The sequence below is a fragment of the Entelurus aequoreus genome, linkage group LG05 (genome assembly GCF_033978785.1).
Source record: "Entelurus aequoreus isolate RoL-2023_Sb linkage group LG05, RoL_Eaeq_v1.1, whole genome shotgun sequence".
Classification (NCBI taxonomy): Eukaryota; Metazoa; Chordata; class Actinopteri; order Syngnathiformes; family Syngnathidae; genus Entelurus; species Entelurus aequoreus.
In genome coordinates, this window is record NC_084735.1 from 35,198,096 (window position 1) to 35,331,108 (window position 133,013).

General features: G+C 40.7%; 4 protein-coding genes across 7 annotated transcripts; 2 read left to right on the forward strand and 2 right to left on the reverse strand.

Annotated features, from left to right (window-relative positions):
• Positions 1 to 18,818: 18,818 nt before the first annotated feature.
• Positions 18,819 to 66,544, reverse strand: mpzl2b (myelin protein zero-like 2b). The gene is made up of 5 exons (XM_062047956.1): positions 66,148 to 66,544; positions 26,418 to 26,587; positions 21,969 to 22,179; positions 20,307 to 20,481; positions 18,819 to 19,707 (listed from the first exon to the last, which is right to left on the reverse strand). The coding sequence occupies exons 1-5, from the start codon at positions 66,209 to 66,211 to the stop codon at positions 19,530 to 19,532; spliced, it is 798 nt and encodes a 265-aa protein (XP_061903940.1). The 5' UTR covers positions 66,212 to 66,544; the 3' UTR covers positions 18,819 to 19,529.
• Positions 40,288 to 44,672, forward strand: LOC133649726 (uncharacterized). The gene has a single exon (XM_062046382.1). The coding sequence runs from the start codon at positions 40,304 to 40,306 to the stop codon at positions 44,072 to 44,074; it is 3,771 nt and encodes a 1,256-aa protein (XP_061902366.1). The 5' UTR covers positions 40,288 to 40,303; the 3' UTR covers positions 44,075 to 44,672.
• A 17,655-nt stretch (positions 66,545 to 84,199) lies between the features above and the next one.
• LOC133649727 (uncharacterized protein K02A2.6-like) lies at positions 84,200 to 88,319 on the reverse strand. The gene has a single exon (XM_062046383.1). It carries the CDS (start codon positions 88,202 to 88,204, stop codon positions 84,278 to 84,280), a length of 3,927 nt encoding a protein of 1,308 aa, XP_061902367.1. The 5' UTR covers positions 88,205 to 88,319; the 3' UTR covers positions 84,200 to 84,277.
• Positions 88,320 to 93,306: 4,987 nt separating this feature from the next.
• Positions 93,307 to 110,182, forward strand: pafah1b2 (platelet-activating factor acetylhydrolase 1b, catalytic subunit 2). 4 transcript variants are annotated; one of them, XM_062047958.1, is made up of 7 exons: positions 93,307 to 93,516; positions 93,598 to 93,719; positions 94,110 to 94,197; positions 98,860 to 98,949; positions 104,231 to 104,347; positions 104,598 to 104,720; positions 108,741 to 110,182. In XM_062047958.1, exons 3-7 carry the CDS (start codon positions 94,111 to 94,113, stop codon positions 109,017 to 109,019), a joined length of 696 nt encoding a protein of 231 aa, XP_061903942.1. In that variant the 5' UTR covers positions 93,307 to 93,516; positions 93,598 to 93,719; position 94,110; the 3' UTR covers positions 109,020 to 110,182. The 4 variants fall into 4 exon arrangements, with proteins under 4 accessions (XP_061903942.1, XP_061903944.1, XP_061903941.1 ...); XM_062047960.1 differs by lacking the exons at positions 93,307 to 93,516; positions 108,741 to 110,182 and adding an exon at positions 107,446 to 108,729 and having other exon boundaries at positions 93,527 to 93,719; XM_062047957.1 differs by lacking the exon at positions 93,307 to 93,516 and having other exon boundaries at positions 93,528 to 93,719.
• Positions 110,183 to 133,013: the final 22,831 nt, after the last annotated feature.

Here is a 133,013-nt window from a genome sequence, read left to right on the forward strand (position 1 = left end):
TCCATTTTCTACCGCTTATTCCCTTCGGGGTCGCGGAGGGCGCTGGAGCCTATCTCAGCTACAATCGGGCGGAAGGCGGGGTACACCCTGGACAAGTCGCCACCTCATTGCAGGGCATATATATATATATATTTTTTTTAATGTCTACTTTTTCCACAACTAATAAATATATCAAATACAAAAATGCTCGTCGGCACAAATAAATTGTTTAGCGTTCAGGAGTGTCACTAACAAATGATAGCTAACATTGGCTAGCTGAGTCACTATCATTTGCTAACAAGACACAAAGCTAATGCACGTAGCACACGCGAGTGTAATTTCTAATATCAGAATACCTTGAACTACAACAGATTTCATTAAGATGTGCAAGTGTGCCTAAAAAGTGTCAACAATTTATTTTAGCGAAAAGCAAAGTTACCTCTGACCAAATATGTTCAGCAGAGCAAGTACCGGTAAATTTGGACTTGATGTCATTTTCTGTTCCTCCTGGCCACTAGGGGTCATGGTTTCCACATGTAAGTCTTCAGCCAATAAGTAGCAACAGGAAGTGACATTTTTGGAAGTTTATACATGACTATGTGTAAACAACAACTAGTTAAGCAACATTGCTATTTCTTCATCCAAGCCATCCTCTCGTTTCTAACCCTTTTTGGACATGAGTGTTATATTTTATATTTGTGATTATTGTGTATAGTGAAGCATTTTAACTAGTACATTTAATTACATTTATGAAACGTCATAGTTAAATTTGAGTTAGTGCTGAATATATGTGAAGTCATACATTGCTATGCTTCGCTTCAGATCTTTTTGATTGGTAAATGGCTTTGTATTTTTTTAACAAACAGTTTCATATTGTGTGTAAGAGTAGTGAAGTGGAGTGAATTATATTTATATAGCGCTTTTCTCTAGTGACTCAAAGCGCTTTTACATAGTGAAACCCATTATCTAAGTCAGTGTTTTTCATCCTCTTTTGAGGCGAGGCACATTTTTTTCATTAAAAAATCCGGAGGCACACTACCAGCAGAAAACGTTAAAAAATGAAACTCCACCAGGTCGTCGTGCCTTATTTTGAGTTTGTTGGTGTTTTCCTGTGAGTTGTGCTTTAGTTCTTGTCTTGGGCTGTTATTTTGGTGGCCCTTCCTGTTTTGTTGGTGTTTTCCTGTAGCAGTTTCATGTCTTCCTTTGAGCGCTATTCCGCGCACCTGCTTTGTGTTAGCGAGCAAGGCTAATTATGTTGTTGCTATCCTTCTTTGTGTGGACATTGTTGATTGTCATGTCATGTACGGATGTACTTTGTGGACGCCGTAAGTTTTTGCTGTCGTCCAGCATTTTGTTTCTGTTTACTTTGTAGCCAGTTCAGTTTTACTTTCGTTTTGCATAGCCATTGCCTTTTCCTTTCCCTTTCGTTCATTTTTGGTTTAAGCATTACATACCTGTTACCTGCACGCTGCCTCCCGCTGCCTCCCGCTGTGGTCTGCATATTGGGATCACAACAAACCATCCTTGTCTCACCCGACACATTCCGACTTTTGCAAAGCAATTAACTACCAGCTGCCACCTACTGACATGGAGTATTACGTGGTTACCCTGCTGAGTTTTACACAACACAGACACTAAGCAAGGGCACATTATTTGCAAATTATAACTGTTGATTTGCAAAAAATATTTTTTGGACCAATCAGGTGAAGTTGCATAATTTCCCACGGCACACCAGGCAATATCTCACGGCACACTAGTGTGCCGCGGCACAGTGGTTTAAAAACACTGATCTAAGTTACATTTTTAAAACAGTGTGGGTGGCACTGGGAGCAAGTGGATGAAGTGTCTTGCCCAAGGACACAATGGCTGTGACGAGGATGGCAGAAGCGGGGATTGAACCTAGAACCCTCAGGTTGCTGGCGCTGTTGCTCTACCAACCGAGCTACACTGCCCCCAATTGTACTATTGTTGTTTAAAAATCAGTCAATAAGGGGCAAATGCGATGCTATGTCCAAAATGCATGCAATATGGGAAAGTTTAATACAGAAAATGTACCTTTTCACTTTGCCAATGTTCTTCTGGCATCCCACTCATGTATTTGTACAACTCCTGGACAATATGGAATCACCAGACTTGGATGATGTTATTCAGTTGTTTAATTTTGTAGAAAAAATCAGATGACACAAAAATATAGCCATTTAAAATGACAACTTTCTGGATTTAAGAAACACTAAATGACATTTAAAAAAAACTAATTGTGGTAATCAGTAGAAGTTTTAATATTGGATCAAGCACAGTGAAAACATGGAATTAAAGATTAAAGATTAAAGTACCAATAATTGTCACACACACACTAGATGTGGTGAAATTTGTCCTCTGCATTTGACCCATCCCCTTGGGAAGCAGTGGGCAGCAGCGGCGCCGCGCCCGGGAATCATTTTGGTGATTTAACCCCCAACTCCAACCCTTTGTTGCTGAGTGCCAAGCAGGGAGGTTATGGGTCCCATTTTTATAGTCTTTGGTATGACTCGGCTGGGATTTGAACTCCAACCTACCGATCTCAGGGCGGACACTCTAACCACTAGTCACTCAAATCTGAGTGAAAATGCGGACTCACCCTGTAAATGTTCATTTCCAAAGATAACACCTGCATCAGATTAAATCTGTTCATTAGTTTTGCTTTTAAAAAGGAGTACTCACACCTTGGAGAGCTGTTGCACCAGGTGGATTGACATGAATCATGGCTCCAACGCCAGATATGTCAATTGAAAGGAGAGGATTATCAAACATATTCAAGAAGATAAATTATAACGCAATGTTATAAAAAATGTTGATTGTGTACAGTTAGCTGCGTCTAAAACTTGTACTAAGTACAAACATGGGAAAGTTGTAAAAGGCAAGCATACTGGTAGACCAAGTAAAACATCAAAGTGTCAAGTGTCAGAAAATGCACAGCAAAACAACTGAAGAACAAATGGGATGAAACTGGAGTCACGGTCTGTGACCGAACAGTAAGAAAGGAAGGACATTGAATTGAAATACAGAAAAGCTAAACAAAAGCCGTTATTACCACCTAACAGAAAAAAACAAGGTTCCAATGGGCTAAGGAAAAGCAATCGTGGGCTATGATGACTGGATTAATTTCATGGTCAGTGATGAATCATGAATCTGCATTTGGCAAAATGATGATGCTGGAACTTTTGTTTGGTACCGTTCCAGTGAGATTTATGAAGACGACTGCCTGAAGAAAAATGCAAATGTCCACAGTCATTAGTGATATGCAGCTGCATGTCAGGTAATGGCACTGAGGAGATGCATGGCTGTCATTACATCTTAAACAAATGCAGAAGTTGACATTGACATTTTGGACACTTTTCTTATTCCATCAATCAAAATGATGTTTGGGGATGATGACATCATTTTACAAGATGATAATGCATCTTGCCATAAGAGAAAAAAACTGTAAAAGGTTTATTTGAAGAAAGATCAATGTCATGGCCTGCAAATAGTCCGGATCGCAATCCAATTGGAAATATGTGGTGGAAATTGAAGAAAATGACGAGACTCCAACCTGCAAAGCTGATCTGACAACAGCAATCAGATATATTTGGAGCATGATTGATCAAGAGTACAGTTTGTGACTCGTTAAGTCCATGCAGGCTGTTTTTAAATCAAGGCGTGGTGCAACAAAGTACTAGTTATGCATTAGAGTGTTCTTTTATTTGTTTGGTTTTTCATGATTCCATAATGTTTTCCTCAGAATTGATTGATTCCATAAATGCTTGATCTAATAATTAAACCTTTACTGACCCCAACAAATACATTTATTGATTTATTTTAGTGTTTCTCAAAGCCAGAAAGTTGCCATTTGAAATGACTATAATTTTTTGTTTGTCATGTCTTTTATCTGTTTCCTTTTCTACCCCTCAGGTGATTCCATGTTATATTCCAGGAGTTGTATACCTCTCTCAGACCTGGCGCCACTGGTGGAGCTTACTTCCTCGTAGCATGCTAACTATGGAGAGCCAAATAGGACAAAATTAAATGAATCAATACATATACAAATATATGACTTAAGTGTGTCTTTAATTGATTAAATTATAAAATGAATAATTTATAATTAAATTGAATTATTTCAATGATGATATGATTACATCAATAATTTATTAAATTAAATTATAGACACATTTAATAACACATGTATGTGTTTAAATGAAATTGTTATTAATGAATGACACATTTGAGTCATTATTTAAAATGCTTTTACGTATTTAATTTGTCCCATTTGGCCCTCTAACTTCCAGTTTCATCATACATCTGATGTGTTTGGACGTTGCAGCGCGTTAGGCCACCGTCGGTCACCGTAATTAACATCTACCAAGCGTACTCATGATTAACATCCACATTACCAATTGACAAGATATGTGTTAATATTGCCAGTTCATACATCATATGTATAAAAGTGCACCTTCGTGTTTGGTCTGGGTATGCAGGTGTCTATTTGCCTTCTCTTGTGTTTAATACTTTCATGTGGTGTTTATTGTGTAAACTGCTGACAAAGCTTTGTGCAGAACTACCAGGTGCAGATGACGCAGGCAGAATATGGCTTCATAACACATGCTAAAACACTAAAATATTATTTTTTGTACCGCTGTTTATGCTCATCTTCCCCACCCTGTCCCAGTTTGCAAGTGTTTTGCAGTTTTTCTAATAAGGTGAAACTCAACATGCAGCCTAAGCATCACTGCTGCAAAATAGGGAGAGTGACGTGAAGGTTAGCATAGAGACCACTGCGGGACGCAGTGACGGAGGTCACATGTGAGACTGTTATTGATTCATTCACATCGCACTCTCGCTATCGCACGCTCTGCTCTAGCATGGTGCATGGTGAGTTTGCAAAAATAGTAACAGTGAGAGAGGCGAGGGACTGGCATCCCTCCTCTGCCCATACTGCTGGGCTTTTACAAGCACAATCAAATCAGGCCGGTAAAGTTTAAAACCTAATTTCATATGCACACTCAATCTCTGTTTAATAATGTCATTAATAAGTGTACCCAGAAGTAACCCACTTAAAACAAACAAGAGCATAACATGCACAATCTTGTAAGAGGCTGTGCCTGAACTTTGTTTTACTGTAAAAGTTACATTCTGGTAAAAAAAACAACAACCCACTGCTCATAAGTAAAAAGTGCAAAGGTCAAACAATTGGATGTTGGGTTAGAAAAGTCACTGCGTCATCCTGATTTTGCAAAGATACAAAAAACATGATTTAAAAAAAACAAACAAACACGAATAAATAAAAGAAGAGCCATTACCAAGTAAGATGGTGACGATCAGGTTGACGGCTGTCTGCGGAAGGCCCATCTTCAGGGCATGGACCCCGATCCAATGGACCTCCATAGCCATGGAATATCTGCTGCCAAACAACGACAAGATCCAGGTCTGACTTGGGTTGACTGTTTAAATGATATCCTTAATCCCTGTGCAGCCAATAATTAGTTTCCTGCGTTAAATCGATAAGCTGTTGAAGGTTAGAAAGAAGACACAAAATGATGAAAAAGTTGCGTTATTAATGTCCGTACATGCGAGAAAACTGGTTGTAAGTTATAGTTACCTGCTTGAGTGTCAGCCAGCGTTCTCTTTCCTGAAGCCCCCCCGTGGCACAGTGGATCAGCGGCCACTTCTCACCGCACTGCACAGTCAGAGTTCATTCAAGGAGAATCCGCTTGCCTGCACTCTCGCTGCAGCGACTGCCACATTGCAGGAGCAGCCGGCTTACAGATACAATTAGAGAGGCGAGGCAGCCGGACGAAGGAAACGCTGCCGCTGGAGCCCCCCTCTCCCACTCCCCCGCAGAGGAGATGACTCCTCCTCCTATATTCGCCCCTCAGGCTATCTAACAACTTTTGCTTCTGTCCTCTATGCTGGCTTCATGCCACCTCTCTGCCTCATCCCTCAGCTTCCATCCACTCCCTCCCCCCATCGCCTATGCTGACTCGGGGTGGGTATGCAGGCACTTTTGTCAGAGTGTTTGTGATGAGCAGAGAAAAGTTCTGCAGTGCAGGTTGGGCTTGTGTAATGCCGCCCCAGGGTCGAACTGGGCCACATAGTGAGCGTTCATAAACATGCATTCTTTAACAAATGCGCCACGTCTGGGCTTGCTTAGCTCAGTTATTAATTAGCGAACCAAAATACAAAGCCACAAACGTTATTATTCTTCAGATCCAAACCATAACATACTTGCCACAGCCCCACTTATTGATGGATGTCTTATCTGCAGAGAAGAAGGCCCCTGTGATCCGTGCCAGCTCCTGCTTGTGCATTGTGATATGATTGATGCAATCATTTTTCACAACACGTTTTTCGTTAAAAAAAAAACAACCCACAAAGTGTTCAGTGAGTGCAGAAGCAGACTAATGCAATATTCACAGATGAGCGGCTTAGCGCACATTAGCCATACTTCATTAGTTATTGTCAGTTGACAGGTGTTGCATTTTTAACCCTTAGTGAGAGAGCCTTTTTGCTGTAAAATACCTAAAGGTTGGTGACTACCCAGGAAATACACTTCATTATATAGTGGCACTAGGCATGTCCGGTTTTATGGTATAGCCTGCCTTGTCTTAAAAAGTTACAGTTTCAAAACCACTACAACTTAAAAGTTAAGTACCACTGATAGTCACACACACACTAGGTGTGGTGAAATTACTCTCTGCATTTGACCCATCCCCTTGTTCCACCCCCTGGGAGGTGAGGGGAGCAGTGAGCAGCAGCGGTGGCCGCGCTCAGGAATCATTTTGGTGATTTAACCCCTAATTCCAACCCTTGATGCTGAGTGTCAATCAGGGAGGTAATGGGTCCCATTTCTATAGTCTTTGGTATAACTCGGCTGGGGTTTGAACTCATGACCTACCGATCTCAGGGCAGACACTCTAACCTTACCGTCTGTAGGGTGTAAGCCAGTGGTTCTCAAACTTTTTTGATCAAGTACCATCCATCCATCTTCTTCATCCAGGTCTGGTCACAGGGGCAGAAAAGCCCAGACTTCCCTCTCTCGAGCCAATTCGTCCAGCTCCTCCCGGGGAGTCCCGAGGAGTTCCCAAGCCAGCTGGGAGATATAGACTACATTTATACTGCAGGCCAACGTGGCCCAAATCAGATTTTTTTAAATCAGATTTTTTCCAGCTGACTGTTTACACTGCAAGTAAAATGTGATTTTTATCCGACAATAGTGTAAACGTGAATGTGGCCCCAATGTGGCCTCGACGTCACTGCACAGTGCGATAAAGTGAAAACAAAGGAAGTTGACCGGGAGGAAGTCGCTACTACTACAACAAAAAAAATAAAAGTCGCAAATAATTAAAGTCAAAGTCAAAGTACCAATGATTGTCACACACACACACACTAGGTGTGGTGAAATTTGTCCTCTGAATTTGACCCATTCCCTTGTTCACCCCCTGGGAGGTGAGGGGAGCAGTGGGCAGCAGTGGTGCCGCGCCCGGGAATAATTTTTGGTGATTTAACCCCCAATTCCAACCCTTGATGCTGAGTGCCAAGCAGGGAGGTAATGGGTCCCATTTCAAATTTTTGCGTGAAAATAAATTAAAGTAATACAATGTAATATATTTGGGATGGTTGTAATCTTTTTATGGCTGTTAAGTCGAGGAGACAGGAACATCAGCTTTATTTTTCAACTCACATGTAAGCAAATGCGCCACAGTGTTAATTCCGGTCCTTCAACAATCACAATTTCTTCAGAATCAAAATATATATTTATATTTTACATATAGCCTATTATTTGTGCACTATTGATACGTGATGCACAGGAAATTTGGTCATCTTAAATAAACTTTGCTCACCGAGACCGGATGTTGTGATGAAATATCCACTTCCACTGGGGATTGTGTCTTTCCCTGTGCACACGAGTGACGTCGCTCGCCCAAAGCTGACGAAAAAAATCACATTCAGGTCGCATTGCGTTTAGACCGAAGTCTAAAAAGGTCAGATTCCAATCAAATTCAGGATTACCTCCTGATGTGGTCTGAATCTGATGCCAAAAGATCATATTTGAAGCACTTTGTAGCGTTTGGACTGGCAAAAAAAATCAGATCGGTGTCACTTGAGGGCAAAAAAAATCAGATTTGGTGTGCAGTGTAAACGGGTCATCCCCCCCACCCAATATGTCCTGGATCTTCCTCATGGCCTCCTGCCGGTCAGACGTGCCCAAAACACCTCCCCAGGGAGGCGTTCGGGGGGCGTCCTGACCAAATGCCAGAACCACCTCATCTGGCTCCTCTCGATGTGGAGGAGCATCGGCTTTACGCTGAGCTCCTTCCGAATGAGCGAATAATCAAGGACCACCTCAGAAAAAACTTGGCACTCCAAGTACCAACATAATGACCAACATTAAAATACAATACAATAGTTGTTGCCCTAACTATTCATTTAAAACAAAAGCAGAGTATTTATTTAACATATAAAGTTAATATTTTCAGCCACTGTAACATTACACATATTTTGAACGGTAACACTGTGAAAATAAAACACTGTATTTTAATCTTGTGATTATTTGGCTTACCGCTAGATGGAGGCCTAGTGGTACATGTACAACAGTTTGAGAATCACTGGTGTAAGAGATCTCAAGATGAGAGATGAAAGTGGCGAGTCCCCTGAACTTTCCCTTTTCCCTTTAAAATGACTAAATCGGTTATTTGGTAATGCTTTGTCTGCCGTAAAAATACAGACACCCAAGATGGAGGAATACGCTTTCTTGCAGACATGGCAGCAAGAGAAAGGCAACACACAGAACTTGATAGTGCGTCTACAGAAGCGTCAAACATCAGTCACTACGTTTCCATGCACTAAATTAGTCTGATTTCTCAAATAATTTTTTTGTTGTATTTTCACGCCTATGTGTCCAAGTGTCCATGCACTTTCTCTAATGCGACTATTGGTCATACGCCATGTGCCTCCCGTACACTTGGGGGGGGGCCTTATTTCATTTTAGGGTGAAAAATGTATTGCTTTTCCAGGTGACCTATGACATCACACTAGGCATTGCGGGTCCTTACAACTTGTTTTAATTTATGTCCGCTGTAGTGTTGACACAGAATACAAATATTACATCTCCAATGGCTATGTTGAAGTTAATCTTGGATTGCACCACAAACATGACGCTACGACCAAGAATGTATCGGGGCGGATGCAGGTCCGAAACAAAGACAGACCGAGCAGAAGAGTTGTTTCAAGGGAATTTTCGGACGAAGAACCGTGAAAACAAAACTTTTGAATGTCTTGGACTTCATTCATAAGGCAGTGTCGATCGATAGAAGGAGTTTTAAATCTTAAGGAAAAGACCGTTCGTGCCACGACTGATACTGTTCCAGAGGAATGTGGCTATTGTTCTGGACTATCTTGCCAGTTGTGCAGAATACTGAGGTATTATTAATCAGTTAGGAGTGCACAGATGCAGCGTTAAGAGGTTTGTGTACTCTTTATTATTTGCCTTTAATATACCTGTTTCTCTTCTATCTCATTCGTATTTTGTTTGGGAGTCCGAAATAAGACGACATTCTACATTTCCGTAGCTACCGTCTCAAATAAATGTTAGGGGATTACCGATTACTGCTAAAAATGATAAACCGTGGTAAAATTCCTGACGGTTAGTATTTCTGTTTCTTATAATTATTTATATTCTTATATCATATTATTCGTATATTCTTATTCTTATTATTATTAGTATTGTGAAACCGTGTGTTGACTACCACAATTTTAAAAAACTCACCGTAATACTGTTTAATATGGGTTCTATAAAAAAAATTGATTTACATATGAATCACAATTCTTGTTTAATCCGCCTCTAAATCGATTCATAATTTTCAAGAATCGAAATAAACTTACATATACACAAACATATATACAAATATTTATACATATATAAATACATACATATAAACATATATATATACATATACATATATACACATTTTATATTGTGGTTAGAGTGTCCGTCCTGAGACTGGAAGGACGTGAGTTCAAACCCCGGCAGAGTCATACCAAAGACTTTAAAAATGGGACTTATTACTTCCCTGTTTGGCACTCAGCATCAAGGGTTGGAATTGGGGGTTGAATCACCAAAATGATTCCCGAGCGTGGCCACCGCTGCTGCTCACTGCTCCCCTCACCTCCCAGGGGGTGAACATGGGGATGGGTCAAATGCAGAGGGTGATTTCACCACACCTAGTGTGTGTGACTATTGTTGGGACTTTAACTTTAACTTTATACATATATACACATACATACATTTGGATTTTGAATTGTAATACATAATTTGTATTCCTGCTTTAGGAGCACCTGCATTCAGAGGAGGAGCTACACTTCCATGTTTGGATGGCAATTTCACGCATAAATAACCAAAAATGTGGATTGGTATGATTATGCTGTGATTGTCAAAGATATTTGGTAATATCCATCCATCCATTTTCTACCTCCTGTCCCTTTTGGGGTCACAGGAGGGCTGGAGCCTATCCCAGCTGTAATCTGTGATATTTCTACCTGAATAAATGCTTCTGAAATTCTGTACATTACATGTTGTACAAGTTAATGGTCTTCATATTGCTGCATGACAATGTTTTTACCTTCTCTATTAATTAATAAAATGTAATATTCAGCATGTTAATCATTTTGTAATTGAGGACTCGACCAGAACATGTTACTAAAGAATTTACACAATATTTCAGCCAGCCAGACAAATCTTGGTACCTGGGAATCAATACCGGTACTCAACGGAATCAATTTTCGGTACTTCTGTGTGTGTTCATGTGGTAAAAAATGTTTATATGTGTAATAATGAAATCTTAAAATGTTTAAATGTAACATATTTATCGATCGATAATCAAATATATCAAAACAATATCCAATTATTTCTTTAGTAACATGTTTGCAATTGTTTTGCACATTTCTTCAACATAAAAAAACCTAACTACAACAATGCAGTTTTATTTTCTTAGTATTGCACAAAATAAAGCCCGTCTCCATGTACTCCTTTCTTTTTCCATCTGAAAAATATGTGCTGGGGGTCCATGGAGACTATTAAATTAAAAACAATGAGCAAAAGAAGATGGAGTAAAAATAAAGACCAGAGCTGTTATTTATTTTGTGGAAGAATGTAGTCATGTAATCATAAAACTGACACCTGATGTTATTTAAAAAAAAGTATTGATTTTGAATTGAGAATCGTTTCTGAATCTAATTGTTACCCCCAAGAATTGAATCGAATCATGTGGTGCCCAAAGATTCACAGTCCTAGTTATTTACAGCCTCATTGGTACCTTAACTAAATCACTGGCAACACAAGTGAGTAGCAAGATCATTTGTCTTGCCTCCAGTCAAGCATGAGAGTTGTAGCGTCCTCTGGTGCTGCATGAGTGCTACAATTCTATGAGGGAAATATACATTCCAACCTGTTCTGTGATATTGTGAGGTTGAGTATGACCCTATCCCTTGGGAAAAGGGGGCTCTATTTTTGGAGTACTGTTTCAATATCCATCCCTGTATAGAAGCACTGACCTACATTTACAACTTTCATTTTAAAATTATACTTGGCAAACTCCTAATGTGGGATGAGTATAAAAATGAGCTGAATTTTTCAAATAAAAAAAACTGCTGTTCTAAATGTGTCCAATGGACGTCGCAACAGCAATTCTTTGTATCCCCTGCCAGAGAGCGGGCATGACTTTAGAGGGGGCGGAGCTATGTGCCATGTCAACACCTGCGTGTTTGGACACATAGCACTTATGCAGCTTATTAGTGATAGAATACAAAATGTGGATTGTTACGTTAATGCTTTAATTATTCAAATATGTTGTTGCTAATGTAACCCGTGACATTTATACCAAAACAAATGTTTTTGATCATCTGTACATTTCGTACTCTTGACTGCATGGGGACTTTTGAGCGGGGACTTTCCTGAAGAGAAGTACATAATTAACCATATGATGTTCAGACATCAGTTGAGGAAAATAAGTAAATTACATTAATAACATATTGTAAATTGATTTTGATATTTATTTTGTTATGTACAACAAGGGGGAAGGAGACGGCACGATACAGGAAGTCTCGCTGAACAGGGTTTATTGAGCTTTTGATGAGTGAGTGGAGTGTGCATTCTACTATGTGTGTGCATGCAAGATTATGTGCAGGAATTAACAAGATAGTATTTACCAGGAGTTTGTTGTTAGTGTGTGTTGGTTGTAGAGGCGAACAAGACCAAAGGGGCTGGGCAGATAGAGGTTCGTGATCCAAGCGTGTGGTCCGTGGGGCTGGAGAGAGGCATCCTGAGGTCCAGGTCCAAAGCGAGGGAAGTCGAGGATCGAGGGAGGCAGTCAGGGTCCAGAGGGAGATCCAGAGAAGTGAGGCGCACAGCTCACTTCTAAGGCGATGAAGAATACTGCGGGAACAGGGAAACCACAGGGACAAGTCAGCACAAGGAGCCAGGGAACAAGGGAGCGCAGACTCAGGAGAGGAGCCAGAGACGCGAGGCTTACTGTGAACAGAGAACTACGGTCCGGCGCTGGATCGTCTGCTGCGTTGGTCTTTATACTGTTGAGGCTCATCAGATCAAGGTGCGCTGATTGCAGATTGCCCACGGCCATGTAGGCACGTGGCTGCGGCCTGAGTAGGGCGCACGGGGGCGTGTCCGGCTGCTCTCTCAGCGGAGCTTCTTGCTGCACCAGCAGCGGAGGGAATGACAATATGTGCATGCGCTGAAACATATCTTTTGATAGATGAAAAATTAACATCAATGAGATTTTTAAACACAGAAAACAATCTGAATTTGTCTCTATTTGTAAGTTATCATGCCAGGATTTTACCAGTCCAGCACACTTGAAAATAGATTTTTCTCTTGTGGCCCCTGAGCTAAAATGAGTTTGATACCCCTGCTATATCAGCAATGGGGCATTTTCATTGACAATTCCATCTCATATATGTGTCACAAGGCCAGCTAGCAGCCCCACAACAACATTAGCTTTTTTCTATTGGTTGATCAGAGCCAAATGGACGGCGTGGCGCAGTTGGGAGAGTGGCCGTGCCAGCAACCTGAGGGTTCCTGGTTCAATCCCCACCTTCTACCATCCTAGTCACGTCCGTTGTGTCCTTGAGCAAGACACTTCACCCTTGCTCCTGATGGGTCCTGGTTAGTGCCTTGCATGGCAGCTCCCGCCATCAGTGTGTGAACGGGTGAATGTGGCAATAGTGTCAAAGTGCTTTGAGTTCCTTAAAAAGGTAGAAAAGCGCTATACGAGTACAACCCATTTACCATTTACCAAATAGTCCGTAGCAATCTGAAAATGGATAGTTTTTGTCTATGAATAATCAGCACATTAGTAAGTATGTTGTATTTTAAAAAAAAATGGTTTTATGTTTTTAATTTTATTACATAATGCACTTGTGTATCTTATTTGGTTTGTAAAATTGCAACATGATAGTGTTGGGATTCAAAAGTCAGTTAAGTCCCAACTGAAGGCCCAAATACAGGGCATAAACCTCGAGGAAGTGCTACATGATCAGAGAGGATCTGAACATCCATCCATTCATTTTCTACCGCTTGTCCCGTTCGGGGTTACGGGGGCTCTGGAGCCTATCTCAGCTGCATTCGGGCGGAAGGCAGAGTACACCCTGGACGAGTCGCCACCTCTTCACAGGGCTAACACAGATAGACAGGCAACATTCACACTCACATTCACACACTAGGGCCAATTTAGTGCTGCCAGATCTGAACATGTTCAAGCCAATTTAGATGTTCTCTGTTTATATTTTAAGTGACTACAATTTGGAGCCTTGGCGGGTTGAAATTGACTGGCGACATATCAAATCAAACACAAGTAATATAAAAAAACGTAATGAGGTCACAAACAAAATCTTGTTTAGGGCCACAAAAAGCCTCCCCTTAGTGCACCAATGTGTTAAATCCTTTATTTGGTAAACATTGTGTTAAAAAATGCATGACAAAACAAACACACTCCTACTTGAATGGTGACAGTATTATCTAAAGACAACTTTGGTTTCTACATGCTCAGACATTTCATAGTAAACCAAAAGTGTCAACTTTAGCTCAGGTTACATGTTGGATGTTGACAGCACACAGTGAGTTGAGTTAGTGGGCTCTGGGCGTTTGTAGAGATTGAAGATGTTTGTTTTTTTCAAAAGACATAATAAATGTGAAGATAAAACAAATATTGCTGTGAAAGTTCAATAATAAGGTTGCTTGGACCAAATTAGGAATGTCTAAGACTACATACATCCCCTACCAAAAATACAAAATGGTTTGTCCCACCTGGACAGAAGCAGACCTAACTTTGAACATTTCACTCAACACAAACCATGACATAACATTCTCAAAGCATTCACACTCAGCAGAAACATTTTGAAACAAGGATTTGGTGGTAGAGAACGGTAAAACTATACTTAATCCATCTGTGGCAGCATAGAAGAAAGTTATGTACATTGCACAGTTGTGGCGTGTACAAGGAAGCTCCATTGAATTTAGAAACAGAGGCGTGATTAGGTTTTAAAAACAGCGAGAAGCTTAACCGCCAGGAGATGCACTAATAATAATTCCTTGCAAAGAAAAAATGGGCGTAAACTTGAGTCACCGTTTGTGACGGAACTGTAAGAAACTGCCTAAAGGAAATTAGATTTAAATAAAGAAAAGCTACATGAAAGCAGTCATGAACACCTAAACAGAAAATAAGGTTACAATGGGCTAGGAAAAAGCAATTGTGGACTGGTTGACTGGATGAAAGTCATATTCAATGATGAACCGTGAATCTGCATTGGGCAAGGTGTTGGTGCAGGAACTTTTGTTTTAAATTTATGAAGACGACTGCCTGAAGAAAACATGCAAATGTTCACAGTCATTGATGATATGTAATGGCACTGAGGAGATGGATGTCATTACATCATTAATAAACATTTTGGACACTTCTTATTCCATCAATTGAAAGGATGTTTGGGGATGATGACATCAAAAACTGTAAAAAAAAAATTTCCTTGAAGAAAGATTCATTAGGTCAATGTCATGGCCTACAAAAAGTCCGGATCTCAATCCAACCGGAGATCTGTGGTAGGAATTGAAGAAAATGGTCCATGATAAGACTCCAGACTGCAAAGCTAATCTGACAACAACAACAAAAGTTGGAGCAAGATTGATGAAGAGTATCGTTGGTCACACATAAATCCATGCCTCAGAGACTGCAAGCTGTTGTAAAAGCCAGAGGTGGTGCAACAAAGTACTAGTGGTGTGTTGTCCTGCGAAGCACCACAAGGGCCCTATTGTAATTTGGTACGGTTTTCATAATTCCATATTTTTTCTCTCACAATTTAGTGATTCCATAATTATTTCCAGTCTGCTTGATCTAAAAATGAAACTGTTTTGGACTTCCATAATTTATATTTTTGATTTCTTAAAGGGGAACGGCATATTTTGGGGGGAATTTTGCCTATCATTCACAATCCTTATGAGAGACAAGAACACATCTTTTTCTTAATGCATTCTAACTCGTAAATAAACATAAATAAAAGTCCGCTTATGGGATCTATGACGTCATTGCGTCTATTCCAACCATAAAATCCAATAAATAACCATCCAAAAAGCGGCAACAATACTACATCTATATTTCATGACCTGAATATTAACCAAGTATTAGCGATATTGTTATTATAAGTGGTAATGTTAAGTGTCAGGTTCAAACACTGAAGACATCTATTAAACAGACAAAGAAGCAAGGAATTAAACAGAGACAGAATTAAATTTGGCTCAATTGAGGAGAATCGTCTGGGCTGTACTCTTGAACAGTGTCCCACCACGCTCTGACGAAAGATTGTACGCCTCCTCTTTTATTTGGTCTTTCCCTGATTACACGGCAACAGCTGTTTCTAAAGGAAGGGGGTCGTAAACAGCCGCTGCCTTTGGTCACAAAACAGTTCAAAGAAAAGCTGCCTGGAGGGGAGTCAGGTCCTGCTTCCTCTCCGCTTTGTAGATCTCAGGTCAAGACAAAATCTTCCTATGGATTACAATACATCAAAGAAACCGACACCTTCATGTCGCTTCCCATCCTACACAGTAGCGTTTCACAAGCCTTTTGCTTGGTAGGATCAAAGACAGCTTTTATCCTCTCGCCGGTAACTCATGGCAACACAAAGTTTTGTGATAACTTAGATTAAATTATTCTGACATTAAGGATCAACAGTTAGCCCCACATTGATCAAAGAGACAACTTCCTACGACATCAGCTGGTGAACTGCTTTCTCACTTTGGAGCCTTTGAAAGTTCTAACTAGATTCTAAATCATGCCTCTCACCTTGATAGTAAATTGATGTGGACATACTGAGAAGTTGGTACACTTAGACAGACAATTTAGACCCGGAGATGGCGAGACAGACACGAAAGAGGCTGGTTTGCAACCCCTCCCCTCTTTTTAATCCTTCACGAGGATTATCAGTCATTTTTCATCCAAACGAGAGTATATCAACAAACAGTCAGCATTCTAATGGCAGCAGACATTGTACAGTAAGTGATGTTTTATTATGTTTGTTGGCCCTCAAGAAGTCTACATGTGTAGTAATCAGTAATGTTGTCGGAGGAAAAAGCGAACGTTGTGACGTGTCTATGAAATTATTGCGCTGCCGTATGCTCAATGATCAAAATACATAAATATTACATGTTATTATATATACTTACAGTGTGTATATAGAATGATGATGGAAGTGTTTAGTTTTTTTTAAAGATCTATATAGGCAGAAAAGAGCGCATGCCTTAGGCTCCATTGTAAGATGACTCTTGCTTGCATTTATTAACTTGTGACAATGCGTTAAAAAGAGAAAAACATGTGTTCTTATCTTACATAAGTATTGCGAATGATAGGCACAATTCCCCCAAAAAGTGCAGTTCCCCTTTAAAGCCAGAAAGTTGCCATTTGAAATGAAATAATTTTGTGTCATGTCGGTTATTTGCTTTTTTTTTTTTCAACAAAATTAAACAAATGAGTGATTGTCCAAGTGTGGTGATTCCATCATTTCTTCCAGGAGTTGTATAATGATAGTGATGTATTCAAACGTGTATCATCCACTGATGATAATCCTGTATGTGAATCAGATCATCTGTACTCCACACTTTAAAGCAGGGGGGGTCTAACTAATTTTAGCTCAGGAGCCGCATGGAGGAAAATCTATTCCCACGTGGGCCGGACGGGTAAAATCATGGCATAATAACTTAAAAATACAACTACGACAACTTCAGATTGTTTTCTTTGTTTTACTTCGGCCCAAGATAGAACAAGTACATTCTGAAAATGAACATACCACAAATAATCCTCTTGACTTAATCTCAATGTATCGACAAAGCAATTAAACTTTAAGTCACTGCGCATCTAGTATTAAACAAGAAAACTAAATAAAGCATAAATACGAACTCTTCTATGTATCAACTACCTCATTTGTCATTTCCACGTATTATTCCTGTGCTAACTCAACAAACCATACAAACTGAAGTAGAAACTATTCAAGAGGGTTGTGTTACTACCTGCCTTCTAGGCATCACTGTGTATTGATGGAAAAATAAAAGCCGTGCAATGTGTGAACAATTTCAACAAGCCAAAAATAAAAGCTTAAAAGACTGACAGTGTTGCAGTAAACCACACACTGTTCACTTTCTTTAAATTTGCACAGAAGGCAATTTTCACAGAACTATATCAATGTGCAGTGTCTCATGCAGCATTTTAAGTGGGGTTACCAATTTTGATTATACTCCTGTTTGTTTTACATTGGGTCGAGGGGGAGGAGTCGCAGCCCCACTTAACCATGTACCTCTTGCTTAGTGTACTTTCTCGGCCCTGTAAAAACTATTTGCTTGCCTAACAGAATTCCTATTGTGACTTTAATTTATAAATGCAGCTCAATTCTACACTTAGCAAACTCATCTCGTGGGCAGCAGCGGTGGCCTCGCCCGGGAATAATTTAGGGTGATTTAAGTGGCCACTTTATATTGAATTTGTTTAGATAGAAACAAACATAACACAAAGGGTGTGAATGTTTGGGTACCAATACGATTCGATCCGGTTCCGATTACTGGGGTGGCGATTCGATTCAGAATCGATTCAAACCGATTTTTGCAATGTATTATTTCTTATAATATTTATAATGAAACTTTTTCAAAATAGGTTATAGGTTAGAAAAGCAGAAGCAGAAGATAGCCTAAAAACGTATATATAAAAAGTAATCTTATGAAAACAAACAAAAAAATGTTTTAATTGATTTTGAATTGGGATGAATGAGTCTCGATTCGGCTGTAAATCGATTTTTGTGCCCCCGTAAAGGATGGACATGGCCTAAAAAAATGTAATACATTTTTGAAAAATATGAATCAACTTAGAATTGGGATGAATAAAAATCGCGATTCGGATGTGAAAAGATTTTTTTGTGCACCCCTAATATATACATTTACTGGGTTTTTTTCTCTCGATGTGTTAATCCCATCTTTAATAAGTCATAAGCATAATCAAGGTTTTTAAAAACTGGTTTCAACAAACTCCACTCAATGAGTTTTTAAGGCATGTAAACATACCAAGTGTGTGTAAGGGCGGCAATGTTATGTTTAGGATGGGGTGGGGGCCCCTTTAGGATTCTTGAGTATAGGGGCCCAGAATTTGGTGCTACTTGTGTTTGTCACTGAAGACCAAAACCAATGTTACATTGGAACACATTCCAATACACAATGAAGTCCTCTGTGCATTTACGTATATAAGAGGCGTATCAAATAGAAAATCACACAAACGCCACCAATATGTATCTAAGGTGTGGTTCAAAGCTTTGTCTAACTTACCCACTGTTTTATTTTTTCTATTAACATTTGCAAGATTCAACTTTACTCGGTCAAATATTTTATTTCAAAATGAAAACAAATGAGCACAAGATAATAAAAATGTAGACCTGTACCTAACACAATTGTATGTACAAAATCAGAATACAAAATGATGTGTGCAATGTTGCCAATGTACAAAAACAACAATCGTTGTTTTGCAGCAGCACTTGAAAGCCTCGTTAAAGTGAAGTATTTTTGATTGAGTGTTTGACTCGTCTCAAAGTAAGTACAAAGCGGCAGCAGCACACAGACATTGTATGCATTAGTGTGAGGTACCGAGCCAAAGCTCAACTGCTTGTTAGTTGTACCATGGACATACAATGCTGGCCCAGCAAGAATGCAGTCGGAGAAAGCTAAAGAAGCAAAGCCATTTATGACACCGATGTAATAAGAATAACACGCAGACCGTCCTCCTTCACCCTTGCAAAACGCCAGACCATAATGTTCCAATCAAGCTGGATCTGGTGGGTCGCTGCCTCACTTGGCCCTGATGCACGTAGACGGCAAAGTCAACTAAATTTGAACAATCATAAAAATCAAGCACCTAAATTGATAAACATAAACAAATGGTTGATGGAGGCAATAATTAATAGGCAGGGTCATGTGATGAATACTCAGAGGAAACGTCTCCCATTTAATCATCATCGTCGTCGTCGTCGTCGTCGTCGTCATCGTCGTCATCGTCCTCTTCACTGCCATCCTCATCTTCATCATCATCACCTCCGCTGCTGGGCTCAGATGCTTCATCATCTGAGCTAATAACTTCCTTCTCATCTTTGACGAGCATGAGATGAACTGCCTCCTCGGGTTTACTGGTGCAGCCCAGCATCAACACACACACAAACACACATGCGCACACACAAGTCAAATAGGCTGCTGATGTGAAAGGCAAAATAGGCCTTAAACCCAAAAGTGGAATAAAATCCCCAGAATGCTCAGCCAACGTACCGTAGAGGAAAAAAAACAAGTCCAGCAAAAAGCAGATCATGTCGGCCTGGGTTAGTTTCTTTACCTGTACTCACAAAGAACCAAAACTTGCTGAGTAAGAGGAGAAGTTGTGTGTTTAGCCAGGAAATGTTAGTCTGCCACCCTTCAAAACCAAGAAAAGGTCAATTTGCTGCAGAAGCATTGCTGAGCTAATTCTGGGCTGTGAGTGCAACGCTCATGTTAGTACAGACTTATTCTAATAAGATTCCTCCATATTCACATCTCCGACTTGGCAGTTTCAAACAAGAACAAAATAAAGTCCGTAGTCAAATGCAGAGAGAGCAAAACCCAACACTGAAATAATAAGCTTACAAGAGATTCACTTGGGGAGGAGCAAATGTCATTAGTCTCCTTCCCAAAAGAGCCAATCAGAGGCTACACCAGTCCCGAGAGAAGGAGCATGAGGAGAGGAAGGGCCTCTCACCACACGGTCGGGTCCTTGCGCTCACGCTCGGGAACACGCATCTCGATGTCGTTGCCCACGCGCTTCTTTTTGTAGAACTTTACGGCCACGAAGATCCCGAGGAGGAGCAGGATCAGCGCGCAACCGCCGCCGATTGCGACGATCAGGATGCCAACCTCGGAGAGTAAGGCCGGAGCTGGAAGCAAGCAAAATGAGAAGGTGATGCAGTGCATCTGGAAAGTAGTCACAGGGCTGCACATTTTCCACATGTTGTTATGTTAGTCTTATTCCAAAATGGAATAATTTCATTTTTGTCCTCAAAATTCTACAGACCCCATAATGACAATATTAATTTTTTATTTTTTTTTGGCAAATTTATAAAACTCAAAACAATTTAGAATGACAGGTACATAAGTATTCACGGCCTTTGTTCAATACTTTGTTGATGCACCTTTAGCAGCAATTACAGACTCAATTATTCTTGATTACGATGCCACAAGCTTGGCACACCTATCTTTGGGCAGTTTCGCCCATTCCTCTTTGCAGCACCTCTCAAGCTCCATCAGGTTGGATGGAATGTGTTGGTTTTCATTCAGGATGTCTCTGACCATTGCTGCATTAATCTTTCCCTCTACCCTGACTAGTTTCCCAGTTCCCGCCACTTAAAAACATCCCCACAGATTGATGCTGCCACCCCCATGCTTCACTGTATTCGTCTAATGATGAACAATGCCTGGTTTCCTCCAAAATGTCTGGCATTCATTCCAGAGAGTTCAATCTTTGTCTCATCAGACCAGATAATTTTGTTTCTCATGGTCCGACAGTCTTTCAGGTGCATTTTGGCAAACTTTTTATTGAGAAATGACTTCCGTCTGGTCACTCTTACATACAGGCCTGATTGGTGGATTGCTGCAGAGATGGTTGTCTTTCTGGAAGGTTCTCTTCTCTCCACAGAGGAATGCTGTAGCTCTGACAAAGTGAGCATCAGGTTCTTGGTCACCTCCCTGACTAGACGAAGATGAATGCAGCAATGTACAGAGACATCCTGGATGAAAACCAACACTTCTCATCCAATCCGATGGAGCTTGAGAGGTGCTGCAAAGAGGAATGGGCGAAACTGCCCAAAGATAGGTGTGCTAAGCTTGTGGCATCGTATTCAAAAAGACTCGAGTCTTGATTGCTGCCAAAGGTGCATCAACAAAGTATTGAGTAAAGGCTGTGAATACTAATGAACATGTGATTTTTTTATTCATGTAGTTTTAATATACACAAAAACCCTTTTCACATTGTCATTATGGGGTATTGTTTGTAGGAATTTAAGGACAAAATTAATTTGAAGTGCTGTGAATACTTTCCAGATGCACTATCAAATGATGCAGTTACAGAGAATAGTTGTTCAAATAAATGCAATATTGTTTTAGTAATTAAGACAATGTCCTCCAACATCATCCTAAACTTATTTTCTTCACTATACATCTATACTAGACCTACCTTTTGACTCCTAATGCATGTTAGTGACCAAACTGTATATTTCCAGTAACGCCTCTACTCAATTAACGGCCATACACCAGGTGCTGTCTAAATTAGCGCACTTGCAACATTGGCATTCACAGCTGTGATTGACAACTGGACGACACAAACAAAGTCAGTATGCAGTGTCTGCTCCCGCACCCGACTCCTTACCTGTGCTGACGATGCTCAGGCTGGTCTCTTTGTTGCTGCCGTGCACGTCTGGACGGTTGCGTACGTTGCAGATGTACGTGCCGTTAAAGGTTGGAGGCACATCATGGAGGGTGATGGAGGCGTCATTTCTAGTGACATCTCCTGACCACACCGCCCGGCCTTTAAAACGGCCGCTCTGAGGAGGGTACGCTTCCTCGTGGAAGTAGAACACCTGACACCAACACACATATTTAGTATACAGTAGACACATGACCAGACATCCCATATGAATAGGCTGTAATATTTTATGAAACATTTCTTTTCAACTAGTTATTTATTGTGGTCATAGTGGGTTATGCTTCCAATGCATAAAATGTTCACAATTGGGGACCGACTAGACTGTATATCTTCTGTAAAACACTACATAATAGTATTGCAACCGATGAGGGGAATTGCCCTTTTTAATTGGAATTTAGCCTATTATTCACAATCCTTTTGTACGACAAGCAGACGTTTTTCTTATTTTATGCACTCGAACTCGTTAATAAAGTCAGCTAACAATGGAGTAAAGAGCTCTAAAAAACATCCAAACACTTTCATTAACGTTTTATACACATACTGTAAGTATTTCTGTAATGTACTAACAGGCACATTCATAATAACATGTAATATTTACATATTTTTCCCATTTTAAGCATACGACGGCGCATTCATTTTACAGAGGTATCACAACGAAATGCTGATTATCGGTCCTGCTAGACACCAGCACTTATTTATTAAAATCACCTTAACATTTGACAACCAAACAATTATACAAAAAGCGACCTGGTAAAGAATCTGGGTATTATCTTCGACCCAAATCTCTCATTTGAGTCACACATTAAGAGTGTTACTAAAACAGCCTTCTTTCATCTCCATAACGTTGCAAAAATGTGTCCCATTTCGTCCACCATCGACACTGAGATCATTATTCATGCGTTCGTTACGTCTCGTCTCCATTACTGTAAAGTATTTTTTTCGAATCCCTCTATATCTAGCTTTAAAAGATTACAGTTGGTACAAAATGCGACTGCTAGACGTTTGACAAGAACAAGAACGTTTGATCATATTACGCGTATATTGGCTCACCTGCACTGGCTTCCTGTGCACTTAAGATGCGACTTTAAGGTTTTACTACTTACGTATAAAATACTACACGGTCTAGCTCCATCCTATCTTGCTGATTGTATTGTACTATATGTCCCGGCCAGAAATCTGTTTTATTAGTGATTCCCAGAGCCCAAAAAAAGTCTGCGGGCTATAGAGCATTTTCTATTCGGGCTCCAGTGCTCTGGAATGCCCTACCTGTAACAGTTAGAGATGCTACCTCAGTAGAAGCATTTAAGTCCCGTCTTAAAACTAATTTGTATACTCTAGCCTTTAAATAGACCCATTTTTAGACCAGTTGATCTGACGTCTCGCTCAGAACAGCCTCCATGGAGGAGGCGCTAGCTGTTCCAAGTCGGTACCCAGGATGGACCACTCTTCTCTGCATCAGCTTCTCTCTATTCAGGATCCCCTGCTGGCCCCACTATGGACTGGACTTTCACATTATAAAGTCAGGACCCAGGGTTTTCACGTTGTTCTCATTGGGTTGAGTGTTTTCTTGCCCTGATGTGGGATCTGAACCGAGGACGTCGTTGTGGCTTCTGCAGCCCTTTGAGACATTTGTGATTAAGGGCTATATAAGTAAACTTTGATTGATTGATTGACTGAACGTTCGTGTTTCCCTTCAAGAACAACAACACGACTAGTCATGGCATGATTCTGAATATCAACATCATCAACTTGAAAAGTTTAACAGATTACTCTTCATTCACAATTGAAGTTAAAAGTGGCTTTGGAGCAATCAAAGCTGCTCACACGGTCAGTAAGGTGGGCACTATGATTGACACATCAACTTAATGTGTATTATATTTATCCATGAGTGCATTTTGTTGTAAACTGTGAGGTGTGTCTGTTAAAATCATGGTTGTTTTTACAAATGATGACAGATGTGAACAAGAGCATGTATTGTCTTTGTGTGATAATGTAAATGAAGTGTGGTTGTATAGTATATTAAGTATGTGTCAATGAAAGGGCATTTTATGACTTTTCTTAATTTGATTACTTGCTATTGTATGATTTTATTGTTATAATTTTATTGCATGATTTTTGTATCCCTTTAATTTAGGTAGGCAGGGACTGCAGATGGAAATTAGCTATTTAGCTATAATCTGGTACAGAACATACAGTATCTGTCTTTGAGCTGAATGTTTCTGTGCATTGTCCCTTCAAATAAAGACTAAACTACTACTAAACATTACAACACAAGCAAGTTCCTTTTTGCAAATTATTCTGTATTGTTGGTGGTTTAGCTGCGATAATCATGACGATTTCTCGTGGATTTGATTTCATATTGTTGAATATATTACTTATTTATCATTTTATTTATATAATTGAAATATTTCAAGTACAGAGGAACCTTGATTTACGAACCCCTCATTGTACAAACTTTTGGATTTACGAACCACAGACCGAATAATAAGGATGGAAATTGATAAGATCTTTCTGGTTCCGATTCCACTTTTGATTCTGCTTAACAATTAACATTGCTTCTCTTATGAAAAAAAAGGTGGATCAGCGTCAATTTTGTTGAGTTTAGAGGTAACATGACCTTACAAAGCCTACAAGGAGATCACATATGCAGCATAGAAGACAAAAAGGTACTTTTTTGAAAATAAATGTAATAAATAAATATTCTTCTGTAGAATTTAACAAAATAAATCATGTGGAAATTACACAAGAATCTAACATTTAGTAACATGTGATATTAACTTATTACATGCGAAGTGAGATATGTCAAGCCTTTATTTGTTGTAATGTTGATGATTGTGGCTTAGTTTAGGAAAACCTTGAACTGAAAATCTCAAAAAATGTGGGGTTTCAATAAGTGTAAACCAAGATCATCAAAATGATCATAAAGGCTTGACATATCTCACTTTGCATGTAATGAGTTAATATCACTTATTAGTTTCGCATTTGAAATTAATTGCTGACAGGAATGGACTTGTACACCAGATTGTAATTTTTTGAGTTTCACCTGTTTGATATAATGACTGAATGATAAGCCAATGGGAGAAAAACATACAACTTTTCTCTGACAACATTCACCTACCAAAAATTTGGAGAGTGTACTGTATCAAATAGACCAAAAACTTAGTCGCTGCTCTGTGATATTTGTCTAGCGGCAGACGTTAACTGGAGTGAGTATTGCCTGCCTCGGAGCCAGTCAGAATCTGTTTTTCTTCATGCTCATCTAAATGAGAAGACATTCATTTCAATTTAACAAATAATAGCGCTAACATGATAGGCTCAGGGTTAGTACCTGTTGTATTCAGATGACCTGCTAGCGTTACTGCTGCCTGGGATGAGATCAGAGCAGTTCAAAAAAGCGACTTTGTTGCATGCTGTGTGTTCAAATGTTTCAGCATATTGCTTGTATGTTCTCCGTTTGATGAAATAGCAGCCGTATGATTATTAGAAGTAGCGCTATTGCAATCTTCCATCCATAAATCCATTTGTTACCGCTTGTGCCTTTCGGGGTCGCGGGGTGTGCTGGAGCATTTTTTTTCGTAAAATGTTAGTGTTTGTTTCGACCAGGCATCGCCATCTTGAGATCTGACGTCACTACGCGGTACGCACATTGCGTCACGACATCATCCCCACCCAGAAGCATTTTGTCAAGCGATTCCAAGGAATTGATACACTGAAAACCAGTTCTGGAAAAGAACCGGTTTTCGATTCCCATCCCTACCAATTAAAAATATGCTTGATGTACAAACCATTGTGTGCCAGGCAGCACATCCATTGTGGGCGGGCTGATCTATCTCCGTGCTCATTCAATCAGTGCTACTGTGCTACTTAATGTGTTTTTAAAGTGTTTTTAGCCTTTTAACAGCATTTTTCTAGTTTTGTTGGCTCAATATAAGTCCAAAGAAAGCAACAGACAAGCGATATGTGGTTTAAAACATTCAGGAAGTATCCAGAGGATTGTCAACACTTCTTCCCCCTTTCTTCCGCTGCACGCAAAAAAGAGATCAAGGATAAGTGGATTTTATTTTGTATTCCTAATCAATGTAGAGACCTGGCTGTTAAAGTTAAGGAGTATTACGATTTCAAACTGCGAGTGCACCACACGGCTAGCGACAATGTGTGTGCGTGTCAGCAGGGCGGCTTCAAATTAGGACAGTTCAGCTAGTAGTTGATTTAGCTTTGTTTTGAAATATAAATTTGATCCATCATCTCCTTTTTATGTTTGTTTAATATACAGTACTGTATAGCGCTTTATATTGTGTTCAAAGTGTATAAACTTTTACTAAAATATGGACTTTTGTCAAGGCTGGAACCCATTATTTATATTTACATTTTTCTTGTACTGTTTTTACCTACCGACTCCTCTCTCCTGGCATTCAGTGGGCGGAAGTTCCAGGAAACTATGACAGATTTGGCCGACACAGGGTGACTGGAGCGGAAGGTGCATTTGAGTTTGACATCGGTCCCGTTGACCACGTTCACGTCAGTCGGAGCGAAGATCTCAATACCTGTGACGTAGGGCACTCCTGAATGTAGAGGACAAAAAGTGAAGTGCGGGCTCATTTCCAACAAGTTAATAATTGCTACTGGGTCCAAAGGTCACATGCAAGACACAAGTGAAGATAGACAATTATTAGTCAATTCCCAGATTTCTTAACCGATCAAAAACATTCCACCATCAACACATTCAACTCGTCCTGGACTTTCAAACGAACAACTTACTAGTTCAAAAATTCTCGTTTCACTGATTCCATCTCTTTTTTTATTTGACTACTTCTCCCACATTTTTACACTAATACCAACCACTCCATCACCAAAATGTTCCTCTCGTTCAGGACAACCGGGCCATTTATTTTTTTATACCTAATAAAAAAAAAGTTTTCCCACTTTTCCTTAACACTGCTTCCCTATTAAAAAAGTGTCACTGCTTTCACATTTCTCAACCAATTTGAACAGTTACAAATTCAAAATGCTCCAACCTAATGTTAGACAAATCCTTAATCCTAATGTTAGCATATGTTAACAATAGCTTTTTAGTGTATGTCTTAAATACACATCAGAGTAATATATTTTGGTACTTGACATATATACATATACAGTACAGGCCAAAAGTTTGGACACACCTTCTCCTCATTCAATGTGCTTTCTTTATTTTCATGACTATTTACATTGTAGATTGTCACTGAAGGCATCAAAACTATGAATGAACACATGTGGAGTTATGTACTTAACAAAAAAAGGTGAAATAACTGAAAACATGTTTTATATTCCAGTTTCTTCACAATAGCCACCCTTTGCTCTGATTACTGCTTTGCACACTCTTGGCATTCTCTCGATGCGCTTTAAGCACACCTGTGAAGTGAAAACCATTTCAGGTCACTACCTCTTGAAGCTCAACGAACGAATGCCAAGAGTGTGTGAAAAAGTAATCAGAGCAAAATGTGGCTATTTTGAAGAAACTAGAATATAAAACATGTTTTCAGTTATTTCACCTTTTTTTGTTAAGTAAATATACATATATATACATATATATTACATACATTTTATTTTTTTGGTCAGAAGAAATCAGAAAGAATGAAGCATGGTTGGATGCATGAGAATTTTTAAAATAGACCGTAGTTCTTCGCCACATTCATCTTTCTGGGTTTTTTTTTTTAACCACCGGCCATTCCGTATTTGGATTTACAGAAACAACAGGTAGGAAACAAAGTGCAAGACTGTATAAATAAAAAAAATTAACAAAATAAAACAAAGGTGCAACTTTTAAGTAATAATTTGGTCCATTAATATTTAAATAATTATTACTGCATAACGGGCAGCACGGTGGAACAGGGGTTAGTGCATGTGCCTCACAATACGAAGGTCCTGAGTAGTCCTGGGTTCGATCTTTCTGTGTGGAGTTTGCATGTTCTCCCCGTGACTGTGTGGGTTCCCTCCGGGTACTCCGGCTTCCTCCCGCCTCCAAAGACATGCACCTGGGGATAGGTTGATTGGCAACACTAAATTGGCCCTAGTGTGTGAATGTGAGTGTGAATGTTGTCTGTCTATCTGTGTTGGCCCTGCGATGAGTTGGCAACTTGTCCAGGGTGTACCCCGCCTTCCGCCCGGATGCAGCTGAGATAGGCTCCAGCACACCCGCGACCCCAAAAGGGACGAGCGGTAGAAAATAGATGGATGGATTACTGCATAACATAAATTAATTTCTTAATTAAATACAAATAACAGAACAAATTAAATGTTACACAACACTTCCTGGCTGTAAAGGTCCAAAATACTTTTATTTTCAGGTTACTCTATGTTTACATTTTCACACTTTGCATTATTTTGTTACACGTTATTAAGCATCTCTTAGATATTTCGTATTTTTGCACCTGATTTAAAGAGGTTATTGTTGTTTATTGTGATTTTAGATTTTTGTTTTTAACTTTTTTCCATGGATGTGTTGACATTTCCTTTCCTTCTGCCTTGATAGCTGAGGGGATTATAATCACAGGACGGTTACATTTGAAATAAAAATGTTAATATTTAATATAATTTTCTCCTGGTCCACACTTTCCATAGGCCATACAAAAGATCAACAATTATCAATCAACATAAACAACTTTTTCGCGATACAGTTTTCGGCCTTATCGCCCAACCCTTATATACACATTATTATTCATGTAATAAATCACTATATCGATGCACATATGTGATATAACTGTATAAGGTCAGCTTATTGTGGGACAAAACACACCTTGAAGTGACACCATTTCTCCATAGTTTGTGTATTAGATGCACATTACACAAAAAAAAAGAAAATAAGCTTTGTCTATGGTAACACAAGACAATATTCAAACTTTTGCAAACCATAAACACACTTCTTACATGTTATTTAAGTTTATCACGAACATTTTACACTATTTGTTGGATATACCGGTAATTTATCCTATCCCCACTATTTAAAGTCACTGACATTACACATTTCACATGCTCACTCACATTAAATAAACAAATCCAACTCACGCATTACTTTAAACAAATTAAACCAGCAATAACAATACATTTTGCTAAAATGTTCTTACACTCAATGATACTTTCACATACAGATTACTGCATTCCAACTTGGGCACTTACTGGAGACACGACATTAAAACCAATGCTATTCAAAACAATGTAATTCAAGGAAAAATATTATATTCTTACTTTAAGATGTCATTCATTTTTAAAAATAGCGGTTCAACTTGCAAAGTTTTTAACGGATTAGCACCGCCTCCCACATACCTTAAAGTAAGTTGGACCTTGACATCCCACACAGAAAAACAACCTTGGGACAAACACTTCTGTCGGTCTGTGGAAGTGACTTTTTGAAACAGCCTCCTGACAAACAGATGCAAATGCCCCATGTTGAAAAGCACCTAAAACAGATGCTTGAAAAAAATCTGTTTTGGAAAAAGCTGCCTGACAACCACTAACAACATGTTTTTTAAGTAGCAGGGGTGTGGTGGTATTATTATAGTAAAAGTGGGGGAAGGGGGGTTGTGAATTTCCTCCAGCAAGTACACATGATAGCTTAAAGGCCTACTGAAATGACATTTTTTTATTTAAACGGGGATAGCAGATCCATTCTATGTGTCATACTTGATCATTTCGCAATATTGCCATATTTTTGCTGAAATGATTTAGTAGAGAACAACGACGATAAAGATCGCAACTTTTGGTATCTGATAAAAAAAAGCCTTGCCCCTACCGGAAGTAGCGTGACAGTCAGTTGAAAGGCTCCTCACATTTTCCTATTGTTTTCAATGCAGCTAGAGCGTTAAAAACTTTGCAAGTTGAACCGCTATTTTTAAAAATTAATGACATCTTAAAGTAAGAATATAATATTTTTCCTTGAATTACATTGTTTTGAATAGCATTGGTGTTAATGTCGTGTCTCCAGTAAGTGCCCAAGTTGGAATGCAGTAATCTGTATGTGAAAGTATCATTGAGTGTAAGAACATTTTAGCAAAATGTATTGTTATTGCTGGTTTAATTTGTTTAAAGTAATGCGTGAGTTGGATTTGTTTATTTAATGTGAGTGAGCATGTGAAATGTGTAATGTCAGTGACTTTAAATAGTGGGGATAGGATAAATTACCGGTATATCCAACAAATAGTGTAAAATGTTCGCAATAAACTTAAATAACATGTAAGAAGTGTTTATGGTTTGCAAAAGTTTGAATATTGTCTTGTGTTACCATAGACAAAGCTTATTTTCTTTTTTTTGTGTGTAACGTGCATCTAATACACAAACTATGGAGAAATGGTGTCACTTCAAGGTGTGTTTTGTCCCACAAGAAGCTGACCTTATACGGTTATATCACATATGTGCATCGATATAGTGATTTATTACAGAGCGATTCGGACCAAGAAAGCGACGATTACCCCATTAATTTGAGCGAGGATGAAAGATTCGTGGATGAGGAACGTTAGAGTGAAGGACTAGAATGCAGTGCAAGACATATCTTTTTTCGCTCTGACCGTAACTTAAGAGTTAGAGTTAGAGTTAGAGTTTGAGTTTATTTCGAACATGCAAGCATACAACATGATACATCACAATTTCCAGTTTCTCTTTTCAACATGTTCGAAAAGGAGTAGGAAGAAGCAGAGCTTATTTAATCCTACCCCTTTTCTTTACATAACAGTTGCTGAAACTTTTTTATTCACTTCCTGTTCTCAATTTATTCACAATAAACTCCATAGGTAATCACAATAAAAATAAATAAATAATAGTAAGAATTTAATAATAATAATTGGTGAAGAAAGTCATATTTCATATGATGAGATAAGTAAGATTACTTTAAGAATGAATGAATGAATGGATGAAATAAATTGAAAATGTTTGTCATGGTTCTTCTTCTTTGTACTTTGTAAACACTTTAAGTTTGAAGAGTTTCTTGAAGTGGATCATATTAGTACATTGTTTGATTGCTTTGCTTAATCCATTCCATAATTTAATTCCACATACTGATATACTGAAGGTCTTAAGTGTTGTACGTGCGTACAAATGTTTTAAATTACATTTTTCTCTAAGATTATATTTCTCCTCTTTTGTTGAGAAGAATTGTTGTATATTCTTGGGTAGCAGGTTATAGTTTGCTTTGTGCATAATTTTAGCTGTTTGCAAATTCACTATGTCATGGAATTTCAGTATCTTTGATTCAATAAATAAAGGGTTTGTATGTTCTCTATATCCAACATTATGTATTATTCTAACTGATCTTTTTTGTAACACCGTTAATGAATGAAGTGTACTTTTCTAATTATTTCCCCATATTTCTACACAGTAGCTCAGATATGGTAACACTAGTGAGCAGTATAGACTATGAAGTGATTTTTTGTCTAGAACATGTTTTGCTTTATTCATTATTGACGTGTTTCTTGCTACTTTATGTTGTATATTTTTTACGTGAGATTTCCAGTTCAATTTATCATCAATCATTATACCTAGAAATTTGGTTTCATTTACTCTTTCAATTTCTATTCCGTCTATTTGTATTTGTGTTTGACTTTCTCTTCTACTATTACCAAAAAGCATTATTTTAGTTTTACTAAGATTCAACGATAGTCTGTTTTTGTCAAACCATCTTTTTAATTTGTTAATTTCTTCTGTTATTATTTGTATTATCTCCTGTGTGTTCTCTCCTGAACAAAACGCTGTTGTATCATCCGCAAATAATACTAACTTTAAATCTTTTGTAACTTTACAAATGTCATTTATATAGAGATTGAATAATTTAGGTCCTAATATTGATCCCTGAGGTACACCACAGGATATATTTAGCGTTGTAGACATGTGTTCGCCTAGCTTCACGTATTGTTTCCTATTCGTTAGATAACTTCTTATCCAGTTTAAGACTAACCCTCTGATGCCATATCGTTCTAGTTTTTTGATTAAAATATTGTGATTAATTGTGTCAAATGCTTTAGTTAGATCCATAAAAACTGCTGCTGCACATTTTTTACTGTCTATTGCATTGGTAATTTCTTCTGTAATTTCAATTAAAGCCATTGAAGTTGAAACATTAGCTCTGTATCCATATTGGTTCTCTTCGAGTATTCTATTTTTATTTATGAAACTCTCTAATCTGTTATTAAACAGTTTTTCAATGATTTTAGAAAATTGTGGAAGTAAAGAAACAGGTCTATAATTTGTAAATTGATGTTTATCTCCAGTCTTATAAATTGGTGCAACTTTAGCTATTTTCATTTTGTTTGGGAATGTACCTGTTTGAAATGATAGGTTACTAATATACATTAATGGTCCTGAGATCTCTTCTATAACCTTTTTTATCATTTCCATATCAATTCCATTACAATCAGTTGAAGTCTTAGATTTACATTTTTTCACGATTGTAACTATTTCCTCTTGTGTCACATTACTGAGGAACATGGAGTTGGGATTTCGCTCTATGGTATCATTATAGTCCTCAATTGGAACTGGGTCTGGAATCCTTTCTTCCAATTTTGGTCCAATATTTACAAAATAATTATTGAAGCTTTCAACTACTTCCTTTATGTTGTCATTGTTTTTATTTCCGTCTAAAAAGTATTGAGGGTAGTCCCTCTTTGTGCCATTTTTAATAATGCTATTGAGGATGCCCCATGTTGCTCTCATATTATTTTTGTTCCTGTCCAATAATTCACTGTAATATTCTTTTCTACATGATCGTAGTATTTCTGTTAACTTGTTTTTATACTTTTTGTACTTAATTTCTGCCTCTATAGTTCTTTGTGCTATAAATTCTCTATATAGTGTATTCTTCTTCTTACAAGCATTTTTTAATCCTTTTGTCATCCATGGTTGATTATTCTTTCTCTGTTTATTACTAAGTTGTATCCATGGACAATGTTTGTCAAAAAGTATTATGAACTTGTTTAAGAAATGTTCATATGCTTCATCAACCTCTTTTTCATTGTACACATTGTCCCAATCTTGCTTTTGTAGCTCAATTTTGAAAGCAGTCATCCTCTTCTCTGTGCACAGTCTTCGAAATGTCCTTTTGTCTTCCATTTTCTTCTTGTAGTGTCCATCATATATTGTAAAAACTGGCAGATGATCACTAACGTCGGTTATAAGTAGACCACTTGTAGTGTTATTGTCAAACTCATTGGTAAAAATATTATCAATAAGCGTGGCACAGTGTGCTGTGATTCTACTTGGCTTTGTGATTTTTGGATATAAACTGATGCTGTACATTGTATCAATGAAGTCATCAATAGACTTTTGCTTGTAAGGGTTCAATAAGTCAATATTAAAGTCACCACATAAGAACATTATTCTTTGACCATTATCCATGTAAGTAGCCTTGATCCATTCTTCAAATGTTTCTATACTTGACTTAGGTGATCTATATATACAACTGATGAAAATGTTTTTGCTTTTTTCCTGACATATTTCAATGGTTATACATTCTAAGATATTATCTATAGCAAATGACATGTTTTTTACCACTTTGTAGTTCAGGTTCTTCATCACGTACACAGCTACTCCTCCTCCATTTTTGTTGGTTCTGTTGATGTAGTTTAGTTCATATCCCTCCAGATCAAAATCTATTCCTTTTTTATCATCAATCCATGTTTCTGTGACAGCCATCACTTTGAATGGTTCGTTGATGTGTTCCAAAAAGTTCTTAATGTTGTTGTAGTTTGCATACAAGCTTCTGCTATTAAAATGAATAATTGACAATTTGTTATCGCATGTAATGTTGCTATTATATTGATCATCTGTATAATAAAAACAATTATTACTGATGTGGGAGAAAAAATTTGTATCTGGATCTATATCATTTTCCAAATCCTGGTTTTTGTAATCTTTGTTGCAGACATTTTTTAGTTCCATATTTTCTTGTTCAACAATCTTTGATGTTGTTTCAATAATCTCAATAAGTGTAGGTGGATGCAATCCTGAATGTAGGTCCTCTTGTTTAGTCGTCCCTTGGAACATAGTAGTGTCGATGTTGAATTTGGGTGTTTGTTTTCTGTCAGAGTCCATTATCATCGTTGTTTTGGTAGCTGTGTAAACTTTAAAAATTGTCCAGGTCCTTGATGTCATGGACAACAATTACTCTTGCTTCTGGACCTCCATTCAGCTTGATGTAGATTTTACAGTTGGTGCTCCAAGTTCCCTGGATTTTTCCCTGCCTTCTCAAGTCGCGTGCTTTCTTGGCGATTCCAGCATTGCGTTTTGTGAGATGCTCATTCATGTACACATTTGTTCCCTTCAGCTTCTTTCCCTGTCTCAGCAATGCCATTTTAGATTTTCTGTTTACGAGTTTCACGAGCACGACTGGAGTGGCGTTGTTGTTTCTTCCGTTCAGTGGGATGCATGTTTCGATGGTATAATGTCAATTTCAATTTCCTTTGATTGCAGAAAGTTGACCACTTGCTGTTCTGCTGAGATCATATCCATTTCATCTGGTTCACCTTCATTATTCACAGCTTTCGCATAGGATCTTGGTTTAATTCGGTGCCCAGTCACGATGATATCATTCATTCGTTTGTCCTGATCCATTTCATCTATGATATTCCTCAACATGTTGTTGTCTTCTTGAAGGGTCTTCATTCGTTTGCCCATTTCAGTGGCTTCATTATTTCTTCTGTTGTTCTGAGATTGCAGATTTTCTATATTTTCCTGCAGACTTTTCACATCTTGTTGGTGTTCTGTTGTTACTTTTCTTAGATATTCTTTCAATTCTTTCATTTCTTTCATTTCTTCTTTCATTTCTTTCATTTCTTCAAGTATTTGTAGTATCACTTCTTGATTCCCATCATGTCCTGTGTCCAACCTCAAATCTTGTTCCCAGTTGTGTTCTGTAACAGCTGACCCCGAAGGTTTCGGGATTTCAATCTTTCCTTTACCTTTTCGCATCGCGGCAGTCACTGACGTCACTGCCTCTTGCTTGTGTCTTAACGGCAGTTGCTTCTTTAGCGACTTGCGGCATTTTAACTTGTTTTTTCCAACAATTTCGTATCTTGCGCCGTTCAGAGATCAATTTGAGGTGTCAGCCTGTCAACTTATATCACTCTGCGACGTCGGGATCACTTTAAAACAGCTGTAAACTCGCCGTAGCTTTTGGTTGCTAGGCAACCGCTTTGAACTGCGGCAAGGCGCCTTTGGCTTGAGTCTAACGGCTCTCTCAACTCGCCTTCTTTCAGCGTACCAGTGCCTCTCAACTGACCAAAATCAGATTGAAGATGCCAGGGTACTCTCTTGTGGCTGTGATCGCAAATCAGTGGTCAAAATCTTCAGATTTAACAAAAAACTCCGGTAGCAAGAGCAGAGCCTTTCTCTTTTGCGTCCTTTCTCATTGACAGGAAGTGACGAAACTTAGGTACAAGCTGGCTCATTGGATTCCACACTCTCTCCTTTTTCTATTGTGGATCACGGATTTGTATTTTAAACCCCCTAGGATACTATATCCTCTTGAAAATGAGAGTCGAGAACACGAAATGGATATTCACAGTGACTTTTATCACCACGACAATACATCGACGAAACCCTTTAGCTACGGAGCTAACGTAATAGCATCGTGCTTAACTGCATATAGAAACAAAATAAATAAATCCCTGACTGGAAGGATAGACAGAAGATCAACAATACTATTAAACCATGGACATGTAAATACACGGTTAATGCTTTCCAGCCTGGCGAAGGTTAACAATGCTGTTGCTAACGACGCCATTGAAGCTAACTTAGCAACCGGACCTCACAGAGCTATGCTAAAAACATTAGCTATCCACCTACGCCAGCCAGCCCTCATCTGCTCATCAACACCCGTGCTCACCTGCGTTCCAGCGATCGACGGTGCGACGAAGGACTTCACCCGATCACAGATGCGGTCAGCGAGACGGAGGAAGTTAAGGTGAGTTCGGTGGCTAGCGCGTCTGCTATCCATCTCTGTCCTCCTGGCTGTGTTGCTGTAGTCCGCCGCTAATACACCGATCCCACCTACAACTTTCTTCTTTGCAGTCTCCATTCTTCATTAAACAAATTGCAAAAGATTCACCAACACAGATGTCCAGAATACTGTGGAATTTTGAAATGAAAACAGAGCTTTTTTGTATTGTATTCAATGGGGTACCAATACTTCTATCAACCGTTTACATCACGCGCATACGTCATTATATCTAGACGTTTTCAACCGGAAGTGTGGCGGGAAATTTAAAATTGCACTTTATAAGTTAACCCGGCCATATTGGCATGTGTTGCAATGTTAAGATTTCATCATTGATATATAAACTAACACACTGCGTGGTCGGTAGTAGTGGGTTTCAGTAGGCCTTTAAGTAAAACACACCAGAACTAGCTGGACAGATTTTAATTAGAATTGCACAATATAGACGATATACAATATAAATTATATAGACTTAGCCAACAATAAAGCTTTTAATACTATTGTGATATTGTATGTTGATGACACATTCTAGCTATGTCCCACAAATTTGAAAAAGACAAGAGAACGACCGCGTCGTCAACGCAACGTAGCGTCCTAGCTAGCGACTAACGTTCTTCCACAGTACAAAGACACTTTTAAGTCCGTAATCCTTTGATTGACAATATGCTAACTAGGGCTGCGAATCTTTGGGTGTCCCACGATTCGATTCAATATCGGTTCTTAGGGTCACGATTCGATTCAAAATCTTTTTTTTTTCGATTCAACGCGATTCTCGATTCAAAAACGATATTTTCCCGATTCAAAAGGATTCTCTATTCATTCAATACATAGGATTACAAGCAGGATCTACCCCAGTCTGCTGACATGCAAGCAGAGTAGTAGATTTTTGTAAAAAGCTTTTATAATTGTAAAGGACAATGTTTTATCAACTGATTGCAATAATGTAAATTTGTTATAACTATTAAATGACCCAAAAATATGACTTATTTTATCTTAGTGAAAATATTGGACACAGTGTGTTGTCAAGCTTATGAGATGCGATGCAAGTGTAAACCACTGTGACACTATTGTTCTTTCTTTTTTTTTAAATAAATGTAGGAGCCAAATAGAGAGCCATACTTGAATCTATGTCTATATTGTTATTTTTGAGTGATTGATTTGTGTATGTCAGTGTGCACCGTTTGCAGGTGGTGAAAAGTTCCCACGCAGGCCTATAAGGGGCAGGAGTGCGCTGGGCGCGTGATTGACAGTCGGGCACCAGCATACCGTCTTTGACCTCACCTGTCTGTAGACCTCACCTGTCTGTAGACCTCAGCTTTATATAAGCTACCATTTATTTTGTTTCCCGACTATTCTGTTACTTGATTATTGTAAATAAAACAATCTTCAATTGCGCTGCTGGATCAGTTTGAATTAGTGGATGGAAAGCGGGAAAAGGAAGAATACGTGACAAGGAAGGCGGTGTATGGTGTGAGTCAGACAAGATGCCCGCGCCACAAGTGGAACAAACATTTGAAACAAAGGGGTTATAGGAACAATCACTTTCAGTGTTTTATGCCACTTCAAGATGTCAAAGACGTGCTGTGGAAGTACAGCCGACAGGATTGCGCACCAAGCAGGAAGCAAGGCCAAATCGCATGGTGCAGGAACAAAGGACTTCTTTCATTAAGGTTTGTGATAAACCATCAAACTCATTCGTTAAAAGGACTCTATAGTAATATCAAGTGAGTTTTTCTGGACATTATCATGCAAGAAATGTTTATTTTTGGGACCGCGATCACCGCGTAATGATTTTTAAAAGTTACATTACAAACATTTGGTGACGGGCTTGCGCGCGCGCGCCCGACGGCCCGTGAACGGACATTTAATTCCCAAAAAGGATAAAGACTATTTTTGGACCCTTTTATATTCACTTGGAAGTGTAAACATTTTTTGATGTACCAAGTGAAGGATTTTTGTTGATTAAAAGAGGAAAATGTCAACTAATAATTCAACCGAAGGAGGGGAAATGACGACTATTGCGCAGGAGGCTTCTCGTGTGCGCGCCGCCAGAATAGGCAAAATGTCACACATAACAAGGCGAATGAACATTGTGCGCAATTTGATGGTGGATACAGAGGCTTTAAAAGAAGTGAAAATAAATATGAGCAAGTTTAATGAATTCCTAATGGAGTTTAAATCTCTGCACAGATCATATTCTGAAAATTTAGAGCCAGACGAGCGAAGGGCTGATGACCAAACATGGTATCAGCCTAAAATTGCTCTTATAGATGCCTTTGAAGTTGAGGTGTCCCGATGGATATCAGATCTTGAAAACCCCTCAACCCACACCTGTGCTCCTCCACCCGAGGACATTGTTATATTTAAAGACAGAGATTTAATAACTGGTCATTTTAAGGACAATTTAGAGGAGGCGGGCAGCCTATATAGGCATGAACTAACTGGTCACCCAGGCATAGTGTCAACCAGGGAGGCATCAGTCAAGTCCTCCAGTTCAGGACAGTCATCCAATAATTCCTCTTCATCATTGCGGATTAGAGCGGAGGCGGAAAAGGTTGCTTTGACAGCCAGGGCAGCAAGGTTGCAGGAAAAGTATAATATTGAAGAACAGGAGTTAATGTGCAGGAAAAAAAGAGAGGCTTTGGGGTTAAAAACAGAAATAGAGGCGGCTAATGCTAAAATTAACTACTTGAGGGAAGTAGAAGGTTTAGAGGTGCATGGTGCAGATCAGAGAGCAGCGGTTACAGGGGTAGCATTTGATCCATCAAGGTGTGGTTCACCTGTGGGAAGCCCAGTGGTTAGGCCCAAGGAAGGAGTTCAGATGCAGTTCCCCACTACTCTGTTCGATGCATCTATACCCCAAGTTCCACCTGCCAGCTTCCAACCTCAGCAGGCCCCAACTCAACCGCAGCAGGTCCCAGTTGTACCTCTGCAGGCCCCTTGTCAGCCTGCCGGTCTCTATCCCCAGCAGGCCCCTGTTCACCAAGCTGTGCCTGCCAGTTTCCAGTTCCAAACTCAACAAGCCACCCCCAGCTCAACACAGAACAATCAGCTGATCAAAATTCTGGAAGCCCAAAATGAACTGACTAAGATTCTTGTGAAACAGCAGCTTCTGTCCACCCTCCCACAAGGAAGTGTTCCCTTCTTTGATGGAAAAATCTTGGAGTACAAGTCATTCATCCATTCCTTTGAACACATGGTCGAAAGTAAAACGGACAATGACAGGGACAGGTTGCAGTTTCTCATCCAGTACACAAAGGGCCATGCTCAAAAGCTAATCAAAAGTTGTGAATATATGTCACCAGACAGAGGCTACCAGAAAGCCAAAAGGTTATTAAAAGAGAACTTTGGTCATGACTTTAAAATTGCCTGTGCTTACCTAGATAAGGTCCAGACCTGGCCTCAAATTAAGGCAGAGGATTCCAAATCCTTGCAGGAGTACGCCATGTTCCTCAGGAGCTGCTGTAATGCCATGGAGGAGACGGAGTACATGGACGAACTGGACACAGTGGCCAATATGAGAAACATTGCGTTTAAGTTGCCCTTCAAGCTGAAGGAGAAATGGCGCAACAAAGCTTATGAGCAGCAGGAAGAGCACAACCACAGGGTAAGGGTTTTAGACCTGGTTAGCTTTATAGAAAAGCAAGCTCGTGTGGCAGCCCATCCAGTCTTTGGAGAGCTAAGGGTACAGGAGCAGTCAGCCATAGGAAAGGCTAACGCTAGACCCTCTGTAAATCCACAACACTCAAAGTCAGCTGGTAGTAGTTTTGCCACGAGTATTACTATTAGCCCAATGGAATCCAAGCCAGAGTCTGACTCAGAGCCCATTTGTCCACTTTGTAAAAACAAACACCCACTAGAGTTGTGTAGACTGTTCATTAAGAAGAAGCACAGAGACAAGCTTAGTTTCCTAAAGAGCCAGGGCATGTGCTTTGCCTGTCTTTTAATAGGGCACAGGAGTTCTGTTTGTCCAAGTCGTCAGACATGTAGACTGTGTAAAAAATCTCACCCAAGTGTCTTACATTATGATAGGAAAGACAAAATATCGAAAGAGGTAGAAAAGCACTCTAGAAATGTAAGCAGCGCAGGACCAGAGCTATGTGGCCATATAGGGGCCGGGGACCAAGAGAGTGTTCTGTCCATTGTCCCAGTCAAAGTTAAGGCCGGGAAGGGCAGCCAGGTCCTCTCAGTTTATGCTCTCCTTGACCCTGGATCCTCCGCTAGCTTCTGTTCTGAACAGCTTATGTCCCAGTTGAACATAAAGGGAGTAAAGACCCATATCCTACTAAGGACCATGATTCAGGAAAAGTCTGTCCCAACTCACATGGTAGCAGGGCTGGAAGTTTCTGCACTGGACAGCAATCATTTCCTACCTCTTCCTGTTGTCTTTACACAGAAAGAAATGCCAGTCACCACATGCAGCATCCCCAAACAGGAAGACATAGCACCATGGCCATATTTAGGCAACGTTATACTCCCGAGCATCAGTTCAAAGGTGGAGCTGTTGATAGGCACAAATGCTCCAAAACTGTTAGAGCCATGGGAGGTTATAAATAGTCATGGTGGGGGTCCACATGCAGTGAGAACATTATTGGGATGGGTGGTTAATGGGCCATTTAGATGGGGGAATAGTGAGGCAGTGAGTGCGACTGTGAACAGAATTTCAGTTGCAAATCTGGAGGAGCTTCTGATTTCCCAGTATAATCTGGAGTTCAGTGAGGTAGTGTCAGAAGAAAAGACTGAGCTGTCAGTAGAAGACAAACAGTTTTTAGAGATAGCCAAAGAGGCAGTCCTACAGGACGGACACTACAGCCTGAAATTACCCTTCAGAAAGCTCACGGTCAACCTGCCCAACAATCGTCCAAGTGCCAAACAGCGCCTCCAAAGCTTGAAAAGAAAAATGGAAAGGAACCAGCAATTCAAACAGGAGTACATTGCATATCTCAATGACATTCTGCAAAACAACTATGCTGAGGAGGTGCCAGAGGAGGAACTCAGCCAGACAAATGTTTGGTACGTACCACACCACGGAGTGTACCACCCCAAAAAGAAGAAACTCAGGGTGGTCTTTGACTGTGCAGCCACCTACAAAGGTGTGTCCCTCAACACAGAGCTACTGCAGGGTCCTGACCTGACAAACTCTTTGATAGGTGTCCTTTTAAGATTCAGGAAGGAACCCATTGGGGTCATGGCGGACATCAAGTCGATGTTCTATCAGGTCAGAGTCGACAGGTCTCAGGTAGATTACTTGCGCTTCTTGTGGTGGCCACAAGGAGACACTAGTCTGAGCCCAAAGGAGTACCGTATGTTAGTGCACATATTTGGGGCAGTGTCCTCCCCAAGTTGTGCAAGTTATGCCTTAAGAAAGACTGCCAATGACCACCAAGATAGTTTTCCTCCTCAGATAGCTGACACCATCCGACACAACTTTTATGTAGATGACTGTGTAAAGTCAGTGTCCACAGAACCAGAAGCTAAACAGCTGGTGAAAGACCTTACTGCATTATGCAGTAAGGGGGGGTTTCAGCTTACCCAGTGGGTTAGCAACAATAGAGCAGTCCTAGCTTCCATTCCCCAAGAGCAGAAGGCTAGGGAAGTTAGAACTCTAGACCTCGACAAGGATAGCCTCCCCATAGAAAGGGCTTTGGGTTTACAGTGGTGTGTGAACTCTGACACCTTCCAGTTCAACATCAACATCATGGACAAGCCACACACCCGCAGAGGTATCCTTTCTGTTGTGAGCTCCATATATGACCCACTCGGCTTTCTGGCCCCTCTAATCCTCCCAGCCAAGCAGTTGCTACAGGTGCTCTGTCAAAAGCGCTTTGGATGGGACGAGCCCTTACCCCAAGATCTGAGGGATAAGTGGGTGGATTGGACCAAAAGCCTGGAGGGCCTCAAATGTTTTAGCGTGACACGTTGCTTTAAGCCTATGGCCTGGGGAACACCTACATCTGTTCAACTGCATCATTTCGCAGATGCCAGTGAAGGGGGCTATGGCACAGTGAGCTACATTAGGCAGGTCGGCCCTCAGAGAGTTGTGCATGTTGCATTTCTTCTCGGAAAGTCCAGAGTCCCCCCACTTAAACAAATCACAATCCCACGACTAGAGCTGGCTGCTGCTGTACTCTCTGTAAAGGTGGACAAAATGCTCAGGAAGGAATTACACCCAGGCCTGCAGCCCTCCATCTTCTGGACAGACAGTCAAACTGTCCTCAAATACCTCCAAAATGACCAGGCACGGTTTAAGACCTACGTGGCCAACAGAGTCTCACTCATTCGTGACAACACAGACCTGTCTCAATGGAAGTATGTGGGCAGTAAGGACAATCCAGCTGACGATGCCTCCAGAGGACTGAGTACTGGCAGGTTCATGCAGCAAAGGAGATGGATACATGCTCCTGACTTCTTATGGAAAGCAGAGGAAAGGTGGCCTGCACAGGAAGCATGGGGCTCCAAGTCAGTGTTACAGGATGACCCAGAAGTCAGAAAGAACACTACTGTCTTCACTACAGTGGTAAACACTGAAACCCCCACAAACCAGCTGCTTTCCTTCTTTTCAAACTGGAAAAAGCTCCTTAGAGCAGTGGCATGGTATCTGAAGATGAAGAACATTCTAAGCTTGCTTGCTAAAAGGAAAAAGGAACTCCTCTCAGGTCAAACTGCCACCCGTTCACACAGTTACAACGTGAACAAGGAACTTAAAACTTTCAGGTCCACACTTGGTGGACAGCGCCTCACAGTGGAAGATGTCTCGCAGGCCGAAAAGTCAGTGATCATCCATGTCCAAAGACAATCATTCCCTGTGGAGATGGCAACACTCAAAACGGCTTCATCTAGTGTTCGTAAGAGCAGCAACATCAGCAGGTTAGATCCCATGCTAGATGAAGGCATGTTAAGGGTAGGGGGTAGGTTGCATAGATCTGCAATGCCTGAGGAAGCCAAGCACCCCTGTATCCTCCCCAAAGATGCTCATATCTCAACTCTCATCCTGAGACACATTCACGAACACACTGGACACAGTGGTAGGAACCACATGCTTTCTGAGCTCCGAAAGAAATACTGGGTGGTAAAGGGAAACTCCGCAGCCAGAAAGGTGATTTCAAAGTGTGTTGTGTGTCGACGTGTGAGAGGAAAAACAGGAGAGCAAAAAATGGCAAGTTTACCCCAAGAGAGAATCCTCCCTGACCTCCCTCCCTTTACTAATGTCGGGTTAGACTACTTTGGCCCAATCACAGTTAAAAGAGGGAGGAGCCTAGTCAAAAGGTATGGGGCCCTCTTTACCTGTATGAGCAGTAGAGCGGTGCATTTGGAGGTAGCCTACACACTAGATACTGACTCATGCATCCATGCTATAAGGAGGTTTGTCTGTAGGAGAGGACAAGTTAAGCACATTCGATCCGACAATGGCACTAACCTGGTGGGAGCTCAAGCTGAGCTCAAAAAGGCCCTGAGTTCACTAGATGACCGGAAAATCCAAGGCTCCCTTCTCTCTGAGGGAATTCAGTGGACATTCAATCCACCCGCAGCCTCCCACCACGGTGGAGTCTGGGAGAGGCTCATCAGGTCTGTCAGACAGGTACTCAACTCTACTCTCCACCAACAAATCATTGATGATGAGGGCCTGCACACCATCTTTTGCGAGGCAGAGGCAATCCTCAACAGTCGTCCCCTCTCCACAGTCTCCCCAGATCCACAGGACTTAGAGCCGCTGACCCCAAACCACATTCTCCTTCTAAAAACTCAACCCATCATTCCCCCTGGCACCTTCGAGAAAAGGGATCTCTACGCCAGGCGCCGCTGGAAACAGGTCCAGTATATGGCTGACCTTTTCTGGCACAGATGGACAAGGGAGTATCTGGCGCTTCTGCAGGAAAGACAAAAATGGACCCAAGTGAGGAACAACCTGCAGCCAGGAGATGTGGTCCTGGTGGTCGACCCCACAGCCCCACGGGGCTCCTGGCCATTGGGCAGAATACTGGAGACTCGGCCAGATGGAGGAGGCCTGGTCCGGTCAGTCAAGCTCCAAACAAAGACTTCAGTCATCGAAAGGCCTATCACCAAGCTGTGCCGCGTCCTGGAGGCTGAGGGCTGACTGGTCAGTCATGGAGACCAGACCACAAGACACGCACAAGGGACGTAATGTATATACTTTATTTTCTCTCAAGGCTTTGCCTTTTGTTTGTTTATTATGGAATAGGCTCCTTTTTTTTGCATTAAATTAATGAATGTGATTGAGTCTGTAAAGATCAATCAGGGGCCGGTGTGTAGGAGCCAAATAGAGAGCCATACTTGAATCTATGTTTATATTGTTATTTTTGAGTGATTGATTTGTGTATGTCAGTGTGCACCGTTTGCAGGTGGTGAAAAGTTCCCACGCAGGCCTATAAGGGGCAGGAGTGCGCTGGGCGCGTGATTGACAGTCGGGCACCAGCATACCGTCTTTGACCTCACCTGTCTGTAGACCTCACCTGTCTGTAGACCTCAGCTTTATATAAGCTACCATTTATTTTGTTTCCCGACTATTCTGTTACTTGATTATTGTAAATAAAACAATCTTCAATTGCGCTGCTGGATCAGTTTGAATTAGTGGATGGAAAGCGGGAAAAGGAAGAATACGTGACAAGGAAGGCGGTGTATGGTGTGAGTCAGACAAGATGCCCGCGCCACAAGTGGAACAAACATTTGAAACAAAGGGGTTATAGGAACAATCACTTTCAGTGTTTTATGCCACTTCAATAAATGTCTAATGATAATGTCAATGAGGGATTTTTAATCACTGCTATGTTGAAATTGTAACTAATATTGATACTGTTGTTGATAATATTCATTTTTGTTTCACTACTTTTGGTTTGTTCTGTGTCGTGTTTGTGTCTCCTCTCAATTGCTCTGTTTATTGCAGTTCTGAGTGTTGCTGGGTCGGGTTTGGTTTTGGAATTGGATTGCATTGTTATGGTATTGCTGTGTATTGTTTTGTTGGATTGATTAATTAAAAAAAAAAAAAAAAAAAAAAAAAACATTTAAAAAAATAGATTTTTTACAAATGAGAATCGATTCTGAATCGCACAATGTGAGAATCGCGATTCGAATTCGAATCAATTTTTTCCCACACCCCTAATGCTAACCGCTAAGCGCAAGCTAGAGCTCTTGAGTGTAAACAAAGGTGGGCGATCGAAACAAATATTGAGAGAAATGATACCAAGTATAATATCCGTATATGATCAATAGTACAGCGATCAAATCAATACTTTTTATTATTACAAAACTTTTGTCGTTTTGTAATTGTTTACAAACTCAGGAAATAAGTCCCTGGATCCAGTATGTCTTTAAAGTACCAGTAGAATGGAATAACAAGTTGAGAGGGGGGGGGGGGGGTTACCCACATAAGCGGTCCTCTCCAAGGTTTCTCATAGTCATTCACATTGGCGTCCCACTGGGGTGAGTTTTCCTTGCCCGTATGTGGGCTCTGTACCGAGGATGTCGTTGTGGCTTGTACAGCCCTTTGAGACACTTGTGATTTAGGGCTATATAAATAAACATTGATTGATTGATTGACTCGATATTGAAGCTATTATCATAATATGATAATAGCTTCAATATCATATTATGTCTGATTTATGACACCAACAGACTTCCAAAGTTTGCGAATAACTAGATATGATCAAAATAGTATACATTTCACAGAGATTCCCGAGCCATTTTGAGAGATAATGAAGAAGCCAGTCACGTGATCGCGTGACGTCGCGCTAAGAACCAAAGATCCCTTCCCTATCAACAACAAGGCTAATCAAGCAGACTTTGTGAGCGCCAACAACTATTACTTTTGGAAAAATTATGATCCAGGACCTTATATTTTTGAGCCCGAACACAAAGAGGATGAGCAATACGTATTAGAAGCTGAGTGATGGATGCAGTTTAATTGTGACACTAGCATCCGCAGAATTGCTATGTGGTAAGCACACAAACTAACAATAACAAACCAGAATAAAACAAACACTCACTGTAATATTTCCACTCTATTTTGCCATCTCTGGGATTTCAAAGTCGACCAGCCTCTCAGACCATGGCCACATTTTTCTACTACCAGGTGAGAGCTGCATAAATTATAATCTAGAATTTACTTTTAGAAAGCTTGGGAGGAAGCAAAAGCAGCCGCCGGCTCAGTGTGCAATAATAAGAAAGCTAGCATTAGCTCACTGCTATCAATGCGCTGCCAAAATAGTCTGTCTGCATTAGTGTTTATAATAACAATATCACTGATCCATCCATCTATTTTCATCCGCTCATTAGAGGTAGGGTCGCGGGGGCAGCAGCCTAAGCAGAGAAGCCTAGACTTCCCTCTCCCAGCTACTTCGTCCAGCTCCTCCCGGGGGATCCAGAGGCGCTCCCAAGACAGCCGGGAGACATAGTCTTTCAAATGTGCCTTGGGTCTTCCCCGTGGCCTCTTACTGGTCGGACGTGCCCCAAACCATAATTGCCAACCTTGAGACCTCAGATACCGGGAGGTGGGGGTTGGGAGGGGCGTGGTCGGGGTGGGGCGGGGGGCGTGGCGTGGTTAAGGGCGTGGTTAATAGGGGAGTATATTTACGGTGTGGCGAAGTTGGTAGAGTGGCCGGGCCAGCAATCGGAGGGTTGCTGGTTACTGGGGTTCAATCCCCACCTTCTACCATCCTAGTCACGTCCGTTGTGTCCTTGGGCAAGACACTTCACCCTTGCTCCTGATGGCTGCTGGTTAGCGCCTTGCATGGCAGCTCCCGCCATCAGTGTGTGAATGTGTGTGTGAATGGGTGAATGTGGAAATACTGTCAAAGCGCTTTGAGTACCTTGAAGGTAGAAAAGCACTATACAAGTATAACCCATTTATCATTTATTATCATTTACCAACTCAAGTATTTCATATATATAAATATATATATACTGTATATGTATGAAATACTTGACTTTCAGTGAATTCTAGCTATTTATATATATATATATATATATATATATATATATATATATATATATATATATATATATATTATATTTATTTTATTATACATATAAATAAAATAAATACTTGAATTTCAGTGTTCCGAAGGCTATCCAGTAGATGGCAGTATTGTCCTGTTTAACTTCTCCGTTCATGAATGAGTATATCATTTCGGCCACCGTGTTCAATGGAGAAGTCTGTTCTACAAAATGTACAGGCAAGTTACCCTTCCCCTTCGAACTGTCCTGGATGAACTGAAATTCTTGTTTCCATTCGTTTTGGAACTTGCAAGCGTATTTCTTCATCTTGCTCGTCGACGGCGTCGCCATGTCTGTAACTTCCTCGTTCTTCTGCTTCGTCTCCTTGTTGTGTGCGCAGTTGTGCACTGCACTCTCTAAAAGCCGTAGATGTTATGACGTCATTGGGCAGGCAAGCTGTTTATATTGTGGGAAAGCGGACGTGAGAACAGGCTGTCCCCACTCAGGTCCGCATTGAGCTGGAGGGGGCATGGCCTCCAGCTCCGGCTGAATACCGGGAGTTTGTCGGGAGAACATTTCTGCCGGGAGGTTATCGGGAGAGGCGCTGAATACCGGGAGTCTCCCGGTAAAACCGGGAGGGTTGGCAAGTATGCCCTAAACACCTCCCCAGGGAGGCGTCCGGGTGGTATCCGGACCAGATGCCCGAACCACCTCATCTGGCTCCTCTCGATGTGGAGGAGGAAAGCGGCTTTACTTTGAGCTCCTCCCGAATGACAGAGCTTTTCACCCTATCTCTAAGGGAGAGCCCCGCTACCCGACAGAGGAAGCTCATTTCGGCCGCCTGTACCCGTGATCTTGTCCTTTTGGTCATAACCCAAAGCTCATGATCATAGGTGAGGATGGGAACATAGATCAACCGTAAAAATTGAGAGCTTTGCCTTCCGGCTCAGCTCCTTCTTTACCACCACAATATCACTCGCATATTTGCTTAATTTTCAGGTCACGACATGTAAATGGAATATTATTGGCAGTTTCTGGATGTTTTTAGAGAGTATAATGAAAACAACAGAGGACCCTCGATCTGCTGAATCAATTGTTGGCTATTTATTTATGATTTCGAATACATAATAAAAGTCAAGCATATGTGTTATTGACTTACATAAGGATTGCTAATGATAAACAGCACATCTCTTTCCAATTTTTGCATATTTCCAGTATGACTTATCTGATAACCAGTGTTGGGAGTAACGCGTTACTGGAACGCCGTTAGTTTCGGCGGTAACTAGTACTTTAACGAGGGACGGCGTAGCAAAGTTGGTAGAGTGGCTGTGCCAGCAATCGGAGTCTTGCTGGTTACTGGGGTTCAATTCCCACCTTCTACCTTCCTAGTCACGTCCGTTGTGTCCTTGGGCAAGACACTTCACCCTTTGCCTCTGATGGCTGCTGGTTAGCGCCTTGCATGGCAGCTCCCGCCATCAGTGTGTGAATGTGTGTGTGAATGGGTAAATGTGGAAATACTGTCAAAGCGCTTTGAGTACCTTGAAGGTAGAAAAGCGCTATACAAGTATAACCCATTTATCATTTATTTATCATTTAACGCGTTATTTTTTATATTCAGTAACTCATTTACCGTTACTACATGATGCGTTACTGCGTTATTTTACGTTATTTTTTATGTAGTATCGGTTAAAAACTGAAGATCTGAGTTTGTTTTATTGGAGAGTTGCAGTGTCGTCCTTCTGATTCTTCCTGTGCCACAACGGGGATAAGAGAAGAGGCGCTGTGTGTGTGTGTCTGGGTGTGGGTGTGGGGAGGGGAGGGGTGGGGGCGTGTCTGTGTTTACTAACAAGACATGGTGCAGCTGAAGCCGAGTTTCTTAACATGGAGATATTCTAGACCAGGGGTCACCAACGCGGTGCCCGCGGGCACCAGGTAGCCCGTAAGGACCAGATGAGTAGCCCGCTGAACTGCTCTAAAAATAGCTCAAATAGCAGCACTTACCAGTGAACTGCCTCTATTTTTTTAATTTTATTTATTTACTAGCAAGCTGGTCTCGCTTTGCTCGACATTTTTAATTCTAAGAGAGACAAAACTCAAATAGAATTTGGAAGTCCAAGAAAATATTTTAAAGACTTGGTCTTCACTAACTGACAAAGAAACAGATAACAGATTTGGTGTCCAGTTCAAAGTGTGACATGATTTATTTAAAAATTTTAGTGTTGACTTTTGTATTTTACATGAGTTATTATTTGTACAAACATGGTGCAAAGTAATTCATGATTTGTTAAAAAATGTTAGTGGCTTGCTAGTTAAAATGGGGTATTGTAAATTGACAAGACTGTCTTAGAAGTCATCATTTGAAAATGATTAATTTTAAAAATTTGCACTTAGAGAAAATATAAAAATAAAGTGTTGCATGTTGATATTTATCTGTTTCTATATATATTTATTGTGAGAAATCATTAAGATGATCAGTGTTTCCACAAAGATAAATATCATTAATTATTAATAATAACATAAAGTTAAAGGTAAATTGAGCAAATTGGCTATTTCTGGCAATTTATTTAAGTGTGTATCAAACTGGTAGCCCTTCACATTAATCAGTACCCAAGAAGTAGCTCTTGGTTTCAAAAAGGTTGGTGACCACTGTTCTAGACTGACCATGCGTCCTCTTTTCCCCGGACATGTCTTCTTTTACGGGCTGTCCGGGCGGAGTTTCTTAAATGCCTTGAGTTAGGGTTGCGAGTATTTTCAATGTACGTTCAGGGTAAAGAAGGGGTTAAAAACAAAACAAATTGTGCGCATGCAGCAGCATTTGTGAGGGAGGGGCAGAGACAGAAAGGGCCGGGGGGGCTTGGGTAATGGTATTTTTTTTTGTCATAAAGAAATACAATCATGTGTGCTTACGGACTGTATCCCTGCAGTCTGTATTGATCTATATTGATATATAATGTAGGAACCATAAATATTAATAACAGAAAGAAACAACCCTTTTGTGCGAATGAGTGTGAATGATTGTAAAAGGAGGAGGGAGATTTTTTGGGTTGGTGCAATAATTGTAAGTGTATCTTGTGTTTTTTATGTTGATTTAATAAAAAATATATTTTTTTTAATTTCTTGTGCGGCCCGGTACCAATCGATCCACGGACCGGTACCGGGCCGTGGCCCGGTGGTTGGGGACCACTGGTTTAATGGGTACACTGAAACACAAATAAGCATATAAAGTCAACTTGTTTTTCCACTCTATAGGTACTTTAAGCGCAAAGATCAAGGGATTTAAATCAGAGCCAATAATAGGAAATTATGTAAATATTAAATTTATATTCTCCTCTCTGAGCTGCCACCTTACCGTGGTAGAGGAGTTTGCGTGTCTCAATGATCCTAGGAGCTATGTTGTCCGGGGGCTTCCATGCCCCCTGGTAGGGTCTCCCAAGACAAACAGGTCCTAGGTGAGGGATCAGACAAAGAGCAGCTCGAAGACTTCTATGGAAATACAAGAACCGAGACTCAGATTTCCCTCGCCCGGACGCGGGTCACCGGGGCCCCCCTCTGGAGCCAGGCCCGGAGTTGGGGCACGACGGCGAGCGCCTGGTGGCCGGGCCTGTCCCCATGGGGCCCGGCCGGGCACAGCCCGAAGAGGCAACGTGGGTCCCCCCTCCAATGGGCTCACCACCCATAGCAGGGGCCATAGAGGTCGGGTGCAATGTGAGCTGGGCGGCAGCCGAAGGCAGGGCACTTGGCGGTCCGATCCTCGGCTACAGAAGCTAGCTCTTGGGACGTGGAACGTCACCTCGCTGGTGGAAGGAGCCTGAGCTAGTGCGCGAGGTGGAGAAGTTCCGGCTAGACATAGTCGGACTCACTTCGACGCACAGCAAGGGCTCTGGAACCAGTTCTCTCGAGAGGGGATGGACTCTCTTCCACTCTGGCGTTGCCGGCAGTGACAGGCGACGGGCTGGGGTGGCAATTCTTGTTGCCCCCCGGCTCAGAACCTGCATGTTGGAGTTCAACCCGGTGGACGAGAGGGTAGCTTCCCTCCGCCTTCGGGTGGGGGGACGGGTCCTGACTGTTGTTTGCGCTTACGCGCCAAGCAGCAGCTCAGAGTACCCACCCTTTTTGGATTCACTCGAGGGAGTACTTGAGGGTGCTCCCCCGGGTGATTCCCTCGTTCTACTGGGGGACTTCAACGCTCATATTGGCAACGACAGTGAAACCTGGAGAGGCGTGATTGGTAAGAATGGCCGCCCGGATCTGAACCCGAGTGGTGTGTTGTTATTGGACTTTTGTGCCCGTCACGGATTGTCCATAACGAACACCATGTTCAAGCATAAGGGTGTCCATATGTGCACTTGGCACCAGGACACCCTGGGCCGCAGTTCCATGATCGACTTTGTAGTTGTGTCATCGGATTTGCGGCCTCATGTTTTGGACACTCGGGTGAAGAGAGGGGCGGAGCTTTCTACCGATCACCACCTGGTGGTGAGTTGGCTGCGATGGTGGGGGAGGATGCCGGACAGACCTGGCAGGCCCAAACGCATTGTGAGGGTTTGCTGGGAACGTCTGGCAGAGTCTCCTGTCAGAGAGAGTTTCAATTCCCACCTCCGGAAGAACTTTGAACATGTCGCGAGGGAGGTGCTGGACATTGAGTCCGAGTGGACCATGTTCCGCACCTCTATTGTCGAGGCGGCTGATTGGAGCTGTGGCCGCAAAGTAGTTGGTGCCTGTCGTGGCGGTAATCCTAGAACCCGTTGGTGGACACCGGCGGTGAGGGATGCCGTCAAGCTGAAGAAGGAGTCCTATCGGGTTCTTTTGGCTCATAGGACTCCTGAGGCAGCGGACAGGTACCGACAGGCCAAGCGGTGTGCGGCTTCAGCGGTCGCGGAGGCAAAAACTCGGACATGGGAGGAGTTCGGGGAAGCCATGGAAAACGACTTCCGGACGGCTTCGAAGCGATTCTGGACCACCATCCGCCGCCTCAGGAAGGGGAAGCAGTGCACTATCAACACCGTGTATAGTGAGGATGGTGTTCTGCTGACCTCGACTGCGGATGTTGTGGTCGGTGGAGGGAATAATTCGAAGACCTCCTCAATCCCACCAACACGTCTTCCTATGAGGAAGCAGTGCCTGGGGAATCTGTGGTGGGCTCTCCTATTTCTGGGGCTGAGGTTGCTGAGGTAGTTAAAAAGCTCCTCGGTGGCAGGGCCCCGGGGGTGGATGAGTTCCTTAAGGCTCTGGATGCTGTGGGGCTGTCTTGGTTGACAAGACTCTGCAGCATCGCGTGGACATCGGGGGCGGTACCTCTGGATTGGCAGACCGGGGTGGTGGTTCCTCTCTTTAAAAAGGGGAACCGGAGGGTGTGTTCTAACTATCGGGGGATCACACTCCTCAGCCTTCCCGGTAAGGTCTATTCAGGTGTACTGGAGAGGAGGCTACGCCGGATAGTCGAACCTCGGATTCAGGAGGAACAGTGTGGTTTTCGTCCTGGTCGTGGAACTGTGGACCAGCTCTATACTCTCGGCAGGGTCCTTGAGGGTGCATGGGAGTTTGACCAACCAGTCTACATGTGCTTTGTGGACTTGGAAAATGCATTCGACCGTGTCCCTCGGGAAGTCCTGTGGGGAGTGCTCAGAGAGTATGGGGTATCGGACTGTCTGATTGTGGCGGTCCGCTCCCTGTATGATCAGTGTCAGAGCTTGGTCCGCATTGCCGGCAGTAAGTCGGACACGTTTCCAGTGAGGGTTGGACTCCGCCAAGGCTGCCCTTTGTCACCGATTCTGTTCATAACTTTTATGGACAGAATTTCTAGGCGCAGTCAAGGCGTTGAGGGGATCCGGTTTGGTGGCTGCGGGATTAGGTCTCTGCTTTTTGCAGATGATGTGGTCCTGATGGCTTCATCTGGCCAGGATCTTCAGCTCTCGCTGGATCGGTTCGCAGCTGAGTGTGAAGCGACTGGGATGAGAATCAGCACCTCCAAGTCCGAGTCCATGGTTCTCGCCCGGAAAAGGGTGGAGTGCCATCTCCGGGTTGGGGAGGAGATCTTGCCCCAAGTGGAGGAGTTCAAGTACCTCGGAGTCTTGTTCACGAGTGAGGGAAGAGTGGTTCGTGAGATCGACAGGCGGATCGGTGCGGCGTCTTCAGTAATGCGGGCGCTGTATCGGTCCGTTGTGGTGAAGAAGGAGCTGAGCCGCAAGGCAAAGCTCTCAATTTACCGGTCGATCTACGTTCCCATCCTCACCTATGGTCATGAGCTTTGGGTTATGACCGAAAGGACAAGATCACGGGTACAAGCGGCCGAAATGAGTTTCCTCCGCCGGGTGGCGGGTCTCTCCCTTAGAGATAGGGTGAGAAGCTCTGTCATCCGGGAGGAGCTCAAAGTAAAGCCACTGCTCCTCCACATCGAGAGGAGCCAGATGAGGTGGTTCGGACATCTGGTCAGGATGCCACCCGAACGCCTCCCTAGGGAGGTGTTTAGGGCACGTCCGACTGGTAGGAGGCCACGGGGAAGACCCAGGACACGTTGGGAAGACTATGTCTCCCGGCTGGCCTGGGAACGCCTCGGGATCCCCCGGGAAGAGCTAGACGAAGTGGCTGGGGAGAGGGAAGTCTGGGCTTCCCTGCTTAGGCTGCTGCCCCCGCGACCCGACCTCGGATAAGCGGAAGAAGATGGATGGATGGATGGATGGGATGGATAAATTTATATTGTTACATCGCCATTCTGTGTTTTTGTCTGACTATAATTGCAAACAAAAATTGGTATAGAGTATCAGTATCAGCATTGGTATGATCAATACTGCCTCTGTATCTACTTAGTATTAGATTAAGACCCAAATGTGTAGTTCTGACAAAAAGTATCCAAAGAACAGAAGAATAAGTGTTTTTTCTACATTTTATTAGAAGTGTAGATGGATCCACGCTACAGCAGAAAGTACCCAGATATTAACAGTAAATTAGCAAGTAGATTACCGTAATTTCCGGTCTATAAGCCGCTACTTTTCCCCCTCGTTCTGGTCCCTGCGGCTTATACAAGGGTGCGGCTTATTTACGGCCTGTTCTTCGCCGACACCGACGAAGAGGATTTCGGTGGTTTTAGTACGCAGGAGAAAGACGATGACACAATGATTAAAGACTGACTTTTCATATACCGGTAGGCTGCTTATTTTGATAACGTACAGGCGAGCACTTTGTATTACTTTGCTTTACTTACTTAGACTTAGTTCCTCCCATTCCTGTTGGAACATTGGGCGACGAGTCCCCTCCATTTGTTCCGGTCACTGGCGACCCTTCTTGCTCCATACCAGCTGACTCCCATCTCTCTCAGGTCTTCCTTGGCTGTTTGTCTCCACGTCTTCTTTGGCCGTCCTCTCTTCCTCTTTTCCCCTTCTGGCACCCAGTCCATTGCCACACTTGCCGGTCTCTCTTTTGGCAGTCGGAGTACGTGTCCAGCCATTCTCCTTCTCATATCAGAGACTATATCAGACAATGGTGCTACCCCTGCCCTTCTCATCACCTCTTCATTGGTGATGTGGTCTCTCCATGAGATCCTCAAGATGTATCTGAGGCACCGTCGGTGGAAGACATCCAGCTTGTTTGTAATGGTTGATGTCTTCATCAATGTCTCACAGGCATAGGTCACTGTAGGAATGACCACTGACATATAGAGGCGCAGCTTGGTGGACGTACTGATAGATTTTGATGACCAGATATTCCGGAGGCGTTGGAAGACTCCTGCAGCTTTTCCGATTCTGGTCTGTACATCCTTTTCTGCGTCTCCAGTGTTTGAGATGTTGCTTCCAAGATACGTGAAGTTCTCAACGTACTCTATGCCTTGTTCACCTACGGTGAGCAGTGGAACGTTTTGGTCTTGTGCAACGGTCATGGCCTTGGTCTTCTCTTGGCTTATACGTAGGCCGAATTTTTCCCCTTGCTTATGCAGATTGTTAGTCAATTTTTGGAGTGCAGCGTAGGAATGGCTAAGCAGAGCCAAGTCGTCCGCAAAGTCCAGATCTGCCAGTCTGCCCCCTCCCCACTTAATGCCGAGGTTTGCTCCGACGACAGACTTCCTCATGACAAAGTCTATGACAATGATGAACAGTAAGGGAGACAAGTATTACTTTGCATCGTTGTATTATTTGTACTCTGCACGAATGCTGTTCGCCATGTCAAAGATGTGAAAGTTTGATTGAATGATTGAAAGATTTATAGTTAATAAATGGGACGCTTTGCGTTCCCAAACAGTCATCTCTGTCCCGACAATCCCCTCCGTGGTAGCAGGAAGCCCTATATACTACGCTAATTACACATCAAAACCCTGCGGCTTATAGTCGGGTGCGGCTTATATATGGAGCAATCTGTATTTTCCCCTAAATTTAGCTGGTGCGGCTTATAGTCAGGTGCGGCTTATAGTCCGGAAATTACGGTAATCATAGTTTTGACACAATAAAAAAACAGGAAATGATGCAATATTTACGTTTTAAACTAAATTAGGAACCTTTGTATCCCGTTTGAAAGTGGATCTATTATAATGTATACAGTATACCAAACAACGTTATCGCAGGAGGCCCAATATATATAGCTATATTGATTTTAGACCAGGGGTGCTCACATTTTTTCTGCAGGCGAGCTACTTTTCAATTGATCAAGTTGTGGGGATCTACCTCATTAATATATATAATTTATATTTACTTATTTATGAAATATATGTTTTGTTAACAAGTTAAAGGTGTTTAATGATAATGCAAGCATGTTTAACACATATAGTTAATATTGTTAATAAATTAAAGGTGTTTAATGATAATACACGAATGTTTAATACATATTAAGTTAAAGTTAAAGTTAAAGTACCAATGATTGTCACACACACACTAGGTGTGGTGAAATTTGTCCTCTGCATTTGACCCATCCCCTTAGGGAGCAGTGGGCAGCAGCGGCGCCGCGCCTGGGAATCATTTTGGTGATTTAACCCCCAATTCCAACCCTTGATGCTGAGTGCCAAGCAGGGAGGTAATGGGTCCCATTTTTCTAGTCTTTGGTATGACTCGGTAGTTAATATTGTTAACATGTTAAAGGTGTTTAAAGATAATGCAAGCATGTTTAACACATATACTTAATATTGTTAACAAGTTAAAGGTGTTTAATGACAATACAAGCATGTATGTTTAACACATATAGATAATATTGTTAACAAGTTAAAGGTGTTTAAAGATAATGCAAGCATGTTTAACACATATAGTTAATATTATTAAAAAGTTAAGGGTGTTCAATGATAATACATGCATGTTTAAAGGCCTACTGAAATGATTTTTTTTTATTTAAACGGGAATAGCAGATCCATTCTATGTGTCATACTTGATCATTTCGCGATATTGCCATATTTTTGCTGAAAGGATTTAGTAGAGAAAATCGACGATAAAGTTCGCAACTTTTGCTCGCTGATAAAAAAAAGCCTTGCCTGTACCGGAAGTAGCGTGACGTCACAGGAGCTAGTATTCCTCACAATTCCCCATTGTTTACAACGGAGCGAGAGAGATTCGGACCGAGAAAGTGACGATTACCCCATTAATTTGAGCGAGGATGAAAGATTAGTGGATGAGGAACGTTAGAGTGAAGGACTAGAATGCAGTGCAAGACATATCTTTTTTCGCTCTGACCGTAACTTAGGTACAAGCTGGCTCATTGGATTCCACACTCTCCTTTTTCTATTGTGGATCACGGATTTGTATTTTAACCACCTCGGATACTATATCCTCTTGAAAATGAGAGTCGAGCACGCGAAATGGACATTTAAAGTGACTTTTATCTCCAAGACAATACATCGGTGACACACTTAGCTACAGAGCTAACGTGCTAGCATCGTTCTCAAATGAAGATAGAAACAAAATAAATAAACCCCTGACTGGAAGGATAGACAGAAGACCAACAATAATATTAAACCATGTACATGTAACTACACAGTTAAAAATTCTCAGCCTGGTAAGGCTTAACTATGCTGTTGCTAACGACGCTAAGGCTAATTTAGCAACTTAGCAACCGGACCTCACAGAACTATGTACTCTCTCCTTTTTCTATTGTGGATCACGGATTTGTATTTTAAACCACCTCGGATACTATATCCTCTTGAAAATGAGAGTCGAGCACGCGAAATGGACATTTAAAGTGACTTTTATCTCCAAGACAATACATCGGTGACACACTTAGCTACTGAGCTAACGTGCTAGCGTCGTTCTCAAATGAAGATAGAAACAAAATAAATAAACCCCTGACTGGAAGGATAGACAGAAGACCAACAATAATATTAAACCATGTACATGTAACTACACGGTTCAAAATTCTCAGCCTGGTAAGGCTTAACTATGTTGTTGCTAACGACGCTAAGGCTAATTTAGCAACTTAGCAACCGGACCTCACAGAACTATGATCAAACATTAGCGCTCCACCTACGCCAGCCCTCATCTGCTCATCAACAGCCGTGCTCACTTGCATTCCAGCGATCAACGGCGCGACGAAGGACTTCATCCGTGGGTTTGGCGGCAAGCATCGGCTAGGCGTCAGGGTAAGTAGTCCTTGTTGTGTTGCTGTAAGTATTGTAATGCCCCGCAGTGGAGAAGGAGTCACACAGACGAGGATGCGCTGCTCAATCGCTTTATTAACAAGCGGTAACTGGTTGTAGTTCAAAAAGTAACGCACACACATACACGAGCTGCTGTTAGCCAAAACTCACGCTCACACACACTCAAGTTCTCCGCCAACTCACTCGAGCATGCGCGTTCCCCAAACCCTTAAAGACACAGTACACTAATGCAAATATCACAGATATTACAGTATTGTACTTAGCCGCTAAGACACCGATCGATCCCACCTACAACGTTCTTCTTTGCAGTCTCCATTGTTCATTAAACAAATTGCAAAAGATTCACCAACACAGATGTCCAGAATACTGTGGAATTTTGTCGAAGAAAACAAGAGGCTTTTCTATCGGGTCCAATGGAGTCCAACCACTTCCGTTGCTTTTGTGACGTCACGCGCATAAACCATATGCAAAGGAGTTTTTCAACCGGAAGTGTGGCGGGAATTTTAAAATTGCACTTTATAAGTTAACCCGGCCGTATTGGCATGTGTTGCAATGTTAAGATTTCATCATTGATATATAAACTATCAGACTGCGTGGTTGGTAGTAGTGGGTTTCAGTAGGCCTTTAACACATATAGATTCCTTTCTTTCATGAAAACAAGAATATAAGTTGGTGTATTACCTGATTCTGATGACTTGCTTTGATTGGAATCAGACAGTGGTGCTGATAACGTCCGCAATTTCAAATGGAGGAGAAAAAAAGTCCTCCTTTCTGTCCTATGCCACATGAAAGTGGTTGGTTTCTGTCATCTTATTTGTCCAGCTTCCATACTCCTTTGTATACACTTTACAAGAAATACATTGGTGGCAAACTCCGTAGCTTGCTAGCTTGTGCACGCCAGCTTTCTGAGACTCTTAGCGCAGGCAGGATGAAGCAGAGCTTTTATTGTGAAGGCAGGAACTGTGCAGTCGGTCTTTTGAGTTTTGACGACAGGTACGGCGCCAGAGTCTGATGAAATAAAAAGTGTTTCTCGCCTTGCTGTCGGTAATTTTTTTCTTAATAATGAGCTGGCAGCAGCCAGCGTCATCTCGGAAGACCCTCGGGTGCCGTGAATGTCAATCAAGTGACGAAAGTGACGTCATAGTAAGTGAAGATTTATGATCGCTCATTTTTAGGACTATTTTTTAAATGCCTGGCTGGCGAACGACTGACACACCCTCCGCGATCAACCGGTAGATCGCGATCGACGTAATGAGCACCCCTGTTTTAGACCATATCACCCATCCTTAGCAGATAAGGGTGACATGATCGTGTGCGCTTAATTGACGGAAAAGTAAATGACATTTTTTTGTATGTGATTTGTATGTGAACAGCTTTTCCCAAATTAGATGTACATTTACATTTAATTCAATGTAGGTATTTGCTAAACTGTCTAAATATGCTAAAAATATGTGTCCATTATTATCTGTTATTATTTCTTTGCTTTTGATAGTTTACTGCAGCTTAATAGTGGACATGCTGACTCTGCTGTTTTAAGTCCGTAATGAAAAAAAAAAGAAGAAAAAAAAAATATATATATATATATATATATATATATATATATATATATATATATATATATATATGAACCTGTTATATATATATATATATATGAACCTGTTGCAAAAATACTAGTTGCTCCCGAGTCCCAATTAAAAATAAAATAGGCCTACTCTAAAGCACAACATAGCTGATACTAAACAAACAGCGCCTCTGCTGGTTCCAGCCAGGTAGTCCACTCTTTTTTTAGTTTCAGCCATATTTATTCAAGATTAAAGGCCTACTGAAACCCACTACTACCGACCACGCAGTCTGATAGTTTATATATCAATGATGAAATCTTAACATTGCAACACATGCCAATACGGCCGGTTAACTTATAAAGTGCAATTTTAAATTTCCCGCTAAACTTCCGGTTGAAAACGTCTATATATGATGACGTATGCGTGTGACGTCAATCGTTGAAACGGAAGTATTGGTACCCCATTGAATCCAATACAAAAACGCTCTGTTTTCATCTCAAAATTCCACAGTATTCTGGACATCTGTGTTGGTGAATCTTTTGCAATGTGTTTGATGAACAATGAAGACTGCAAAGAAGAAAGTTGTAGGTGGGATCGGTGTATTAGCGGCTGGCTGTAGCAACACAACCAGGAGGACTTTGACTTGGATAGCAGACGCGCTAGCCGACGCTAGCCGCCGACCGCACGGATCATCGGGTGAAGTCCTTCGTCCTTCCGTCGATCGCTGGAACGCAGGTAAACACGGGTGTTGATGAGCAGATGAGGGCTGGCGTAGGTGGAGCGCTAATGTTTTTATCATAGCTCTGTGAGGTCCCGTTGCTAAGTTAGCTTCAATGGCGTCGTTAGCAACAGCATTGTTAAGCTTCGCCAAGCTGGTAATTATTAACCGTGTAGTTACATGTCCATGGTTTAAAGGCCTACTGAAATGAATTGTTTTTATTTAAACGGGAATAGCAGATCCATTCTATGTGTCATACTTGATCATTTCGCGATATTGCCATATTTTTGCTGAAAGGATTAGTAGAGAAAATCGACGATAAAGTTTGCAACTTTTGCTCGCTGATAAAAAAAACTTTGCCCCTACCGGAAGTAGCGTGACGTCACAAGCGGTAGTGCTGCTCACAATTCCCTGTTGTTTACAATGGAGCAAAAGATATTAGGAGCGAGAAAGTGACGATTACCCCATTAATTTGAGCGAGGATGAAAGATTCGTGGATGAGGAACGTTAGAGTGACGGACTAGAATGCAGTTCAAGAGATATCTTTTTTCGCTCTGACCGTAACTTAGGTACAAGCTGGCTCATTGGAATCCACACTCTCTCCTTTTTCTATTGTGGATCACGGATTTGTATTTTAAACCACCTCTGATACTATATCCTCTTGAAAATGAGAGTCGAGAAGGCGAAATGGACATTAACAGTGACTTTTATCTCCACGACAATACATCGACGAAGCTCTTTAGCATGAGCTAACGTGATAGCATCTGTCTCAAATGCAGATAGAAACAAAATAAATAAATCCCTGACTGGAAGGATAGACAGAAGATCAACAATACTACTATCAGGAGACACCGAACCAAACACTGGACATGTAAATACACGGTTAATGTGTATTCGACGCCTGTCGAAGCCTAGCAATGCTGTTGCTAACAACGCTAACTTAACAACGGGACCTCGTCAGAGCTATGATAAAAACATTAGCGCTCCACCTACGCCAGCCAAATAATTTCAGTAGGCCTTTAAGACCAAATCGAACGATCAATTACGTGTATGCATTAACCGCTTCCAATGTTTTGTCGCAGAACTGCTACCTATTTGTGACGTTGATGGTTGATGATATCACGTTTATGTTATATTAATAGAATAACAGAGCACAAAGTAAGTAAAGCACATGAAAAGCAAAAGTTTAATACAACAAATTAACTTTTTGCTGTCGCTTCTTAATATTGTTTTGCAAATGTCACAAACAATAAGTAGCCAAGGGCCTTTGAGTGCTTTTAGATGGGGGAGGCGCCCACAGAAGCACTTGCTGCCTGTTGACAAGAGCAATATGTTCATTTGTGTCTCCAAAAAGACCAGAAAAAGTTGCTAGTTTTTGAGAGGCACTGGAGGGGTGGAAATATTCACAAGATATTGTGACAAAATACACTAAGATGGCAACACTGATCCGTCTTGCTACATTTTCTTATTCTCTGGCAGACCTGGTATGTATGAGGTGTGGTTTTAAACGGAGTTACAATGCATACCGCCACCTCCTGTACAGAGCTGAAACGACAAGTCACATTCACAGACAGTTATAACCATTGTAATGTGTTTACGAGTGAGAACAGGGAAATCTATTTGTGGCCATATTTTCTAGTGTATTTTGTTGAGTTTCCTGCTCAATCAAGAATCGGTCGTGAATAAGGGATTCAATCAAATTATGTTTGCCTATAATCAATCAATCAATCAATGTTTATTTATATAGCCCTAAATCACGAGTGTCTCAAAGGGCTGTATCTAAGGTTAGTTTAACTGGTTAAAAAATATATGTTTTTCTCTTTTTTATTTACTCCTAAAGTCATCTCGCACCTCCATAGGGAGGGATGCCTGACACTTTGGTGTAACACATTCAAAAAGGATGATAAGAACAAGTGAAACTGGATAATCCAGAGTGCAAATAAAAAATGATAACTAGACTAAATAAATAAAACATTATGGTGAGTATGGAGGTGACAGAGCAGACACGCCTCTGTAGTTATTATACAAGTGGACGTAAATCACACCTGCTGTTGCCCAATCTGCTTGTTCAAACATGTACAGTGTGCCTATGTCACCATAGTACATCTGATGCCAACACTATAATAATATGTCAACATGGCATCCACCGCCGTAAAACACTCAGATAGAAAATGTGACTCTTTAACATAACTTGAATGTGTCGCAGATTCACATGCAAATATTCCCTCAGGAATATTGAAATAATTTTGATGCTTTCTACTGCAACACGGTTTCCATCTACACTGCATACGGAAAGTATTCACAGCACTTCACTTTTTCAACATTTTGTTACGTTACAGCCTTATTACAAAATGGAATACATACATGTTAGTCCTCGTAATTATATAGACAATACCACATAATGACAATGTGAAATGTTTTTTCTTTAAATTTAGCAAATGTATCCAAAAAAAAAATCACATGTACTAAAGTATTCACGGCAATCATGATGTGGGGATGTTTTCTGTGGCAGGAACTGAAAGACTCGTCAGAGTAGAGGTAAAGATGTATGCAGCAATGTACAGAGAAATCCTGGATGAAAACCAATGCTTGCCATCCAACCTGATGGAGCTTGAGAGGTGCTGCAAAGAGGAATGAGCAAAGAGGAATGGGCAAAACTGCCCAAAGATAGGTGTGCCAAGCTTGTGGCATCTTAATCAATAATAATTGAGCCTGTAATTGCTGCTAAAGGTGCATCAACAATGTATTGAGCAAATTACGTATGTGAATACTTATGTACATGTGATTTTTTAATTGTAATAAATTTGCTCAATTTAAAATAAAAACGTTTTGACATTGTCATTATGGGGTGTTGTCTGTAGAATTGTGTGGACGAAATGAATTTATTCAGTTTTGGAATAAGGCTGTCACATCACAAAATGTGGAAAAAGTGAAGATTGTGAGGCGCTGTGACTACTTTCCGGATGCACTGTACACTTCTTAGATTTTACTTGGCATTTATGTCTTGGTGTTGTTTAAAGGTAGTTTAGAGGTTAGCTTAGCTATTAGCATGTCTGCTTCTGACTTTCTAACATGTAAAACCTCGTCCTCCAGTGATAATGGCACTTAAGATACTAAGAAATGCAGTTGATTTTCCGTAATGGAGGTGTTTAATTATTAGCTCAAGGGAGCAACTCCACACTGTGTATGGAGACACATAATTAGCTGGGTGACTAAAAATAAAAACAGTGACAGCCAGAGGGGATCAGAGTTTGTGATCAGCATTAAAAGGCATTAATTGGCAATTGCAGTCACAAACTTTTTCACAAAAATCAACTGATACTGATCGATTGGCACATACCTACGTAAATAAGTGATGTCAAATGGTTTCCTGAATATTAATCTATGATTATTCTCTGTAAGGTGTGTTTTGTGTTCACATTATGGGCTGTTTGGAACAGATTCACTGTGGTTTACATGAAAATGTTGCTTCGTTTTTCGTCTGATCTTTTGGAACGGAAACAGAGGTATTATGTTGTGTCATTTGGGCCTTGTTTTTAAATATACTGAACTGTTTCGTTAAGGGGCTCTCCCTTAGAGATAGGGTGAGAAGTTCTGCCATCCGGGGGGAGCTCAAAGTAAAGCCGCTGCTCCTCCACATCGAGAGGAGCCAGATGAGGTGGTTCGGGCATCTGGTCAGGATGCCACCCGAACGCCTCCCTAGGGAGGTGTTTAGGGCACGTCCGACCGGTAGGAGGCCACGGGGAAGACCCAGGACACGTTGGGAAGACTATGTCTCCCGGCTGGCCTGGAAACGCCTCGGGATCCCCCGGGAAGAGCTGGACGAAGTGGCTGGGGAGAGGGAAGTCTGGGTTTCCCTGCTTAGGCTGCTGCCCCCGCGACTCGACCTCGGATAAGCGGAAGAAGATGGATGGATGGATGGATGGATGTTTCGTTAAATTTCATCATGACCATATTTTCCTCCTTAGTAGCAATAGTTTTTGTAGGAGTCTCCCAATATAATGTCCGATATGATACCTGTATTGTAGCTTACAATATTGACCAATACCAATATCAATCCGATACGATATCAGCACGAATCATAGTACATACTTGTATTAATACATAGTGTGGAATGATAGACAACTTTTAATCAAGTGGAATTCCTCAAACAGAGAAAAATGGTAGACATGAAAACACCAACCTACTTATTATTAACCATGTGGAAAATACTTATACGGTCTCTAAATTGAAGCGGAGTGGTAATTGTTACTGGCAGAATCTAGTGGTCACAATAATTCACTAAGTTAAGCACATGATGTGGACACGTTTGTTACTGGATACTGTCTAATACACTTCTGCCTTGACAACGTTATATCTGTATGTAATATGAAAATACATGTATTTGATACTTGTTTATATTGACAAATAAAATTAAGGACACTTATTACATATGTCCAGCTGGTGTGCCATTGTGTGCTCAGCTGTTGTGTAGCTGCTATCTCCTAATAGCATATAGCCTACCATGTTTACATTTTGTAAATGTCTTCACTAAGGCTATGTCTACACTAAGCCGGATAACACCTTAAACGAATAATTATTTAACCTAAGCCCCGTATAAGCCACACTAAACCATCGTTTAAGGTCCCCCTCCTCGGACAAATTTTTACACGGGTAAGTGAGCTGTTTATTTCTTGAATCTCCAGCTCTTAGCTTTGTATGGACTCGTTGATCGTTTACAAACCGAGTTCAGAGAGGAAGTGACGCCAGAAAGACCGCGCCACACACAGGAAGTGACGTCGGAAAGACCGCATCCTACACCGGAAGTGACGTCAGAAAGAACGCGCCACAGCCAACTTCATAATAAAGCGGTTTTGTAACTCGGAGCTAACCACTGGAAATATGGAGGCGAGTCATCCAGACATGCTCGTGTTGCTCCTTGTGTCTGTACAGACGCCTGTGGAAATCACACATGAATACCTTAAGAGGAAGCAAATGCAGCTATTTCAGATACAACACTTCTCAGACAGCAAGAGAACTTTTGAATATCCAGGTCAGCTTTGATTCTACTTACCGAAATACTTCGTCCATTTGGCAAAGGAGAGTCAACGATGGATGTGATAAAAAAGGTAGCGTGTGCTTTGTATTACCTGGCTGTCAAGGAAAGACTACGGAAAACGGCGAATGTTTTTGGACTGGCAAAGCAGACCGTATCAGTTATTGTCCGCCATATATGTCGCGGACTCAACGTCTAGGTCCAGAGTATCTCAAGTCACCAAAAACGAATGGACAATGAAGGTGAAGGCAAAAGAGTGAGTCGTGTCCTGAGCAGATATCTAGATCCCTAGATTGATTGTTGTCAAATATTCTTTGTCACATTGTGTACTTTCGTCTCCAATAAAGATTTGATTAATTTATGATGGCTCGGGTGTGATTCACTAAAATAGGGCCCCACAGCACACTGGATTCCAGTTAATTGAAATACCACAACACTGGATATTGTTCAGATAAGTTAAATTTAAGAACTTGCACACAAAGCAACACTGGAGGTGACTATGACGTGCGCATTTTCCGCACATGCGTATTATGCCGCGTTGCGCCTGCTGATGCAGGGGGGCAGGGGGTCTTAAATGACCATTGTGTGTGTGTGTGGACAAGGATAAGGTTAGGTGGGATTTACCCTGGATAACCTTAGACGGCTTAGTGTAAATGGGGCCTAAAACACAAGAAAAGACCAAACTTGCGTGCTTATTGGAGGGCATCTAAAACTTAACAGGCTGTGCAGCTTTGCACGAGTAAACATAATGCAAGACTGCCTGTATCGGAGTATATGTCGGAGATTTTTAAAGCAGGGCGGCATAATCCGATGATATCGAACCAATATTTGATTTCAATATCTGGACACCCCTATTTTTTTCCAACACTCAAGCGAATGAGAGCATGTTTTCATTGATTTTGACAAAGTTTGATCTGGAGGGCGTGGGTTTAAATCAGGTAGAGGCCAACCACCCCTAGTTTGATCTAAAATTATTATAGTATATCACTGAAAATGTATCAACTGTCTACAAATTAAATTACACACTTTTTACACAAATAACAAGGTAGTTATTTACTAGAGACTGAAACACTAATACAGTGCGTTGAGGAACATTTGGTCATCCAAACAAAAATAAATAATCAGCGCGAGACCATGACTGATTTATATGTTTTACTTACAAAAATATATCTAAAATGGCCGTGGAACTTCTTTTAAATTGCCTTTAACGTTTAACCTGCACTCTGTTGAAAGTTGCCCAACATTTAAACCCAACAACTGATCCTTAAGTGACATCCTAGCACGATAAAAGCGGTATAGTTTGTTTTAAAAATAAATATTAGACGGAGGTTTCTCTCACCTGACAGCACAAATCCTCCCAGGAGAAGCAGAGGCCATGTCCGACACATGAGGCAGAAAAACATCGATGCTGTCTCAACTCGGACAGTCCCTTTGGGAAAGTTTACGGAGGGAAGTCATTTATTTTGTAATGTTCCCATGGGTGGTCGAGGTATAGAAAGATATATGTAAGTGAAACTTGATGGTTCCGCTCCTTTTGTGCGTCACCTCCCGATTACACCTAATGGGCGGGTTTGCCCACTTCTTGCATAACCAGTTACGCTACCTCTTTAAAATGTTTGTGTCCCAGCTGGTATATGTGACCAAAGTAAGACATGGTGTTGTTTTAGTGTGTTTTTATTCTGGGTTCGGTTTGTAAATAGGCAGGTTTTGCTGTTCTGACACAAATTAAATGTTGATCCGTTTGTGTCGCTACCTGTTGGCCAAAGTACGGTACTGCAGCGGAAGTGAGGGACGGTGTTGTGCCTGAAAACACACCCCTGCCATAGAATGCACCCCCTGACGCGGGAGCGCGCTTACGTCACTCGCTTACGTCACTCGTCTCGAAAAGTATATCTAAACTCGGCTGTAATCACCGAAGTGGCTGAAATCGCCTCTTTTAAATCGCCACTTTCGGCATAAAAAAGTACATAAAGTGAAATAATCCAAGTTTTCTTTACTTTTGGATGGATTAAAAATTGTGAGCCTTCAATGATTTCGCCGTCATTCAAGTGGCTGAAATCGCCTCTTTCGGCAGAAAAAAGAACATAAAGTGAAAAAATCCACGTATTCTTTACTTGTGGATGGAATAAAAATTGTGAGCCTTTAATGATTTCGCCGTCATTAGATCAGATAAGGCGAAAACAATAACCTATATTGGAATATTTGCTGTCCCGAAAATGTAGTATTAATTGTCTACCTTGACAGCTTACTGTCAAGAATATATACACCAAAGTAAACCTCACTATGTACTTTTTTAGAGACATCAAGGAGAACAAATGTTTGCTGCTTCATTCGACGTGTTGTCGTGATCCAATACTCGTATTTTTAAAAATTTGACATTTTCTTTAAATTTAAGAAGCTCATGGGTGGATGGATGAATAAATAAATGAATGCATCGGATATCTACGATTGGTTTGGTTTTAAGAAGTTTCAAATTGAACATTCACAAATAACGTTAAGTACCCGAAGTACCAGAGGTGGAGTTATGATGGGGGTGCATTTTCCACAGCTGCCTGAGAATGCACCTCCTATCTATCTCTGGCTAGGAAGGTCACAGAGACTTGGCACTCACCCTGGTGACTCATCATAGCCCCCTCAGTGTACAGTGAAAACCATGTGAATATTGGACCACCAGAAGTGGAGTTAGGGTGGGTGTGCATTTTCAGGCAGGACGTTCAGGCCTGCTGCCTGAGAATGCACCCCTTATCTATCTCTGGCTAGGAAGGTCATAGAGACTTGGCACTCACCCTGGTGACTCATCATAGCCCCCTCAGTGCACAGTGAAAACCATGTGAAAATTGGACCACCAGAAGTGGAGTTAGGGTGGGGGTGCATTTTCAGGCAGGACATTCAGGCCTGCTGCCTGAGAATGCACCCCCTATCTATCTCTGGTTAGGAAGGTCATAGAGACTTGGCACTCACCCTGGTGACTCATCATAGCCCCCTCAGTGTAAAGTGAAAACCATGTGATGATCGGACTACCAGAAGTGGAGTTAGGGTGGGGGTGCATTTTCCACAGCTGCCGTAAAATGCACCCCCTATCTATCTCTGGCTAGGAAGGTCATAGAGACTTGGCACTCACCCTGGTGACTCATCATAGCCCCCTCAGTGCACAGTGAAAACCATGTGAAAATTGGACCACCAGAAGTGGAGTTAGGGTGGGGGTGCATTTTCAGGCAGGACGTTCAGGCCTGCTGCCTGAGAATGCACCCCCTATCTATCTCTGGCTAGGAAGGTCACAGAGACTTGGCACTCACCCTGGTGACTCATCATAGCCCCCTCAGTGTACAGTGAAAACCATGTGATGATCGGACTACCAGAAGTGGAGTTAGGGTGGGGGTGCATTTTCCACAGCTGCCGTAAAATGCACCCCCTATCTATCTCTGGCTAGGAAGGTCATAGAGACTTGACACTCACCCTGGTGACTCATCATAGCCCCCTCAGTATACAGTGAAACCCATGTGAAAATTGGACCACCAGAAGTGGAGTTGGGGTGGGGGTGCATTTTCAGGCAGGACGTTCAGGCCTGCTGCCTGAGAATGCACCCCTTATCTATCTCTGGCTAGGAAGGTCATAGAGACTTGGCACTCACCCTGGTGACTCATCATAGCCCCCTCAGTGCACAGTGAAAACCATGTGAAAATTGGACCACCAGAAGTGGAGTTAGGGTGGGGGTGCATTTTCAGGCAGGACAGTCAGGCCTGCTGCCTGAGAAAGCACCCCCTATCTATCTCTGGTTAGGAAGGTCATAGGGACTTGGCACTCACCCTGGTGACTCATCATAGCCCCCTCAGTGTACAGTGAAAACCATGTGATGATCGGACTACCAGAAGTGGAGTTAGGGTGGGGGTGCATTTTCCACAGCTGCCGTAAAATGCACCCCCTATCTATCTCTGGCTAGGAAGGTCATAGAGACTTGGCACTCACCCTGGTGACTCATCATAGCCCCCTCAGTGCACAGTGAAAACCATGTGAAAATTGGACCACCAGAAGTGGAGTTAGGGTGGGGGTGCATTTTCAGGCAGGACAGTCAGGCCTGCTGCCTGAGAAAGCACCCCCTATCTATCTCTGGTTAGGAAGGTCATAGGGACTTGGCACTCACCCTGGTGACTCATCATAGCCCCCTCAGTGTACAGTGAAAACCATGTGATGATCGGACTACCAGAAGTGGAGTTAGGGTGGGGGTGCATTTTCCACAGCTGCCGTAAAATGCACCCCCTATCTATCTCTGGCTAGGAAGGTCATAGAGACTTGGCACTCACCCTGGTGACTCATCATAGCCCCCTCAGTGCACAGTGAAAACCATGTGAAAATTGGACCACCAGAAGTGGAGTTAGGGTGGGGGTGCATTTTCAGGCAGGACGTTCAGGCCTGCTGCCTGAGAATGCACCCCCTATCTATCTCTGGCTAGGAAGGTCATAGAGACTTGGCACTCAACCTGGTGACTCATCATAGCCCCCTCGGTGTACAGTGAAAACCATGTGATGATCGGACTACCAGAAGTGGAGTTAGGGTGGGGGTGCATTTTCCACAGCTGCCGTAAAATGCACCCCCTATCTATCTCTGGCTAGGAAGGTCATAGAGACTTGACACTCACCCTGGTGACTCATCATAGCCCCCTCAGTATACAGTGAAAACCATGTGAAAATTGGACCACCAGAAGTGGAGTTAGGGTGGGGGTGCATTTTCAGGCAGGACGTTCAGGCCTGCTGCCTGAGAATGCACCTCCTATCTATCTCTGGCTAGGAAGGTCATAGAGACTTGGCACTCGCCCTGGTGACTCATCATAGCCCCCTCAGTGCACAGTGAAAACCATGTGAAAATTGGACTACCAGAAGTGGAGTTAGGGTGGGTGTGCATTTTCAGGCAGGACGTTCAGGCCTGCTGCCTGAGAATGCACCCCCTATCTATCTCTGGTTAGGAAGGTCATAGAGACTTGGCACTCACCCTGGTGACTCATCATAGCCCCCTCAGTGTACAGTGAAAACCATGTGATGATCGGACTACCAGAAGTGGAGTTAGGGTGGGGGTGCATTTTCCACAGCTGCCGTAAAATGCACCCCCTATCTATCTCTGGCTAGGAAGGTCATAGAGACTTGGCACTCACCCTGGTGACTCATCATAGCCCCCTCAGTGCACAGTGAAAACCATGTGAAAATTGGACCACCAGAAGTGGAGTTAGGGTGGGGGTGCATTTTCAGGCAGGACGTTCAGGCCTGCTGCCTGAGAATGCACCCCCTATCTATCTCTGGCTAGGAAGGTCATAGAGACTTGGCACTCACCCTGGTGACTCATCATAGCCCCCTCAGTGCACAGTGAAAACCATGTGAAAATTGGACCACCAGAAGTGGAGTTAGGGTGGGGGTGCATTTTCAGGCAGGACAGTCAGGCCTGCTGCCTGAGAAAGCACCCCCTATCTATCTCTGGTTAAGAAGGTCATAGGGACTTGGCACTCACCCTGGTGACTCATCATAGCCCCCTCAGTGTACAGTGAAAACCATGTGATGATCGGACTACCAGAAGTGGAGTTAGGGTGGGGGTGCATTTTCCACAGCTGCCGTAAAATGCACCCCCTATCTATCTCTGGCTAGGAAGGTCATAGAGACTTGGCACTCACCCTGGTGACTCATCATAGCCCCCTCAGTGCACAGTGAAAACCATGTGAAAATTGGACCACCAGAAGTGGAGTTAGGGTGGGGGTGCATTTTCAGGCAGGACAGTCAGGCCTGCTGCCTGAGAAAGCACCCCCTATCTATCTCTGGTTAGGAAGGTCATAGGGACTTGGCACTCACCCTGGTGACTCATCATAGCCCCCTCAGTGTACAGTGAAAACCATGTGATGATCGGACTACCAGAAGTGGAGTTAGGGTGGGGGTGCATTTTCCACAGCTGCCGTAAAATGCACCCCCTATCTATCTCTGGCTAGGAAGGTCATAGAGACTTGGCACTCACCCTGGTGACTCATCATAGCCCCCTCAGTGCACAGTGAAAACCATGTGAAAATTGGACCACCAGAAGTGGAGTTAGGGTGGGGGTGCATTTTCAGGCAGGACGTTCAGGCCTGCTGCCTGAGAATGCACCCCCTATCTATCTCTGGCTAGGAAGGTCATAGAGACTTGGCACTCAACCTGGTGACTCATCATAGCCCCCTCGGTGTACAGTGAAAACCATGTGATGATCGGACTACCAGAAGTGGAGTTAGGGTGGGGGTGCATTTTCCACAGCTGCCGTAAAATGCACCCCCTATCTATCTCTGGCTAGGAAGGTCATAGAGACTTGACACTCACCCTGGTGACTCATCATAGCCCCCTCAGTATACAGTGAAAACCATGTGAAAATTGGACCACCAGAAGTGGAGTTAGGGTGGGGGTGCATTTTCAGGCAGGACGTTCAGGCCTGCTGCCTGAGAATGCACCTCCTATCTATCTCTGGCTAGGAAGGTCATAGAGACTTGGCACTCACCCTGGTGACTCATCATAGCCCCCTCAGTGCACAGTGAAAACCATGTGAAAATTGGACTACCAGAAGTGGAGTTAGGGTGGGTGTGCATTTTCAGGCAGGACGTTCAGGCCTGCTGCCTGAGAATGCACCCCCTATCTATCTCTGGCTAGGACGGTCATAGAGACTTGGCACTCACCCCGGTGACTCATCATAGCCCCCTCAGTGCACAGTGAAAACCATGTGAATATTGGACTACCAGAAGTGGAGTTAGGGTGGGGGTGCATTTTCAGGCAGGACGTTCAGGCCTGCTGCCTGAGAATGCACCCCCTATCTATCTCTGGCTAGGAAGGTCATAGAGACTTGGCACTCACCCTGGTGACTCATCATAGCCCCCTCAGTGCACAGTGAAAACCATGTGAAAATTGGACCACCAGAAGTGGAGTTAGGGTGGGGGTGCATTTTCAGGCAGGGCGTTCAGGCCTGCTGCCTGAGAATGCACCCCCTATCTATCTCTGGCTAGGAAGGTCATAGAGACATGACACTCACCCTGGTGACTCATCATAGCCCTTTCCTTGCAGTGGGGGGTGCATTATATATATTTATATATATATTTATATATATTACACACACGCGCACACACACACACACACTCACACACTCACACACACTGCTGTGTCAATCCAAAACACACAACTTATTGGTCTCTTAACATGTTTCCAGAAGAAAAGAAAATGATGGTTTCAAAGTTGTTTCCTTTTGGATGTTCCAATTCAGAAGAAGTGCAGTGTTATTTCTATGTAACACAAAATAAATAAAAATCTATACCAATATTACTGCGTTTGTTTTTATTTGCCAGTGATTTTGATAGGAAGCCATATTCCCTTCTCACAATTTACGTTTTCTTTTCTCGATTAAACTCTAGAGTAAATTTGAATAAACTAATCATAGTTGATTTTACCTTATTGCAGAGGTGGGACCAAGTCATTGCTTTGCAAGTCACAAGTAAGTCTCAAGTCTTTGCCCTCAAGTCTCGAGTCAAGTCCCGAGTCAAGACAGGCAAGTCCCGAGTCAAGTCCAAAGTCAAGACTGGAAAGTCTTAAGTCGAGTCCCAAGTTCTGCATTTTGAGTTTCGAGTCCTTTCAAGTCCTTTTAACCACAGACTAATATTTTTACACAGATTGTGTATGCTTTTAAAACGCTGTATTTATTTAGTAAAACAAGTGCATTTGAAATTGCAAGAAAAAAAATAGTGCTGACATTGCAATTCATAATAGCACTATTAACAGTAATTTTAATAGTTTAAACAATTTTAAACATTTAACTCATTCCTTTACAGAATAAACACATTTGCAAAAACAAACATTAACATACTATTGGTTGTATTTTATGAAAATAATATTACCACAGAGTTGAGAAGGAGCAAAGATCTTCAATATTTGTATGTGAAAATCACAAATAAATCTTGTGGGGGAGGATGATGCCCCTACAGGGGTTTGGTTTACAAACTTTCAGCCCCACCTAAAACAAAATTCACCAGCCGCCACTGATTATGATGCATTCTCATTTCAGGCAAAATATAAGACAATACTTTCTTAACAGTATAATTGTAACCAGGAATAAGTCTTCAAGTAACAATATTCAAATACTAACATTGTTGGGTAAAACACTGTGCTGCGTGTCAGCTGGTGTGCTGTCAGTACAACAGCCAATCAAATTAGTTACACCTTATTTTCATCACACAGCATTCATCCAATCAAATTGCAGGACAACCACCGAACAAGAGTTGTCAAACAATGCAGCAGAGAGAAACAATTATGCCAAAGTTGGTTTCGTTCGGGTATAAAAACTACGACTTGGTCAACAAAAAACGAATTGCGTATGCAAATCACGCAGTTCGAATATTACAGACGGAGACGCAACAACTTCCAACTTCGTTCGACATTTGAAGTTGCCCAAAGAAGGGTAAGTTTTGAATGTAAGATAACGTTTATTGGCTAAGTAACATGAATTTTATTTGCTGTGTAGTTAAATCAGTGAGGCTGTAAACTCACTGCTAACGTTATAACCATAGACATGTTTTAAGGGTACGCAGCATCGAGCGCTACTGCCTACTGGCGCAGACGAGACGCGGGGCCGCCATCTTGGAGTGGTGATCCGCTCCACTCAGTGCAATTCATTTGTCAGGAGCAATGAACTGTCAGCGCATTTAATTCATTTTACCTCACTGAATACCACTGATTTTCACGCGGTTTTTTGTCATACGTGTAGCTATGATAACGGACACATGTTTTGGCAAGTTTTATTATTCATAGTTTGCTTAACAGTAATGTAATATTCTTATACGCTATAAGTGACCAGACGTCCGAGATCAAAACTGGGAATATAATCCCAGAGAAGGGGGAAAAAACGGTAAACTATTTTTAAATTGAAGAAACAATATGATTAGGTTATATATACATGCGTATATCCTACATAAACAATGTATGAATACATTAGATATCTATATATCCTAGGGACCTATAGACTGTATCTCTGTTGCTGCAGCAGCAGAGAGTTTATTCTGTCTTGACACTTTGTATTGATATTTTGTATTACATTCTTCCCTTAAATGATCATGTTTACAGTGATTGTTATGTATGTATTTTTTATGTATGTCGCTTTGGATAAAAGCGCCTGCCAAATACTTAAACATATATAAACACCTGAAAGTCTTTATATCAGCTAAAACCACCAATCTGTTTCACTGGATTCAGAATAAAACCAAATTATGTCTTACCCAACAATGTTAGTATTTGAATATTGTTACTTGAAGACTTATTCCTGGTTACAATTATACTGTTAAGAAAGTATTGTCTTATATTTTGCCTAAAATGAGAATGCATCATAATCAGTGGCGGCTGGTGAATTTTGTTTTAGGTGGGGCTGAAAGTTTGTAAACCAAACCCCTGTAGGGGCGTCATCCTCCCCCAGAAGATTTATTTGTGATTTTCACATACAAATATTGAAGATCTTTGCTCCTTCTCAACTCTGTGGTAATATTATTTTCATAAAATACAACCAATAGTATGTTAATGTTTGTTTTTGCAAATGTGTTTATTCTGTAAAGGAATGAGTTAAATGTTTAAAATTGTTTAAACTATTAAAATTACTGTTAATAGTGCTGTTATGAATTGCAATGTCAGCACTATTTTTTTTCTTGCAATTTCAAATGCACTTGTTTTAATAAATAAATACAGCGTTTTAAAAGCATACACAATCTGTGTAAAAATATTAGTCTGTGGTCAAAAGGACTTGAAAGGACTCGAAACTCAAAATGCAGGACTTGTGACTTGACTTGAGACTTTCCAGTCTTGACTTTGGACTTGACTCGGGACTTGCCTGTCTTGACTCGGGACTTGACTCGAGACTTGAGGGCAAAGACTTGAGACTTACTTGTGACTTGCAAAGCAATGACTTGGTCCCACCTCTGGTACATTCTATGGCAGGGGTGCGTTTTCAGGCACAACAACGGTATTTGTTCACTTTAAAAAAGTATTTAAAAGACAGATTATTTTTATTTTTATGTGTAAAAAATGTGCCACACTTCATTTAAAAGTAAATATTATAATATTTCTTGAAAACCTATGGAAGTAGAATTGTCTCACATCAACTTATATATATCGATATGATATTAATACATAAATATACAAATACAAATACAAATGTGATATATTTAAATGAATAAATAATTTGTATAAATAAATGCATATTTGTTAATATATTTTTGAGATTTGAAAATATATACATATAAAATGTATAAATATAAAAATGTGACACGAATGTTAGGAATCGGTGAGGTGGATCCCAAGGATGCAGAGACGAATTTGTGTTTACAATTGTTCTTCCTTTTATTAGGCGGAAGCACAAGGTAGCAAAACAAAGGCGATGGTGGAAAACACACAACACACCATGTAAAAAACTACTAAGGGAAAAAACACAAAACTAAAAGCGCTAGACAAGGCTAGGAAAACTATACTTCATGAAAGAAGTAACTAGACTGGATACAAAATAAAACGCTAGACAAGGCTAGGAATAATACGGGCAAACCTGAGATGAAAAGCACACGATGAACTAGTGAGTTCTTTTGGCACGACCAACAGGTTGCAAGCAATGGCAAAGTTCCGGCGCTCACCGGTTGTCAGCAGCCTGGTTAAATAGGCTGTTTTTAATTACAGTCAGGTGTGTGCTGCTGCCTTGAGTCAGCTGCACTCCATACTGTGAACGAGAGAGAGAGTGAACATGGAGTGCAGACAACAGAAATAGGCAAGGACATTTACAGATTACCACAGTACCCCCCCCCTCAACGGACGCCTCCTGGCGACCTACCTGGCTTGTCTGGGAATCGAACGTAAAAGTCCTTGATCAAGTCCTTGTCAATTATAAGCGATCTAGAAATCCATGACCGTTCCTCTGGGCCGTACCCCTCCCAGTCCACCAGGTATTGGAAACCCCTTCCCCTTCTTCTCACATCCAAGATGGTGTTTACAGTAAATGCTGGGTGACCATCAACCAGCCTGGGTGGAGGAGGCGGTACCTCCGGAGGACTGAGCGGGCTGGATGAGACAGGCTTGATGCGGGACACGTGAAAAACAGGATGGCACTTGAGAGATCTAGGGAGATGGAGCTTGACTGCAACACGATTGATGATCTTGGCAATGGGGAATGGTCCAATGAACCTGGGAGCCAGTTTCCTAGATTCGGTGGCCAATGGTAGGTCCCGAGACGATAACCAGACCTTCTGTCCCAACAGGTAGTGTGGGGCTGGTGTGCGATGGCGGTTGGCTAAGAGTTGATTCCTGGCCGATGTTCTTCTTAACGCCGCCCTGGTGTTGCGCCAAGCCTGGTGAGCCCGATGTAGGTGTGCAGTAACAGATGGGACGTCGGCACTGGGTTGGGTAGAAGGAAAAACTGGTGGTTGGAACCCATAGGCGACGTGAAATGGAGACAGGCCGGTGGCGGAGCTAATGAGGGAATTGTGAGCGTATTCGATCCATGGGAGATTCTCAGACCAGGTCGAAGGTTGCTGATGACAAGTGCACCGGATGGCTGCCTCCAGGTCTTGGTTGGTCCGCTCGGTCTGTCCATTGCTCTGAGGGTGGTAGCCGGAGGACAGGCTAGGGGAGGCCCCCAGAGATTTGCAGAATGCCCTCCAGACGGCCGAGGAAAACTGTGGTCCTCTGTCGGATACCACATCAGTGGGGATGCCGTGCAGCCGGAAAACGTGGAGCACTAATAATTGGGCAGTTTCAAGAGCTGACGGCAGCTTGGGGAGGGCCACGAAGTGGGCCATCTTCGAGAACCGGTCCACAATGGTCAAGACAGTGTCATTACCCTCGGAGGGGGGTAGTCCTGTGACAAAGTCCACAGCTATGTGTGACCACGGGCGGGAGGGGATGGGTAATGGGTGTAACAGTCCTGCTGGAGCCTGGTGGGATGCCTTGTTCCGGGCGCAGATCCGACATGCTGCCACAAACGCCTTCGTATCTGCCAGAATGGATGGCCACCAAAAACGCTGGGAGAGGACAAAACTGGTGCGACGAATACCTGGATGGCAAGCGATCTTCGACCCATGTGCCCAATCCAGAACGCTGGAACGGAGCCGAGGAACCACAAACAACCGGCCTGGTGGGCAGCCCCGAGGAGATGTGTCCGACTTCAGGGCCTCCAAGACTTGCCGCTCGATGTCCCACTGGAGTCCCCCAATGACGTGGGTATGGGGAACAATTGGTTCATGTGAAGAATTCTCAAAGGATGAAGAGTAGACACGGGACAGGGCATCGGGCTTCCCATTCTGAGAACCAGGTCGGAAAGTGATGATAAAGTTAAAACGGGTCAGAAATAGTTGCCACCTGGCCTGGCGGGGGTTCAGTCTCTGGGCGGTCCTTAAGTAGGACAGGTTCTTGTGGTCTGTGTAGATGATGAATGGTTGCTCCGCCCCTTCCAGCCAATGTCTCCACTCCTGAAGGGCCAAAATGACCGCCAGAAGCTCCCTGTTGCCAATGTCATAATTTCTCTCAGCAGGGGATAGGCGACGAGAGAAGAAAGCACAGGGGTGCAACTTCTGGTCGGTGGTAGATTTCTGGGAGAGTACGGCCCCTACACCTGAATCAGAAGCGTCCACCTCAACAAAAAATTGGAGAGAACGGTCAGGGTTACACAGAACAGGGGCAGAAGTAAACAACCTTTTCAGCCTCAAGAACGCGGAATTGGCTTCGGGTCCCCATTCAAACGGAACCTTAGTAGAGGTTAGCCTCGTAAGTGGCTCAGCGACGCGACTAAAATTACGAATAAATCGCCTATAAAAATTAGAGAAGCCCAAGAATCTCTGAAGGTGCTTCTTGGAAACCGGAGTGGGCCAATCTACTACTGCTTTTACCTTAGCGGGATCCGGTCTGAGTCTACCCTCCTCAATGATAAAACCTAAGAATGGAATGGAGGATGAGTGAAACTCGCATTTTTCCGCCTTGACGAACAGTTTGTTCTCGAGCAATCGTTGAAGGACTAACCGAACCTGCTGCACATGTTCGTCAAATGTAGATGAATAAATTAATATATCGTCCAAGTAAACAAAGAGAAAACGACCTGTCATGTCCCGAAAAATGTCATTAATGAAACCTTGAAAAACGCCAGGTGCATTAGTAAGTCCAAAAGGCATGACAAGATACTCAAAATGTCCGAGAGGAGTGTTGAATGCGGTCTTCCATTCATCCCCCTCTCGGATGCGAACAAGATGGTAAGCGTTACGTAGATCGAGTTTAGTAAAAAACCTCGCTGATTGTAATGGAGTAAAAGCTGAATCAAGGAGTGGTAGAGGATACTTATTCTTGATAGTAATCTGATTAAGAGTGCGGTAGTCTATACAAGGCCGTAGGGACTTGTCCTTCTTTTCGACAAAAAAAAATCCAGCGGCTACAGGTGCGGTCGAAGGGCGAATGAGGCCGGCAGCTATAGATGTGTTTATGTATTCTTCTAGTGCTTTGAGTTCGGTGTTAGACACCTTGTACATACGGGTCGATGGTAACGCCGCCCCGGCTAGCAAATCAATGCCACAATCGTAGGGTCGGTGGGGGGGAAGTGAGAGTGCTCTATCCTTGCTAAACACCGCCCTTAAGTCATGGTAGTGCTTGGGCACGTTTGTCAAGTCTATGTTCTCTATAACAGCGGTAGGTGGCGGTGTACGAGATCCTGCTGCGGAACGAAGACAATGTGTGTGGCAGGTTACACTCCAATTAATAATGGCCGAACGAGGCCAGTCTATGTGCGGGTTATGCTTATGTAACCAGGTTAACCCTAGAATGACGGGTGCGGACCGTGATGGCACAACAAGAAAAATTATTTTCTCACAATGATTTCCAGACAAGCGCAGGTTGAGTGGGAGTGTCTGGTGGGTTATGCTGGCTAATAGGCGCCCATCAAGAGAATACACCCTCTTGGGCACAAATAGTTTGACAACAGGAATCTTATGGAGTCTCATGAATTCAAAATCCAAAAAGTTATCATCTGCTCCTGAGTCAATGAGAGCGCAAATGTCTATTTGTTGGTTAGACCAAGAAAGAGTACCTTTTAGCTGCATTCTGCCTGCGGCCAACGAAGGAGAACGACGACCTCTGGTGGGCGTATCCTCTGGCGAGTGAGGGCGCACTCGTGGCCGTGCAGCGGGGCGCGGCAGTTCTTTGCAGCGGGTGATGAGATGATCAGCGGCCCCACAGTATAGGCAGAGTTGGAGGTGAACGCGACGTTCCCTCTCAGCGGCGGTGAGTCGGCGGCCTCCCAGTTGCATCGGCTCATCTATCTGCCATGAAGGGGGGTTGTCTTCGAGTTGCTCCGTCTTGCAGGTGGCAGGTCTAGCAGGCGCTGATTGGCTGCTAGGCGGGGCTTGTCTTCCTCGTCGGTCCCTCCTCTCCTCCAATAGGCGGAAGTCGATTTGCACCGCCAGCTCGATGAGATCATCCAGATTCGTCGGGAGTGACAGCGGGATCATCATGTGACGAATCTCGTCCGCGAGACCCAGGAAGAAAGCGTCCAATAGTGCTGAGGGACCCCAGTCACAATCGGCCGCCATAGTGCGGAACTCGATCGCGTAATCCGCGACCCGTCGTGAACCCTGTTGCAGCCGGAAAAGGGATCTCGCTGCCTCTCTACCTGGGAGTCGTCGTTGGAAGATTTGCTTCAAGGATTTGGAAAAGTTCGCGTATGTGGAGCTGGAGGTGGTCTGACGGTTCCATTCGGCAGTCGCCCAGGTGCCAGCACGGCCAGACAGGTGAGAGATCACAAACGCTACCTTAGCCCGCTCAGAGGTGAAAGCGGAAGCGTTTAGCTCAAAATGAAGTTCACACTGCGTCAGGAATTGTCTTACGTCTTCCTTTTCCCCGGAAAAACGTTCGGGTCGGGATAGCCGTATGTTGCTAGTACTAGCGGGTTGTGTAGGCTGGGTGGATGCCTGGTCAGGCACAGTGGTCGAGGTGGGTATGACGGTGGCTAGCAGCATGTTGACTCGCTCCAACATGGCGTCTTGACGCTCCGACATCCCCTGTAGACCTCGGCTCAGGTGGTCAAGCTGGTCCCCCTGCTGGTTGATCCTTTGAGCCTGGCCTTGCAATGCTCTTTTCAAGGGGTCTGTCTCTGCGGGTTCCATCGTTTGGCCGGAACTTTCTGTTAGGAATCGGTGAGGTGGATCCCAAGGATGCAGAGACGAATTTGTGTTTACAATTGTTCTTCCTTTTATTAGGCGGAAGCACAAGGTAGCAAAACAAAGGCGATGGTGGAAAACACACAACACACCATGTAAAAAACTACTAAGGGAAAAAACACAAAACTAAAAGCGCTAGACAAGGCTAGGAAAACTATACTTCATGAAAGAAGTAACTAGACTGGATACAAAATAAAACGCTAGACAAGGCTAGGAATAATACGGGCAAACCTGAGATGAAAAGCACACGATGAACTAGTGAGTTCTTTTGGCACGACCAACAGGTTGCAAGCAATGGCAAAGTTCCGGCGCTCACCGGTTGTCAGCAGCCTGGTTAAATAGGCTGTTTTTAATTACAGTCAGGTGTGTGCTGCTGCCTTGAGTCAGCTGCACTCCATACTGTGAACGAGAGAGAGAGTGAACATGGAGTGCAGACAACAGAAATAGGCAAGGACATTTACAGATTACCACAACGAATAAATCAAGAATTTGTATAAATAAACGTGTATTTGTAAATATATTTCTGAGATTTGAATATAAATATGCTTGATTGTGTATTTGTATTTGTATTTGTATTGAATTGCAATAAATGTTATTTGTTTATATTTTCAAATCTCAAAAATATATTTATAAATACGCGTTTATTACATCCATCCATTTTTTTACCGCTTGTCCCTTTCGGTGTCACGGGGGGTGCTGGAGACTATCTCAGCTGCATTCGGGTGGTAGGCGGGGTTTTTGATTGATTGTTTGATTGATTGCAAATGTTATTAGTAGATTGAACAGTACAGTACATATTCCGTACAATTGACCACTAAATGGTAACACCCGAATAAGTTTTTCAACTTGTTTAAGTCGGGGTCCACGTTAATCAATTCATGGTACACCTTGGACATTACAAATTATTTATTTATTTATGTAACACATTTGTATTTGTGTTTGTATATTTATTAATGTATGCATATGTATTAATATCATATATATATATATATATATATATATATATATATATATATATATATATATATATATATATATATATATATATATATATATATATATATATATATAAGTTGATGTCAGGCAATTCTACTTCCATAAAAACCCGGTAGAAATAGCGCAATAAAACAATAACAAACATAAATATTACAATTAGGATTCAATGTGTTGTCTTTTGCATAGAAATGTGGTTTAATGTCCAGTCTAAAAGTGAATTAATATGTATACAGTATTTATGTTTCTGTGTCCAAAATCAATAGTTTGAGTGCAGTATTCACAAATATACAAGCTATATGTAATGGATAAATCACATATGGATATACACAAGCTATGGTATGAATATGCAAACTAAATTGTAGTACATAATTCTGAATATACAAAACTAATATACAAACCCCGTTTCTATATGAGTTGGGAAATTGTGTTAGATGTAAATATAAACGGAATACAATGATTTGCAAATCATTTTCAACCCATATTCAGTTGAATATGCTACAAAGACAACGTATTTGATGTTCAAACTGATAAAAAAATTTTTTGTGTGCAAATAATCATTAACTTTAGAATTTGATGCCAGCAACACATGACAAAGAAGTTGGGAAAGGTGGCAATAAATACTGATAAAGTTGAGGAATGCGCATCAAACACTTATTTGGAACATCCCACGGGGAACAGGCAAATTGGGAACAGGTGGGTGCCATGATTGGGTATAAAAGTAGATTCCATGAAATGCTCAGTAATTCACAAACAAGGATGGGGCGAGGGTCACCACTTTGTCAACAAATGCGTGAGCAAATTGTTGAACAGTTTAAGAAAAACATTTCTCAACCAGCTATTGCAAGGAATTTAGGGATTTCACCATCTACGGTCCATAATATCATCAAAGGGTTCAGAGAATCTGGAGAAATCACTGCACATAAACAGCTATTTCCTCCACCAGATGCACCCTCAACGTTACATGGCAATGCTGCATTAACCCTATTTATATTTTTTACTTCCTTCCAGAAGCCAGTGACATGTGGGCCAGCTACATACCTGTTCCACTGTTCCACCAAGGCTTGGTGTTTTTAGCTTTACTAAAATGAGTGAGTAAAGGTCTGCTGGCCTCTAGTAAAGCATACACAATACAATTGTACATTTCACTGAGGTCATCACAGTGAGAGGTGACATTACTGTTGACATTGGAACATAGAATGGCATGCATAGGTAAATGTATTTTGCTCAAGAGTTCATCTGATCTCCCACAACACAATAACAAATCCTCTGAGGAGAGTTTAGACCATTTATCTTGGCCTCACTTGCGCTATTGCTCCCTCATTATCTCAGGGAGACTGCCAGTGTCAAGCGTGATCTCAACAGGAAAATGATCAGTTGTGGTAGCCTCATACAGTACTTTCATAGACCCAAATGTTGCATGAGCATCTGCAGTACAAATCAGATGATCAAGCCAGCTAGATGTTCTGTGGGCTTCACTGCAGTGGCGTGCAGTCACTAGAGGCAGGGGAGGCACGGCCTCACCTGCCATCATGGAAAGAAAAAAAAAGTAAAAAGAAAATAAAAAAAATTAAATTGTTATATGTATCCAGTGATTATACTAAAGTTATTTTCCATTTAACTTCACCAGTTTTAGATTATTTTAATTTTAATTTTCACATTTGCCGTTCAAATACTGAGAAGAGACGGTGCGGTGATCAGCAGCCAGTTGAGGCACGTCACTGCGTTGTGCCTCAACATGGATTGTGCGCAATGACTCGGCTAACTGCTGGCCTGCTGTGCAGTGAGACCGTATTGCTATATAAATTATATTATACATTTCCATAGTTTAGTTAGCTGAGGTATATAATGTACAGGGTATTTTGTCAACAACTGTATGTGTGTAAGTATTTCTTGTGCTGAGCGATCAAACTGCTGCGAAGACGCACTGTGAGAGGCTCGTCTCATAACCCCGCCTCCTGGTGCCAAGCACCTCCGCCGCAGAATGCACCGCCCGACGGGAGCGCCGCGGCCACACCAACCAAAGCCCACACCCAAACCCTCCACGTGCAAGACTGAATCCACCCAAAAAAAGTCACTTAAGAAGAAGCCAAAAAGTGCAAAAACAACAATCCTCGCGCTGGAGGAGCCGCGAACGACCGCAGGGACACAACATTAGGTACACCCTCAGACTACAGCATGGATGTCATATTTCATTCATTCACAACTCTTCCAACACGAACACCACAGTTCCCACACTTATAAGTAAAGGTAAGACGATAATAACGTTTTTTTTTATTAAATGTGCTTTTTTGTGTGCTACCATTTGTAAGTGTAAAGTTAAGTTAAAGTACCAATGATTGTCACACACACACTAGGTGTGGTGAAATTTGTCCTCTGCATTTGACCCATCCCCTTGTTCACCCCCTGGGAGGTGAGGGGAGCAGTGGGCAGCAGCGGCGCCGTGCCTGGGAATAATTTTTGGTGATTTAACCCCCAATTCCAACCCTTGATGCTGAGTGCCAAGCAGGGAAGAATGCTGGTATGAGCTTTTAAACATAACCCGTTAACTGCTGCCAATCAAATGGTGAAAAAGATACTCTTTAGGGTTCATAAGTTTGTAAATCTGACTGTGATGAAGTCAGTGCCTCACCTGACATGAACCTCACCGCACGCCACTGCTTCACTGTAATAAATGAAGCTGTCCGCCGGTAGAAACACCTGACTCGATAGTACTAGATTATTGTCTCCTTACACATCTTGTTCGTGTGCTTGGCAAAGGAGGAAGCATTATCAGAAATATCAGCATTTATGTCTCCCACAACATAAATGGCCATGCAACAATTATAATCAATAAGAGTTAATAGATGCTGTCATGTTCGTGTTTGAAGGATGAGGCTGTTGATAGCAAGTGACTTAACTTTTAATGCTCCATGTTCTCAACAACATACATGTGTCTTTTATGCATTCTTGTTCTACCACTTTATGTGGTACGGTAAGCAGCATACTAACCCGTACTGCCCCCTAGCGGTCATACCTGTAATAACATCTGATCACAACATCCCCCTTTTTCTAAGACAAAATGTATTGACCTAACTAATCACATTAGCTGGGTCAGTTATTTTAACAAATTCTCATTTAGTCTAACTCTGACACATATGTGCAGTATGAAGAATTTCAAATTGCATAGGCTATCTCAAATCTAAGCCAATACTATTTATAACACTTTCACAACAATCAATATACATTTTGTTCAACATATTTAACATGCATATTGACTTTTCTTTGTTTACAAGTTCAGTCTATCAGGTCTTTTGATTTCTCTTGTGGACCTTCTTAACTCAGGTTCATTTGGAGTAGGTGTGTTACAGTCAGCGTTACAGTCCATAACAGGTGTGGGTATTACCTGAGATTCACCACAAGTTACACTAAGCTCACCAACAGTCCCTTGAGGAGTCTTTAACAGACTGCGACGATTGCGTCTGAGGATTTGTCCATCATCAGTTCTCACCGTGTACGATCTTGGAGCAACTTCTTGCAGGACTGTTGCTTTTGTACTCCATCCATCAGTATCCTCAATCCTGACTGTGTTGTTGGTAGTCAGTGGAGGAAGACGCTTGGTTGTTTTGTCATAAAATGACTTTTGCATCATCTTCTGTTGTCGTAGCTTATGTTCAATATTTGAGGGGTTATTTTGCTTTATTATATTGTTTGAATGACTCGGCAAGGTTGTTCGTAGCTTCCTCTTCATCAGCAGTTCAGCTGGTGATAGTCCGCACTGAAGAGGTGATGCTCTGTAGCTCAATAAAGCCAGATACGGATCCGAGTCACTGTCAGCTGCTTTCTTTAGGAGTTGCTTTAGAATGTGAACTCCTTTTTCCGCTTGCCCGTTTGATTGTGCATAATGTGGGCTTGACGTCACATGCTGGAAATCATATTGCACCGCAAACTTCTGCCATTCTTTGCTGCTGAAGCATGGGCCGTTGTCGCTCACTACAGTGTGTGGAATGCCATGCCTGGCGAATATAGATTTAGCATGTGTTATTACACAAGTTGACGTTAAGCCTGCTAGTAGCGCCATTTCAGGGAAGTTTGAGTAGTAATCTACTACCACTAAATAGTCTTTACCTCTGAGATGAAACAAGTCCATTCCTACTTTGTGCCATGGTGCGGTTGGCACCTCAGCAACCACCATAGGCTCTTTGCTCTGCTTGTTCCTGTGTTTCTGGCATGTTTCACATTTATTTATGAGTGTTTCAATGTCTTTATTCAGTCCGGGCCAGAAAACCGACTCTCTCGCCCTCCTTTTGCATTTTTCAATGCCGAGATGGCCTTCATGTATCCTGTGCAAAATGTCCATTCTCAAAGCCTGTGGAATAACAATTCTGCCTTTTTTCAACAGCAGTCCATCCACAGTACTGAGCTCACCTCTGACGTGATAAAATAGTGGACATGAGCCAGCCGGCCATCCCTCATCCATGTTCCTCATGACATGTTGTAACTCAGCATCCGTTGCTGTAGCCTCAGCGATTTGTCTTGACTTTGTGTCTGACACAGGCAGTGTAGCAGACACCATGTTCACATGACACTGTATGTCCTCATCTGTTGCACTCACACTGTCGCCTGTAGTTGCTCTGGATAGGGCATCAGCAAGGATTAGGTGTTTACCTGGAGTATATATCAGTTCAAAATCATACCTTTGCATTTTCATCATCAACCGTTGAATCCGCGGTGACATTTCATTCAGATTCTTTTTGATGATGGCAACCAGCGGTCGGTGATCAGTTTCAACTGTGAAGGACGGCAGGCCGTACACATAGCTATGAAACCGCTCCAAACCATATGCCAGTCCCAAACATTCTTTTTCGATCTGAGCGTACCGACATTCCGATTTTGTCATAGCCCGAGATGCATAGGCTACCGGTTTCCAGTGCTCACCCTCAGCCTGGAGTAGAACGGCACCAATACCATCTTTGGAAGCATCGGTTGACACTTTTATCCTCTTTGTGTGGTCATAAAATGACAACACAGGTGCTGTAGTCAGTGTGTTCTTGAGTTTTTGCCACTCATGCTCATGTTTCACTGTCCATTTAAAATCACAGTCCTTGTGCAGAAGCTCTCGTATGCAAGATGTCTTTGCTGTCAAATTGGGAATGAATTTACCTATAAAATTGACCATCCCCATGATGCGTAGCACACCGGTTTTGTCTGTGGGCCTTGGCATGTTCTGTATTGCACATATTTTTTCTTGATCTGGTTGGACACCACGTGCAGACAGCTTGTCTCCAAGGAAAAGGATCTCCTGAACACCAAACTCACATTTACTTTTGTTTAGTTTTAGTCCATACTTTTTTATGCGTTCCATAACTCTGCTTAGTCTCTCATTGTGCTCTTGGGCTGTGGATCCCCATATGATGATGTCATCTATGTAGACTCGAACTCCATCCAAGCCCTCGATGATCTGCTCCATCGCTCTGTGAAATATTTCAGGTGCTGACTTTATTCCAAAAGGCAGTCTGAGAAAACAGTGTCTGCCAAAGGGCGTATTAAAGGTACAGTACATTGTGCTGCTTTCACTCAGTTTCAGCTGCCAGAAACCTTGTGAGGCGTCAAGCTTTGTGAAGTAGCTGGCACCTGACATTTCACTGATGATCTCTTCACGTGTAGGTATTTGATAATGTTCACGCTTAATGCTCTCATTTAGATCTTTAGGGTCCATACATATTCTCAACTCACCATTCTTTTTCTTTGTGATGACCATTGAGTTGACCCAGTCTGTAGGCTCATTAACCTTTTTGATCACCCCCAGCATGATCATTCTGTCGAGTTCCTTCTTTAGGCTGTCTTTCAGTGGGGCTGGAACTCTGCGTGCTGCATGCACAACTGGTTGGGCATCTTCTTTCAATTGTATTTTATATGTGAAGGGCAAAACACCAAAACCCTTGAAAACATCTGAAAAGTTCTGAACAATTGTTTCCATCGAGTCATTTTTTGGGATAATGCTATACACTCTTTTCACAAGTGCTAGTTCTTCACAGGCTCTGTCACCCAGAAGTGATTCACGTCCCTCATTCACAACAAAGAAGCATAGGTGGTGCACTTTTCCTTTAACTGTGACACTCAGCCTGCATGTGCCCAAACATTTAATTGGTTGTCCATTGTAGTCCTTAAGTCCAGATTCTTTTCTTTTTATTTGTGGCTTGTTTTTCATTGCCTTTACATCACACATGCTTATTAGATTTGCTTTTGCACCCGTGTCCAATCTCATGGTGACTACAGTCCCATTTATCATTAGAGTAGCTATCCATTTATCTTCTCCAGTGACGTCATTTACATTGTCTGGTTTACTTATTTGTTCACTTTCCAAATTTACCATGCCAACAAAGAACGTGTCACTGAGATCAGGCTCATCTACTATGTTTACAGTTTTTCCTTTCTTCCCCTCTTTCCATTTGGAGAAGCACTGTTTAGCAAAATGATTCTTGCCTTGGCAACTTGAGCATTGCTTACCAAACGCTGGACATTGTCGGGGCTTGTGCTTTGTGCCGCAGCGCTTGCAGCTTATCATCTCGTCCTCCGACTGCCGTGCAGGCCGGGTCTGTGTGCGCTGTCTCCGCTGGTACGACACTGCTCCTACCGCTGCCGCGTTGTCGCTCTGCGCCGAGGCGACTGCAGACATCTCGCTGAACGTCCTCACGTGCTTTTGGGACAGCTCACTCGCCTGGCAGATCTTAATGGCTCCCGCCAGCGTCAACTCCACCTCTCGTAGTAGCCTCTCTCTGACCTTTTTATCCTCCACGCCGAAGACTATCTGGTCCCGGATCATGGAGTCCTTCAGCGTCGCGAAGTTGCAGGACTGCGCCTTTAGCCGCAAGTCCGTCAGGAAGCTATCAAATGGCTCATGCTGCCGCTGCGTACGAGACCGAAACACGTACCTTTCGTACGTCTCGTTCTTCTTCGGAGAACAGTGAGCGTCAAATTTGCTAAGCACTACATCCAACTTTCCATTATCGTCAGGAGTGTCAAACACAAACGTGTTAAATACTTCTATGGCCTGTGGCCCTGCTATTGTTAGCAGCAGCGCTACCTTTCTCGCCTCCGGCTTTGTCTCGTGTCCCATAGCCGCAATGTACAGGTGAAACTGCTGTTTGAAGGTGCGCCAGTTCTCGTCGACATTCCCCGTTAGTTTCAAACTCTCCGGTGATTTTAAATCCATGTCGTCAAGTCGAGTTTACTCCTGGTACCATGTCATGTTCGTGTTTGAAGGATGAGGCTGTTGATAGCAAGTGACTTAACTTTTAATGCTCCATGTTCTCAACAACATACATGTGTCTTTTATGCATTCTTGTTCTACCACTTTATGTGGTACGGTAAGCAGCATACTAACCCGTACTGCCCCCTAGCGGTCATACCTGTAATAACATCTGATCACAACAGATGCCAGCCTATTCACATATCCATCATCATTATGTCTAGACTCATATGGTGTGTATATAGATGTTCAGAATAATAAACTATGTGTTATTCATCCTGACCTGAACACCAATGCACCAGTCAGTTTCCAGTCTTACCACATTAACCACTGAGTCAAACCTTTTATGCCACAAGATAGCCACGCCCACAGGAATTAGCCCTCTGATGATGCCCTTAAGCAGTGGTTCTTAACCTTGTTGGAGGTACCGAACCCCACCAGTTTCATATGCGCATTCACCGAACCCTTCTTTAGTGGAAAAAAATACAAATATTTTTTTTTAAATTTAAGACAAAGTTATATGTTTTTGGTAACACTTTACTATGGGGAACATATTCTAAGTAACACAGACTTAATTTAGAGTTATTTGGACACTAGGGGAACATATTCTAAGTAATAAAGACTTAATTTTGTCAGGGTTGTCCCTGACAGTTTGGTCAAGTTTTATTTTGCCTCTGCGTTTGTCTTGGTTTCCTGTTCTTAGTTTCCTGTCAGTGCTTTTATTTTGTCTTCATTTCCTGATTGTCTCCCTGAGTGCTTTGTCCCCTCAGCTGTGGCTGATTGGCATGTGGCCACACCTGGTGCCAGTCAGCCAGCTGCCTATTTAAACCTGTCCTGCCCTCCAGTCACTGCTGGATTATTGTAGTGTCTACTGGTCAATGTCATTTAGACTTGTTGTTGTAGCGCTGTCTACTTCTGTCCACTCTGTTCCTATCATAGTTCATCCTGCTCGTTTCTTGCCATGTGAGTTTTGTTTATTCGTGTCACAGTAAGTGTTTTAGTTTTTGTCCACAGTTAGCCTTTGTGCTATTTTAGTTCATAGCCTAGTTTGTTCTCCGCCTTGTGCGCACCTTTTGTTTGTTCCCTTTTGTTTGTTTTTTTGCCATAGTATTTAATTCATGTTTTCTCGCACTATGCCTGCCATCATCTCTGCATCTTGGGGTTCGTCACCAACAAACTCTGACAGACTAATCCAGCCTAACACAAACCTCGCAGAGATGTCCATGGCGGAGAGGCTTAACAAAGTTTTAGAACTAATGGCTAAAATAGAGAGATTCGGCCGCTTTTCAAGCCCTCGCCCACCCACCCCTGTCGTCTGTGGGCCTATCTGGGGACGTCTGGGATCCGTCCCTTGGGGGGGGACGCCTATGAGTAGCTGTGCAGCTGGGGAGGCACAGCTACTCCTCACCCCAGTGGGTCTGCAAGAGATGGCGCCATCATCTCCGAGGTGTCTGCAACAGACGGCGCCATCCTCTCCGGTGGACCAGCAGATGCCACCATGCTCTCCAGTGGGCCAGCAGGGGTCTCCGCCACCCTCTCCGGTGGGCCAGCAGGGGTCTCTGCCACCACCATGCACTCCGGTGGGCCAGCAGCAGAGGGCGCCACCACCATGCACTCCGGTGGGCCAGCAGCAGAGGGCGCCACCACCATGCACTCCGGTGGGCCAGCAGCAGAGGGCGCCACCACCATGCTTCCCGGTGGGCCAGCAGAGGGCGCCGCCACCATCGTCTTTGGTGGGCCAGCAGAGGGCGCCGCCACCATCGTCTCCGGTGGGTCCTCCCACGCCGGCGGTCGAGCCGCCTCGCCAATTGCGGCGGCGTTCAACACGCCGTCGCCACCTGACTCTTCCCTGCTGGTTGCGAGGACTCTTGGCCTGGCGGCCCACCTCCTTGTCCTCCCTCCACCCTCCCTTGACTTTGGACTGTTTTTTTTTTGGGTGGGGGGGATTTTTTGATAAGTCTGGTATCCGTTATGGGAAGGGGGGCTACTGTCAGGGTTGTCCCTGACAGTTTGGTCAAGTTTTAGTTTTCCTCTGCGTTTGTCTTGGTTTCCTGTTCTTAGTTTCCTGTCAGTGCTTTTATTTTGTCTTCATTTCCTGATTGTCTCCCTGAGTGCTTTGTCCCCTCAGCTGTGGCTGATTGGCACGTGGCCACACCTGGTGCCAGTCAGCCAGCTGCCTATTTAAACCTGTCCTGCCCTCCAGTCACTGCTGCGTTATTGTAGTGTCTACTGGTCAATGTCATTTATACTTGTTGTAGCTCTGTCTACTTCTGTCCACTCTGTTCCTATCATAGTTCATCCTGCTCGTTTCTTGCCACGTGAGTTTTGTTTATTCGTGTCACAGTAAGTGTTTTAGTTTCTTGTCCACAGTTAGCCTTTGTGCTATTTTAGTTCATAGCCTAGTTTGTTCTCCGCCTTGTGCACGCCTTTTGTTTGTTCCCTTTTGTTTGTTTTTTTGCCATAGTATTTAATTAAATCATGTTTTCTCGCACTATGCCTGCCATCTCTGCATCTTGGGATTTGTCACCAACAAACTCTGACAAATTTAGAGTTATTTGGTTAGGGTCAAGGTTAGAGGGTTAGGGTCATAATAAGGCCATGCAGAATAAGGCATTAATAAGTACTTAATAATGACTAGTTAAGAGCCAATATGTTACTAATTTGTATGTTAATAAGCAACTAATTAATGATGAATATGTTCTCCATACTTAAGTGTTACCATGTTTTTTTTACTGGTGCATAAAATGAACCATGCATGAACATTACCTTGTTCAAAGAACAAACCCAACACAGTGCATAAACTCACAACAAATTACACACCTGCAAATCAGTCAGCTGTTGCCGTATCCGTAATACGCCGATAAGGAGAAGTTTGTATTTACACGATGAGTCGGGTGTGTTTTGACCTCCGCCGAACCCCTGAGGCCGACTCACCGAACCACTAGGGTTCGATCGAACCCAGGTTAAGAACCACTGCCTTAGAGAGCTCTGTAATTGACTCACCTGCACCGTTTTAGGCGATTACTTTTTTTTTTGCATGTTTTGACAAAACCTCTCCATCATCCAGCTATTGATTTCTAGTAGCTGGTTAAAAATTAAAAATACATAATGTATTACTGTAATGTTTACAGGGATAAACACATTTGAGAACTGACATTGCCGAGAATCGAACCTACGTCTTGTGGAATAAAAGGCGGATGCGCGAACCAAAATTTATGTTGACGTCACCGATACAAGGTGTTAATTTAATATTCATTACATGATTATTGAGTTTGTCCTTTGTATTCAGTTTGTCGTCCGTCTTTGATTTTAGTGCTGTTTTAAAATATATTTTTATTCTCTCTATACTTCAAAAGCCCACATTTTTAATGGAGCTTGGGCCATAATAAACTGCCCAGTTGTCGAATCTCCGCATATCTGAACCGCTACCGAAGCGGTCACGTTGTACAACTTGGCGACGAGGCTTCATACGTCATCCATTACTCGACACACGCCTCGAAGCCTCGGCACATTTATCATACTTGCCAACCTTGAGACCTTCGAATTTAGGAGGTAGGGGGGGGTTGAGGTGTGGGGGGCGTTGTTGAGGTGGGCGGGGTTGGGGGGGGGGCAGGGTTTGGTGGTAGCGGGGGTATATATTGTATATGATTAGCTGTAATTCCCCAAAACAGGGCTTTAGAAAGAGACGTATTATAATTAATACGGTCATTGCATCACCAATATATTGGGCAGGGATAGTTTACCAATTTGGACCTACTTTAGATTTTATGTTTCATATAATTACATAACACAGGTATTGTCTTCACATTTCATCATTCTATAGTGATCACATTTGAAAGTATGTTTATTATTTATTTTACTTGTACTTTTTTGGATTTGGGAAGTTTCCTACAGTAAACGATTATATCCCAGCAGGCACAAGACAAAAAAACTCAAACCTAATGTTGGAACAACATGCTTATTGACGACGTTTAATCATTGTCGGGTTCTGACGTTGATTTGACCATTGAATTTTGGTCATATTACAACCAATATTTTACAAAGCAAATACAACGTTGAAACAACATATGTTGTTTTTTCACCGTTTATCCAATATCAGGTTGTGACGTTGAAATTTGGTAATTTCCCAACCAACAACATGGATCCAACGTTAGACACCAACGTACCATGAATTGATTAACGTGGACCCCGACTTAAACAAGTTGAAAAACTTATTCGGGTGTTACCATTAATGGTCAATTGTATGGAATATGTACTGTACTGTGCAATCTACTAATAAAAGTCTCAATCAATCAATCAAACGTTGTCTCAATTTTACTAATACAACTATTTTGCAACGTTGTTTCAGTCAGTTTTAAAGGTCATGTTTGTTTAATCAACATTGTATCAATGTCCTGTGCCTGCTGGGATTTCACTATATTATGTCTCTGTCGGTGGAAATGTAAACACATTTTCCACAAATATATCTAAATAAAGTCGGTTATTGAATGATTAATACGAACACAATTAGAGATGTTTGTTGAGAGGAGTATTTAATGTTTAAAACCCATGAGTCATTGCGAAACTAGCACGCGCCATTTGATTGATTGATTTAAACTTTTATTAGTAGATTGCACAGTTCAGTACATATTCCGTACAATTGACCACTAAATGGTAACACCCGAATAAGTTTTTCAACTTGTTTAAGTCGGGGTCCACGTAAATCAATTCATGGTACAAATATATACTATCATCATAATACAGTCATCACACAAGTTAATCATCAGAGTATATACATTGAATTATTTACATTATTTACAATCCGGGGGGGTGATATCAGCACTTCGGTCATCAACAATTGCATCATCAGAGAAATGGGCATTGAAACAGTGTAGGTCTGACTTGATAGGATATATACAGCGAGCAGAGAACATAGTGAGTTCAGAAAGCATAAGAACAAGTATATATATTATAAATACATTTGGTTATTTACATTTGGTTATTTACAATCCGGGGAGGTGGGATGTGGAAGGGGGAGGGTGTTAGTCAAGGGTTGAAGTTGCCTGGAGGTGTTGTTTTAGTGCGGTTTTGAAGGAGGAGATGCCCTTTCTTTTACACCTGTTGAGAGTGCATTCCATATCTGATACTACTTCGAGAAATAGTTAAAGACCTTTTGTTTACAGTGTTTGCATCCATCTTGTGAATAGTTGCAGCAAATGTTGTCGTCCATGGTTAATTTGGGAACGTGCGTAAGATTTGAAACTAACGCCACCCTAATGACGTTACGACAAATGGTGGTAAGGGCACACTCTTCTTCCGCAATAGGATCTTTGGCAGCTGCCTTGACACGCCTTTTGTTGTCTCGCCTACTCGCCTAGCTAGAGTCTTGCCTGATGCTACCATAGCGGGCATCACCCCATCAACAACCGGACAGCTGTCAAGTCTACAACACAGCAAACGTCAGCTTCGAAGCGAGAAGTGACGGTCTGCTCTCTGCCAGGTTTTAAAATCATATTATTCTTCTAATTGTGTCCACGGCGGGTATGATAGTGTCAAATGCAGCTGCCACAGTAGTCCTCCAGCGTTTAGCTAGCTAACAAGCTAACGATAAATACAACAAATACAATGACTGACCTCTCAAATAAGAGACAGTTCTGCGGTTAATAGTCTTCACGCTGAAGGAAAAAGCTGCACAATGTGCATTTTGGACCACGCTGTCTGTTCCTAACACGTTAATGTAATTCTTCGCGGCAAATGTCTGCTAGCTGATGCTGATGCTTTGCTGCTCATTTAAGTAGCACCGAATGCATTGACTTTGCATCTTGGTTAACATTCATTTGTGTCAACAGTGTTCATTTTGGAGAAGGTAACATTGCAGTTGTCTTTGCAGGATGAGTGGCGACGGCGATGGTTTCAACCCTGCTGCAGTGGCTCAGCCAGTAGAAGATGTGCAAGGAGATGGGCGGTGGATGTCACAGGTTGGTTCTATGCATCGTTTGCCAAGAGGGATGTAGTCACCTATTTATCCTGTGATTGGTTTAAAGCAGTGGTTCTCAAACTTCTTTTCGCCAAGCACCACTTTAGAAAACACTTGGCTCTCCAAGTACCACCATAATGACCAACAATAAAAGACAGTATCATCGCCTAGGTATTCATCATAAACAAGACAGACTTTTTGATTTAACAAGTGTATGTAATATATTGGCCACTGAAGCATTACACACAGTTTGTACAGTGACACTGTGTTTGAATATAGGAACACAAAACACTGTACTTAAAGGCCTACTGAAATGAAAATGTTTTATTTAAACGGGGATAGCAGATCCATTCTATGTGTCATACTTGATCATTTCGTGATATTGCCATATTTTTGCTGAAAGGATTTAGTAGAGAACGACGACGATAAAGGTCGCAACTTTTGGTCGCTGATAAAAAAAAAGCCTTGCCTATACCGGAAGTAGCGTGACGTCACCGTAGGAAGGACTCCTCACATTTTCCCATTGTTTACAATGCAGCGAGAGAGATTCGGACCGAGAAAGCGACAATTACCCCATTCATTTGAGCGAGGATGAAAGATTCGAGGATGAGGAAAGTGAGAGTGAAGGACTACAGTGCAGTGCAGGACGTATCTTTTTCCGCTCTGACCGTAACTTAGGTACAAGGGTTCATTGGATTCCACACTTTCTCCTTTTTCTATTGTGGATCACAGATTAGTATTTTAGACCACCTCGGATACTATATCCTCTTGAAAATGAGAGTCGAGAACGCGAAATGGACATTCACAGTGACTTTTATCTCCCCGACAATACATCAGCGAAGCTCTTTAGCTACTGAGCTAACGTGATAGCATCGGGCTCAAATGCAGATAGAAACAAAATAAATAAACCCCTGACTGGAAGGATAGACAGAAGATCAACAATACTATTAAACCATGGACATGTAAATACACGGTTAATAATTTCCATTTTGGTGAAGCTTAACAATGCTGTTGCTAACAACGCCATTGAAGCTAACTTAGCTACGGGACGGCGGCGGCGGCGGCGGGCGTTGTAGCTTTCGATGACACCCCGGCCGCCATCAGAGTCGGCAAGAAACATATATTTCCCCAAAGTTACGTACGTGACATGCACATAGCGACACGCACGTACTGGCAAACGATCAAACATTTTTGGAAGCCAAAGCTGTACTCACGGTAGCGCGTCTGCTATCCACCTCAAAGTCCTCCTGGTTGTGTTGCTGTAGTCCGCCGCTAATACACCGATCGCACCTACAGCTTTCTTCTTTGCAGTCTCCATTGTTCATTAAACAAATTGCAAAAGATTCACCAACACAGATGTCCAGAATACTGTGGAATTTTGGGATGAAAACAGAGCGTTTTGTATTGGATTCAATGGGTCCGAATACTTCCGTATCAACTATTGACGTCACTCGCATACGTCATCATACATGGACGTTTTCAAACGGAAGTGTGGCGGGAAATTTAAAATTGCACTTTATAAGTTAACCCGGCCGTATTGGCATGTGTTGCAATGTTAAGATTTCATCATTGATATATAAACTATCAGACTGCGTGGTCGGTAGTAGTGGGTTTCAGTAGGCCTTTAAAGTGCCATATGTAATAATTGTATGTCAAGTCATCATTAAATGGCCCTGATATGTCAAAAGGCATTAATAAATCATGTTCTTTTCGAATATCTTTATAAATGATAACGGTAGTTCAGCCGGGATATGCTCATTTCAAAATTAAATTTATAGTCCCGAAATATTGTTGTTGTTTATATTTCGATGCCGCCCTCCACCGTTTGACCAATTAGAAAGTCTGTGAGTGTGTCACATCCAAGTTGCCAGTTACACACCGCCCTCTTCGTCAAGCTACTGCCACTGGTAAAGTTACTACACATGTCAGACCTCAGTAAATCTAAAAGGCGTTGTTACAACTTATTCATGACAAAGCCAGGAACAAAAAAGGATTTGTATCGGGGACGCCTTTGGAAGATGGAGATGATTGAAGGCGGAGATGATTTTTTTCATCTGACGCCAAACTTGCTAATTTTTTCCTTGATATGTAAGTAAGGCATACAGGTTTTGTTATCCATCCATCCATCCATTTTTTACCGCTTATTCCCTTCGGGGTCGCGGGGGGTTACTTGTAATAAATGGCAATGGACATTTCGTATGTAAAATATATTGTCCAATACAGTCTATGCTGTCTACCAAAACCTTGTATGTTCGTGCAACGAATGCTTAGTGTGATGCTCAGCTCCTAGTGTAATGCTTAGTTAACATGCTAGCTCGGTCAATGACACATCGACATACAGGCTAACGGGCATATATTCTCCAACTGACAGGGCAAAATATATTTTCGACAAATAAAACCTACGTGGATGTGGGTAGTGTGAGTGCCTATTTCGTTCTCAATATGCTGATATGCTGAGGAAATGCGTTCCAACATTAGCAGGGCTAATTGTGGTTTCTGGTACTGTATGTGCATCAGGCACATATGGGGTGGTATTTGCTTGGCACAATATAATGCATTACATGTAATGATTTTCTACTTTGTGCATTGACATGATAGTAGGCTATATGATTTATGCGTAATGTGGTTTATGCGTAACGAGGTTTGGCTCATAGAATTGCACTCTGCACTGAAAGATGGTGATGTGCGTACATGGAAGAAAAATGCAGTGCGTTAGGTTGGATGCAATATGGAGTTATGCTGAACGAAATGTGGCGGTAATTTTACTGTTGGCCTTGGCTTGTCATCAAAGTAGGCCTATGCAATATATAATATATTAAATATGATTATATATAATTATTTTGATGGTGGTCTGTGCGGTCAAACTAGACACTTTAGCAGGGTAATGCCAACAATCTGTCCCGACTCCAGACGAAAATATTGCTGCGTAACTTTACAAATACATTTGGCTTATCGACATCAGTAAGATGTGGCATAATTACTCAGTAAACTCTTTTGCAAAAAGCATAAACAAGAGAAACCTACAGCGTAGGACTCGTCGATTGCCATTTGAAGTTCCTTGGAGTAGGATTCGGGTTCGGCTGCGTATCTGGCAACCTCAGTCATGACGAGTGGAAGGGGACTACAGACTTTTGACCGTGATTACAGTACCATTTCTGGCCACATTATTACATGTGGCACCTTTTTAAATAATGAATCAAATACAATTAACTGCACATAAAAGTAAAAACAACAATAATATGGCTGTTAACATTAATGCATGTGATAAAAACATTTTTTTTTTAGCTATTATATATGAATGAAGATTAATCACATCATGGTTAAGGCTTTACTCGAAAGACACGCGCATTGTTACACATCTATGAACGCAATGAGAGTCGGACAATTTTGCTTGAAAAGAGAACTTAAGATAAATCTGAAGTAACTTGCAGCGACAAACACATTCTCGAGAACACTGCTAGCAAGAATGCTACATCAACAACAAGCAGAAGACCACAAACTACGCTTGCAGAGTTTACCTGTATCAATGTTGTCAACAAAAGTACCAGAGATCATTTAAAAAGCCTTTGCTAAATGGACAGCCACCGCATGTAGGCCACTTACCATCAAGTGCTGCAAGAAGATGTCATTCATACAGATGATCGGTCGTACAATACCTTAAGTTAAGTTGTTTGAGTGCATTTACTACATTGTCTATTAGTACCTGTACCTAGTTTGCTACATTATTGCAAAGACTTTCAAAATTTGCACTTAATTCTTACTACACTTACTGTCACCAAGTTTTGAGCAAATCAATAACTATCAGTTCAGTAAAACATTCAAAACGTATGACGTTCTGACAACTAAATTCCTTCTGTATCCAAATATTGGGGTATTTTCTTAAGCAAATGTTATCCATGCAAGCAAATTATAACCTATGATTAATCACAATTCAACAGTGTGATTAACCTGATTAAAGGAATTAATCACTTGACAGCCCTAAATAATATAAATATAGTTTACCTGTCCTCTGCGTGTTGATTTGCTGGGTGGCTGGGAAAAGGTGGACGTAAGCAGAGAATATGGAGAACATTCGGTTCCCACGTGTGTGGAGTTATAGAAATGATGAAGTAAGATGGTTCTGTTTGTGTTTTAGTTGTTTATTTTGGCGCCGACTACAGCCTATAATTGAGATTGTGAAGGCTGATAAACCGTTGATACATTATTACAATATTTAATTAACTGATTATCTGGGGCACCGCAAGATGGAGCCTGCGTACCACTTGATGTAACTGGCGTAACACAGTTTAAGAATTACTCGTTTAAAGAATTAATGCAAACAGAAGTAGCCAAGAAATGCATGTTTGCTAACATTCCAGTGTTGATTTCTGTGGTTTTGTCTCTTGTGATTATCTTGTTTTAAGCATAACTTAGATGCAGCTGTCTTTTAGAGAAATATGTTATCCACCGTGATAGTAACGCTACATGGTAGGTCTCTGCAAGGTTAATCCATTGATGCTAATAGGACTGAGACAGTCTGCTTCAGTCCAAGTTCTCCATCGCATGGTACGCCAGACGTCTCACTTCACAGCTGCAGGATTTGTCTGGATGGGACTATTCACAAACAAAGACGCTGACTTAACCTAATTCAACACATTGTTTTTTTGTGTTTCTTATTTTGCAGCACACTCGATTTGTGCAGGAGTGCAAGGATGGAGAACCTGATGTGCTTTTTGTGGGGGACTCTCTGGTACAACTAATGCAGCAATATGAGGTGAACATTATTGTTTGCACTAGATCAGTGATGGGCAAACTACAGCCCTGGGGCCACATCCGGCCCGTTGGTCTTTTTAATCAGGGCCGCCAAATATTAGAACAAAATTAGGCAAAGGTCTGTTTTGAAAATTGCCACAACAAAACGGATATTACACTTCAGCACATTGAAAACAAAAAGGGTGGTCAACAACACTGCTCCCACTGAAAGAGAATGTACCATGTTTGTGTTTCTTTGAGGTTCTGATATGATATTGTTGAAAATAGATGTATAGCCCAAGTTTGGGAAGTCTACTCTTAGTTCCAACAGATATATGCTTTGAAATGCGTCATGTGTTCGCCCGGCCCGTCTGTTGAATTTCAAAAGCTAGTGTGGCCCCTGAGCCAAAAAGTTTGCCCACCCTTGCACTAGATGCTTACATCCAGTGTAAAGACACTCAACTATAAGTTTAAAAAAAAAAATTGCTTTAACAGTGGCTGTTCCTGCACTATTAGTTGGACTTGTGTTTTATCTTAAGCATTCCTGCTACATCATTTTACACACTATGGTTATGATTATGGTGTTAGTTTTTTTCCGAGCATGCATACAATTACAATACGATTCATCACGGTAGGAATTTCTCATTACAGCATGTCCGAAAAGGAGTAGGAAGAAGCAGAGTTTATTTAATCCTACCTCTTTTTTAATCCTAGCTCTTTTTGTTTCAAACCTACCTCTTTTTTAATCCTAGCTCTTTTTGTTTCATAGCAATTTCTAATACGTTTGTTTGTACTCAATCTCTAAAACAGTGAATAAATAATTCAATGAGTAAGTAAATGAATAAATAAATACATATATATATATATATATATATATATATATATATATACACTACCGTTCAAACGTTTGGGGTCACATTGAAATGTCCTTATTTTTGAAGGAGAAGCACTGTACTTTTCAATGAAGATAACTTTAAACTAGTCTTAACTTTAAAGAAATACACTCACATTGCTAATGTGGTAAATGACTATTCTAGCTGCAAATGTCTGGTTTTTGGTGCAATATCTACATAGGTGTATAGAGGCCCATTTCCAGCACCTATCACTCCAGTGTTCTAATGGTACAATGTGTTTGCTCATTGGCTCAGAAGGCTAATTGATGATTAGAAAACCTTGTGCAATCATGTTCACACATCTGAAAACAGTTTAGCTCGTTACAGAAGCTACAAAACTGACCTTCCTTTGAGCAGATTGAGTTTCTGGAGCATCACATTTGTGGGGTCAATTAAACGCTCAAAATGGCCAGAAAAAGAGAACTTTCATCTGAAACTCGACAGTCTATTCTTGTTCTTAGAAATGAAGGCTATTCCACAAAATTGTTTGGGTGACCCCAAACTTTTGAACGGTAGTATATATATATATATATATGTTCACATATATATATATATATATATATATATATATATATATATATATATATATATATATATATATATATATATATATATATATATATATATATATATATATATATATATATATATATATATATATATATATATATATATATATATATATATATATATATATGTGTATATATATATATATATATATATGTATATATATATATGTGTATATATATATATATATATATATATGTATATATGTATATATATATGTATATATACATATATATATATATGTATATATATATGTATATATATATATATATATGTATATATGTATATATATATATATATATATATATATATATATATATATATATGTATATGTATATGTATATGTATATGTATATATATATATATATATATATATATATATATATATATATATATATATATATATATATATATATATATATATATATATATAAATTAGTAAGTAAATACATATTATTTACAGAAGTAAACAATAAATAAAGTTCTCATAAATAAATCGTTGGGTAAGTTGTGGTTCACAAAATGAGATGAATAAGATTATATAATTTTTAAATTATGTTGAAAACGTTTATCAGAATTCTTCTTCCTTGTATTTTGTAAACACTTTGGCTTTAAAGTTTCCCAAACTAATATGGCTTTTTTAATTTTTTTTTTTTTTTGGACATATACTACAATAATATTGTACCATGGCCTTATTACTGTGACAACAAAAAAGTTACATCCTAAATATAAATAGAACGTTTTATGAAACACATTTTTATATTTGATATCGATGACGAGCTTGCGGGTGGGCTGGAGCCTATCCCAGCTGCACTTGGGCGGAAGGCAGGGTACGCACATGACAGAGTTTCTCCCAGCTTGCCAATATACATGTTAAGGCTGCGACTGACCACGGCTCAGAAAATCTGTAGAGACTCCTCCCAAACCCACCAAGGACTGTTTTCACTTCTGGACTCTAGAAAGAGGTTCCTCAGCCTCCGTAGCAGAACCACCAGGTTCTGTAACAGCTTCTTCCCTCAGGCAATAAGACTCTTGAACCCATCATAATAATCCCCTCAATTCTCCCCCAAAAAACAGATTACTCACTGGAATATAAAGACAATATAACATACATCCATAAACGTGGATGCATATGAAAAAGTGCAATAAATTTATCTGTACAGTAATCTATTTATTTATATCTGCACCTTATTGCTCTTTTATCCTGCACTACAACGAGCTAATGCAACAAAATGTCGTTCATATCTGTAATGTAAAGTTCAAATTTGAATGACAACAAAAGTAAGTCTAAGTTAGCTAACAATTATTTTGATAATCGATTAGTCAACAATTATCTTAACGATTAGTCGATTAATCGGATAATAAAGCATACACATATTTAATGGCTCTAATTTTTCTATCGACTTCTAAATGCAGCTTAAGTTATTTTAGACATGTGCTTATGAAAGCAAAGATGACTAATTCATTCATAAATATTTATTAATATGCTGCTCATTCAGCCGTTACAAAAATTAAAATGATTATTGAAATGTTGTCCAATTAAAAGAAGAAAAAGGCAAAGTGCTAAAAAAAACTATTAACCTTATTTATGTATTAAAAACAGTTAAAATAGCAGCAAGTTTTACAATGTAACTAAAATAATTCTTACTTACTAAACCGTCCCATGTGTGATGTATGTAGGAGTGTTTTCATGCCTATTTGTACATGGTATCAGAATGTAATGACGCTAGCATCGTTAGCAATAGCTAATATGCTAACACGTTTACGAGTGTCTGTGTTAGCATTATTAACTTACAACGTGATTTATATTGTATTGCCTGGCAATCTACCTGGCTAGGAATACCAAGTCGGTGGTATGATTAAATAGTGTCAGACTGTTCCCAAAATAAGACACTTTAATTATGTGACATGACGCCAGTTTGAGACAACTGGTAAGCAGAAACCTCCTAAACCAGTTGACTAAAATAGCGATTTTTTTGTATGTCTTCAATGCCTATTAGACCGCATTGAGGAGGTCGCTGACAGAAGAATGCTGACCAAGTTGACATCCATACTGTCCAATCCCTCTCACCCCATGCACAACACTGTGGAGGCCCTGAGTAGCTCCTTCAGCATTAGACTGTTACATCCATAGTGCAAGAAGGAGCGCTACCGCAGGTCCTTTCTGCCCATAGCCATAAGACTTTACAACACACTTACGTGTATCCTTTTTTTTTTCCTAGTTTGCAATACGGATGTTAGTGTTTTTTGTTGTATTTTATCTTCTGTCTATACATATTAGTGAGCAATATGTAGTATTTATTACAATTTTTTTGTTTTTCATTACACTTTACTTCTGTTACTGTATGTAAAAACCTGCACTGCAACAACATAATTTCCCCATTGTGGGATAAATAAGTCTATCCTATCCTATGATCCTAATAAACACAAGTGTAATTTAAACACATTAAAACATTACCAACAACACTACATAGCAGTGGAAATTATCTGTTAGATTCAGAGTTTGAACGTTACCAGTGCTTGCTAATTAGCATATAGCATTCTCTTGTTCTACTGTATTAACATTCCCACATAACTAAATAAGCTGAAATTACCACAATCGCCTCGTAGTGTACAAGAGGCACACTGTGTATGGCCATCAGTCACATTAGCGATAAGAGCATGGAAACTAGAACTCCCCTAGGTGTGAAAATAGAAGAAACTGAGTTATTTGACAAATCAGATTAATTTAGTGCATATTATCGTACTGACTGTAAAAAGTGACATGACGTCAGACAAGGCAGCTCAAATCTTTAGTGATTACTTTCAAACCAAACTAATAAAAAGAGCATCATTTGCTGTCATCTCTGTCAGTAGAAATGTTCGCATTTCAGCCTACAAAAAATCTGCCTACACATGCTGCAGTGAATTGTTTATGATTTTTATGTTTTACACACGCACACTCACACCAACTACAATTGTTGTCCAAGAACTGTTAGAAATAGCTACTAAATAAAAGTTACTCACAAGTTACTCAATATTTGAGTAGTTTTTTTACAGAATACTTACTTCCTCTTAATCAAGTAATTATTTTGATAACTAATTTTTACTTTTACTTGAGTCATATTATCCTGAAGTAATGGTACTCTACTCTTACTTGAGTACAATTTGTGGGTACTCTACCTACCAGTGGCCATTTTTCATAAAAAGTATTGTATAGTTCTAACTAATATCTGTCAGTAGACTCAATATGGAAGCGCTAAAAACTACAACATGGCTGACTGGGTGGAGACACAGTCGAAGGGGGTTTGACCTGGAGGAGAACTTCGGCACGCATGTAAGACCGCCCACAAAACGGCACATTTTGAAGAGATAGTTAAAAAGCATTTTGAAGATGGTCTGTAAAACAAACTATGCACAATTTTGACCAAAGCACCACCATTACATGTCATATAGACCACAAAGAAGTGTTTTAAATGTAGAAAAAAATCATAATATGACCCACTTTTAATGAACCGTGACTCCCCAGTGGTGGCAGCACTCATGCAGCATGATGCTAACTACAATGATCTTGCTTCTCACCTGCCAGCTATTGAGACAATATTGGCTGTGTGTTCACTTATTTTCAGTGGATAGCCAGTCTTTACTCCCATACAATCTATACATCGACTACTTTGAAGTATAACTAGGGTTCCGACTACTCTGACATATAACTAGGGTTAATTTCTATAGTACTGTCCTTTTGAGAAGATATACCGATGTGAAGGAGGGAATGTAAGATACTGTGTGTTTGAAATGAAATGCAAACCAAATAGTAAATGTGTGCACCATAGAAAAACGGCAATATGTATTTTGCATACAAAGGTCTGGAGGGAGTTGTTCTCACCACTTCACGCCCTCAACTTTGGCATTGGAGGTGACACCACCTGTAACGTGTTGTGGCGGCTGCAGAACGGAGAGCTGGAAAACATCCGTCCCAAGGTTGGTCTGACTCAGCTGCGCACATAAACACCGCCTAGTTGTAGCCTTATGTTCATGCACAAACTGTCCCTGACAGTTCATGCACTTATCTGCCTCTGACCTCGGCCTCTCGGCTTTATAGTGTGCCGGTGGCTTGATAGGGTAATCAAAAGCAGCTTTTCAAAAACCCAACTGGAATGTTGTTATTGAGTTCTGTAACTGCAATACTGAAATTAGAATGAGCCTAACATCTGTATTTGGTTTTGTCCAGATTGTAGTGGTGTGGGTAGGAACCAACAATCATGAACACACAGCAGAACAAGCTGCTGGAGGAATTCTCTCTATTGCAAAGCTGCTCACGTCCCGTCTCCCCAAAGCAAAAGTAGTTGTGCTGGTAAGCTCACACTCTTCTTTTGGTTTTTAGCTTTGGTTTTTAGCTTTGGTTATTAGCGAATACGTAAAGCAAACACATGTTGTAGTTTTACCTTTAAAAGTTACAGCTTCTTAGGTAATTTAAATGATACATTGGCAACTATAATTACCTATGTTAGTGGTCCGTCATACTGGTTTAAAAACCAGGACACTAGCATCAGTGTTAACTAAGGGTGTAATGCTACGAGTATTTGGATTTTTGTGTATGGCCTTCGGTTCAGTACAGAGGCGTACTGAATATGGTATACAGTGGAACCTCGATTTACGAACTTATTTGGTTCTTCGACATTATTCGCAAACTGAAAAGTTTGTATAGTAAGGCAGAGCTCCCCGTAAGATTTAATGTAAACATGAATAACTGGTTCTCGTCTCGACAAAAGTCCTTATTTTAGTAAGAAACTGCACACTTTGAAGACACTATATTATGTATGTATGTGTGTATATATATATATATATATATATATATATATATATATATATATATATATATTATAGTGTCTTGAAAGTATAAAATATATATATAAATGATAATAAATGATAATGATAAATGGGTTATACTTGTATAGCGCTTTTCTACCTTCAAGGTACTCAAAGCGCTTTGACAGTATTTCCACATTCACCCGTTCACACACACATTCACACACTGATGGCGGGAGCTGCCATGCAAGGCGCTAACCAGCAGCCATCAGGAGCAAGGGTGAAGTGTCTTGCCCAAGGACACAACGGACGTGACTAGGATGGTAGAAGGCGGGGATTGAACCCCAGTAACCAGCAACCCTCCGATTGCTGGCACGGCCACTCTACCAACTTCGCCACGCCGTCCCTATATATATATATATATATATATATATATATATATATATATATATATATATATATATATATATATATATATATATATATATACAGTTTATCTCTATATATAGATATATATATATATATATAGATCTCTATATATATGATATAGATATATCTATAGATATATGATACATATCTATATCTATAGATATAGATATATATAGATCTCTATATATATGATATAGATGAATCTATAGATATATGATATATATATCTATATATATAGATATAGATAGATATATATCTATCTGTAAGTTATTAAAGAGAATAACTTACAGTTGCATGTTTTTAAAGTGACAATGTAAACATCAAGTGTAACACAATAATGTTCACCTTAGTGTTCTTCAACTTTTACTTTCTGACAAGCAATGTCCTCCACAGTGGACATGTTTATATCAGCCTGGAATTGGTTGTTTCTGAGAAAAGTTAACTAACAATTTAACTGTTAAGATAGATAGGTCTTTATTGTCATTGCACAAGTACAACAAATCTTTGTTTTCAGCACAAACCCAAATAATGTAAATACCTCACAAACTGATGTTTGTTTTTGCTGGCTTCAAATATCTTTTGGATGATGAGAAGGCGACATGTCTAGGGTGTAAGCTGCGCGATATCCAGAGAGACAAGGGGTGGAACAAGGATGGATGAATTGAGGATTTATCAAATAGTTTTTCAGTTTGCTTACCTCCGTGCACCGCCCCGTGCCCGTGTCATCACCTGCTGGCTGTGGCTGGCTTTTTAAACAAAAGTGGCAGGCTTCGACTTTCTTACCTCCACCAAAGAGGTTATCTTTTTTTTTTTTGTTTGTTAGCAACAAACCTCAAAGGGTTATGGACAGATTTTGATGACATTTTTCAGAAAATGTCCAAAAAACCCAAATTGTTCTCATCGACTACAAACACACTTAACTTTCTGCTTACAGTGTTCCAAACCCTCACCTTGGCGCCCCGCACTGCGCAGAAAATTTTGGGAAATGTAGTTTATTTTCAGATCAGGCCAACGCTAAAGCGCCGGACAAAATTACACAACAAGTTTTTGTTTGACACCGTCAGGCGTCACAGTATTTATTGTGAAGATTTTGAAACCAAAATATCTACAAAACCGTTACAGCCCTACTATCTATCTATCTATTTAGGGATCAATATATCGATATATCGATCGATCAATTAATCTAACCTAATCTGGTCCTCGCCTCCATGGTGGTAAAGAATAAAGTAGGTTTCTTCCAAGTATCATCACTGCAGGATGAGGAATATCTAAACATGCTACACTACACACCGTAGGAGCATACAATAAGCCGTGCAAACCGCTAAGATAGACCTCTTGAATGTTAATAGAGGTGGGTATATCGATACAAATATCAACAGAAAATATAGTATTAGAATATGGTTGATACTATAGTGATTAGATCAATATTTTTTAATGTGAATTACGCTGTTTACGAGTAGCGTGTTTTCCCCCGTCTTTATCAAAATATTGCTATATATGTCAACATTGTGTATGTGCTGAAAGCTTTATTTATGATTGCTGCCTTTGGTAAAAGCTTAACTCTTTTAGGCTTTGCTCACATTTGCTTTCTTTTATTTAGACACGCCGAGTTGGGGCTTTTCGAAAAACACTCGTAGCCAACATGTGTTTAAAAAATACAAATAATATCAAGATAAGACTTAAATGGGAATATATAACCGTTAAAAGTATATCAAACAAACATTTAAAAAAAGTGATCACTGCAAACTCATGCATTCTTCTACTCTGCTCCCTTGGACTGTAGTGTGAGGTGCTTTTTTCGTCGTCGTTTTCACAAATCTTGCACTTTTCCGCCCTTTTAGACAACCTCTCGAGGAACTGAAGACACGTTTATCCTGTCCGCGATTTGAACGATTCGTACAGGCGAAAACAACACAAGCATAGGCCATTTTTTCTTGGAGAAAGGCTAAGTGGCGCCTCGTACCCATTGAAAACACACTTGACCACCACCAGTATTCATTGGGCAAGACGTGAGCCGGACGTGACGGCAGTAACATCCCAGCAATTGGCTCTACAGTGCTAGTTTTGTGAAAAAAAATATGAAGCTGACTTGTGCACAGTCATTCTGCCTCCTTCTTATCGCTGCCTTCATTACGGTATATTTATGAATTTAATAAGATTGCATGCAATAAAAAGCTTTATGTTATAATAGAACGACCAAACAAACTTGTGGCAGATACCATGAATGCAATATTACACCCACGACTTTACGAAGCGACTTACTAGTTCAACAAAATATTAAGAGTTTTTACAATTACAATATTTGTTATCAAATATAGCCATCATATCTCATGTATTCATGAAATGCCTTATTGTGATGTATTGAAGATATTTTCTCAAACCAGACTAAACATTGAACTTATGAAATAAACTATGGATATTGTACATTTTGGAATGACTTGATATGGTGGATATATTTTCTCAACACAAACTAACTATTGATGTGGTACAGTCATGAAAAAGAGGTGTGGTTTTCAGTTTATAGCATCTACTAGAATATATAGAAACCATTGGTAAGTTTTATTGCATTTTTACACAACTTTTATGTAGGAAATCCCTTCCAAAGCATCTTAAAAATTGTAAACTCTCTTCAACCTCGGCTGACATTTTTCAATTCCTCTTTTTTTAACCTCACTGGGATCCATGTGAAACAGTTTGCCTAGTTTCCCTTTCAACTGGCACTATAATCCTTTTACTCTGTTACTTTCTATTTCACCTTTAAATACATAAACTCTTTACTTTACAGACATGTTGTTATAACATAGACAAGTTCTGTTAATATTTGCTTACATTAGCTTCTGAGCATGTCAATCATCAAATATCTGTTTAATAGCATTTACCACAGTGGATGTAATCGAGAGCGTTTTACCTATTATATTATGGCATGAAAGTTGGAGCCAGCACCTTCTGGTAATACTTATTTTTCAAGGCTAGGCTTTTCAATGTCACTTTTAGCAATTGCAACATCATTATTTTGTTTTGGATCAAAGCAAAAAACAAAGCTAGCAAACATTGTTTCCTCTACTAGCAAAGATGTATTTTTACATACTGTATGATGCGTTTAAATTAGTTTAAACCTCCCAAAAACACTCCTTAGGGTTTATTACCACGGGGGGAGCGCCCAAACCCTCTGAGGGAGAAGAACGCCGGTATCAACAACTTTCTGCGCTCTTGGCTGCCGGGCTTGGCCCAAGCTCAGTTCCTGGACGTGAGCGGACAGTTCGTCCACTCCGACGGAACCATCAGTCCGCAGGACATGTTCGACTTTCTCCACCTGACGTCGACGGGTTACCGCATGGTGGCCAAGCCCCTCAGCGACCTGCTGCTTCAGATACTTGAGGAGACGCCAGAGGAGCGAAGGGCGTCGCTGGTTTGAGTGTCCGAGGCCGAGGAGCGCCGGGGTCACTTGAAGGAATGGGGGGAGAAGTGCCTCTGGCTTCAATAGGAGAAAGGCGCTGCGTGATGTCATGGCGTTGATGAGTGGGGGGTTAGCGTGGGTGCTCTAGAGGAAGAGAGAGACAAATGACTTACTGCCTGAGACCTTGTGTGACCGCGCTGTCAAATCACATCAAGTATTCCCCTGTGCACCACCGATAGGAGGCAAACTACTACAAACATTGTTTTCTTCCTCTAATATGTCTCCACAGGAAAAGGCTGGCTGCTTTGCAACATGAGATATAGTCTGGTCAAAAGGAAACACAAAGAAATCTGTCATGCAATAAAATGTGAACAGCGTGCTTAAAATCCTTCCATAATTACTTAAAAAACAGCACAAATTATAATGTGGTAGTGTATCACTTTAATACTTAATGTACTCTTTCAGTGACGATCTTGTGTTTTACACATGCTAGAAGAAGTTGAATTATAGTTTTTGTAAATGGGACTTTTTTGAGCAACATGCTGTTTATTATTTTCAAGTAAAGATCCTACACGCATATAGAACCTTTCAACAAGGCTGTATCATACACGCTGATGGACAATGACACTCACTCCCTCTCCTGCCACAGTTGGATGAATACAGTATTTTATTTATTTTCATTCTGTGACCTTTTTTTTACTGTGTCTCCTTTTTTGTTTTTGTCCCTCTCAACCCCACGTTTTGCTTTTCCACATCTTTTTCAATGCTTGTAGGAATAAAAGTTGCAAAAGCTACTGAAATATTATTACGCCATCATGCAAAACAAAATGTTCTGTCATGGAGCTTATGCTAAAGCGTCACTATGACACAATAAGTCGCATACTGAGCTCCAAATTATACTGCTGTCTTAATGTGAATGGATTATGGATGCGTGTGTGCGCCTTTAATGTCTATGGAAGCAGTTGTGTACAGTACAGTATGACTGGATTCAGCTTCGAGCCGTGCAGGTGTGTAGAAGTGGCCCTGGTTGTAAATAAGTGATGTGAATCTTGGAGAGAAAAAAAAGGATGTTTGACAGGGGGTTTAGATTGTGGGCGTCTGTAGGTGTGATACTTGTGCACTTGGTTGGCCTGTTGTCTTGTTGAGGTAAAACATTCCAATAAAAACATGGATGTCATGATTTCTGTCTGTATTGCATCTTCTGCTTTATATGAACTTGTCTCCCTTGTTTTAAGGTCACTTTTCAGGGGGTATTCCAGGTAAAAGATTCAACAAACTCCCATGTTTAAACCTGAAGTCTGAATTGATTGTACTTAGATGGGAAGCTCTTTTTTTTTTCTTTTTTCTTTTTACTTTATTTCATTAATATTTTTTATTATTGGCTCACATGTGAAAAAAGGTAGATGGATTCAAATGTAGGTGCAATCCCACAGGTATTTTTTTTCCTCAACCAAGCACTTTTTGTTTAACCAATTTTCTTACAATACATAATTGCTATGTACCAAAATCTGTTTTCTTGATGTAAGAAAAGTCAACAATTTCAGCTTGTTAGATTATTTTGCTTTTGGTAATGTAATGTAATGTTAATGTAGCTCAGCGATGTCAAAAATGCGGCTCGCGAGATGAGTTTGCTAAGTTTAAAATTGAGCTGCATTTTTAAATTACAGAAACTGCTGTTCTAAATATGTCCACTGGATGTGACAATAGCAATTCTGTTAGGCAAGCAAATAGTTTATATAGCAAGTATACCAAGCAAGAGGTACACCCAACGTAAAACAAACAGAAGTAAAATAAACAATTGGTAACCCCACTTAAAATGAGACACTGCACATTGATATAGTTATATGAAAATTATTGTCTTCTGTGCAAATTTAAATTAAGTGAACAGTGTGTAATTTACTGCAATACTGTCAGTCTTTTAGGTTTTCATTTTTGGTTTGTTGAAATTGTTCACACGTTGCACAGCCTTTTATTTCTATCAATACACAGTGATGCCTAGAAGGCAGGGAGTGACTCTTGAATAGTTTCTACCTCAGTTTGTATGGTTTGTTGAGTTAGCACAGGATTAATATGTGAAAATGACAGATGACGTAGTTGATAGAAGAGTTTGTATTTATGCTTTATTTTGTTTTTTGTTCAAACCTCAATGGGCTGTGACTTAAAGTTGAATTGCTTTGTAGATACACTGAGATTAAGACTAAGTTCATTTTGTTTTTGAAACTGCACCAATTTTTCCCTCAGAATTTTACTATAGAAGTGTTTTGTCAAGAGGATTATTTGTGATATGTAAAATGTCCAAATGTGCTTGTTCTCTTTTGGGCCGAAGTAAAACAAAGAAAGCAGACTGAAGTTGTCATAGTTGTATTTTTAAGTTACTATGCCATGATTTTACCTGTCCGGCTCACGCGGGAATAGATTTTCATCCTCGCGGCCCCTGAGCTAAAAGGATGTAGCTCATATATTAGATGTATTTACAATATTTTGTTTCAGTTATGACCAAGATGGATTACATTTCTGAACTCAAGGTAAAGAAAATATGTTAGTTTTTGCTAACAGGTTAGGTAACAGTATATATAGCACATATTTACAATAATGAAGAACAAAATAATGTTTTTTTCCCCTTTGTTAAATGTTTTTGTATTCTGAAGTTTTTTTTTTAATTGACTAGCATGATATGTTGTCTGTCTATCTGGGTCGGCCCTGTGATGAGGTGGCGACTTGTCCAGGGTGTATCCCGCCTTCTGCCCGAATGCAGCTGAGATAGGCTCCAGCACCCCCCGCGACCCTAAAAAGAAAAAGCGGTAGAAAAATGGATGGATGGATGGATATTTTGTTTGTCTTAGCAGTCTTACAGTATATAAAGATGTTGTATGTAACAAACCATGACCTTAAAATCATCTCCTGACATAAATCTTCAGGACATGAAAAGACTGGAGCATGTTAGGTACATAGCATAAAGTACCATGCCATACCACGCCGCCCTGTGCTTAAAATGAGCAAAATAGTACATGTTATGAATGTGCCTGTTACTAGATTGCATATATACTTACAGCGTGTATATAAAACATTGACGGAGGTTTTTTGAGGGCTTTATGGAGCAACTCCTATTGGCTCCATTGTTAGCTGACTTTTGCTCGGGTTAATTTACAAGTTCTAATGCAGAAAAAGAGGACAATGTGTTCTTACCTTACATAAAGATTGAGAATGATAGACAATATTCCCCAAAAAGTGCAGTTCCCCTTTAACCTGCTTTCTGGAATGTAAATAAAATTGAATTTAAGTTTGATTAAAAAGTATATTTATTGTTTCACATACAGTAAATAAAAAAAGTGGAATTAATTGTTGCAATGGTTAGGGATGGCCTCCAGTTAAAAGTTTGCTTAGGGTGTCAGTTTAGCCAGGGTCGGACCTGCTTATTGCACACAATAGAATACAAATTATTTTGTATTAGAATACTTTTCCTGTTTGTACTATTACTGTTGACATTTTGCCTTTCTATAACATTATCTTCCCTTCTGCAGTATGTGATGTTTACCAGCAGGGGGAGATATTTAATTAAAAGCTAGAAAAAGCATACATGACTGTCATCCAGCTATGTCGTTGGACCACTTACTTGATGTGTCAGTAAGTAGGTATACATATATATCTAAACTAGATTCACACACCTACTTATGTCAGCTACAGACATATTTATGCTTGATCGGTCATCATTACGGTAGTTGTATAAAAACGTTCCCTTTCCTCCTCCTCATGCTAAAATGTGTGCACATTTTTAAAGCATGGTGAAGGTTAAAACAACATCAGTGCAAATAATAGTGATGATTGAGTATGACTCCACATGCAGCTGAAATGTTCCCAAATGTGAGTGTTTGCATTGTCATTGATCCAAATGTGCATTCATGTAAAATGGTGCACACTTTGTCTCACAGTAACGCCGCTCATAAAGTTGAAATTGTGTGACCTTTTCAAATCTTAGCAGGCTTTTGAAGTTTGCAGATACGATCTACAAGGCGGCCATGTTTGCTCTTCAGGCTCTATTAACCGGTTACATTTGGCTTCAGTTCAGTTCTTTTTATCACTCTGGTTTTGAAGAGTGTTTAAGGGTTTTTTCTAATCTGCTGCCAAGTGTAAGAAATGGGTCAGTGGTTACCACATGCATCTCCTTATTGGATCCTTATGTTGTCTGCTTCACATAGTTTTATTATTAAAGTGTATCCAGTGACAGATGTGCACTGCAGTGGTATAGGGCTTTTTGAGTGTGCTAGAGCTAATATGCATTGCACAAACCCTTTTTGATTAACTGTATAGAACAGTGGTTCTCAAACTTTTTTCACCAAGTACCACCTCAGAGAAAACTTGGCTCTCCATGTTACAGTACCACCATAATGCCCATCCATCCATCCATGTTTACCGCTTGTCCCTTTCGGGGTGGTGGAGGGTGCTGGAGCCTATCCCAGCTGCATCCAGGTGGAAGGGGGGGTACACTCTGTACAAGTTGCCACCTCATCACAGGGCCAACACAGATCGACAGACAACATTCACACACTAGGGCCAATTTAGTGTTGCCAATCAACCTATCCCCTGGTGCATGTCTGGTCTAGAAAATACATACCATTACCTTTACAATAATACTCCACCAAATTAGTGTTGAGACTTTTTAAAATGTACTTACGTTGTTGCCTTTTTGAGCTCTAATCCATAATAAACATACTGAATCATTAAAAATGTGTATTTATCCATCTCATGCATCATATCTTTTGTACATGGTCCCTATGAGGAAAATGGTTCATATGAGTACCAGGACCGAAAATGACAGGAATTATTAATATTACCAATAGTGTTATTTCTATTGGTATTTTTGTTGCTCCATTTGTAGTGTAATACTATTCATTGTCAATTCTGTGTTGTTACTATCTACTTTATTAACAGTTTTTTATATGATTCCTGGTATCATATTTGTATGTATCGTATTTGGTGATGATGTTCTGTTGTTTTTGTTCATTTGTTGTTGTTGTCTCTCTCTGTCTTATCCCCCTCTTGTCCCTACAATTTCCTCCTCTGTCTTCCTTTTTTTTCTTTCTTTCTATCCCCTCCTGCTCCGGTCCAGCTGCGCCAAACATTAAATAAATCCATTTAATAAAGTTAGATACAAATAAGGCAACAAGAGAAGTATCCCACACTTCTCTTTTGTAAAGTAAAACTATACAGCAGATATGGGCATCTACATCAACAATATGATTTGCCTGAGTGGCTGGACAGGGCATATTTAAAAATAAATAAATGAAAATAACAGGAATGAGTTTTGAGCTTATAATTAGCAAATAAGTTAAATATAGCTATAATAGCATGTTAACACTAAACAAACTGCACTAATATATATATATATATATATATATATATATATATATATATATATATATATATATATATATATATATATATATATAGGTATGTGTGCGTGTGTGCGTGCGTGCGTGTGTGTTTGTGTAAAATAAAAAAATAACGTCAAAAACATTAGTGAGAAAACAGGACTGTGCTTAGATAGTTTAACTGTCATTGAATATACAGAAAGTTATCTTAATGATGCAACTTCATAAAAACCTGGAATATGCCATATTTTCAGGGTAACAAGAACGGGATACGACTTTAGTAAACATATTTTTAAATTAAAATGAACTAAAGTGTTAGTGGGATAAGTAGTAACAAAAATATGTAATATATACTGTACATGCAGTGTACCCGGAAAGTATTCACAGTGCTTCACTGTTTTCCACATTTTGCCTTGTTCCAAAATGGAATACATTCACTTTTGTCCTCAAAATTTTACACATAATACCCCATAATGACAATGTGATTTTTTTATTTTTTTATTTCAAAATGTATTACAAATATAAAAAGTCATAAGTAAAAAGTACATAAGTATTGACAGCCTTTGCTCAATACTTTGTTGATGCACCTTTGGTAGCAATTACTGCCTCAAGTCTTTTTGAATACGATGCCACAAGCTTGGCACACCTATCTTTGGGCAGTTTTGCTCATTCCTCTTTCTGCCACTGAAAAACATCCCCACATCATGATGCTGCCACCACCATACTTCATGATATTGGCCTGGTGATGAGCAGGCCATAAACATGATGTCTGGGGCCGTACTTATCAAGCTTCTTAGAATTACTCCTAAGAAGTCTGCTTAGAGTTGACTTAAGAGTAAATAAATTCTTTGCTGAAAGCTGCACTTAAAAGTTAGTTATCAAGCGTCTTACTCACACTTTCAGCGAAGTGTAGGACTGAATCTTAAGTGTCACACTCAGAGCTGAATTACGACATTACTATGTGCCGTAAACGGAATTTTAGGTGACGTCATTTCTGTGTCCATAGAAATGACCAATCACGGAATGGAATCCGTTGTCTAAGAATAAAGAAATATCTTGGAAATATTTAAGTGGACAATGGGAGTGTATATTTTGACAATAAACTACAAAATAATACAAAACAAACTAGTCCCCGCCGGCACTCACGCTACCGCTCCCTCTCTTCTATTGCCCACACACTCACTGACGTCACTCACCTCACGGCCACACACATACGCTACTGTCATAACATTTTCTTTCCAATTCATTAATTAGGCAACTAATTTGAAACTGGTGTGGGTGGCTCTTTATATACTAGCCCACTGCAGACACATGCAGAAATCAACAAGGAATCGAAAAGTATTAAATCTGTGACAAAAATAATATCCGCTCTGTCTAAACGATACCGTTTGATCAGCTGCTCGTCATCAAAAAAAAAAAACATTGTTCCGTTCCCTGAACGTTCGCGCACGTCTCTCTCGCCTCAGTGCCATCCCCTGCTGGCAACTCCTAACCACTCAAGACACCTCTGAAGGTCTCTTAAATATCGTGGAGAGTAGGAGTGATTCTTAGACTTAAGAACGTTGATAAAAAGCTTTTATTCTTAAGTTTGAGAGTAGGACTAAATTTCGCAAATTCTCAGGACTTAAGTGTAAAATGGCACTCTAAGAAGCTTGATAAGTACGGCCCCTGGCATTTATGCCAAATAGTTCAATCTTTGTCTCATCAGATCAGATAATTGTGTTTCTCATGGTCTGTGATGAGGTGGCGACTTGTCCAGGGTGTACCCCGCCTTCCGCCCGAATGCAGCTGAGATAGGCTCCAGCACCCCCCGCGACCCCAAAAGGGACAAGCGGTAGAAAATGGATGGATGGATGGTCTGAGAGTCTTTTAGGTGCATGTTGGCAAACTTTTGATTAGGAAATGGCTTCTGCCGGCCACTGTACCATACAGGCCTGATTGGTGGATTGCTGCAGAGATGGTTGTCCTTCTGGAAGGTTCTTCTTTCCCCACAGAGGAATGATGTAACTCTGACAGGGTGACCTTCCTGACTAGACTTACAGTATATGAATTCAGCAATGTACAGAGACATCCTGGATAAAAAACAATCTGATGGAACTTGAGAGGTGATGCAAAGAGGAATGGGCAGAACTGGCCAAAGATAGATGTGCCAAGCTTGTGGCATTGTATTCAAAAGGACTCGAGGCTGTAATTACTGGCAAAAATTTGCAAAATATTACAAAAAAAAACACTTTTCACGTTGTCATTATGGGGTATTGTGTGTAGAATTTTGCGAACAAAAATGTATTTATTCCATTTTGGAATAACAAAAAGTGCTGTGAATAATATCAGGATGTGCTGTGTATATATATATATATATATATATATATATATATATATATATATATATATATATATATTTAATTGTTGTGTTACAGATTGAGCACTGGAAGTTAACAAACAAATGTGTTAGGTTGAGTTTTATTTTTTCAAGTCAAGATTTTTTAAATTTGTTTATTTATGTAGCACCATTTTAAAACAACCACTACTGCTCCAAAGTGTACAAATTGAAAAACAAAAAGGTACAGTAAAAATCAGAACAATGACAGAACATGCAATAATAACACAGCTAGATGAACCAATCAATAAAAGGGTAAGACAAAAATAAGCAGTAGAAATAAAATAAGGAATACAGTATCTATTAAAATAGTAAAAAGGTATAAATTAAAACATAAAAATGTTTACCTTAGAAATTGTTTGGATTAAATAAGGTATGCTTATTCCTGCTGCTTTTTGGACGTGTTGTCTTGAGAAAATGGAAATATGTGATGTGCTATATCAGGGGTCACCAACCTTTTTGAAACCAAGGGCTACTTCTTGGGTACTGATTAATGCGAAGGGCTACCAGTTAGATCAGGGGTGGGCAATTAATTTTTACCGGGGGCCGCATGAGCAACTCGAGCACTGCTGGAGGGCCACATCGACAATATTTGAATTCAATTTTGCTCAATATTATTTTTGATATATACCGTAAGATAAATAATAATAATAATAATAATAATAATACTTTTATTTAACCTAACTTAACTTTATACCAAAAGCACTGCTTTGGAAATCATTTGTACCCCTTTCAGAGATCACATTTAGTTCCCCTTAAACATCCTCATGTTGCACAATGAAATGGAAGCATAGGATGAAAGTGTGCATTCCTGTAACTTTCTCTAGTAACAGCATTCCATGATTAATATAAATAAATTAACATTAATAATAAATGAGAGTAAAATAAGCACATGTATGACTGAGGAGTCATAGTGTAACTTTGTGTGGTGTTTTGAGTTGTCCGACTTTTTGTGTGGCCATAAACGCACCAGTGGTTTAGTGGTATGCGTGTTGGTGACAGATGACAAATTGGTTTTGGTCTGGTTTGTACAGCAGAAAATGACTAATTTTTCGAGATAGAAGTGTTTTACTCATGTTTTTGGTGTGGTTATGGCCGAATATAAACAGTTTTGCTTAATAAAGTGATCGATACAATTCCTGGCCTCGAAGCATCTCGATAGACGTTACAATAATTGAACGGTGTTCAATTGAACGGTGTTGACGAACACCGTTAGGGCCGCTTGTTGTCACTGTCACTCAAAGTTGCATTGCAAAATTGCACAGAATAAATGTGTTTATTTTCTTTAGAATTCAGATGGGATTTGATTTGGTGCGCGGCATATATTTACTGTGCGCAGAGGACGCTTGAGCAGTGCGCAATTGCGCAGGCGCGCACCTTAAAGGGAACGTTGCTTGGCAGTCCATGTCTTGTTGAAAACACGGCATTCATCATCAATTTTTCTCTTTTTAGCGTCTCGGGTGTAAACCGTGCATCACTTGTCGCTGTGCACCTTCACTCACAGGTTACACACGGACATACGCCCATAAATAACACTTTTCAAAATAAAAGCAGCACAGTTGTATTGCGCGCACGACATAGATGTTTTTTCAACTTTATTTTGTAATTTGTGATTGCAGCTGTTCACATTCACTCACAATCACGCACACGCATACGTCCACACGGAAGTAATACAAATAACGCTTTTCAAAACAAAAGCAGCACCGTTGCATTGCACACTCGACATAGATACTTTTTAAAATGTATTTTGTAATTCATGATTGGCCTCACGCGGGCCGGACAGGGACGCACAAAGGGCCGGATGTGGCCCGCGGGCCGCAGAATGCCCAGGTCTGAGTTAGATACACACTTAAATAAATTGCCAGAAGTAGCCAATTTGCTCAATTTACCTTTAACTCTATGTTATTATTAATAATTAATTATATTTATCTTTGTGGAAACACTGATCATCTTAATGATTTCTCACAATAAATATATATAGAAACAGATAAATATCAATATGCAACACTTTATTTTTATATTTTCTCTAAGTGCACATTTTTCAAATTGAACATTTTCAAATGATCACTTCTAAGACAGTCTTGTGAAATCACAATATCCCATTTTAACTAGCTAGCCACTAACATTTTTTAACAAATCATGAATTACTTTGCACCATGTTTGTACAAATAATAACTCATGTAAAATACAAAAGTAAACTCTCAAATTTTTAAATCATGTCACACTTTGAACTGGACACCAAATCTGTTATCTGTTTCTTTGTCAGTTAGTGGGAAGCCTGGCATTGCATCCTGTTAACTAGTGTGTTGTACTCTGGTGTGTAACTTGACACTGCAACTCTGAGTGAGTCTTGCAGATGTGCATCAGTGAGGCGTGTTCTGTGTTTGTTCTTGATGAAGTTCATGTCAGAAAAGGCTGATTCACAAAGATAAGATTTTTCCTCATTGTTTGCGGAACCTTCTTAATCTTTTGGACATATTTTCACAGCAATCTGGCCTTAAGCTTAATTATGATAAATGTAAAATGTTAAGGATCGGAAATCTAAAGGGAACGTCCTTTCGAATGGAATGCAAAGTGCCTGTTTTGTGGACAGATGGACCAGTTAACATACTTGGTGTTGTTGTCCCAGAAAATCTGGAAGATCTAGGCTCAGTAAATTATGATAATCGACTAAGAAAGCTGGACAAAATTATGCAATTATGGAAAGGGAAATCCCTAACCTTGTATGGTAAAATGTCTATTGCCAACTCGTTAATTATTCCTCAATTTATTTATTTGTTTTTGTCATTACCAGCTCCATCACAAAACTTTTTTAAGATTTATGAGCGGAGGGTCTTCGATTTTGTCTGGAACGGCAAACCAGAAAAGATTAAATGAAAGGTTTTGTACAAAGAGTATGAATATGGGGGCCTGAAACTTCTCAACCTTGAAGCTATGTGTCTGTCTTTAAAAGCATCAATTGTTCCAAAGATGTATTTAAACATTGAGTGGTACACAAATGTCCTGTTGGACAAAAAACATGTACTGTATCAAAATAAATTGTATCCTTTTTTACAAGTGATTCCCTCCCAGAGAGTCTGCTGGGAAACATGGCGGGGTTCATAAAGGAAACAATCCACTCATAGTGGTGTTTTCAATTTTATGTGCCAGAAAAAAGAGACGATATTTTGCAGCAGATAATATGGATGAACTCTAATATTGTAATAGATGGAAAGCCTTTCTTTTGGAAAAATATGTTTGAAAGAGGAATCATTTTTGTCAATGATATTATCAATGAGAATGGTAAAATTATGAAGTATGATGAATTAAGAGCTATGTATGGTGATGCTTGCTCAAGCTTTTCATTTTATCAACTAACTGGAGTAATTGGGAAAAGATGGAAACAAATAATTAATTATGGAACTACTAAATTATTAGTTTGTAAACCTCTAATAAGAAATTCTAGTTGGCAAAAAGGACTAAAATAAATGGAAAAATATATAATTTTATTTAATAAAGAAATCTTTGAAGGCTGCCTCATACAACACACATGGAAAATGGGAGGACTTTTTTGACTGCCCGTTGCCATGGGATGCCATATTCAAACTAATCTATAAAACCACTATCGATGTGCAAATCGTTATTTTCAATTAAAATGATTTATAACTTCTTACCCACAGGGAAAATGTTAAAATTATGGAATATGACAGAGTCAGACGATTGCCGTTTTGTTGTCAGGAGCCTGAATCCACCTGCATTTGTTTTGGTATTGTCATATTGTGTATTCGTTTTGGGTGGAAGTTGAAAAAATGTGTTTAAGGATTGGTTTGTTTATGAAGCTTAATGTGGTTTCTGTTATTTTAGGAGAGTTCATTGACAATCATGATTTAGTCAATTTATTTATAGTACTCAGTAAAATGTTTATTTTTAAGGCCAAAAACAGATATTCACTTAGTATTACTTTCTTTAAAACATTTATTCAGTATTTTCTAACTTTAGAAAGTTACATGGTTGAAAACGATAATGATGCCAAAAAACATTAAAAAAAAAAAGATGAGAAGTCCTCAAAGGCTTATTTTGAAAGTATAATTATGTTTATAGATTATATGATATCTGTTGTTGTGTTCCCTAATTTGAGTGACCTGGACATAATCTGGACTGTACATAAATGCTTATTTTGAAAATGTAATTTTGTTTATAAATTATATGCAATCTGTTGTGTTCCCTAATTTTTTTCTGTGTACATGAATGAAGGTGTGTGTTGCTGAGTCCGACTTGGACATTATCTGGACTGGGGCTGGTTTAAAAAACCCTTTAAACAAATCTAATTTCATTGACAACCTGGTCTGTTGAAGATAAGACCCTTTTTTAAAAAATAAAATAAAATAAGATACATAAATAAAAAACATTTTCTTGGATAAAAAAGAAAGTAAAACAATATAAAAATAATTACATAAAAAATAGTAATTAATGAAAATGTTAGTGGACCAGCAGCCTATACAATCATGTGTGCTTCAGGGACTGTGTCCCTTGCAGATGTGTTGTCTATGTTGTGGGAACCAGAATATTGGTAGCAGAAAGAAATAACCCCTTTTGTGTGAGTGGGTGTGGATGAGTGTGCATGGGGGAGGTTGTTTGGGTTGATTCACTGATTGAAAGTGTATCTTGTGCTTTTTCTATGTAGATTTAATTTTAAAAAAATATATATATTTTTTTATTTTATTTTTTATTTTATTTTATTTTTTTGTATTTTTTTTTTTAGAACAGGCCCGCGGGCGACTCATCTGGTCCTTACGGGCGACCTGGTGCCGTTGGTGACCCCTGTGCTATATTGTCCTGTATGCATGTTCGAAATAAACTAATATCATCATCATAAATTATCCCTGAAGTAGTTACATTTTAGTAAGCAGGGACATGTAACAAATGCTACTTTTCCAGTGTTCAAGGTAGTTCAAATTAATGTTAAATTGTATTTATGAAACATGCAATTATTTGCAGTGCAGGACACTTTACTAAATAAAATAAAATATTTGTACCGTTAATATCGTTCATATGGTGACAATTAGGTAAAACAACCCATTTTAACATGTATTTGTGTTGTTTCAAGTTGCTGCTCCCTCTGGTCACATATTAGGCCTTGGAATATCAAGCAGCATTTCATGAGGGAAACACCTGGGGCCGTACTTATCAAGCTTCTTAGAATTACTCCTAAGAAGTCTGCTAAGAGTTGACTTAAGAGTAAATAAATTCTTCGCTGAAAGCTGCACTTAAAAGTTAGTTATCAAGCGTCTTACTCACACTTTCAGCGAAGTGTAGGACTGAATCTTAAGTGTCACACTCAGAGCTGAATTACGACATTACTATGTGCCGTAAACGGAATTTTAGGTGACGTCATTTCTGTGTCCATAGAAATGACCAATCACGGAAGGGAATCCGTTGTCTAAGAATAAAGAAATATCTTGGAAATATTTAAGTGGACAATGGGAGTGTATATTTTGACAATAAACTACAAAATAATACAAAACAAACTAGTCCCCGCCCGCACTCACGCTACCGCTCCCTCTCTTCTATCGCCCACACACTCACTGACGTCACTCACCTCACGGCCACACACATACGCTACTGTCATAACATTTTCTTTCCAATTCATTAATTAGGCAACTAATTTGAAACAGGTGTGGGTGGCTCTATATATACTAGCCCACTGCAGACACATGCAGAAATCAACAAGGAATCGAAAAGTATTAAATCTGTGACAAAAATAATATCCGCTCTGTCTAAACGATACCGTTTGATCAGCTGCTCGTCATCAAAAAAAAAAAAACATTGTTCCGTTCCCTGAACGTTCGCGCACGTCTCTCTCGCCTCAGTGCCATCCCCTGCTGGCAACTCCTAACCACTTAAGACACCTCTGAAGGTCTCTTAAATATCGTGGAGAGTAGGAGTGATTCTTAGACTTAAGAACTGTCATGACTAGGACTTTGGCGTGGTTTGTTCTCCCAGAAGGCAATGGAAAATTGGCGCGTGCAAGACGTGAATTTAAATACATTTTTAATTCTAACTCAAAAAAAGTACAAACAAAAGGCGCTCACAGCGGAGATAACAAACTTGGCAATAAACACAAAACTTGCACAATGGCAGAAACTATGATCAATGAAACAAAAACACTGACTGTAGCATTAATAAACAAAAAACTTACTTTGACAAGAAAAGGGCATGGATCGTAATGGTGTGTAGAGAGTGTGTCAAGAGTGATGTCGCCAGGCCGACTGCCTGGCAACAATGGCCTTAAATACTAGTGACATGATTAGTGAAAACGTGAGACAGGTGCGTGACATGAGGATGTGAACCAGGTGAAACTAATGGTTACTATGGTGACAAAGCAAGGGAGTGAAGACAAGAACTAAAAAGTGTCCAAAAACCAAGCAAAACAAAAACATGATCAACACAGACATGACAGAGCCCCCCCCTTACGGACAGATCCCAGATGTCCAAAAAAAACAGGATCAAGAGTCATGGGAGGGCGGGAGGGGGACATGGCGGTGGGTCGCCAGGCCAAGTGGCCCCGAATCCACCGGGGCAGAGTCAGGTGGCGGCGACGCGTAGAGCGCCGCTGTACCAGGCGAGGTGGGCGACCTGGGAATGGCCATATCCATGGCCGACGAGGAGATCGGCGCACTTGGCGTGGCGGACGACCAGGTAGTGGCCACATTCGTGGCCGACGAGGAGGCAGGCGCGTCGTCGTCGTTGCAGGCGTGGAAGCAGCCGATGACGCAGGTGCAGCAGACGAAGCAGGCAGCGAAGCTCGGCGTGGTGCGTCAGGTGGAGAGTCTCGGCGTGGCGGGTCTTGGCGAGGGTCTTGGTCTTGGTCTTGGCGTGGGGGGTCTTGGTCTTGGTCTTGGCGTGGGTCTTGGTCTTGGTGGGGGTCTTGGTCTTGGCGGGGGTCTTGGTCTTGGTCTTGGCGGGGGTCTTGGTCTTGGTCTTGGCTTGGGTCTTGGTCTTGGTCTTGGCTGGGGTCTTGGTCTTGGCGTGGGGGGTCTTGGTCTTGACTGGGGTCTTGGTCTTGGCGTGGGTGGTCTTGGTCTTGGTGTGGAGCTGGTACCGGAGCTTGCCGTCGTGGAGCTGGTACCGGAGCTTGCCGTCGTGGAGCTGGTACCGGAGCTTGCCGTCGTGGAGCTGGTACCGGAGCTCGGCGTGGTGGGTCTTGGCGTGGTGGAGCTGGTGCTGCGACGGGTGCCAGCCGTGGTGCTGCGACGGGTGTCAGCCGTGGTGCTGCGACGGGTGCCAGCCGTGGCGCTGCGACGGGTGGCTCTTGGCGTCGTGGAGCTGGTACCGGAGCTTGGCGTGGTGCTGCTACCGGCAGCACTGGAGCTAGCCTTGGACTTGGTGCTGATACAGGTGCTAGCTGTGGCTTCGGTGGAGGTGGCCTTGCTGGGGGTTGCGGCTTAGCCGGCCGAAAAACCGGTGGCGGCAGCCGTGTTGGAGGCTGTGGCTTGGCGGGCCAAAAGACTGGTGGTGGCGGCCGTGCTGGAGGCTGTGGCTTGGCATGGTGATGCTGAGCCACCCCACCTGAAAAGTTCCCAGCCCTAGCCCCCCCCTCAAGGAGCGGATACCAGACGCGCTCCCCGCTGTCTGGAACCGTTTTTTGGGGTGGGTGGAGGGAGGTCAGGAGGGGGGTAAAATCCTCCCCTATAAATTGTCCAAAATGTCTTTCTTTTTGTACCTGGGATTGAGTGGGTGAAAAAAAAAAAGTTTTGTGACTTGGGCGTGGCTTGAGTCCTGGGGGGCGGGGCATGAAAACTGGGTGACTGTGATTGACAGGATCTGATTTCTAAAAACATGTCTTGGTAATATTTAATCATGGATTTAGAGTCTTTGGTTGGATGTGGCTGACAAGAAAAAGAGTTCAGGGGAAAAAAATCCATGACTTCACCCACTGGCAGCGGCGTGACGTCGTCCTGGGGAAGCCGGGCTGGCTGCAGCTCATTTCCGCCCGGAGGGGGAGGAGCTTGCGGGAACGATGCGTCCTTTCCACTGCTTGTGGAAGCCCTCCCTGACGTCCCTCGTCGGGAGCGGCGCTTCCGGGACTGCGGTGACACAGCGCCATCCTCGGACCAAATGGAGTCTCTGTACTCCACGGAGGAGTAGCGCAGCGTTTCCTCCTCCATGGCGCGGAGGACCTCCCACGCTGCCTCGTCCAAAACGTCCAATTTTCTTGCGGGAGAACTTTTATGCTGGCGACATACTGTCATGACTAGGACTTTGGCGTGGTTTGTTCTCCCAGAAGGCAATGGAAAATTGGCGCGTGCAAGACGTGAATTTAAATACATTTTTAATTCTAACTCAAAAAAAGTACAAACAAAAGGCGCTCACAGCGGAGATAACAAACTTGGCAATAAACACAAAACTTGCACAATGGCAGAAACTATGATCAATGAAACAAAAACACTGACTGTAGCATTAATAAACAAAAAACTTACTTTGACAAGAAAAGGGCATGGATCGTAATGGTGTGTAGAGAGTGTGTCAAGAGTGATGTCGCCAGGCCGACTGCCTGGCAACAATGGCCTTAAATACTAGTGACATGATTAGTGAAAACGTGAGACAGGTGCGTGACATGAGGATGTGAACCAGGTGAAACTAATGGTTACTATGGTGACAAAGCAAGGGAGTGAAGACAAGAACTAAAAAGTGTCCAAAAACCAAGCAAAACAAAAACATGATCAACACAGACATGACAAGAACGTTGATAAAAAGCTTTTATTCTTAAGTTTGAGAGTAGGACTAAATTTCGCAAATTCTCAGGACTTAAGTATAAAATGGCACTCTAAGAAGCTTGATAAGTACGGCCCCTGCTTCATGTCTTTACCCACTTTTGGTTGGATGACACAAACACTAACATTACACATCCTTCAAAAGTCGTACAATTTCAAAGCAAAAGAGTTCAAACTATCGTTATATGTGTCTTGTGTGATAGCAAATCTTGTAAAAAAAAAAAGACTTGAGTTTTATGAGCGTTAAATGTTTAATACAGCAATTGTGTTTTGCTTTTTTTCTTGGGATATTCTGTGTTTTTGTAATGCTGTCACAGGATGACAGTGGTAGCGAATAAATAAATTGCGACAATACCCATAGAACCAGGCTGCCTAGCACAATATGAACTATACATTTAATTATTTGATTATTAATATATAATTTATTATAAAATCTAAAGAAATAAATACAAATAAAAAAAATAAAGAACCTACACATTTGAATAAATAGCAGTGATATTAGGAACACAAATTAATTTTACTTGTAGTTCAATAAATTTGTATAACTTTAAAAGGAAATGTATTTCATTAGTTTAATTAAAAAAGTGAAACTATCTATAGATCCACTAGACAGAGAGTGAAATGTTTAAGAATCTATTTTTGATTTGATTTCTTTATAATTTTGATAATAATTTACAGCTAATACAAAACAATGCAAATTTAGTATCTCCTAAAATTTGTAAAATTGTCAAAACACTGAATATTGTAAACTCCTGTTTCGCGTTTTGCAAAAACTTACTGAGCCTTAAAAGGGTAACTACTTTTTTTTTTTTTTAATTTTGCCTATAGTTCATAATCATTATGAAAGACATGACGATGGATGTATTTTTTTTATTATGTATTTTAAATATTAAATAAACGTAAATAAAAGTCTGCTTACAGCGCAGCAGATGGGATGTCCTCTCTTGCCCATAAAATCCGATAAATAACCATTGAAAAAGCGCCAACAATACTTCATTTACATTTTGTGACTTGAATATTAACCAAGTATTAGTGATATTGTTATTATAAGGCCTAACACAGACAAACTATTTATAGCGGCGAAGTGATCACTACCGTGTGTCCCTATGTCCCTATCATCAAGTGGTCTGCTGTTTCCTCGCTACCTTGCTTCTTGGAAGTTTATATTAGATCATAAATCATTCATCTCACCTGGAAAGTAGATGGCGTAGGAAATAATCTGACAAATGTGGATTCTTTGACAGCCATTTAGGACTTGGAACTGGCGAAGATGACACAAAAAGCGCTTGTTCCCGCCCCCTAACCATTTTCTTTGTGAGGATTATGAGTCATTCTTCATCTAAATGGGAATATATAAACATCCTGGCAGTCGGCATCCATCCCAATGACAGCAGACCGTCTTTCAGCCGCTCTAATAGGCTCCATTGTAAGCGGATTTTTTAACCCATTTATTTAATATTTAGAATGCATTAAAAAAAACAACAACCTTCCATCGTCATGTCTCTCATAATGATAGTGAACGATAGACAAAATTACCCTTTAAATCGCCTCTAAGTCTGAATTGCACAGTAGTCTAATTTATTGAGTTGCACATATGCCAAAAACGTACAGCTTCATAAACTCATTCAGGAAAATCCACAAAACCACTGAGAGCAACAAACATGCAAGAAATAGTCGCATTAAGATGTGTAACAGCTGTAGCAGGTCATTAAAAATAGTTAATAATACTTATTGATTTGTGGACTGTGCCTGTCCCTAATTGTTTTGCCGCTGGAGCTCATTAGGTAGGTCACAGGTCAGGTCATGCTGTCCTATTTACTTCCCTGACCTTTCACCTTATGCCATCACTTCCTGATTGCGGCCTTCTGTGGTATGAATCAATGACTTTGTGTATGTGCATCATGAAGTAACACTCAATCCGCCAAAGCAGGCCAGGGCTGTACGAGCTGTCAAACAAAGCTCCAATAAAAATCTGCATTTATTGACAAGGTTTACAAAGATACTAAAATGTTGTGAGGAATACCTTTTTAATGTATAAATGGCTTTCTTTAACATCATATAAGCTTTTTCCAATTATACTGTACCTTGGGAGGCGACAGTGAGTCACATTAAAGTTTAGGCACCGTAATTTCTGGGCTATAAGGCGGATCTAATTATAAGTCACTTAGTAACCCACCTAATTTTTGGACACGTTTTATTTTGTACATATACTGGCTACGCACAGCTGTGTGGCCTTTCAAGGCCCATTACTGGTGGTGGATTTCAGTTCCGTGCTGCGTCCGTTTTCTTTTTCGATGGCCGAGTTGCTTGTCTTTGGCTTTAGGGCTGCGTTGAGTGCATTTCATTGTGTGTTCTCCATGATAAGGGTAAGTGCATAATGTGCTAAATGGCTGACTGAATTATTGTGTGATTTTTTTTCTTTTAATGTGAATCATTTTGTTGGTACACCGTGAGCTACAGTATTCGCCAATGAATACAGTAAGCCTGCTGACGTCACCTACAGAATACTGGAGGCAATTTCACATTGTGTAGTATGTGTTTTGGTTGCATCTTCATCCCAAATCACATTATTTTCATGCAGAATTTGAAGGAATGTTGAAATATGGCCGCCAGATGTATTGTTGCAGGTTTTAGCAATACTACTAAAAATGGAGTCAATCTGAATAACATTTCCAAATGATGAAAATGTGAGGAAAGTATGGACTCTCCAGTCTAATTAACACGCCCAAAATGGGACGTACCAAGTAAGAGGAGTGTAATTTGCCGCAATCATTTTAATGATTCTGACTTCAAAGAAGGAGGGTTTGATGCACAAGAACGAGAGAAAAAGAAGATAGTATTTTATTTTGAGATTTTCTTCTACTGATGTTTTCCTCAAGATGCTAGAGGAAATGCTGAAAGAGCATGAGGAAACAAAGGCTATGGTGACTATGGAAGAGGAAATGTTGATTATTTTACATTTAATTTTTACTCAATGTTAACTACATTGGTGTTGTTAGGCCAATTTTAGGGGGGCTCAAGCCCCCTTAAAATATTCTTAAGCCCCCCTAAATAATTTGGTGTTATATTTATTTATTTATTCATTTATTTTCTTTTCTTTTTTTTACAAATACATGCCGACATATTCATTATAAAGTAGCCCGAATATGAGTTTAAATAAATAATCATATAACCTGTCATTATTCACTCAGTTTCCCCTCACTTCATAGCGTAAGGTAGAGAGCCCCTTTAGTGCGTCGGTATCCAATCCATTCCACTTGTTCATATAGAACATGCCCACATCACTCAAAATCCAGTCCGCATTTTGTCTGCGACCTTGTTTGCGGTCCTTGGACTTGTTCATATAGAAAATGCCCACATCACTCAAAATCCAGTCCGCATTTTCTCTGCGACCTTGCTTTCGGTCCTGCAGGTGTACGAAGCACATTAGCACACAGCACTGCAGAACAAGAACGTGAACGGATGCAAAATGGACATAAGAAACTTTTTCAAGAAAGTAAGTATTCATCACTGCTTGTAGTAAAATGTATTAGCTCCACTTTACACCAGGTCTGTGTTTGTCAAAAAGTTACATTCCCGCTCTAAAACAATGCTGCTACTTAGTTAGCTAGTTAGCCTGAAATGCATCATGAAGGTCCTGGTTATTTATAAAGTTAAATGTGCACTCTTTTTTTACCATTTGCTATCTTTGGGGTTACTTCCTTCTGGAGCATCAGCTGTGTTTCTCACTTTACACATGGAGGAGAAGAGGAGCTGAGCTCATTCACGTATGACTATCAGTAGATAATAATAATAATCACTCCACAACCCCTATTGACCTGTAGGAGTCAGGGCAGAGGAGCACAGAAAGTGAGAGGGGAGAGGCCTCTACTGGAAAGGTGAGTAGAAGAATAATGATACATATAAATAAATATTAAAACACATTTTTTTTTAAATGGCTTTTCGATAAGCCATTTGTTTTATTTATTTCTGGGTGGATCATGTTGACTATTGGTCCTCCTAATTGTCAATCATTTTGGTGATGTTACGTAAGGACATATATATATATATATATATATATATATATATATATATATATATATATATATATATATATATATATATATATATATATATATATATATATATATATATATATATATATATATATATATATATATATATATATATATATACCAGTGGAGGCTGGTGACTTCCAGAATTGAGGAGGCCATTTTTTTCCGCTTGCTCACTTCACTCGCGATGGAATGTTCCCTGTTCTCTTATCTGTCTTTGTGCTGGCCAAAGGCATACTATTTGGAGTGTAAACCACAAGCAAACACCCATAAACATGTATGTCATTTAACTAAACAACAATATATATATGCCTATATATATGCTCAAAGTAAAATACTAGAGACATAATATATTGCATTTCAACAATGGCATATGAGCTAGCCACATTAGCAGCAGCAATGTTATCCCTAACAGGGAGATGTTAGCTCGTAGCATTCTGACAACACAGCATCAATAATATTATTAAAACACCCCTAAATGTTACACAAACACAGTGATGTCTATGAATAAACTAAATTAGTCTTATATAATAATCAACATACTCACATCGGTTGAACTCCATCCTCCTCTTCCACTGGATTCGGACCCAAGCCACCACCACAAGCACCTGTTCCATGTACATTTTCCTCTCTCACATCCATTTTGCCTGGCTAATCTAGGCTTGCTCGAACACACACAGCTAACTGGATGGAAAACAATGAGCTAAACTTCAACTGTAAAAATGTCCAAACTACAGAGATAAATGTCAATGAGCGATTAGCAGCAGCAGCTTTTGCTTTCGAAATCTGTCTCAGAGATGTTGTCAACTCAAGGAGAAATGCCTAGAGTGAAGGGTTTAACGTTAACGCATATCTATCTCCAGCCCAAGATCTCAAATTGCGCCAGAATCTCGCCGATTTCCGAGGTCGTTTTAAGCAAAAGTATTTGGCTATATGAGCTATAAACTTCACGGATGATAGCCAGGGGTGTTCTCTAAATTTCCTGAAAAGCACAAGTTGATAGGACACTCGTAGCCACTATGGCGAGTGTTTGTTTGACTGAAGTGGCTGGCGAATTCTCAAAATGGCTTCTGTGTTGATTAGGAAAGGAAAGGATTGATTCCAAATGAACCAGTAGCATGTGATTGGACGAACAAAATGTCAATCTTTCAGCCCTGGACACAATGCATGGTGAGGCCAGGCCTCCGTTGCCCACCCATTTTCAGTGATCTGGCCAATCACATATTGGCATGAAAAAGCATGCATTACATTGACTTCTATGAGAAGCTAATTTCCTAGGGGAGGCCTGGCCTCCCTTAATACAAACTGATAGGGAAATCTGGCCTGTTGCTTTACAATTGCAATATTGGGTTTTAGCCATGGGAACATTTAGATTTATGAACAAAACTAAAATAATATGAATATAAAAAATAAAAAATATGTTTTTTGTTAAAATAAATAAATAAAATAAATATATTTATTGTTTTTTTTAAATCTCTCTCTTCTCTCAAATTATTGGGGAGGCCAGGCCTCCTCCACCTCTATGGAGGAGCCTCCACTGATATATACACATATATATATACAATATATATATATTAGGGCTGGGAATCTTTGGGTGTCCCACGATTCGATTCAGAATCGATTCTTGGGGTCACGATTCGATTCAAAATCGATTTTTTTTTCAATTCAACACGATTCTTGATTCAAAAACGATTTTTTTATTTATTTTTTAAAATGAAAACAATACACAACAATACCATAATAATGCAATACAATTTCAAAACCAAACCCAATTTTGGAACTTGTGATTTCTTGCAGTGTTAAGTGTTAATATTTCACATTTGTTCCAATTGACTTTATACCCTGATAAACAGCCATATTCAGTGATGACATTATTGATATAGTGTAGAGAGCAGTTAACATGTGACAGGTAGAGAATTATGTCATCACAATACATCGATAGCTTATTATACTGAGAGCCAATTTTTATAACATGAATATTATTTTCACTTCTTATTTTTGCAGCTAAGGGTTCAATAACCAAATTAAATAATAATCCAGATGCAGGACATCCCTGTTTTACTCCTCTTTTTAACGAAAAATGTTCTGAAATATGATTATTGGTTTTGACTGATGCCATGGGCCTTGTATGAAGCATCTTAATCCATTGTATACAATTATCTCCAAATCCAAATTTACGTAATGTGCAAAACATAAATGACCAGTTTATGCGGTGGAATGCCTTCTCCGCATCAACAGTACATACTGCTGTGGGATAAGGGAGACTTCTAGCATAGTAAATAACATTAAACAATTTCCTTGTATTGTCTGAAGATTTTCGACCTTCCATGAAGCCAGTTTGGTCAGTATGAATTAATTAATTTTAATTAATAAGATTTTTGCCAAGATTCAAAAGGATTCTCTATTCATTCAATACATAGATTTCAGCAGGATCTACCCCAGTCTGCTGACATGCAAGCAGAGTAGTAGATTTTTGTAAAATGCTTGTATAATTGTAAAGGACAATGTTTTATCAACTGATTGCAATAATGTAAATTTGTTTTAACTATTAAATGAACCAAAAATATGACTTATTTTATCTTTGTGAAAATATTGGACACAGTGTGTTGTCAAGCTTATGAGATGCGATGCAAGTGTAAGCCACTGTGACACTATTGTTCTTTTTAAAAAATGTTTTATAAATGTCTAATGATAATGTCAATGAGGGATTTTTAATCACTGCTATGTTGAAATTGTAACTAATATTGATACTGTTGTTGATAATATTCATTTTTGTTTCACTACTTTTGGTTTGTTCTGTGTCGTGTTTGTGTCTCCTCTCAATTGCTCTGTTTATTGCAGTTCTGAGTGTTGCTGGGTCGGGTTTGGTTTTGGAATTGGATTGCATTGTTATGGTATTGCTGTGTATTGTTTTGTTGGATTGATTAATTTAAAAAAAAATTATTATTTTTTTTAAAAAAATCGATTTTTTAAAACTGAGAATCGATTCTGAATCGCACAACGTGAGAATCGCAATTCGAATTCAAATCGATTTTTTCCCCACACCCCTAATATATATATATATATATATATATATATATATATATATATATATATATATATATATATATATATATATATATATATATATATATATATACAGTATATTATTTATTTATTTATATAATATATTGTATTTGTAATCTACTTTACATTTGATTCCAAATCTCAAAGTGCTACATAATTACAACCATTGGCGTTGTTAGGCCTATTTTGGCGTTGTAATAAATAAAAAATAGAAAAATGGCTTATCGATAAGCCATTTCTTTTATTTTATATATATATATATATATATATATATATATATATATATATATATATATATATATATATATATATATATATATATATATATATATATCAATCAATCAATCAATGTTTATTTATATAGCCCTAAATCACAAGTGTCTCAAAGGGCT

Excerpts from the sequence above, each read along its gene's own strand:
- LOC133649727 (XM_062046383.1), bottom strand. The coding sequence starts at position 88,204 with ATGGATTTAAAATCACCGGAGAGTTTGAAACTAACGGGGAATGTCGAC.
- mpzl2b (XM_062047956.1), bottom strand. The coding sequence starts at position 66,211 with ATGTTTTTCTGCCTCATGTGTCGGACATGGCCTCTGCTTCTCCTGGGA. Across the intron at positions 26,588-66,147 it reads GGGAGGATTTGTGCTGTCAG|GAGTGCCCTACGTCACAGGT; the intron begins GTGAGAGAAACC and ends CTCTACATTCAG. Across the intron at positions 20,482-21,968 it reads CCTGAGCATCGTCAGCACAG|CTCCGGCCTTACTCTCCGAG; the intron begins GTAAGGAGTCGG and ends GCTTGCTTCCAG.
- LOC133649726 (XM_062046382.1), top strand. The coding sequence starts at position 40,304 with ATGGTAGCAGGGCTGGAAGTTTCTGCACTGGACAGCAATCATTTCCTA.
- pafah1b2 (XM_062047958.1), top strand. The coding sequence starts at position 94,111 with ATGAGTGGCGACGGCGATGGTTTCAACCCTGCTGCAGTGGCTCAGCCA. Across the intron at positions 98,950-104,230 it reads AACTAATGCAGCAATATGAG|GTCTGGAGGGAGTTGTTCTC; the intron begins GTGAACATTATT and ends TTGCATACAAAG. Across the intron at positions 104,721-108,740 it reads AAGCAAAAGTAGTTGTGCTG|GGTTTATTACCACGGGGGGA; the intron begins GTAAGCTCACAC and ends AACACTCCTTAG.